General features: G+C 34.6%; 17 protein-coding genes, 1 long non-coding RNA gene and 1 other non-coding gene across 27 annotated transcripts; 12 read left to right on the top strand and 7 right to left on the bottom strand.

Annotated features, from left to right (window-relative positions):
- The first annotated feature begins 17,618 nt into the window (after positions 1-17,618).
- Positions 17,619-18,074, top strand: LOC127902652 (uncharacterized). Its single transcript, XR_008055082.1, has 2 exons — positions 17,619-17,871; positions 17,968-18,074. It is a non-coding gene; the product is annotated as an uncharacterized LOC127902652 (long non-coding RNA).
- Positions 18,075-24,856: 6,782 nt separating this feature from the next.
- Positions 24,857-28,951, top strand: LOC102629758 (leucine-rich repeat receptor-like serine/threonine-protein kinase SKM1). The gene is made up of 4 exons (XM_006475962.3): positions 24,857-25,023; positions 25,164-25,205; positions 25,337-27,936; positions 28,379-28,951. Exons 3-4 carry the CDS (start codon positions 25,398-25,400, stop codon positions 28,738-28,740), a joined length of 2,901 nt encoding a protein of 966 aa, XP_006476025.1. The 5' UTR covers positions 24,857-25,023; positions 25,164-25,205; positions 25,337-25,397; the 3' UTR covers positions 28,741-28,951.
- Positions 28,952-34,789: 5,838 nt separating this feature from the next.
- On the bottom strand, positions 34,790-40,805 carry LOC102630043 (homeobox-leucine zipper protein ATHB-8). The gene is made up of 19 exons (XM_015529615.3): positions 40,506-40,805; positions 40,143-40,383; positions 39,873-40,032; positions 39,645-39,760; positions 39,439-39,529; positions 38,775-38,870; positions 38,560-38,673; positions 38,375-38,458; positions 38,098-38,253; positions 37,928-38,002; positions 37,647-37,753; positions 37,370-37,562; positions 36,955-37,140; positions 36,736-36,816; positions 36,338-36,472; positions 35,936-36,261; positions 35,625-35,724; positions 35,382-35,531; positions 34,790-35,118 (listed from the first exon to the last, which is right to left on the bottom strand). The coding sequence occupies exons 2-19, from the start codon at positions 40,376-40,378 to the stop codon at positions 34,972-34,974; spliced, it is 2,553 nt and encodes an 850-aa protein (XP_015385101.1). The 5' UTR covers positions 40,379-40,383; positions 40,506-40,805; the 3' UTR covers positions 34,790-34,971.
- Positions 40,806-50,372: 9,567 nt separating this feature from the next.
- LOC102630344 (uncharacterized) lies at positions 50,373-53,971 on the bottom strand. The gene is made up of 10 exons (XM_006475964.4): positions 53,580-53,971; positions 53,456-53,500; positions 53,096-53,152; positions 52,840-52,909; positions 52,597-52,638; positions 52,440-52,513; positions 51,568-51,638; positions 51,397-51,482; positions 51,157-51,266; positions 50,373-50,646 (listed from the first exon to the last, which is right to left on the bottom strand). The coding sequence occupies exons 1-10, from the start codon at positions 53,712-53,714 to the stop codon at positions 50,584-50,586; spliced, it is 753 nt and encodes a 250-aa protein (XP_006476027.1). The 5' UTR covers positions 53,715-53,971; the 3' UTR covers positions 50,373-50,583.
- Positions 53,972-58,069: 4,098 nt separating this feature from the next.
- LOC102630652 (GATA transcription factor 12) lies at positions 58,070-59,881 on the top strand. The gene is made up of 2 exons (XM_006475965.4): positions 58,070-58,600; positions 58,732-59,881. The coding sequence occupies exons 1-2, from the start codon at positions 58,274-58,276 to the stop codon at positions 59,521-59,523; spliced, it is 1,119 nt and encodes a 372-aa protein (XP_006476028.1). The 5' UTR covers positions 58,070-58,273; the 3' UTR covers positions 59,524-59,881.
- Positions 59,882-64,827: 4,946 nt separating this feature from the next.
- Positions 64,828-68,140, bottom strand: LOC102630947 (hypothetical protein). Its single transcript, XM_006475967.4, has 3 exons — positions 67,861-68,140; positions 67,610-67,728; positions 64,828-65,130 (listed from the first exon to the last, which is right to left on the bottom strand). Exons 1-3 carry the CDS (start codon positions 67,989-67,991, stop codon positions 65,105-65,107), a joined length of 276 nt encoding a protein of 91 aa, XP_006476030.1. The 5' UTR covers positions 67,992-68,140; the 3' UTR covers positions 64,828-65,104.
- Positions 68,141-68,457: 317 nt separating this feature from the next.
- Positions 68,458-71,463, bottom strand: LOC102631464 (uncharacterized). Its single transcript, XM_006475968.4, has 8 exons — positions 71,300-71,463; positions 70,858-71,064; positions 70,668-70,728; positions 70,465-70,501; positions 69,848-69,925; positions 69,636-69,708; positions 69,273-69,312; positions 68,458-68,999 (listed from the first exon to the last, which is right to left on the bottom strand). Exons 1-8 carry the CDS (start codon positions 71,339-71,341, stop codon positions 68,950-68,952), a joined length of 588 nt encoding a protein of 195 aa, XP_006476031.1. The 5' UTR covers positions 71,342-71,463; the 3' UTR covers positions 68,458-68,949.
- A 655-nt stretch (positions 71,464-72,118) lies between these two features.
- Positions 72,119-73,339, top strand: LOC102606863 (uncharacterized). Its single transcript, XM_006475969.4, has one exon. It carries the CDS (start codon positions 72,369-72,371, stop codon positions 73,128-73,130), a length of 762 nt encoding a protein of 253 aa, XP_006476032.1. The 5' UTR covers positions 72,119-72,368; the 3' UTR covers positions 73,131-73,339.
- Positions 73,340-78,693: 5,354 nt separating this feature from the next.
- Positions 78,694-79,710, top strand: LOC102611676 (GDSL esterase/lipase At1g28570). Its single transcript, XM_006476066.3, has one exon. The coding sequence runs from the start codon at positions 78,694-78,696 to the stop codon at positions 79,708-79,710; it is 1,017 nt and encodes a 338-aa protein (XP_006476129.1).
- A 759-nt stretch (positions 79,711-80,469) lies between these two features.
- Positions 80,470-83,190, top strand: LOC102607145 (ultraviolet-B receptor UVR8). 2 transcript variants are annotated; one of them, XM_006475970.3, is made up of 5 exons: positions 80,470-80,658; positions 80,753-80,914; positions 81,161-81,196; positions 81,351-81,475; positions 81,556-83,190. In XM_006475970.3, exons 1-5 carry the CDS (start codon positions 80,565-80,567, stop codon positions 82,849-82,851), a joined length of 1,713 nt encoding a protein of 570 aa, XP_006476033.1. In that variant the 5' UTR covers positions 80,470-80,564; the 3' UTR covers positions 82,852-83,190. The 2 variants fall into 2 exon arrangements, with proteins under 2 accessions (XP_006476033.1, XP_024953685.1); XM_025097917.2 differs by lacking the exon at positions 80,470-80,658 and having other exon boundaries at positions 80,803-80,914; positions 81,370-81,475.
- A 1,072-nt stretch (positions 83,191-84,262) lies between these two features.
- LOC102607442 (nuclear pore complex protein NUP85) lies at positions 84,263-89,902 on the top strand. Of its 3 annotated transcripts, none has more exons than XM_052440047.1 (18): positions 84,263-84,694; positions 84,935-85,037; positions 85,162-85,269; positions 85,353-85,436; positions 85,780-85,851; positions 85,986-86,042; positions 86,273-86,392; positions 86,499-86,699; positions 86,853-86,963; positions 87,058-87,095; positions 87,228-87,384; positions 87,686-87,787; positions 87,936-87,992; positions 88,189-88,335; positions 88,435-88,505; positions 88,607-88,694; positions 89,014-89,070; positions 89,388-89,902. In XM_052440047.1, the coding sequence occupies exons 1-18, from the start codon at positions 84,333-84,335 to the stop codon at positions 89,583-89,585; spliced, it is 2,133 nt and encodes a 710-aa protein (XP_052296007.1). In that variant the 5' UTR covers positions 84,263-84,332; the 3' UTR covers positions 89,586-89,902. The 3 variants fall into 3 exon arrangements, with proteins under 3 accessions (XP_052296007.1, XP_052296009.1, XP_006476034.3); XM_052440049.1 differs by having other exon boundaries at positions 85,159-85,269; positions 88,213-88,335; XM_006475971.4 differs by having other exon boundaries at positions 84,264-84,694; positions 85,159-85,269.
- A 1,468-nt stretch (positions 89,903-91,370) lies between these two features.
- LOC102607730 (hypothetical protein) lies at positions 91,371-96,684 on the bottom strand. The gene is made up of 5 exons (XM_006475972.4): positions 96,003-96,684; positions 94,710-95,576; positions 93,546-94,001; positions 92,873-93,062; positions 91,371-92,782 (listed from the first exon to the last, which is right to left on the bottom strand). Exons 1-5 carry the CDS (start codon positions 96,525-96,527, stop codon positions 91,848-91,850), a joined length of 2,973 nt encoding a protein of 990 aa, XP_006476035.1. The 5' UTR covers positions 96,528-96,684; the 3' UTR covers positions 91,371-91,847.
- A 4,582-nt stretch (positions 96,685-101,266) lies between these two features.
- Positions 101,267-106,120, top strand: LOC112497882 (F-box/LRR-repeat protein 4-like). Of its 2 annotated transcripts, none has more exons than XM_025097188.2 (2): positions 101,267-102,610; positions 103,467-106,120. In XM_025097188.2, exon 1 carries the CDS (start codon positions 101,483-101,485, stop codon positions 102,572-102,574), a length of 1,092 nt encoding a protein of 363 aa, XP_024952956.1. In that variant the 5' UTR covers positions 101,267-101,482; the 3' UTR covers positions 102,575-102,610; positions 103,467-106,120. The 2 variants fall into 2 exon arrangements, with proteins under 2 accessions (XP_024952956.1, XP_024952955.1); XM_025097187.2 differs by having other exon boundaries at positions 103,462-106,120.
- LOC112498029 (U4 spliceosomal RNA) lies at positions 105,964-106,114 on the top strand. The gene has a single exon (XR_003065114.2). It is a non-coding gene; the product is annotated as a U4 spliceosomal RNA (small nuclear RNA).
- On the top strand, positions 105,965-109,762 carry LOC102608524 (probable transcriptional regulatory protein At2g25830). Of its 5 annotated transcripts, none has more exons than XM_052439094.1 (6): positions 105,965-106,923; positions 107,264-107,325; positions 107,416-107,620; positions 107,731-108,008; positions 108,610-108,730; positions 109,063-109,762. In XM_052439094.1, the coding sequence occupies exons 1-6, from the start codon at positions 106,663-106,665 to the stop codon at positions 109,063-109,065; spliced, it is 930 nt and encodes a 309-aa protein (XP_052295054.1). In that variant the 5' UTR covers positions 105,965-106,662; the 3' UTR covers positions 109,066-109,762. The 5 variants fall into 5 exon arrangements, with proteins under 5 accessions (XP_052295054.1, XP_052295053.1, XP_024953549.1 ...); XM_052439093.1 differs by having other exon boundaries at positions 108,957-109,105; XM_025097781.2 differs by having other exon boundaries at positions 105,966-106,923; positions 109,096-109,762.
- Positions 109,763-114,328: 4,566 nt separating this feature from the next.
- LOC102611969 (carotenoid cleavage dioxygenase 8 homolog B, chloroplastic-like) lies at positions 114,329-118,497 on the bottom strand. Its single transcript, XM_006476067.3, has 6 exons — positions 118,150-118,497; positions 116,389-117,132; positions 116,073-116,266; positions 115,277-115,466; positions 115,082-115,184; positions 114,329-114,954 (listed from the first exon to the last, which is right to left on the bottom strand). Exons 1-6 carry the CDS (start codon positions 118,441-118,443, stop codon positions 114,809-114,811), a joined length of 1,671 nt encoding a protein of 556 aa, XP_006476130.2. The 5' UTR covers positions 118,444-118,497; the 3' UTR covers positions 114,329-114,808.
- A 13,846-nt stretch (positions 118,498-132,343) lies between these two features.
- On the top strand, positions 132,344-133,045 carry LOC107176705 (uncharacterized mitochondrial protein AtMg00310-like). The gene has a single exon (XM_015529544.1). The coding sequence runs from the start codon at positions 132,344-132,346 to the stop codon at positions 133,043-133,045; it is 702 nt and encodes a 233-aa protein (XP_015385030.1).
- A 59-nt stretch (positions 133,046-133,104) lies between these two features.
- On the top strand, positions 133,105-133,806 carry LOC107176706 (uncharacterized). Its single transcript, XM_015529545.1, has one exon. The coding sequence runs from the start codon at positions 133,105-133,107 to the stop codon at positions 133,804-133,806; it is 702 nt and encodes a 233-aa protein (XP_015385031.1).
- An 855-nt stretch (positions 133,807-134,661) lies between these two features.
- On the bottom strand, positions 134,662-138,362 carry LOC102612266 (carotenoid cleavage dioxygenase 8 homolog B, chloroplastic-like). Its single transcript, XM_006476068.4, has 6 exons — positions 137,909-138,362; positions 136,212-136,958; positions 135,746-135,939; positions 135,437-135,626; positions 135,204-135,306; positions 134,662-135,088 (listed from the first exon to the last, which is right to left on the bottom strand). Exons 1-6 carry the CDS (start codon positions 138,212-138,214, stop codon positions 134,943-134,945), a joined length of 1,686 nt encoding a protein of 561 aa, XP_006476131.2. The 5' UTR covers positions 138,215-138,362; the 3' UTR covers positions 134,662-134,942.
- Positions 138,363-140,932: the final 2,570 nt, after the last annotated feature.

Here is a 140,932-nt window from a genome sequence, read left to right as displayed (position 1 = left end):
TTGATGGGCCAAGATTATATTTAGCTAGACTATGTGAATTAGGTTTGATCCAACTTTCAAGAAGGGGATGCCAAAAGAAAATTAAACTTTCAAGGGCTTTGCCAAGATTAAAAGGAATGCCCAAACTATTAAAAGTATCCCTTTCTGAGCCATGAGCAACAAAACCTAGAATAACTACTACCGTGAAGTTTTGCGGAGTTGTTATAGGAAAGTTGCTAGGCTCATCATGAGGATGAATCTAGGAAGAGTAATAATACAGCCACAAACTCTTGTACAAACTTATTTTGTATAAACTGACGTGGCATTAATTCATTGGTTGAATGAAAATATAAAATAATAAAAACAAATCATGTGGGCCAAGTGATATTTAATTCAACTAATCTTATCATGCCACATCAGTTTGTACAAAATAAGTTTGTACAAGAGTTTGTGGCTATATCATTATTAATCTAGGAATGTTATTTATTTGAAATGGTAACCCTCAAAATATGAAATAAATAATTAATTTTGTCTTGTTATTGGTACTAACTAATTAAATTAGTAAAATCTTTTGGTTCAAAAATAAAAAAATATTTTGGGTCGAAAAATAAATTGTTATAATTTGAACCCCGCTCACATAAATTGGCATTAGAATTATTAATGAGAGAATGAAAATGAAAAGTTTATTTCACTTTATATGTATGACAAATAGACGCGGAGTGATAAGATTAATGGGAGAGTCATTTTACGTGATATTTCTATATATATAGAAGAATAAAATTCCATCTAATGTTTTGCTTTCTATGGGTGGGCGGTTAATTTGTAAGTTTTGTAAACTCCATAATTGATTTTAAAAAAAAATTAAATAAGAATGACCATAAATTAATCCAACATATCTAGATATAAAAATAAATTGATTAGTATAGAGAATTAATGTTGATATATTATTTTTAGAAGTTACATGGTTTTTAAATTTTAATTAAAGGGAAAATAGAGGAAAATCTGAAAGTTCACTTTTTAATCATTTTTAGTAGTGGTCGTTCGTTTTTTTTTTAATGCGGATACGCTGTTAAGCAATGCGGCTTAATAGAGTTATTTTTTAATACACTATAGAGCCTATTATTTTTTTCTAAAAGGCAAGGGGGGTGGGCAAGCCCAAATACAATTTTTACCCCCCTTACAACCTCCAAGAATCGAACCCAGATTTTGGTAGAGGTTACAGCTGCACTACAACCAACCTGACCACGCCCTTGGAGGCTTATAGAGTCCATTAATATGTTTAGTAGTATTAAAATATGACTTTATTAAATCTCATGACCTAAAAGCGTGTCTATATAAAAAAAAAAAAAAATAGAGCACCCGCACTAGAGAATGACTCATATCTATATATACTCCTCCAAGAAGAGATAAAAACTATACGTTCACTTATATATATAACTGTGCTTTATCAAAAACATTTTAAATCTTCCAAGCGACAAGCTATATCTCAGCAAAGAAAAGCGAAATGGATTAGTTTGGATAAATCATCAAGTCATACAAGAAGCAAAGTTCAAGATTTTAACTATCAGATCATACATATACAATAAACAAACGAGGTTGTATTTATTAGTACATCAACACACAGTGGTTATCGAACCATTGCTGGCCCTCCTGTCAGCCATCTGTTGGCTTAAAATACCTAAGCCCACTAGACCATAATTCAAGTTTGCTCAAAAGCTAGTTCTATGTTCCTAGCCTTTATCCTTTGAAGAAACTAGCATGTACAGGTCTCAACCATAGAAAGCTTAAAAGTTTTAGTAAGGGATAGAGCTCTATTAAACAGCACAGACTGTTTAAGCATGGCAGTAGTCATCAATGCAATTCAACTGGACAAATTGGGAAAGCCAGCAGAAACCCATGTCCCAACATAAACAATAACTACCCAGAGAATCATACTTGGAGTCGGTGCTCCTGTAATTTGACCACCTCTATGGGATGTAATATAGCAGCCTAGTGGTCTTCCTCTTATGAAGTCCTATGACATCATAGAAAAAGGTGCAGCAAGAGCATTAATATGATCACAGCATCTGTTCGTTAGAAAGGCAAGAAAATTAAAAGCAAACTAAAATTTTATTCCAAGGTTATTTGTCAAGCTACCTTTTATCACTAAAATTTTTATTTGAAAGTGATATAACCTACTAACATCAGTTCATATTTGACTGAAATAAAGGAAATTGATACCACCGTTTAAATTTGTTAAGATTACAAGCTTTTAACTTAACTTCTAAGTTTCTAACTATTTCATAACTCAAAAAGGAAGAAAATTTATGTTTATTATGTTTGCTAAGATCTAACAGTTCATTTCCATTAGTAAATGAATTATTTTCTTTAAAAAAATTATTACTAACAATTTTGAATATTAATTGATTAAGATTAACAACACTTAATTATTTTATAATGTTGACTAATCTAAGAGCCCCTAATTAGCTTGTATTATTTCCACGTGTCACCTCTAATGCTTCTTAATGATAAGATAATGTAGAAAAGAACAAAAATTGTGTTTTGGCATTTACTCTCAGTGTCTTTCTGTGTTTGACCCTCCTTTCGTTTTCGCTCTCATTCTCAGTTTCTGTTATTATTTCTTAAACTTCAAGAAATACACTTGCAATCTCTGTTATCGTTTCTTGAACCTCAAGATTCAAGAAACCCTCGAAACCCATTTGCAATGGCCAGTAGAAGAACTCTACCTAAAACTCTCACCACCAGACCTTAAGCTCAATGCGCCATTTGCACTCTTGAACGCAATTCTTACCCCAGAAATTGAGTTTTCGCTCCCTAAATCGATCAAAATAAAACTTACGATGATCTTTTCATCCTGTTTACGCACCATAAATAGAAGAAACTAATTTCAAAAATTGAAGATAGTTGCCGCGATGAATTTCTCGATGGGAAAGTGTATGGAGCGAAAATGAACATTAAAGATCATGTTGGGGGTGTCTGGCTATATTAGTGACGAAGCGGAAATGTAAAGAAGATAGAGAAAACAAATTTTTGAATAAAAGTTTATTGAATAATTGAGTCTGAAAAAATTCTTAAAATAATGACAAAACATCTCTATTTATAATAAAGAAAACTCACTTCCCTAAATTAACTTAAAAAAAAACGAAATTACAATTATAATGGAAATAAAATATATTTTCCCTAAGTTAAAAAAAGGATACTAAATCACAATTATTATGGAAATAAAAGATACTTCCCTAAGTTAACTAAATCTCATACCTTAATTGACTCTAATAAAAATAGAAAATCCTAAAATAATAAAATATCATAATTGACTCTAATTAAAATAGAAAGTCCTAAAATAATAAAATTCTAGAATCTTAAAATTCTTAAAATAACATCCTACATCAGTCCCTTTCACTTGAAAAAGGACTCGTCCTCGAGTTTGGCTTGTACAATACCTCATCATCTGGATAGTATTCAAACAGATCAGCCACATTGAATGTGTGAGAGATATTCCAGCTATCTGGTATTTGGAGTACATAAGCATTGTCATTAATCTTTCGTGTGACACGAAACGGTCCGTACTTGCGGTTCTCTAATTTAGTGCGAATACCAAGGAAACGATTTTGCTACAAATGCACTATCATAAAATCACCCTCCTTAAACATCTTCTTACGTCGATGCTTGTCTGCATCAGCCTTGTACATAGCGTTAGCAACCTCCAAATGAGCTCATACCTCGGCATGAATCTGCAATGCTTTTTCTGCCATATTATCCGCTGTTGTACTCCCTCTTATTGCTACATGCATAATAGCCAGATCACAAACCTGTCATGGGGAAAAAGTGTAGACAATCTCAAAAGGGGTATTGCCAATAAATCGATTCACCATACTATTGTAAGCAAACTCAACCTGTGGCAAGGCAGCTTCTCAGTTCCGTTACTTGTCACCACAAACACAGCGCAACATGTTATCTAAAGTGTGATTGACCATATTTGTTTAACTATCTATCTGAGATGGAAGACACTAATAAATTGCAATTATGTGCCAAGCTTATCCCAAAGGTGTTGCTAGAATTTACTAATAAATTTCACGTTCCTATCAAAAGTAATAGTCTTTAGAACACTATGCAAACGCACAATTTCCCGAAAGAATAAATGCACCACTGAAGCAGCATCTTTAGTCTTCTTACAAGCAATAAATTGCGTCATCTTTGAAAATCTATCAACCACAACCAATATAAAGTCTCGAGCCATCCTTGTGCTCGGCAAACCCAACACAAAATCTATGGACAGATCTAACCAAATATTTTTTGGTACAGGTAATGGCAAGGATAAGCATGTATGTTGTGCATGCCTTTTGCCTTCTTGGCAAACCCGACACCTCTACATTATTTTCTGCACATCTCTGCTCAACTGCAGCCAATAATAATGCTCCTCCACAAGCGCTTTGCTCTTATCTCGTCCAAGATGCCCGCCCAATCCTCATCCATGTAACTAGTGAATAATTTGTTCCTTTAAAGAACTTCGAGGCACACATAAATGGTTAGCCTTGAATAAGTACCCATCCTGAATGAAGAAATCCTCCGCATTCTAATGATTGATGCAAGAATCCCAGATTTGCGCAAAATCGTCATCCTCAACATACAACTCCTTTAAGCACTCAAAATAACTACCTTTATTAACTAAAGTTACCTATAAAGTTGCTTGCCTACTAAGTGCATCTGCCACTTTATTCTACTGCCCATATTTGTGCTTAAGAACAAAAGTGAACTTGTACATGTAACTCACCCATCTCACATGCATATTGCTTAACTTCTGCTGGCTATTAAAGTACTTCAGTGCTTGATGGTCGCCGTATAGCACGAACTCTTTCTGAATCAAGCAATGCTCCTACGTCTTTAACACCTTAAGAATAACATGAAACTTTTGATTGTAAGTAGACCACTTCTGTCGCGCATCATCCAACTTCTCACTCATATAGTTAATTGGTCGTTCTTCTTAGGAAAGAACAGCCCCAATTCCCTTGTTAGAAGCATCACACTCGACGTCAAATACCTTATCAAAGTTTAGCAAGGCTAACATAAGAGCGATGGACAACTTATCCTTTAGTAAAGTGAAACTTGAATCTTTTTCTTCTCTCCATTTGAACTTTCCTTTCTTCAAGCACTCCATAATAGGTGTAGTTATAGTGTTAAAATCGCGAATGAGCCTCCTATAAAATATTGTCAGCCCATGAAAGCTCATAACTTCACTCACAGTCTTAGGTGTAGGTCATTCTTTAATAGCATGTATATTTGACTTAATAGCTCTAATCTCATCTGCACCAACTATAAAACCAAAATATTCCACATTACTCTGTGGGAATCTACACTTCTTCAAATTAATATAAGGCTTATTCATCCGCAACACCTTTATAACCATTCTCAAATGCTCCAAATGTATTACCACATCAATAGAATACACCAAAATATCATCAAAATATACCACAATAAATTTATAAGAGAAATGTTTAAGAACTTGGTTCATTAAGTGCATAAAAGTGCTTAGTACGTTGGATAATCTAAAGGGCATCACGAGCCACTTATACAGCCCTTCCTTTGTCTTGAATGTTGTTTTCCACTCATCTCCAAGCTTTATCTGAATATGATGATACCCACTGCGCAAGTCTATCTGAATATGATGATACCATCTAACTAATCTAGCAAATCTCGAAACATCGGAATAGAAAAATGGTATTTCACTATAATCTGATTAATCTGCCTGCTGTCCACACATATACGCCAACTCTCATCCTTTTTTTTGCACTAACAAGGCTGGAACAGCACATAGGCTCATACTTTTACGAATGAAGCCTTTTCTGCAACAATTCATCACCTTGTCCTTGTAAAATCACATGCTCATGAAGACTCATGCGATAATGGGACAAGTAAGGTAAACTCATACATGGGACTAGGTCTATATAATGCTGGATATCTCGCAAAGATGGCAGCTCATATGGCATCTTTGATAGGGTGATGTCAGTGAACTGAGCTAACAATGGGTTGAATAGAAGTCATTCTGAACTCATCTCTTTCTGTAGTTTCTTACAACCGTCACAATCTTCTTCTAAATAGTCATTCACAATAGCCAGAAAATTCTTCCTTTCAGTTTTAAGATTTTTCTTCTTATTCGTCAAAGGCACTAAACGAACTTTCTTGCTATTCCACCAAAACTCGTATACATTATCCATTCCTCTATGTACTGCGCCCAATAACTCTATGAAAATAGAGTTATCATGGCATTTTTAAACTTAAACTAACATTACTTAGAGAGTAAATTATGTATTTTTATTGCATTTTTAGTTCCATTTTGCATAAGCATCTGTTTAAGTTTATTTTTACTAAATTAATTTATTTTAGATCATTTTCTGCTATGATTATGTGCGTGATTGTAGGTGATCAAAAAGCTAAAGTTTTAGGGATAGAATGCTATAGCAGCAGACTTGCAGAGATGACACAGAACTTGACTGCATAAGAACTAAAACAAGTCTGAATCAGAGAAGATGTTGTAGCCATTGCTACAGCAATTTAGGAGCAACTGCAGACAAGATTATATGCATGTTAACTAACAAAGCAACGACATGTAGCACAAAAAGATATGCAATCTAAGGTTTCTAAAAAGGGAGACATGTGGCCACATGCTTTTAGTTGTCCTAATTTCAAGATATAAAAATAGCACACGTGAAAGAAATAAGGAAGAGCCGTCACTCAAGAAAAATAACAGAGGAAACAAAAAAAAAAGAAAATAATAGAGAGTTGAGGGCTACAGTAAGAGATTCTAGAAGAAAAAGAAGGAGAGATCACAAAGTCTAGAGGAACTCAATTCCTCATCTTTATTTTCTTGTTTTTATTTCTTTATAGGAATGTATTTGATGGCAAAAACAAGTTTTGTTATTATTTTATCTTTTGTCATGAGCTAAACTTTGTTGTGGTTGAGTGATAAATAAGTTTAATGGTTAATTGACTTATACATGTGTGTTGCTCATAGTCTGCTGTAGCATTTTATCTTGATTTTACTTATTGCAAATCCTTATTTCGATTGACTACCCATGTAGTGGATATTAGTTAAGAAAGAGTCTAAAAAATATCTGATTTAGTGGAACAAATCAAGACAATACATGGTTTTAGATTGAATTTCCCAAGTTGAGTTAATCTCGATTTGAATAAGATCATTCTTGATCTAAGATTAGTGAAGAACTAGACATAGGGATTCACCTTGTAGGGCAATTGGAACCTAGAATGTATAATGTTATATCTAATAGTAGCATAACAACTGGTCACTGTTAGGTTGTATTTAGATATAAGATATTCAACATGCGACAGCTGAGGATGCATAAGGGATTCTGCCAAGTGTTGTAGTAGATGTTGTAACAACAGCACTATAATTGAAAAAACAATCAATACCATTAAGTGAGTTTAAACATTCAACTGCTCATTTCCCATTGAGTACATCTTTGTGTTTGCATTGAGATTTTTCCTTATTGCTTTCTGTTTATTACATTTTTTAAATTTTGTTAGGTCATTAATTATTTAATTATTTTATTTTAATTAGATTGAACTTGCACTGTTAAGATTGTTGTAGCAAATCTTATAACAACAATCATTGTGAAGACGATCTGAATACTCATTATTATATTACTTGTTATGTACACTTGCACGTTGACACCTATAACAATAAGCAATCAACAACGTCCACATCAAACTGCCAAGGTCTCCCCAATAAACGATGGCACGCATCCATATCTACTACATCACACATCACATCTCTCTTATAAATCTTCCCAATTGAGAACGGAACACGACATACTTCTATCACTCGCATTTCTGTCCCTTTCTTTATCCATCCAATTCTATAGGGTGATGGATGCTTCTCTGTCGAAAATCTTATCACATCAACTAATGCCTTGGAAATTATAATCTTATTGTGTTGGTTATCATCTTCAAATTTCAGAGCCAATAAATTTTTTTGCACAATATAATTCAGTAACTCTCCATCATCTGCTTTTAACTCTAAGACCTCCTCATCATATATATCCTCAACGTCATTCACTTCTTCTTCGCTGGCTTCAGCCTCTACCAAATTTAAATTTTTAAAACAACAACCACTCGATCTATGCCCTGGTTCTCCACACTTGAAACACTTATTCGGCATAGGCTTTGCATAAGGATTATTATGCTATCTTGGTGGCTGCTGCTGTCTAGACGGCTACTGCCTTGACTGCTGCTGCACTAGTTGTTCGCTTACTACTACCAGCCCAAGTTTTCTACTTGTTTTCAATCCCCACACTTTTTGGTCTATTATGCACACCGATGAGTTGTCTCTATTGAACTCTAGAAACAACACGTTGCTTCCGTACTTCAACTTCTTCGCATTAGTAACTGTTGTACCCATATCCCAAATCGTGTCTACGATCCCATCTTGCAACTCTTGCTTCAATCTGCCAACATACTTTGTAACTGTCTGAAACTCTAGCTCATCCATGTTATTTTCTTGAATGCAGATGATAAAATTCGTTCATATGTTCATCAACACTGCGATTTCCATGCCTACAATTCTGATATTTCACGCACAACTGTTGTTGGTAATTTGCATGCAGGAAAATATTCCTTTATCATCTTCTGTATCCTAGGCCACGATTTGATAAGTGGCTTTCCCGTAACTCTTCTTCGATTCTGGACGTTTTGCCACCATGCAGATACTGGCCCCTTCAATTTAAACGCCACAAGCAACCCAGTTATCCTGCGGAATCTCCATATATTGAAAGAAATTTTCTACGTCCGATATCCAATCTAAAATTTCTTCAACATGCATCCCACCATAAAAATTTGCAATATACACATTAATCTTATATTCTGAATTCTTTCTGCACCTCTTATAATAATCTTTAGCATCTTCTTCTTTTGAATCGCTGTCTATTCTTTTCGAACGAGCTGCTGCACTCGCCTCGTGGGTACTAGGTTCTCAGGTACCACTTCGCGATTGATGCCCTGAGGCACTGCTTTGCGATTGAAACATTGTCAAACTTCTTCATGGTGATAACCCCGAGGTTGTTCATCATGATTGACTCCTTCAACAGCCCTCTCGCAATTAACTCTTTGTCGTTGCTATCTCTCTATATTATTCATAGAAAGCATGAGACCCTTAATTGTTGGCTCTATTGCTGCCATTCTTGGGTTAAACGCATTCTCCATGACTTACAAGACTGCTTCTATGACCATCTATTTGATAGTCTCCGCAGACATTGCCTACATCCCTTGATTAGCGTCGTCAGGACGGTTATTCCTTTGTTCATTGGTCGTACCATATGTAGAGAAGTCAATAAAGTGGCTTCCAAATTCAAAATTACAAGCTGTAGAATATGTGACTTTTGACAATCCTGCACCAAATGAAGAAAAATAAAAAATGTGAGTAAAATTTGTCAAATTGACAGATAGGATAATTGACAAATTGCAAAGCGGATGGTGTAATAGTGCAATGTTTTTTTGCTATAAATAGAGATGCATTCTTCATTTGTAAATCATCCCTAAATTTGTTAAGCTTATAAGTTTCTAAACTTTTGAGAGTTCTGAGAGTGTGAGCAATTGGAGAGTGTGTGTGAAAGTACTGAGTGTATTTGGGTTCTGAGAAAGTGAGATTTCTTTACTCAAATAATTGTTAATAATACAATTATTTTTCTCTTGCTCCCGTGGACGTAGGCATATTGCCGAACCACATAAATTTTGTGTCTTTTATTTTTTTATAATTATTTGGTGCGCTTGATTCCACATTTCGCGCACAACACCATGATAACAAGCGAAATTGCTCTGATAGCAACTAACAAAGCAAAATTGTAAAGAAGATGGAGAAAACGAGTTTCTGAATAAAAGTTAATAGAATAATTGAGTTTTAAAAAAATTATTTAAAAAATGACAACACCTCTCTATTTATAATAGAGGAAACTCACTTCCTAAGTTAATTTAAAAAAGAGAAATTAAATCACAATTATAATAGAAATAAAATAAAATTTCCCTAAGTTAACTTAAAAATGAAAAAATAAATCATACTTATAATGGAAATAAAAGATATTTACCTAAGTTAATTAAATTTCATACCTTAATTGACTATAATAAAAATAGAAAGTTTTAAAATAATAAAATATTATAATTGACTCTAATTAAAATAATAAATCTTAAAATAATAAAATTCTAATATCTTAAAATTTCTTAAAAATCCTAAAACAACGTCCTACTTCAATCATAACCACAGCAGCTAAGGGAGATTGAATTTCTTAAACTGGAGAATGAGGATGGAAGAAAGAAGGATGAAAGGAGAGGCACTCGCGCCAGATTGATCATTGAAATGCTGGGTAAGGGTATCGAGAACGATGATGGTTCAAGAATTGACACTTGGATGAATATTAATGGCGGTTCTGGAGCGTCTGCATCACAGTCCGCCACCCACTGGGATATCAATTGGCGGTTCAAGACCTGATTTGCAACAGTATGTTGAATTTCTTAAACTGGAGAACGCGTATAGAAGAAAGAAAGATGAAAGCAGGGACTCTCGCGACAAATCGATAATTGAAGTGCTGTTAAAGGATCTGGAGTACGATGAAAGTTCAAGAAGGGACATTGAGACTGGGTTTACCACTAATGGGGGTTCAAGTTCAAGACCCGTTGCATCACAACCTGTTATTGGGGCAGCCGTTTCTCAAGGATTACCAGCAGGGTCTAGTCGCATGAATTTGTCCTACTTGCCAGCCGTCACTCATGGATACACAACTGGGGGTCTCGCCGGTGAGGTGGTTGCTGAAGGAGACGCTGCAATGCGTGATGCAGGATTACGTTTCGACAGTAGTGTTCAAAATGTAGATGATATCATTGATTTGAGTTTCCTTGAGAAGGATTAGTGGCATGGGGGGGTATTGGGCTGCGGGATGAAAATTCATTTTGGCGGATGGACGTTTCAGTTCTGGTTCATTCTTTTCCGAGTCGAATGTAATGTCTGCAATTACAATTTTCAGTTTTACTATTTCAATCTGGGGGCAAAACTAATACAGAATATATGGAGAATCGGGATTTTTCCAATTTGAGAGTTTAAAAATGGTTTAGTTCGGTTGTTATTTCTGAAAAAACTCAATGTATTTAGTGGAATCAAGATTTTCTTTCATTGTATCTAGTAGAATCAAGATTGTTTTTTCGCTGTGATTATCTTTCTTTTTAGTTTTAAGTATGCTGCCATGTTGCTGGACTGGGATACCCCAGCCCCAACTCAGAATGGCAACTGGTGAAGGTACAAACAATAACTTGACAAAATAATCCCTGGACGGAGCTTAAACTGAGAGAAAGAATAACCTGATCAGCTTTGAACCGTTGGATTTGAATCCAATGACTCTAAAAATCTGTGCATGGTGACTGGTGAGTTCTGCCATGTGTAGATTTTAAAATAAAAAAGCAACTGGCCACAAACCTTACAAGCCAGTACCTTTCATCTTGGACAAGAGAGGAAATTATGACTTGTGCTAGATACACATTTTCTAAAACTAAGTTCATATTGAAGCATGCGTGCAGCCAAAAGTAAATAAACCAGAAGTTATACAGGTGCATCAGTGTGTGTATGGTTAACTGGAAGATTAATTTCACGGATAATTATCTGGAAAGCCAAGGCAAAGTTCTTATCCACTAGTGTCTCTCCAGTCTCCCACCTTCTCCTGAGCAGCAAACACACAAGTGTATCAGTCTCTTCATAACCTTAATAACCTTTTCAAGTGGAACTAGTAATGTCACAGAGACGGAGCATTCCATGTACAATTCAAATGGAGAAAAGAAAAGACTCAGCGCTTCGAAAGTATTTATCATCTTTTAGCTTGAAATTTGAATAAATCAGAAATGTCCTAATATCTCACCCAAAGTAATATAGCATTCTCCTGCAGTTTTCATCTAATTCCATTAATTAGTAACATTCACACGCATAACTTTTTAAAAGGTACCATGCAAGTATGGATGCAGAGATATATACTGACAGGGGCTCAAGTGCAACGAACTTAAAGGTTTTTGGTAACACTCAAGCATAATACATCGGTCGATACTTTGCAGTAGCACTTATACTTGAGGGTTCAATTCTTTTTGTTATTTTGTGGACCATATGCTCTTGACAGTGAGTGGGTCATTCATTGCTAATAGAAGATTTTAGTGACAGTAGCTACCAGCGTCTACTAATCTTTTCTTTTATGTGCCTCTGATACAAGTATCCGTCCCCATACATGATGCATCATAAAAAAAAATGAAGCTCTGACAAATCTCTCTATTCCCACGATGAGATCACCCAAGTTGTGCCATTCATCAGCCTTTTACATCTGTGGTTGTTAAGCCTGGCAACTAATTCTAGACTCTATGCCTTTCCCGCTCTTTGTAACAAACTTAACAGAAGTTTGACCTGGTCAGAATAAATGACTCGGGTGTATATGCTCAAAGTTCAAACTTGTTCTGGACTTATTTGAACATAATGCAAAACTTCTCAGGCCATAACGTCGGCGTTTTTCAACCCCTGATTTCAATTCACTTCCAACCATACATCTACAAATGGCTACTTTCTTTAAGTATTACAACCCTTGCACAATTATTTTTACTTTTCAACGACCAATACCTTCATGCTACGTAATCTCTACCTTAAATTGTACGATCGTACAAGAAAATTTGCACGGCATTTCACAGATGTACCAGTGTTGCTTTAATCATTAATTTACAAAATCCATGATATTTTAGTTACATCTCCATCAATCTACTGAGGAAAATTGCAGTACATACCCTACTGGTGCAATTTACTCATTAATGTATGCCTAATGGAAAATCTCATCGGTTATAAAATGCGGATATTTCTGCCCATAAAGTGCTCACTCCCCATGAACCTTATAAAATGAGCTTAGCCGGTGATTCCTGCTCTGATTGTATTCAACACTTTCATCCCCTCTTAATTAGAATTTTCCTTTTTACTCCTCAAGTCTTTGAAAAGTTTTAATACTTCATTATCCTCTGCTAAAATAATAAAAATTTTCACATAAAATTAAATTAATTATTCAAGACTTCTAAAAATTAAGGCTAATTAATTAATTTATTAAAATATTACATTCCAATAGCCTTTTCTTTAACACTATAATAATATCAAGGAGAAATTAAGTTATAATAATATTAAGGATAAATTAATTTATTTTTAAGATTACAAATGATAGAGTTACAAACACTTTGTACAAATAAATGTACACAAATTGATGTGGAATAAAGAGACTAATTATATAAGATTATCATGGGACTCACGTACGAAAAAAGTAGTTATTATCACTTTCCATCCTATCTCTTCGTGCCGCATTAATTTATATACACTTGTTCTATATAATGTGTTTTTAGCTCTATTATTCTTATTTTAAAATTTATCAATAATGATAGTGCTATATACAAGTGCTTACAAACTGATGTGATACGAAGAGTTTAGTTAAAAAGTTATAACAATTATTTTTTCAATTATGTGAGCTCCACAATTGATTTTTACAACCAATCTTATCATATTGTATCAATTTATACATACTTGTTTGCACAAAGTATTTGTAGCTTTATTATTACTCAAAATTTGTTAAAGACTAAAGTGATAAAATGGACCAAACTGTCATTGTCCGACAATGATACTTGTGTCTTCTTTTAGAGTAGGTCTTTTGCCAACCTTTAAATTTCTCATAAACCTCCTTTTTTTTCAATTGAAATTACTTAAATAACTAAAGATAAATTAATTCATTCTTTATTTTGAACAAAAATTCAATTAAACACTTAGATAAATTATTATTTTAACAAACCATTTCGTAATTTATATTTATATTTTAATTTTTTAATGGATTTTAGAAAATTGCAAGGGTTAAGAGTTATGAAGATATTAGAAACATAATAAAAAGAAAATAATTTAAGAATATAAGATTGGTATGTACTTTATATAGATATATATATAAAATTAAAAGAAATGCTTCTCCTAGGGTGAACTTTTATGGATTTGTGTTTTATAAATCAAACTGGGCTTTTTGAAGGGGAAAGAAAAGAAATTAAGGGGGGTGTTAAAAGAAGTTTAGAGGATGTTAAAAGCACCGCCCCTTCCCTCAAAAGATCGATATACGAAGTCCATTAAAATATCTTTGTAATGGGTATGACGTGTGACTTCCTGTCTTCTAAAATGGGCGGAACCCAAAGGAAGACAGGTCTCACTAGCTCCTCCAAGTCCGATAGCTACCCTCTTGCATACTCTATAAATAACAAAAATGATTGCTAACCACAATTCTGTTCCAGGGAGCCACCTTTTCCTCTTGTCCATGTTTGGTTTCATCTTTAGTTTTAATTAATTAGCATGCATATATCATGAACCCATGAATTCAACATGCATACCATGAATATGATGAACTACATATCACGAGAAGATGAATGGCTGCTTTTGGATCGAGGGAGTTGTAGGATTAGGATAGGGACCATCCTATGGTCCTTTTCCCAGCCACTGATCTTCTGGTAAATATCATTATCATGATCGGGCAGTACTTATATATTTATATACAAACACACGCACACCGCATTGTAGTGCATCATATAAATTGTTGAAATTCAATGGGATTCCATTCATGAAGAAGATGGAAATTAATTTAGTAGTCAACAGCTGATTTTGATAATTCGTCATTTTCTTTCTTCTCAATATTAAGCATCTTTGTATATTTGCTCCGGACAGAATCAATTAGCGCATTTTCTTCTTTTTTTTTTTAAGTGTCAAAAAATGGAATTGGATTTCATGTTGATCCAACCTGTTGCTGAGCAAAATTCAATGATCTAGATGCACGTAATTAAAACTTAACTATCAACCACTGAAATACGCACGTGGCACAAAAGTTTTAAAAGCCGAGGATAACTCAGAGCAGAGCGCTGCATGGGATCCAAGTAGAAGGCCAATTGCCAAGCAACGATGGATACGTATCCATCCACCCAAAGTCAGTTCTTGGAAACAATGAACGGTAAACCTATAGTAGATCGATGGGCTCGTCACTCGTGAATCCTCACGAGTGGCCGCGAGAGTGAAATTCCATAGCTGTTACTGGCACAAAAGCATTAGCATGCATGTATGTCCTGGCGCCTTTTTGTTTTAATAATAATCCAAATACATGATATTTCACGTACCATCTCCATCAATCTTCTGTGCAAATTGTATTGGTGCAATTTGCACATTAATGGACACCAAAAGCAAAATCTCATTGCTTAAAAAATATAGATATTTCAGCCTGTAAAGTGCTTCCTCTGCATGAAAAAAGACCTTATAAAACCAGCCATTGGGTACCCAGTGCTCTTGGTAGCCTTCCTCTTCTTTCTCTTATTGTATTATCAGTTACACAACTAAAGAAGTATATACAGTTTCCTGCAATGGTATTGTTATAAAATATAATTTTAACTATTATATTGTTTCATTCACTTGTTCTATTAGTAAATGAAGTATCATAGATCCTTCATGTTCTTCTGTGTGCTTTACGCATTACCTTGTGTTTGATGGACTGAAAAAAAATGAGGGAAAATGCGTCTGAGAATTCTCTTGCTTTTCTTTTATTTCTTTTATGAATATAATGAGTGGAACATTCATCTTTTGGGTGAACAATGATATTTCGATTAAAAAAAAAAGTAGATAATTAAATGCTAACAAAAAATAATGATAAATGAGTGTCGATTTAAACGCTTTAGCATTTTTCTTGTTGGTCTTAGTCCATTTTTACAATTTTACTCTTTCTTAATTATTTAATGACAATGAAGACTTGGCGTTTATTCTTTTTGGTTCAGGTGTCCTTATAGATTTTGGTTTCTACGTTAATAACTCTAATCATCCGATCCCTCTTTGTTTCCTGATCAGAATACAGAAGGGCTTCGAAAGGCGGTATCTGATGTTTCCTCTGAAATCGATCGATGGAATGTTGATTTAGAAGTCATTTCTAGCACTAGCGATGAATTAATGCAAGCAGAATGCGCATGCTGTGGACTCAAAGAGGATTGCACCCAACGTTATGTTGCAAAAGTTAAGGGATCTTATTCTGGTAATTGGGTATGTGGCCTTTGTATTGAAGCTGTTAAAGAAAGACTAGAACAGGTTCCCAAAATAGCCATTCAAGAAGCTGTGTGCTCTCATAGAGAATTTTGCCAAAATTTCAACAGTACTACAAGACTGAACCCGAAGCTTTCATTAACTCTGTCAATGAGGGACATAGCAAAGAGAAGTAGTCAAAAGAGAAATGGCAAGCTGGCTCGAAGCTCTAGCTGTTTCAATTGAAGTAATTAATCATTTTCTTTGCCTTACTTGACTGTTTTAATTAGGTCTTTGACCAAGCTATTTATTAAAGAACATATCGATTGAGCTATACAAAGACTGTTCGTTTCAGGCCAAGATGCATGCTCTCAGTTGTCCACGCACCCAAGAAAGACGAAGCTAGTGTATCTCCAATCCGATTGTTTTTCTTTCGTGTGCCTTATTTTCTGGAGGATTTTCCAAAGCACCAACCGATTTCTTCCCCTCATTTGAAGTGCAGGCTTAAAGGCTGAATTTAAATAAACCGGTTATATATCATAAAATTAAAAGTACATAATCAAACAACATAATTTTGGGATTTCTTCCATGATTATATATCATAATCACCATGACTATTGATATTTATGCAAGTGATTGAGAATCGTCTCAATGATCTTTATGTAAAGGGTCTCAATTCTTGATGAAAGCTTATAAACCAAATATACATGGAATTGAGAAATTGATGCATGAAATCTTACAATCATCCACCTTGGCTTAAGTTCGAGCAAAATAGTTCAATAATTAATATATTATTAAAAGCACACCTCTTATGTGAAAGCTCGATTTATCCAATAAAATTTGTTTAATAAATTTAAATAGAGGCAGCTTACTTTACTTCTGTATCAATAGGGATGGCAAAAATCCCCACGGGGACAGGTACCTTCGGGGATTTTCCCCATTCGGGGAGAGTACGGGAATAATTTTATATCCAATTTTTTATTCAGGGAGGGGATGGGAATAATTTTTTACCCAATTTTTTATTCGGGGAGGGAACGGGGATGAGGTGGAATCCCCATCCCCTACCCATTTCCCCATTTTAATTTTTAATTTTATTTTTATTTTTATTTTTAAAATTACTAATAAATAAATAACAAAATTATAAATATTGTTAAAAAATAATAAATATCAAAATAGTTTTATGTTGGGAAAGTGGTCACCCTTTGCTGGGAATTAGTTGAAGAGTATTAATTGAAGTTTTCACCAACTGTTTATTGCTTTGATTATACTGGTAATAGTTCTTCTACTAGATCTACAGGGGATTCTTATAAGAAAGCAACCAAATGGATGACAGGTTTTGATGATTATGTAAGCAATGGAGATTGTGCAGTTGTTGCAGATGAATTAGATTCATATTTGGATGAGAAAGTTATACCTCGAATGGAAGATTTTAATATTTTGAGTTGGTGGAAGACAAATGCTAATAGGTATCCTACATTAGCTCGAATTGCTAGAGATATTTTGGCAATTCCAATTACAACAGTTGCTTCTGAATCAGCTTTTAGCACCAGTGGTAGAGTTGTGAGCCCATACCGTAACAAACTTCATCCAAGCACATTGGAGGCCTTAATGTGCTGTCAAAGTTGGTTACGAGCTTACAATAGCAGTATGAGTTTAGTTTACATTGTAATTATATTATACATTTATTAATATTTGCACTTATAAGTTACGTTACTTATATCATTTTCATTGTTTTAGGTTTGAAATCTGAGGTTATCTCTCAATTTGCCACATTTCTCGACGAAGAACAGGAGGAGCAGGACGAGCAGGAGGTAAATAGTTTTATTAAAAATATTAATTAAGTATCTACATTTATTTCATTTATTTTATTGCCGATATAAAAATAATTTTTTTTCTTTTTATTGTAGGATTATGAAGATTGAGTCATTGACAAAGATAATTATTTTAATAATTTATATTTTGAATGTGACTTTGTAATGGATCAATATTAATGTAAGATATATTTTGAACTTTATTTTTATCTGAATTTTTTATTTTAATATGATTAATTTAAAATCAAAAATAAAAAATGTATTAAACTATTAGTTATTCGGGGACCGAGAACCCTCCGGGATCCTCTGTTATTATTCGGGGAGGGGATGAGGATTCTCTCGAGCAATTCTGACGGGGACGGGGACGGGACGGGGACATATACAAAATATTGGGGATGGGTATGGGGAGATTGGTCCCCTACCCTCCCCTCCCCATTGCCATCCCTATGTATCAGAGTTAAAGTATTGACCTTTTCCAAAAAAAAAAAAAGAGTTAAAGTATTGACAACTTAAATTCATAAATAAAAATTAAATAATATAACATTTATAAGGGTAAATTTTGATTTACTCCAAAAAAATATGAAAAATTAAATTTACTCATTTATTGTTCAGAAGATTAAAAAATAAAAATACAAAATTCATCAATGCAACTCCATTTACTATTATCTTGGGAATAACAAAGAGGGTAACTTGATATATACATACTTTTGAGGAGTAAATTAAAAATTATAGTGATTTTATTTGGGGGTTAATTGACATTTACCCTATTTATAAAGCATTAGCCTAATATTAGAGTGGTGCTTCTAACGGACTATGATTTAGTGTTGATCTGAGTTTTTGCTGAGCACTGAATGAGTGATTAGAATTGTTTTAAATCCTTACTTTTTTTATTTATCTTATCTAACAACCATTGATTCAATGCTCAACAAAAACTCAGCTCAGCATTGAATCCTTATCCACTTCTAACATCAGTTATCCACTTCTAACATCAGCTTAATGTATTGATAAAATCTCTCTTTGATTGAAATTACATACAAGGACAAAAATACATATAACCATTTAGTCTCTCTTCCATCTCTTTTGCTTGTTTTTATTTTTTATTTTATTTTTTTGGTTCCCCCTTGTTTTAGCAAACTCTTCAAATTTATCATTTTATTTATTTTATTGATTTTTTTCAATTAATAACTCTCATCTATTCAATTAGTTTACAGAAGTTTAAAATAATCCGTCTCTTGTTTTTAAATTTTCTAAATTAATTATATTTTATTCTTGGGAAGTTAGTATATTTTGAGTGTTTAGAGAGAAAGTTTGAAAAGAAGAATAAAGATAATAAAATTTCAAAAAAATTATTACCCATAGAATTTAGGGATGGCAATGGGGAGGGGAGGGGAGGGGACCAATCTCCCCATACCCATCCCCGATATTTTGCATATGTCCCCGTCCCCTCCCCGTCCCCGTCAGAATTACTTGAGAGAATCCCCATCCCCTCCCCGAATAATAACAGGGGATCCCCGAGGGTCCCCGGTCCCCGAATAACTAATAGTCTAATACATTATTTTTATTTTCGATTTTAAATTAATCATATTAAAATAAAAAATTCAGATAAAAATAAAGTTCAAAATATATCTTACATTAATATTGATCCATTACAAAGTCACATTCAAAATATAAATTATTAAAATAATTATAAAACAATGAAAATAATATAAGTAAAGTAACTTATAAGTGCAAATATTAATAACTGTATAATATAATCACAATGTAAAATAAACTCATACTGTTATTGTAAGCTCGTAACCAACTTTGACAGCACATTAAGGCCTCCAATGTGCTTGGATGAAGTTTGTTACGGTGTGGGCTCACAACTCTACCACCGATGCTAAAAGCTGATTCAGAAGCAACTGTTGTAATTGGAATTGTCAAAATATCTCTAGCAATTCGAGCTAATGTAGGATACCTATTAGCATTTAATAATATAAATATTTTGATATTTATTATTTTTAACAATATTTATAATTTTGTTATTTATTTATTAGTAATTTTAAAAATAAAAATAAAATTAAAAATTAAAATGGGGAAATGGGTAGGGGATGGGGATTCCACCTCATCCCCGTCCCCTCCCCGCATAAAAAATTGGGTAAAAAATTTTCCCCGTCCCCTCCCCGAAAAAAAAATTGGGTATAAAATTATACCCGTACCCTCCCCGAATGGGGAAAATCCCCGAGGGTACCCGTCCCCGTGGGGATTTTTGCCATCCCTAATAGAATTATTTGTGTGAAGGTGAGGTACAAAGACAGTAATATGTTTTTTCCTGTTTTTGCTGTTGACTACAGGAGAGTTTTAAAGTGAGAAAACTAGTAAAGATTAAAAAAAAATCAAATAAAAAGATTATTAATTTAGAGAAAAAGCGAGCGTAATTTGGATATTAAAAGGGGGTATAATTTAAAAAGGGGTTTTAAAAGGATAATTGTGGCCTTGTGGGTGGTAGTAGCCCGTCTCCTGCAGTCCTACTATTAACAAACTTACGGGCTGCAGCTTGAGATGTTTGGGCTTTGGAGAAAATGGAAATGGTGAGCCACTTGACACCCCATGAATTGTCCTATAAAATCCCTTTTCAATTGAATTTACCCAAATAATCAAAGGCAAATAAATTTATTTCTATTTTGAATGAGAATTCAATTAAATATTTAAATAAATAATTATTTTTAAAAAAATTATACTCCCACGGGAATTTAATTAAATACTTAAATAAATTATTTTAAAAAAATTTACACTCCCATTTCAAAATTTATATTTATATTTTGAAATTAAAATTAAAATATTTCTTTTTAGAAAACTATAAGAGTTAAGAGTTATGGTGATAGAAATTATGTAACAAGAAAAAATAAAAATTTTAAAGGGTGTTAAAAGTTCTACTCTTAGAAAAAAAATCTGCATCTTTTTCTACGTGTCCAATTGAAAGAAACTTTGTTCTGTTTGTGCCCCATGCCCCCATGCCATGGCTATGATGGTTTAATTTCATATGAAATGTGCAGAAGGGGCCTTGGTCTAATAGTCTATCAATATAGGGGGTTAATGTTTTATAATTGAGGGCATGCAATAATTGCCAAATGGTCCCCAAGTCTCCAATCCCAAAATCCTTTTAGCAATTAACCAATGCTAGCCCTAGATTTTGCAAAATCTCAAACATTGCACGTAATTAAGTTGCACACGTGCAACGAACTTCACCACTCATGGGGTTTCATTAATGGAAAAAGCAAAATGCTAATTGTCAATCAATGGACCACTCTCCACTCACCGCCTTTTTTAATTATGCATGTCAAAATTTTGCCATCTCACATATTTTTCTTTATGATATGAAATTTGATTGTGGAATCTTGGACTTTATTTTCCATAACTTGTTGGTTATTATCAAAGCGTAAAACTGGATATAATTGATCAAGTTCTTTCTATCAGAAATTTTTTTTTTTTTAAAAAAAAGGATACATTGATAAAGAATCCAAAAAAGAAGGATAGAGGGTTACGGCTTTGTAATATATTTTTGGCGAACGTGAAATGATTAGTTTTGCTGAATAGGATGGTTGCAAAAATGTCAATAGTTCATGAATCCAAATTCTACGTTCATATAGAAAGTATGATTCAAATAAGGAAAATTAAAAATTTTATAGTGGGCACAGCTAGAGATTCCACAATTCTTCTACAGGCTATGTAAGGATAAAAGATTTTCAAGATCAAATCATTCATCATTATCAATCTTTACGTATGAAGAACAAATAAAGCAAGGATCAAATTGTTCTTATGTTAAGTGTTCATGGGTTTCATGTGCATGATATTGAAGAGATTGACTTCATTTATTCCTTAAGCTTTTTTGAAGAAAATGCATGACACCAGTTACGGCATGTGAGGTTCAATTTGGCTCACAAACCTAAACAAGCCACGAACAATAATCTTAGTGGACCCTTTGCGCCCGACATTTTATATAGATCATAATGTATGATTTTTTTTTCCCTTTATTGTTCGATATTCATATTAATACTCCTCGTCAAATTTTAAAATATTAATAACGATTAGGGTTAGTGATTGATCTGGACCACTAACTAAGAACACAAAAACCCTACAAAATTCGAAAAGAGCTATAGAGACCCTCATTCAAGGGAAATGGGTCGGCTCCGCGTCATTCATACCTCATTCCATCGACAGAGAAAAGAAAATATTAATATAATGAAATGACCATCTGAAGATTGGGGAAAGTAATTAATGTAACGAAAAGTATCACATTAATTTGCATAAGTACAAGTGAAGCAGTAATGCTTGTTTTGGACTGTAATGCACTTTACAGTCTATTGGCACAAGCAGACTTTTCAATTATATTATCCTGCAAAGAGAATTATATGAATCTGCATTGCATCATCCCATTCGCATATATATACTTGTATTTATATAAAGTGCCACTATAAAGCATGAGAATAATCTTTTCTTAATTATAAAATTAATATTGGAGAATGTAGATATATGATACATCATGAGCAGTGGAAGACAGAAGGTTCATTGACAAATTGATATCATAGAAAACGAGTAACCTTGTCCTCTTGCACTTCCATTGACCACTTACTTAACTTTAAAATAAATTACAAATCTCTTTGGCTAGCTTTTTGAAAATAGTTTGTAACAAAATTTTGTATATCACCGATAGGAATTCAATGAAGATTACTTAATTAATTCGATTCATACTGCTCTCTTGATTGTCTTTATTGAGAAAAATCTTCGTGGTTATCATTTTTCGTGATTGTCTGCAAGGGATATTGACTACAAAAGTTGCATTAGTAGGGTAACTCACTCTCTCCCACACATGACTGAATTTTGCTAAGTTTAGTCTCTAAAATTTTTAATGAGTTTATTAGACATATGAACCCAAAAAAAAAAAAAACAAATAAATAAATAAATGCTTTGCTTTCACCGAAAGAAAGTTTCGTTAATAATCTCTACAAACTACAAAGCTATAACACTCCATATAGAGTTGATGAACCCCTCAATTACCTTCCTTTTGTAAATTTTGCCGATAAGTTACCACATATTTTTGGAGGAAATCAACTGAAATTTCTTAAATAGCATCTGAAACTTTTCAGAATCCAATATTTTCCTATGGCGTGGCTCTCTGTTGTTCCAACCATCCAAGTGGTCAGGCAATAGAGACATTTTTCTGTGCCCACGGTATATCAAATTAATACATTTGCCCTCTTATTCCCAGTTTGGAAAACAAAACTGTGTTACGGATTTCTAATGGCGCCTTTACAATTTACATGAAGAATATATAGGAAGGTACAATATTGTAAAAATTTAAGCTAGAAATAAGACAGGCCTATCACCTATATATATTTCTTGAAGTTTCCAGCCCCCTTTTGTGAAAACGTTAACTTAAAAACAATACATACACAAATTAATATAAAAATATACATGATGTTACGTTTATTCTTCTTTGGTTGTCAACAACTATACACCGATTGATTTAATATCTTTATCACTAGCAAGCAGTGGGGATGGGGTGGGCTTGGAGGGCTATACATTTTAAGAGATGAGAGTGTAAATTGTCAAGCCCTAGAAAATGGAAAAACAAACAAACAAACAAAGCATGCAGTGTGTGACAAAGACCACTCACTGTATATTCCTTCGAGAAAGAGATCGTGGGTCCAATATTTTTCAGCAGTACAGGTTACGCACGAGACCTATTGATTTTCTTTAATGTAAAGACACTCCCCTTTTGTTTTTCCTTTCTTTTTTTTTTCTCAGTAAACATTTGTAAGTTGTAATCCCCACTGTGTTCTTCTCAATCCTTTTTGCCTCTTTTGTAACTCCCTTCCATATGTACTTATACAGCCAAGAAGAATCCAATATCATCGCCTAAACTGTAAAAGACTCCAAACGAAAGCGATTCAAGAAAATTATTATTGCTGTGAGGTTTTATCACTTTATATATTCTCTGACTCTGACAACAAATTTAACCCTTTGGCTCTTCACTAGATTTACAATGCAGTCCGTTGCTAGGTTTTTCAATAATGCGTCATAATTTTGATCTGACAAAAGTATTATAAATAAATTATGACAACACATTTGCTAGATGCTTTAATGATTAGCAAAATTCGAACCAGTTCTTACAATAGAGATTATGTTAACAGTCAAAGCTGGCTTTACCCGCTTCATTAATCATCAATGGTGTAGATTATTGTCTGTGATCTTAGAAATTCACGCTAGAGATATTGTTTTACTTTTATGAGACATTAATTTTACGCTTCATTATAATGTTCATATTTACACCATTTGCTTCTATCATGATCTTAATACTCTATTAATCAAAATGAATAAAAAGGTTATCATCTTTCTAAAGGAAAACAATATAATTAATCAATATGTCAAGCCATTGGTCGAGCAGTAAAACTCTTCTTCATTCATGGAGAAAAAAGTTTCCTCATTCATTTTGTAAAATATGGAGCGTGAGAGATAGATATTGTCTGTATTAAGAGTATATTCGCTAATTATATATGCTCCATAAATTCTAGCTCGATTATATTTGTATAAATTTAGATTCTCAGGTAATAATAAGAATTTAGTGTTGATATGAATTTTTGTTGAACATTAGATCTTGACTATTGATTCAATGCTAAGTAGAAACTCACTCAGATCAGCAAGTAACCATTCCTAATTCCTCAATCAAACCCCAGATTGTGTGTCTGCATATCGTATTGTAAGTTATTTCAGTAATTAAGTAGAAGATCGAAGGTAGAAATGTCAGCATGCTCATAAAATCATTCAAACTTTTCAACGGTTACAGAAATTCTTGTCATTATCCAAAGTCCGGTCAAAAGAGCAAATTGGTAATATCCAACATAATCAGAGCCTTTTCCAACATATGTCCCTGTTACCCTTTCAACCGTTCGTGTTCAAACACCATTCAAAGGAAGTCAAGGTGAACTTTCGTAATTATCTCCAAACTCCATGGCCGCTTTCACTCCCTTAAAATACCATCTATTTATACACTCAAACTCAATTCTCACACTCTCACCCTTAACTCAATAGTTCAAAACCAAAACTAAAACTAAAACTGAAATCCCCCTTTGTTTCTTCTCTTTCAATCCAGATTTTAATGATAAAATCTAGGTACGTTACTGAACATTTTACCTAAAGTTTTATCAAAATTTTGCATTTATATTTCTCTTAATTAAAGTACAGTCTTTGTGTGTAATACACGTTCATTAGTGTATGTCCCATAACTCTGCTTGTTCTATGATTTGATGCAGGGTTTACGGCTCTTGACTGCAGTTCAAATTTAAGCTTTAAGAGTAAGTTTGTGTTTAATTTTTGTTATTTTATACGATATTTAATTAATGAGATAATAATATTGAAAGCTGTGTTAATGCAAATTGACCCTCTTCACTTTCTTTTTTTTTTTTTTTGATTGCTTTTTCTACAGCTTGGGATCCGAGCAATTGCTGAAGCGTGGTCTTTAATGTCATAGAAATCAATTAGAGTCGATGGCCAATAATTCAATACTGTTCATGTTCTTGTTCTTGAGTTTTTGCACTTGTCATGGTGCTGAACTTGAGCTTCTCCTATCCTTCAAATCTACTGTCAATGACCCTTATAATTTTCTCTCCAACTGGGATTCCTCTGTCACTTTTTGCAAGTGGAATGGTATCTCTTGCCAAAATTCCACCCATGTTAATGCAATTGAGCTTTCAGCTAAAAACATTTCTGGGAAAATTTCCTCATCAATTTTTCACTTGCCGCATGTGGAATCAATCAATCTCTCAAGCAATCAGCTTTCCGGAGAAATTCCTAGTGACATATTCTCTTCCTCTAATTCACTTCGATTTCTTAATCTTAGCAACAACAATTTCACTGGTCCTGTACCAATCGGTTCACTTTCCCGCCTGGAAATTCTTGATCTATCAAACAACATGCTTTCTGGGAAAATCCCAGAAGAAATCGGATCCTTTTCAGGTCTAAAGGTTCTTGATCTTGGTGGAAATGTTTTGGTGGGGGAAATTCCACTTTCCATATCAAATATCACTTCTTTGCAAATTTTTACCCTTGCTTCAAACCAATTAATTGGTTCAATTCCGCGCGAAATAGGCCAATTGAGAAACCTCAAGTGGATTTACTTGGGATACAACAATCTTTCTGGTGAAATTCCGAAAGAAATTGGTGATTTAACTTCTTTGAATCACCTTGATCTTGTTTACAACAATCTCACTGGACAAATTCCTCCTTCTTTCGGGAACCTCAGCAATCTTCGGTATCTTTTCCTGTACCAAAACAAGCTAACGGGTTCAATTCCTAAATCCATTTTGGGCCTCAAAAGTCTTGTTTCCTTTGATCTTAGTGACAATTATTTGTCCGGTGAGATCCCAGAAGAAGTAATTCAATTGCAAAACTTGGAAATCCTTCATCTTTTCTCCAACAACTTTACAGGAAAAATTCCAAGTTCTTTAGCATCCATGCCTAAACTTCAAGTCCTCCAATTATGGTCTAATCAATTTTCAGGTGAGATTCCAAGCAATCTTGGGAAGCAAAATAATCTCACCGTAATAGACCTGTCAACCAATTTTCTCACTGGAAAGATACCTGAAACGCTTTGTGATTCGGGTAGCCTTTTCAAGCTCATCCTTTTTTCAAACTCATTGGAAGGTAAAATCCCCAACAGTTTAAGCACTTGCAAAAGCCTGCGCCGTGTACGCCTCCAAAACAACCGTCTCTCCGGTGAGTTATCATCAGAATTTACAAGGCTACCGCTTGTGTACTTCTTGGATATTTCAGGCAACGATCTCTCAGGCAGAATTGGGGAGCAAAAATGGGAGATGACATCGCTTCAAATGCTGAACTTGGCTGGAAACAACTTCTCCGGCAAGTTGCCGGACTCGTTTGGCAGTGACCAGCTCGAAAACTTGGACTTATCAGAAAATAGATTCTCTGGTACCATTCCTCGGAGTTTTGGGAGATTATCCGAGCTAATGCAATTGAAGATTAGCAGAAACAAGCTCTTCGGCGATATCCCAGAAGAATTGTCTTCATGCAAGAAGCTTGTCAGCTTAGACCTGAGCAACAACCAGCTGAGCGGCCACATCCCTGCTAGCTTATCCGAAATGCCTGTTCTTGGCCAGCTTGATTTGTCAGAGAATCAATTATCAGGAAAAATCCCACAAACCCTAGGGAGAGTAGCATCACTTGTTCAAGTGAATATTTCTCACAATCATTTTCACGGCAGCTTACCATCCACCGGAGCGTTTCTCGCCATCAATGCCACTGCGGTTGCTGGTAACGATCTTTGTGGCGGCGACAGTACAAGCGGCTTGCCACCATGCAAAGGGAATAAGAAGAATCAGACGTGGTGGTTGGTGGTTGCTTGCTTTCTTGCTGTCTTAATAATGCTTGCTCTTGCTGCTTTTGCCATCACTGTTATTCGAGGAAAGAAAATTTTGGAGCTGAAGAGAGTGGAAAATGAAGATGGAATCTGGGAGGTGCAGTTCTTCAACTCCAAGGTGGGAAAATCATTGACAATCGATGAGATTATATCGTCCACCACAGAAGAAAATTTAACTTCAAGAGGCAAGAAAGGCGTTTCATCATCGTACAAAGTGAGGTCTTTGGCAAATGACATGCAATTCGTTGTGAAGAAAATCATTGATGTCAATACAATTACTACGTCAAGTTTTTGGCCCGATGTTTCTCAATTTGGCAAGCTAATAATGCATCCAAACATAGTCAGGCTACACGGAGTGTGTCGATCTGAAAAGGCTGCTTATTTGGTTTACGAGTACATAGAAGGGAAAGAATTAAGTGAAGTTCTTCGGAATTTAAGCTGGGAGAGACGTCGAAAAGTTGCCATTGGGATTGCCAAAGCCCTTCGGTTCTTGCACTTTCATTGCTCCCCTAGTGTTGTCGCTGGTGACGTGTCACCGGGCAAAGTGATCGTCGACGGAAAAGATGAGCCCCACCTCAGATTGAGTGTTCCCGGTTTGGCTTATTGTACGGACTCCAAGAGCATCAATTCTTCAGCCTACGTTGCCCCAGGTACATTATCAATGTCCCTCTGGTTAACTATATTATAATTTAGCTTTTAATTTTTGTGTATTAGAATATATTGAAGTGGAATTTTCAAATTAATTCTTAATTTTGCTTGTAATTAGGTTTAGCCAAAACTATCATAATTATGAGACATTCTAAAAAGATTTTCCATGCAGAACATTGATTATTAGTCAACCTTAAACTATGATTCCGATCAAAATGTTACAAATTTATTTTGGGCGATAGCCTATTCTTTTATCAAAAAAGTGAAGATTATTCTTTCCATTTAAAATAACAATTGGAACAATCTTGGTCTCTGTGCTACATTGCTGTTCTTTATGGCTGCAAATACTGCAAAATGAGCTGATAAAGAATATAATATTTGCTTTTGATTATATAATTTAAAAATACCAACTGCAGTTATGTTTCAAAATTTTTTGCATCGTAGAAACAAAAGAGAGCAAAGACATAACTGAAAAAGGTGACATCTACGGATTTGGCCTCATCCTCATCGATTTGTTGACCGGCAAAAGTCCAGCCGATGCTGATTTTGGCGTGCACGAGAGCATAGTGGAGTGGGCCCGCTATTGCTACTCTGATTGTCATCTAGATACGTGGGTTGATCCGTTTATCAGAGGACACGTGTCCAGTATTCAGAACGAGATCGTAGAGATCATGAACTTGGCACTCCATTGCACCGCCGGTGACCCCACGGCTCGTCCATGTGCCAGTGACGTTACTAAAACCCTAGAGTCTTGCTTCAGGATAAGCTCTTGTGTTTCAGGCTTAAAATTTTCTTCCCCTGTTTAGTTTTTCTACTGCATTTCTTTTCTTTTTCTTTTTTTCTTCCTCTCTTGTTTTTCTCTTATTAGTTTTGGGTTTTTTTTTCTTTTTAATATAAATTAAGGACGAGTGTCAGTTAAATGTTTTTTTGTTTGATGGTATGTTGAATACATACTGCTACTGAGTGTAAAAATGTAGATACACTAAATGTCATAATATGAATTACAGTTTTTATTTATTTTTACGTCCCTTTCTTAATACTTTAAATTGGCACACTTCATTCCTTTTCCCAAACTGCATACAAAACATAAAGAGCATAAGTTATTTCTTCTTCCTTTGATATTCGTGTCGTATCCTAAGATACAGTTGCCATTCAAACCTAAAGTACCCGATAGTAGATAGCAAATCTATTTTAAGAGAACTATCTAGTAGGTTTTCTTCAATGTTTCTGATTTGGTTTATGTTTCTATTACTGTTGTAACCTTTACTAATTCATGCTTGTTAACTAATTCTGTCACTAATTAGATTTTGTTTACTGTTGCAGATTTCTGTTAAGTCATATTAGAATTTATTGTATTTATAATGCTGCATGTTAATTTCTAACATTATTAAAAGAATAAATTAAAACTAGAAAATGTATTAACGAGTAATGTTACATTTACAAAATTAGGATCCAAATATGTGACAATGAAATTATAAAAAATACTTGAAACATGACAATGTATAATATGTTATAAGCATAGTATTACTTTAGAATTATATCCAAAATCTCAAGGAATAATTTAAAACAATAGAGCAATACATAAATTTAAGTCATCTCGTCCAAGTTTCATAATGGAAGATGTGAATTTCAATCATGTTAATTTACTTTAAATTAATCATATCAAAACACCATGGAAGGTGAAGTTTATCCTCATGTTGGTCAACACCTACACCCTATAATTAAGCCATAGTTGGCTCAAGTAACAATAGAAGTCCATAAACTTAATTTATACTAAAAAATTAATTTAAGATTTAAGAGTTATCCAAATTTTATATACTTAACCTAAGATCAATTATTAATACATCTCTAACAATGAAGGCTTCAAATCTTTCAATGTGCTTGTGAGAGTTAATTTTTTATGTTGGAATTTATTTAATAGTTGAACTTTAATAGTGAATTTCACCTTTTTCTATTGTACATAATATTGTGAATAATAACATACTTACAAGATTTTATCCTTAATGAGGCTTCAACCAACGACTTCGTTTTTCGTTTTTTCTAATATTCTTTTGAAAAAAAAACAAAACAAAACAAAACTTCATAGTGTGTATTCAGATTTAAAAAGGAATCTATCTTGTTTTATCTCTCTTATAATTTAATACTTGTAGATGCAAAAGCATATTTTCTTGTTATGCATGTCCCCACGACCAAAACCAGAATATGCGTCGGTGGGAATCCTTAAACAAAGTGAGTGGATCTCCCACTGCTGAAAGAGTGTGCCTTCGTAGTTGTGGCCAGCAAAGTGGAAGTTAATAAACACTTGCACAATTCTTCTCGCAAGCAATAAGAATTCTTGATATTTTTCAGTAAAGAGAAGGGAGAGATTAATAGATTCGGTCCGCTTAGATATTCTAGTAGGCCTGCAATTCCTCCACTTTCTTTTAAGCACTAATTGATTATTATTTTTTTTTTTTTTGGGACAATTCCTCCTCTTTTAATTGTCGAATTAAGATCTCTCCTTACGTGATATCCCCTGAATTATTAGGAATTTCATGTTAGATGTGTATTTATATATAGTGTATATTATTCAAATTCGATTACTATTTTGTTATTTTTTATATGCGAGGCTCAAATCAAATTACATATATGTGTGTGTGTGTGTGTGTGTGTGTGTGTGTTGAGACATTTCACACTGTTAGCTAGCGAAAGCAAGCTTGAAGTGTTTAATACTCTTTAATTTTCCTAACTAATTACTAGTTAAACACATTTTAGGTGAATGACGTATTTGTGGGTCAAAGGCGAACGACATCTACTTAGGTTAAACTATTACATACATACTTTCATGGCATGACATTACCGAAACCTTATAAAACTATTCTGTTAAAAGCTTTTTATGACTTTCTTTATTCTTTTTGCATATAGTGGCCGACCTGTATATTTTAGAATTTTGATTAGGGCAAAAGAATAGGTTTTATCCTTAGAGTAATATCACATACCATTCATTTTACATTAAAAAGCACGATTTTCATTGCAGTTTTCATGGCTGCTGTGCTATCAAAACAAGAGCACATGGTTAAGCTTCTTCCTCACCATTTCTTTTTTCCTAGTACAGTACTTATATAAGAACAGACCGTAGCAACTGAATGGCCATAATCAAGTACTTGGGTCAAACAGCTAGCCAACATGCATATATAGACACTCATGCTTCAATGGGACCACTATTCTACAGTTTTCGTAATGGTTTTATCATTTTTTTTCCTTTTGTCCCCATTGTCGGTGACTCTTTTCAGTTGAATAAAAGTCCAAAAACTGCTATACAGATATAATCACAATGCTGCATGTAAAAGCCTGAGCTTCGGCAGTAAAGAAACTTGCCTTTGTGCTTTTTTAGCTCCACATTTCAAATGCTCTCTTGACTTTCTCCTTCAAGCATAGTGGTTAGCAGCCGAGGAGTTTAAATACATCATTTACGCTAATTTAGAGTTAATTAACTTTAATGTCTGGCCAAATAAAGTTTTTCGCAAAATGAATGTCCCAACGCAACATAGCTGCTAAGATAAGCTTATGCTTCTAGGTCAAGTAATTCTTTAGCATGATATCAAAATAAATTTGACCTAAAGCTAGGTCCTTGTGCTCAAACAGTCTGAACACAAACTTAATTTTTACGTTAAGTGGGATGAGGGGCATTAAATCAACACGACATGTCCGATTAAACTCCATGCCTAGAGGGAAATGTTAAATTAAACTTTTAGATCAGGTAGTTTCCCATCAATATGTTATGAGATTAAGTAATTCAGCAACAACCCAATAATGGAATCACATTCTATTAAGAGCAATTAAATTAATATGGTCTTGTTATATATTCAACTGATGCTAAGTAAAGACCAACTTAATTTAATACGACAATTATTTAAGCTTCAGCAGCAGGTGCACCCCACTATTTAGGTCAAAAGAAGAAGAGTGCCACAGCCAGGATTTGGCCACGATAAAAACCTTTCTTGTGACCCACTTTTGGTTCTATGTTATAATGATGACGGTGCTAGGGTGTTGTATTCTTTTTCCCCCTCCCCTCCTTCTATTCTACTTAAGCAATGATGGCTGTGACAAGAACTCTTTTTCCTTTTGCGATATCAATCAGAACTCATTGAGGGGCTTTACATTGTTAGAAGATTCCATCAATAAAGATCAGTCTAAACATAAAAATATACACTAGCTGACATTATAAGAGAGCAAAAAGAACAGCTAAGTTTTGCTGTCACGGATTTGATTTTTGATCAAGTGCGCTAGCTCTTTCATCTTAAAAGCCTCAAGATATCAATTATAGTCTCCTTGGAGACCATGCAAAAGCCTCTTTGGCTTCTCCTCTATCTATTCAAAAAGCTCCTTTTTTGTCCACGATTTTTATTTTATTTTATTTTTTGTTAGAATTAAATGCTCTTTGATTCAAAGGAGTAAAAGTAAGTTGCCAATACCTTTGTCTTTCAAAATTTTTCTGCTTTTAAGCTTACTTTGTAGATCACATAACAAACATTTTTCAGGTCTGTTTCTATGATTAAAGACAAAGCTGATCTTGATTTTGAATTTTAATGTATTAATTACAATAATTGGATACACGTGCGTGCCATTTGACATTGCATCAACAACCCACTTAACACAATCTATGGAGTTTGATGAGGAGAAATTGAGTGGGCAGATTGTGCAGGTTGACTGAGGAGTTGAAAATTCTTAAAATACTATTATTATTGAAAAGATGCATGTTTTATTCCTGATACACAGTCATTCAGTTGCAAAATTTCATATAATCTAATCTTCGGAATTTTAAAATTAATTAAATCGGTTTAACAATTATTCAAAGAGAAATAAACTAAATTTCAATTTTTAAATTTTTCTTTCTTTCTTTCTTTCTTTGCTTCTTTCTTTCTTTTTTCTTTTTTTTTTCCTTTTTCGATGAAATATAGATGGATTAAGCTATTTATATAGTAGTATCAACATATCCAATTGAGCAAAAAGCTTCCAGGAAGACTCTGGGCCAGCTTCTTTTTACAGATTAAAAAAAAAAAAAAGTCCCACGACATATGTATATTTTTTTCAGAGACTGTATAAATTCTATTTAAATTTGATGACATACAAAGTGTAATGGGGATTGTTAATTGTACTGATGCATGCAGATGATTCACCGTCGCCATAAACGACAAGGGCTGAGGGAGTTTGAAATAGGCTCTTCATAGACACAATTAAAATTATGAGAAAAATGATAAATGTACAAATTAAAAATGAGGACAAAATCCAATAGAATAATGAAGACAGAGAAATGATTAAGTGGGATTTTGGAGTCTTGAGAGAAAACGATTGGTAGAAGATGAGTGCTGTAATTGAGACATCTTTTTCAACTCATTATCTTAAAAGTGACTCAAGATTGGAAAATAATGCCAAGAGCTAGTGATATCACATCAATTGACTCTCTACTAAGTATGATAATCCCACACGAAATTTGGATCTGAAGCACTTCTACTGCATGCTTATGTACACGTGTCAAGCATAGAACTGGTCGAGTTTTGGAAGATCTTAATCATCAAATGTACTTGATCATTATGCTATATTAATCAAATCAAGTTTAAGAAATGTAAGGTTATGGAATATTGGTCGTTTATAAGATTTGGGTGCTTGGTGCGTTGGTGGGTTAAACTGAAAAACCCATGCAATTCTTATGAGTGGTGAGCCCTAGCTGTCCTCCAATTTTGTTACATTAGAGAGGTCATTTTCTGGCATGAAGCAAGAATCAATGGAATTTGGACACAATTCAATTTGGTGGGGGTGAATTTTGCTTATTCGATCATACTTTCAAGAAGCTTTACTAATTTACTTTTGAAAACTTTATTAGTATACTTACGCTTGAAGTATAATATGTTCTTATTGGATGAGATAAAGGCTGATTTAGATCTTTGGCAGTATTATTGAACCAAAAATGCCTATCATTATCACTCCCTTTCATCGAAAATTTTTAATTGATATGCGCATTACGTTCTTATATATATAGTTTTTCCTCTCTTTGCTTGAAATCAAATGTATTTTTACTCCATCAGTATTTTTACTCATCAGTCAATTTGGCATTGAATTGCAGCATTTCAATGAAAACACGTATACAGTCACAAATGGGATCATAAAACGGGACAATACAGTAGTGTGTAGCTCGAGGCCTGCTGCTGAAGAAGATATCACCAACTTATTTATTGGGAAGATATTAAAAGACACACAAACATTAAAGGTTAATTCTAATGGATGATTAGATTCTTATCATTTCGAAAATAAATATATAGACCTTCTTTTGTTACTGAGTTCTGTCTCTTTAAATAGAGATAAGAACATTATTGTACTATGATATACGTCAGGTTTATTGTACTAAAATGTTTCCATGGAAATATACAAAATTTTATAAGCACAGTGGGCCTGGATGTTACATTTATTAAATGGTGGAGGTTCTAAATTTTAAAAGATCAGAATTTAATCAAAGCAAATTTTGGGGTGTGGGTTGCCCTATTTCCTTACATTCCAACAGAAGAAGATACGATACCGCCATTAAATAGGGACTAAAAAAGTAGCACAAAGGATATTCTAAAGCAAGTAGCCCACCTCACGTTTCGATCCAAACAATTGCCCCCCACAGGATAAAGGTCTCGTAGTTTGCAGGAGCCCGGAATCGACGACATACAAGCTTTGATCAATTGATTGACCTCTTAAGATTTGAGAGTGAAAAGGGTGGGTTTGGTGATTATATTTTAAAAATAAATAAAGAGAAAAACAGATAAGAGTAGAGGGAATAAAATTATAAAAAGTAGAGGCAAAGGCAGAAGCATAGGGATTGACAATAAAGGATAAAGCAAAACAAAAAATGTGGTCACTGTTGCCATATGCATTTGGTGGTAGCTGCTGCATTTTCATGAAACTATTTAAGCCAATACAATAATGTTTTCCACAGAAAAAGGACTACAAAGAAGATTGTTCTACTCTAAACCTGCATCTAGATTCTAGGTTTTGACCGAAGTCTCTTCTGTCTTTCAGACGAATGACCAGTTGATGAACATGAAGCAAATGCAGTGAGCATTCTCTTCTTCATTCAACACTTTCCAAGCCACTGCTCTTTCATAAGAGATTGGCCTTCCCATGCTTGACAAACAAATACCACTTTGAAGACACATAAAGCCCTGCCACATCGAAGAAGACAAAATGCATCCCCACGTTAAAATAAATTGATAACAACAAAGAAATTGAACCTATGATGTATCCAACTGTTTCCCCTATTTCCTTCTTTATTATTATAGCCCCCCAATTTCCAAATGTGTCTCCAAAATTTACATGTATGGCCCATTGTTACACTAAAATCTAATGAATATGAAATTATGAATCTTTATATGGCTAGCTTCTGATAGTTAGATGATGCTGAAGTTACTACTGACAGTCACTATACCTGTTGCATTATTTGCGGGAACTCAGAGCACAAGGTCTTTCTTCCACTGTCATCAAAAATTTTTTCCAGAGTTATATCCTGAAGCGCAACCAAGGTTGTCTCAAGCATGTCAAGTCCTGCCTGATTTGCAAAGGTGAAAACTGGCAAAGCCTATACCAAATATCAAGTTGTGTTACAATTGTCTTATTCATCAAGAACCTCTAGGTCAGATAAGCAAATGGGAAATAAAACTCAAGCAAATACCTTTAGCGAGCAGCACAAAACCGCATCAGAGTGATGCCAAAGTGTTTTGAGAATGGATTCATTTCCTTCACATTTAAGTAGTTCCGCTCCTAGATAGCACCTGTAAATAAATTCAACAAATCATAAACATGTCTTTTAAAGTAAATTAGAAATTTAAAAGAACTACGCCAGAAACTAATCCTTATAACAAGCATCCCGTTCAAATTTGTTTTTTTTTTCTGGTAAGAATGTTAATTAACAAGCTCTAACTTCCCTTTTATATTGCCGCGTCTTATGCACTAGATGCATCAAAAAGGAAATAAAATACACACCGATAGCTTTGGCAGATCCAACGAGCAAGTGTGTGTGCTTCAGGAGAACCAGGAGGAGGTCGAAGTCCAGCATTAGAGCCAAATCGAGAAGGGGAGAGCGCCAATGCCACTCTCTGGACAGAGGCTATAATACCACGGACATACTGCCTAGCCATTGATGCTACATTTTCTTGAAGGTGCATCTCAAATGCAAATTGAAATGCTATTGTAATCACAGATTTTGTGCTGCCACATTGAGTGGAAGAGTCACCAGATGCTTTATTTCCAGTTGGTCCTACTTCAAGAGCTGAGGCAAGATCGAGAGTGCGGTTTGGACTAGGGGTATCCTGCAGCGAATTTGAATTAAAATATAGACCACATTAAACACAATTTAGAATTAATTAAATCACATATAATAATTACCTTCCCGGAGTCCAGAGGAATGATCCGGAAACCAGAAGGAATAATAGGTGCATCATCAGAAAATGAGGCATCGATAGGAGCAAAGACCAGTTCAGCACAGTTGCCTACAGCATTCTCATCCACTCCACTGCAAAGCTGAAAAACAATAACCATGTTCAATTATATATATCAACAATTGGACATAATTTTGAAGTATGCAGTCACTTAACAAATAAATAAGCATAATTTTGAACAGCGAAAAGGATGAGCCTAAGTCGAACTACATGACCTGGACTAATCCATCAGTTTAGGAATTAACTTCTTTCAACTATTTGTAACAATTCAAGGCCAAAAGCAAAGATTTGATATAGCTCAATGCCTCATCAGGAAAGGGAAAACAAAACAAAAATAACACTTACTTGCAGGAGGAAGATGTCACTCTGCATTATCATGTCCTCCCGATAGTGGGCCATATTTTCAAGCTTAATGACCTCAAGAAACTGCAATGAGAAATTTGATTTTATCAGATGTTGAATGACACAGCACTAGATAACTTCAAATCAAAAGGACATCTTCAACAAGGCTGATGCCAATAAAAAGCTTAATGTCTAAACCAACCAAGATTCGCAATTACTTGCCTCTTCATGTTCGATTGTGTGAGCCAGTGGAAGAATAACCTGACCCCCAAAATTTCCAGCTCGAGGCACCGGTAAGCTGCAGGGACCAGCTTTAACAGCAGCAGCTGAGTAAGCATCAATACTGCTGTCTGCCCACTCTGATCGGTGTTCTCGCAAGAATCTGAGAAGTATTGCTGGAGGCACATCCTAAAAAAATTTGAAAGATAGTTGCAATGATGAGAAAAGTGAGAGATTTTGGTTTTCTTAACCGAGCAAAGGAAGATAAGTACATAAAGAAGCAACAGTTATGGTTACTTATTTGACATTATGAAGACTCCATCCTAAAGTACAAAGATGATTCAATATCAGCCCTACTTATTCCAAGCAAATGATTATCTTTCTTTCACCAAGTAAATATATAACACTAAAACATTACCTGTAATAACATGGATGCTTTGGCACATAGCACTGCATTGCTCATGGATGGAAATCCGTTCACATAAGAAAGTTGTACGCCCATCATCTTGCTAGGAGATGAGTTAACATGAACGGTAACATCATCAATGCCATCACTTTCCAACATAGACCATCCCTCATCAGTGAACCCGTTAAGAGCTTCATTAAAGCCCCTGCAGATAGAATTTGTCAGATACTGTGTATCAAGAATCAATCCATTATTCAAAGTAATAATCTGAAGTATCAAACCAGCATACCTGCTCAATCTCTGACTAAGAGCACGTAGGGCTGCAGGCCTTCTCCCCCAACCAGTGACACTTGGCTGTGAAACTTCTTGAGAAATCTGCCTTAGATGGCGTAAAGCCTGCATAAAATGTCAATGTTATATTGGAACATGAGACGTTCGGACTCAATTAAGTTCTCATACACACTTTTCTCTGGCATTTAGGAGAAGCTAATCAAAGAAACCATTCGGGCAATGAAAATAAAGAGTGAGAGATTATTACTCCCAAAGAGTTGCCTTAAAGGATTGTCTTACCGCCATTGTTGTCTTCTGAGCAATCAATGTTGACGACTCATAAAGTGGGCGCAACACTTCAGGGACACTCCAAGGCTACATTTAATTAAGCATTTGTGAGTTAAATTTGTTCATTTGTCAAAGGAGAAAACATATATGTTTCAGAGAACAAAACAAAGCAATTCACACACCTCTAAATCCATATGATCCACTATATGAATGATGGATCCGCCCCCTTCACAAGGTCTAATCAGATACCCACTAGGCAGCATTTCTGCTCGCACAAAATGTGGTGCCTGAGGCATACTTGGACCATTCTGTGTGTTGTTAAGTGATCTTTCACAGACCTAATATTATAAGTAAACAATTACACATTAGTCCACCATCAAAAAGTCCCATGGTGAGACAAACAGCAAACGATGTTCATATTTATTAGTACTTGCATAGGCTATTTCAGGAGTCACATACCACAAGACTACCATCCTCCAAAACAGATGTGTAGCGCAACAACCAGAAGTCACGAGCTGGAGCCAAGGTTGTTGGCGCATAGAGCTAGACCAAGGCAGTCAACAACAAAATTACGTAAATACATCAAACAACTCCAAGTTGATACTAAACTAGAACAATAAACTTCAGAGCTATTCAGCACCTACCTGCATGTATAGCAACTCAATGGTTCCACTACTTCCAGTGGGCAGCACATTTACAACCTCCACAGATCGACAGTCACGATACCATGATGGCCTATCTTTGAGGATTTCAGCGACCTGTAGATAAAATTATCAAATTAATTCTTTCCTATAAGCTAAAAGTTTTCAGTTAATTATTGCCTCAACCAAGAACATAGTACCACGGCAGGGCGACTTACTCTTGTAGGATCTAGACCCACAAGGCCACAAGCGCGTGCTGCCACACCAGTGCAACCATGAGAAATAGCAACGATTCCAATGGAATCCGGACCAGGCTGTACAGGTAAAAAGAGACAGATTACATCTGTTAATCTTGAGTCTGAAACCACTGGTAGTCAAACCAATTAAAAGCTTTGATTAATTAACATCTGAATCCCTTAGGAATATTAACATTATAAGATTATTAAGTATTGTATGAATCATACACCTTGGGACAAGATCATGTTGTTTTGCATCTTATTGTTCTTGATTAAAAAGTGAAATTTCATGTGAATATGAGGATTTTTTTTTTTTTCCTTTGGTCTGAAGACAAACAAACTCCATCAATTTGGTAATATATATCGATAAAATATGAAGACATGGAATCATCCAAATTAGACTTGGCCACACCAAGACAAGAAGAAACGCTTGATCAAGGAATGAAAAGGAAATTAATATCAGCAAAAGGTATCATCAGATAAGAAAGTGCAGACATATTGATATGATGTGATTCGGATGTTGCTTAGAAGTCTGGCAAAGGTTTATGTGCTTTATTAAATTTCCAAGAAAATGACAACAAAGAATAATGGCGCCTAGTGTAAGATTTGGACAGTGAAAAAGAAAGGAGAGCGCTAAGCCGCTAACCTTCATCCCGGGCATTTGGACCCACTCCACAGCAGTTCCAGTGGCCTTTGAAAGAAACTCTGTTAAAGTCTCCTCTGCAATCGACAAAAGTCTACAAAGATAACACACAATTTAATCACAATCTCACAAGCCATAATAATACTTAGACAGATTTCAAGAACGAAATAAAATTCAAAATAATTAAAGAAACAAATAATTTCACTCACCCTGCAGGGCTAGCATCCCTTGGTGGATGCTGATGCTGCTGCTGAGGAGTCAAATGGTGCTGACCACTCGTCACCACTGATTCACAACTAGTGTCTGTGGTGGCCAGCGTGGCGGCCTGCAAAATTAAATCCAGCCATAATCAAAATCCGTACACAACATCAAACAACAAGCATGCGATGTGATGATTAAAAAATTGTTAATTTATTAATTTTGTGGGGCTGGGTTACATTTTGTGTCTGCTGGCGGAAAAAAGTGTTCTCATACACCAGCTGTGACACTTGCTTTTGCAGCCGATCATTTTCCTCCATCAACAGCTTGTTCATAGCCGTCAGCTTTCTGTTCACAGCCTGAAGGCGAGACGCTTCTTTCCTTTGCTTCTCCCGACACCTGAAACAAGGAAACGTTGAGCATGCATATGCACGTACATATATACAAGAAATGATCAATAAAAACAAAGAAAGAATTCGATGATTGGTTGTTGACATACAAACACAGACCTTCTGTTTTGGAACCAGACTTTGATCTGCTTAGGTTCGATGTTAGAGAGAATAGGACACTCTCGGATGAGCTGCTGGCGGCGCATAGAGCTTGGTTTTGGGCACTCGTGGTACAGCCTTTCAAGCGCTTCAACTTGTTCAGGTGTGTACCGAACGTACTTCCCGTTGTCCATTATCATCTTCTGCCCGCCGCTGTCCCTGCTGTCCCTGCTGCCCCCCGAGCTCACCGCCATCATGATCTCTTCAAAATTTCACAATTTTTTTTTAAATTTTTTCTTAATTTTCATTAATATATAACAGTACATGTAATTATACGCTGCAACTCTGACATATACATATGTAAAAGAAAAAGAGAATTATTACCGTAATTTCTTGAACCTTCAAGATGATCCGATCGATCACAGCTGTGTGACTGCTGCTGCTTCAAACGAGGAAAGCTAATAAGAAGATGGTGGTGGTGGTGTTATACGAGCCATTAACGTTACACGTACCGGAACAAGACACAGTTAAAAGAAAAAGACCTTGGAGTTGTGCTCGGTTCCTCACTTCTTGTATTAAATGAATCAATGAATGATAGAGAGAATATAAACAAGAAAAATATGAAAGAGAGAGAGAGAGAGAGATGGTGGTTCGAGGTTTTATTTGTTTATTTGTTTATTTATTTATCTTTTTTGGGTTTGATAAAAAAGAGAGAACCCCTTAATACCAGACAGCGGAATATTTTACCGACCATATCCCGTTTTGTTTTCACATCATTCTTTTTCTTTTTTCTTTCTTTTTTGTTTTGTTAAACTTTTCCTGTTGCTTTTGCTGCCACTGTTTTCCTGTTGCTTTTGCTGACACTGTTTTTAGTTTTTGTTTTTTCTTTTTGCCTTAACCTCGAAGTATTTTAAGTATTTTGAGTAGAGTTCTAACTGTGGGAGATATTTTTAAACTCGTACTATAATTTAGATTAAAAATCTTCATTCAAACTGAGAGGTACAAATTTTCCCAACAAAAATAACTTTTTTGTGACTCAAACTCAAGAATAAATTCAATCAAACTACTTAAAGAGACTACATTGCCTTAGAGTCAATAGCTTATTAGTTAGTTTTTGTTTTTTCTGTTTTGCTATCTTGCACTCCTGGTTTTGGCTACTTTCCAACTTTAATACCCCTCTCTCGCTTTCCTGTCTGGGACACTGTGTGATGTCAAAATTGTGTAATCCTATCATCGAACACGAATCCACACTCTCACTTAAAGCGCGTGGGTCGTCATATTTGAAAACGCAACTTAGGTGGCGAAATTACCCTCTCACCTATCTCGCCTGTCATGCCTCGTTTGCTTTAAAATGGGTGATTATTTATTTAATCATACTTCATTTTCTTAATCCCTTCTTTTTAATGCAATTATAATGTAGATTATTAAATTCTTCTTTGATGATCTAAATCTCAGCCATTCAGTGCAAAAATGGGTTGATACTAAGTACTAGTAATTTATAATGTAATACTCAAATTGAAATTCTCGACGGCTATAATGAGTATCAATCAATTTGGCTATTCTTTAAAATATAAGTGAAGCAAGGAAATTAAATTAAGCTGTAAAGTTTGGAATGGGTATATAATTAAAGTATGTGTATTGGGTGAATGGGAAATGGGAGACCCAATTAAAATCTTTGAATAAAGAAGAGGGGCGAGATTGAGATGTGTCACGGGGAGAGGACAAAATTATGAGTGTATTTGCATGCGGCCTCGATTTATCTTCTCAATTCTATTTTCATGCATGGCCACCACCTTTCCTTTTATAATCAATCATCTCTTCTTTCCATCCCTTTGTTGATACATTACCTAAGCGACATATATATACAACCTCCAAATAAAAATATTGTATATAAAAATAACCTCTTTATAATAATAAAAAATTATGATCCTAACTTGGGACCAATTATAATTAGGAATAAACTCCACATTATGATAAATTATATTTTTTATAGGTCTCGTCTTAATAAACTTACCTTCACATAGTAATAATATTTCAAAAATATATGTCGTGTTACATTAAATAATTAAGATAATAAAATATCTTTGTAAAGTTGCTTGTGACAATGATTTATTCTTTAAAGTTGCAACCACGTCTTTCAACTTGCGGGTATATATTAATTGGTCAGCACAGCCACTTAATAATTGGTCAACAAAATAATTAATTTATTAATGTTTACACATTGAATTTAATTCACTTATTAATTTATTAATACATGACATAATTTACCTCTACATCACTTGCATTAAGGATAATTAAGTAAAGACAATAATTTCTTTTAATATACCTCTATTGAGTTATAATCTCTTTATAACAATAAATTTCTCCAGTCCCAACAATATGATTATATAGAGGTTTTACCGTGTGTGTGTGTATATATATATATACACGCACCTTAATATTCTTCAAATTTGGTCACCCTGCGTTATTTCAAACTACATATAAACGTTATAGTATGCATATGATATGATATCATTTTGTACATATCAGTATCATAGAACAAAAAAGAAAAATGAAATGTGCCGGACCTTGGTCTATGAATTAGCAATGTTATGTCATTTTTATGTCTAGCTATGATTACTAGCAATATAATTACTAGACTACTTTATTTGAACCCAGCTACATTAATGAAGCAATAAAATATATATTTCTTACTCGACACCAAAAAAATTTTTTATCGATGTTGGAAAAAAATTAGGACCAACAAGATCAAACTACATAAGAATTTCGAACTCATATTTTTTATGATTAACTTATTATCTTAATACCAATTCAAAGGCAAAATAATGTGAAGTCTTTATAATGGCAGTCATATGATCATTTCTAAATTTCAGTATTGTATGATGTATATATATCAACTTCGTTTTGGAAATCTAGCAGAGTTTACTTGAGCTTTGGTGACAAACCGTAGTTTGATGAAGCTAATTATTGTGTTCACTGTCGACTGACTAATGGAGCTTGTGATGCAATTTATCTCAAAAAGAGTTCCTTAAACTTTACAACATTTACTCCAACAATTTTATTAAAAGTTAGAATTTAGAAAGTAAGATTATGAGAAAGTGCGAAAGTCATAAAGAGAAGGCTATTAGTTGTAGCATCTAGAGAAAATATTGTGTCGGGAACTATAATATCCCTAGTTAGATGATAATAAACCATCTCCATTCTTTTTATATATGTGAGAAGGGATTTGAATTTTCATTTGTATCATTAGATTTTGAAGTTAATCCGGACTGTTATTGGACCAGATATAAAAGCCTACTACATCTCGACCTTAATTAGTCGAGAAAAAACTTTCTTCTGTATATTTATAGAATATTTGTCCTGTATGAGTCTAAATATTCCGATTGTACATATCATAACCGAACTTGTAATCACAAAAAGATTTTTATTTTTTTCTTATATCTGGCTGTATATATGACCTATTATGGATCCAAGTATTCCAACTACACTACACGCCAGTTGCTCTGCCTCACCTCACTGACCGCACTTGCTGTCATCAAACGCCGGCACGCCGCTGCATCTCTGGCTCGCTAAGCACACCACACATGGCTGCATCTCTGTAATCTTCCTTGGCTTACAAATTAATTCAATTCTATAATTAGGTGATAATAAGAAAACGAGACTTTTTTTTTATTTCCTATAAAAATCAAATCAAGATATATAATTTATATTTAGTGCTTGTTCTATGCTTACTTTATTATTATTGGGTAACCCATTTGAACGGGTAGAAATATTTTTTAAAATTGTCCATGATGGATTAGTGAGCAGACTTTACAAGAGCATTATGAATTCTTTTAGGACCATTGGTAAAAGTGAGAAACAAGATTTCAAGGTTTTCTAGCGCAACATTTCCTTTCGAAGACTTAGTAATAAGAATGAGTCAATTCGATTCACCCAAGTTTCAGGTCAATGAAGGTCATCAACTAGCACCATTTCCTCAAAATCGGCTACTATCAAAAAGAAAATTTTGTAGTCTATTATTTCCTTAAACAATTAGTTAACACTAATTATTCAAATAATGGCAGACCAACTTGAGTGGTGTTTGATTCTTCGTTCCGCATCCAAAGATTACTCTTTAATCCTCTTTCAAAGATAGATTTTTTTAATTACAAAACCCTACATTTAATAATAATTAATGTATCAATTAACCTCATGCCACTGCCTACTCTTTTTCTTTTCACCTTTTTCATAGGCTCTTAGCGGTCTTATAAGAGATTAACATTACATTCCAAGTCTTAATCAAACGATTAAGAGATAAGGCGGCATGATTTAACCCAAAAGAAGAGATGTGTTTTTTATGTTTAAATTATTATTTTTTGAAAATTTTTTTATTCAAGATTAATATGTCAACGGCTGTGAAAATCAGAATGGGGCTGGAAAAAGTGTTAACACACCCCGCCACTCGCGCTTGGTGCATAGAAAACGGTGCCACTAAGAAGGTGATGGCACTTTAGTAATATTTTATTCAGCAGGACTTGCCTATGAAATTCCGACAGCTGTCCGTTCTCATTTTTAACGTGTGATTGACGCAGCAGACCATATCTGGGGGTGGTCCACACGTGCGGGCCCACCCGTGTGGTCACCGTACGCGTGAAGACTCTTTTCGTTTACTTTACAACGTGCACTTCACCAGCCAGGCAGCCACCCAGGTGTCCCATATTTTTCATTTTTTGTCCTTTTTTTGGAAAAAAAAAAAAAGAAAAAGAAATCCATGTTGTTTTTGTTTTTGTTTTTTCACCACGCGCCGATATTATTGCAGAAGAATTTGTCAACGGGTGCAAATGTGAATTTCAATCTCAGTCCAATGTTTTTGATTGTTTTAAATATTATAAAGTTAAATGTATATGAAGAAATATTTATGGATCCACAAGAAGGGTGAATAATATGACTGTTTTTCGACATTGCATGCATTCAAATCAATAAAGATTTTAAACGAATAGAGGAATATTATGTAAAGAAAATATGTTACATAAAATCAATAGGAACAATGTTATTGTTGTCTACTTATTTTACTAATTTTTGTCTTGGTTGGCATCCAATATATAAGAGTCAATCAAGTATTATTAATTAATGAATTATCATGCCATGAACATACTCTTGCATTATTTGTTAAAGGAAAATGATGTTTACATCGGGTCAAATCTCGGATCAAACCCCGAAACAACTCAAAACGGCGTCGTTTCAACGTTTTTATTTTTTGTCCTGATTTGCTGTGAAACAATGTCGTTTTGGCTTGCATAAAGTTAAAAAAAAAAAAAAAAGAACCCTACTTCTTCCTTCCTCTTCGTTTGCTTTGCTGCAGAACCCTTAATCACGCAAACATCAACGGCTTCAACTTGGACGAGTGATCAATAAATTAGTTAAACTTTGCTAATAATGGTCATTAATTCCCTCAAATTCAATATTTAACAAATCAGAAATCATCTAATTAACTTGTATATGTACAAAGTAACAGAGGACAGAAGATCAAACTCTGTGCAACAACAATATTCTCTTGAAGCAAAATTTCTTAAAATTCTTTGCTGACAGTTGTGATAATTGACACAAACCACCCTTTTGGAAGAGGAAAAAAAATGGGTGGCATCGTGGAGCCAAAAAAAAAAAAAAAAAGCCTGCCAGTTTGTAACGCTGATAGTGGGCCCAGATTCCAGGGCTTGGTAAATGGTAATGATGCAGAGGCTGCTGCAACCAGAGTCTGAAGGAAGACAATCTGCAATTGGGTTGTGGTTGCGCAGTTGAGTTGCGGTTGTCTGGTGAAACGTGGTTGTCTCGTGAAATGAGGAGAACGAAGACAAAGAAGTAACTAAATTATGTTGATGTTTTTGCGATTTATCCAAGCCAAACGTTGTCGTTCATAGCAAATGAAAAAAAATTAATAGACAAAACGGCGTCGTTTCAGCCAGTTTCAGGGTTTGACCCGAGGCAAATATCAACGATGTTTGTTAAATGCTACAAAGTGAGTATGAAATTAATTAGAATATGTTACAGACACAAATGTTTGTAGAAAATCAAATGAAACGAAAAAAAGAAAAGATGATAATTAGGATTAATTCGAAAAAAAAAACTCATACTTCCAAAATAGATATTGATTAAGCTCTTTAATACAACCTAAGTTGCACTAAACTAATATAAAATTATTTCATTTATGAATTACGAATATTTATTTTAAAAAAATAGCATATTCCAATTATATCTATTAAAAACAAGCAACTAACCACCCACAATCCCCTACATACTAAATCACAAACAGTTAAGCAACTAGTAGAAACTATTTTATACTATTTAAATAAAACAACTAATAGAAATAAAATTAAAACAAATAAAATAATAGTCGTGTCAAAATACAATTAGACTATCTTGTTTATCAAATGATTTTTCAATAAGAATGTTACGTTCAAAATATGAAGTTTTAATTGAATCTTTACATTAACATGTTACTGAGATGTTGGGTTTAATAGTATCTCGTTTATATTCTGATAAGTGTATTCTTACTTTCAACCCCTTTCTTCGCAATTAATACAATGCTATCATTTTGAGAGATGTTGTTAATTGTCATATAAAAAATATGCTACGCTATCAAAACCACTCACTCACTAACCTCTTTCTTATCTATCTCCAATCACTAACCTAGCTCTTTTTAATCTATCAAATAGTTCATGCACTATCTACAGAATCCAAAAGGCATTGATTAATCAATGAATATTAACGAAATTATCATTAGTAAATTATATATTATGTCAAAAAAATGACGTGATAGGTGACATGATCTTGTTATTATTTGCATTACCATCTATTTTTTGTTTCTTCCCAATCATTAGAATTCATTCATTTGATCAATATTCAAAATAGATAGAAGTTTGATAGAACTTAAAAATTAGTTTTTCGACTTAATAACAATGTATGTAATACCGTATCATGTTATCAAAGAAAGGGAGACTTAGTATAATACATTAGAAAAAGTAGAACCATATATTTATTATATCAATTTATTATATTAACAAAATATAATAAATAATTAAAATTGGTTATAGAGGTGGAATAATTTTCGAAAGAGAATTACAAAGAAAGAGAGTACAAGAACTTGATGTACATGGGAATGAGTCGTACGTAAAAGGTGGCACAAGCAAAAAGGGGAACACTAAAGTGTTTCGCAATAGCACACAAAAGCATGGGTACAAGGGATCGGAGACCCAGTAAAAACAGAACGCGTGTCACCCGTCTTTCGGCGTGACGGAATTAGAGACATGCTCACCTCGAACGGGAGGAAAGCGTGGCTTCGTGTTTCGTCAACCTAACGGACTTTTAACACTCTCCTTCTCCTTTATCGTGTCCGTGGTGACACGGCCTCACAATTGTGTCCTCTTTTGTCTCTCCATTTTTAACTGTTTTGATTGCAAAAAATTTTGCCTTTAGGGATGCCACCAGTGCCCTGCTGTTGTCTACGTTAATCAGACGGTTGTCCCTTCTTTCTTTCTTTCTTTCTTTCTTTCTTTCTTTGACTCAGCATCACTGGTTTAGTGTACTACTACTGACCAGATCCACTTGCATTCATCCCTCATGTGTTTTAATTACCTTCGGACCATGTTAAGTTAGAGCATCTCCAAAGTAGAGTTAGGTGTTATAACCACTAGATTTCAACGGTGTTTGTTTTAACAGGTATAATCAAATAACAAACGTGAATTAAAAATATGCTATGACTAAAGAAATTAATTATTTGCATCTTTGATTGTTCCAAGTCAGAGATGTTTCAAATATTTATGCATGTTTAGATTGAATTTTTTACTTGTAAAATAAGAAGTGGACAACTTCTAAAAGATAAACCCTAATTTTGAGCTATTTCTGTAACATTTTGTATTTTTAAAAGAATATTATATGCATTAAAACCAAAAGCTCATTGTTATACTTAACAGTACATGCATGACTATGATGATGGTGATGATGAGATTTTAGAGAAAAATAGATTTTATTTTTGGGTTAAAATACTAGCAAACGCTCTTGAACTAAAGAAAAGAAAAAAAAAAAGTGTGAAGATGCCCGTCATCATTGGAAGTGATTGAAAGCAACTCCGCAAGAAACGAATTCTTATTTGGCCATGTTGCACAATGTGATTCACGGTAGGGAAGAGTAGTATCTGTTAATTAAAATTCTAAATTTTGTGCGCACAAATCTGTGTGCGCAAGCATACGTTTGAAACTTTGTGTACAAGCATTTATTTACATGCATGCTGCTTGATTTTAAAAAAAGGCCACGCGAAGCACAAGTAAATGGGAGTGAGCAATCTGTCAGTGGGGACGGCCTCAGCGTGGGCCGACAGCAATATGGCGGGCCCCTCATGCGGCGGGGAAATAGAGGCTCCGGGCCCCTCCCCTCATTGGCCACGCCGGTTGGTTAGATGATGAAATGAAATTGCCCCCCATCTGTGATCTTTCTTTTTTTAATTTTCATTTAATATTATTTATAATAATTATTATTGTTAATAAAATATTTTCATTTTGATAAGTAAAGATATTATTAACAGATAAAAAATATATTTTTTAATCTATTGACAAATAAAAATATAATTTTTATATATTAAAATATATATTTTTATATTTTAGCGATATAGTTAAAGTGCGGTTGTTCAAAACACATATATGTATATAAATATTGAAAAGTAAAATATTCGGCGGCGGCATTGTACTGTGACGCAAATCTCGGTGATATCGTCCATCAGCCAGCTCCTATAGTAACTGTGTTTACGCGCTTCGTCTGCGGAGGGGTAGACATTTGGATGAAGTAATAACATTGGGCTCCCTAAGGTTTTAATTTTTTTCAAAAAATGACAAAAATATCTATGTGTATCAAATATGTCCATCATCTCTGAAAAAAGTAGACCAAAACTCACATATTCCAGCGACCATCACAGTATGGTAATGTAACCTTCGCACTAAAAAGTGTTTTAGTAATTTTAATATGAATTAAGGTCCCCGAAAGCCTTCTTCCTCTACATTATCGTCTCTATGTAATAAATAAAAAAAAATATTTTTTTCTTTATTTTTGCCACCAGAAAGAAAACCCTCAAAAGTCCATATTTGATTAAAGCTTTATTTATTTATTTTTAAGTTCCTCTTTGAGCAGAGTAAATTCCTCTACATCTATAAATATTTTTTCCATAAAAATTAGATTTATATAATTGTATTTGTGGTGACTTTAATTTACTTGTCTGTTATGATGATACGTAGCTATTCTATATATGATGCCTCTGATAGTTGAATTTAAAAAATTATACGTTGAATATCAATATTGATATTTAGTTAAAGAGGACCTCTTTTAAAATAAGAGTAAGTTGAAAGAGCTGAACAAGTAGTACATGTGAGTACTGATCTATTAATATATGTGTATTGTTAATAGTAATAGACTTATTATATAAGGTATCTCTTATGTACATTATTTTCCATTTGTGCATTAATATGATTTAATGCTTTATTCCATTGTGGGTTGTAATAAGTTTGCTGTAAATTGTTCTTGATGTTTGTCATGTATTCGTTTTTATATTCTTAGCAAAATAATGACTGCGAGGGGGAAAAAAAAAAGGACTTTAGGACCTATTGACACCAATGAAAAAACCGTAACCCTACTTGAGAATCATAGAAAGTTGGGGACCGGATGTTATTACCCCATAACTGGTAGGACAAAACAAGTTTACACTTGGATACGTTGGGCCAAAATCATTGCAAGTCAGCCCAGATCGTACAATATTAGCCTAAGAAAACAATGATTGCGAGGACCATTCGAAGTGAAAACCAGCATAATCTTGTCGGAGTTGTTTAAAATTTTTCTACACGCATGAATAAAATGGAAGAAGAGGACGATAATAGCGGTGACATTGTCGATCCGAAAGTAGTCCAATGGGTTAAACGCGAGAAACACGTTGAAACGTTTTGTTCAAGGGGCTAAAACTCGTCTACAAAATTCTCCAGCTTCGACTAAGAATTCCTGAGACTGCTACTGTACATTGGAAAGCGTTGTTAATGGTTGTTTTTGATTTTTTGAGTTCACGAGTTGACTAAATGACATGGGATCCCATGCTGGAAGAATAAAATTTCACTCAACTTTGATTGATCCTTTTTTACTCTTCAAGTTCTTTGGTCAGAACTCGCTACAGAAGCAGATTTGCATGAAAATAGTATGCTAGATGCAACATTATACATATTTCCAACTTAAAAGCATGTCTTGTAGAAACAGTCCGCATTCAAGGAATTCATTGAAATATGCAAAATCAAACTTTATGAAATTTCCCTGCCATGTCCCTATCTTTGTACAGATCAACAGGTATTCTAATGTCTAGTTACAAAAATTTCAAAATGAAATCATGTCCTTTACAGCTCAAGAATTGTAACATGAAAAACGGCAAAGAAAAAGCATTTGGTGTAAATACTATTACCTAGTCGCCATGTACAGATTCAATGCGAAGCCGATCAAGCTGAAAATGATGGGCAATAAGTTTCTGCAATACATACAAAATAGGAATCAATGTTAAGATTCTGGAGGTAAAACTAGAGAATCAGCTGAGTCGGTTCAAATATAACTCAAAACACCAAGTTCAGGTTATTAAGCAAGGGAAATTGGATAGTTCCTCTATCCTTATCTTGGATCTCAGAAAGAATAAAGGAAATCAAACTGAATAGATAGTTTCTTGACAACTTGTGAAGCACTTTCACAATTTTCCAACACTTTCCCCTTGTGATCCTAAAATTACCAAAAATAACCCACATCTAAAGTTCATATAAAAACAATCATTCTCTGGACATTGTGACTGGGTAACAGCAAAGGGCTATGTTTTGGACCATGCCCAAGTTTTCCATCCAAAAGATTGCATATCCCAACTTATACCTGATTGATGCACTTCAAGGGAAAAAAAATTTAAGGTAGTCTATGGTATTCCGGAGGAAGGAACAAGACTCAATGCTAGCAGAAAAAAATTGAACATTAAATGTACTTTGTCAACATGAAATACCTTGGTAATGTGAGGATGAGAAAACTTTTCTTCAAAACCAAAGGCTGGAAATCGATTAATCTCAGCATTATTCTCAAATAATATATATGTAGGAAGCTGTCCCATACTCCCTGTGAGAGTAAGATTGCCATATCAATTATACTAATTAGAGAACAATTAGCAAGAAGGGTATACTTAATGGAATATCTCTTTGGAAGAACATTGGGATAAATAAGTTTGAACGGGCTGTCAGTAGTTTACCACCAAGAGATATTCCAAATTTCTCAGCAGCATTCGGAAAGAGTCCAAGATCAACTATTCCGAAAGATACATTTTTGTTGGAATATCTGCTATGAAGAAACACAAATTACCATAAAGATTATAAATAAAAGGCAATAAGCAAAAAGAATCTTTCAAAAACCACCAACATACGCAATTGAGAGCTCGGGAAAGATTCTGCTTGCACGTATACAGGTGGATGAACACTGGGCACGAAATTCAACCTGCCAGATTCATTTTTGCCGGTCATGCAAATATAACAGAACAAGAATCCATTGTATATAACAGAAGGCAAACAACCATTCTGCCTGTTATCCGTTAATATCAAATATACGTGATAGCAGTACAGAATGACCTTCGATCAAAATTTAGCGGCTTTACAAAAGCAAATCATTTGTTGGACATACTTGAAAGACAGGAGACGTCAAAACATCTAGGAATTCACAAACATAAACCTGGCTGTTAATCCTTTAAGTTATAAGCTTATGCTATGTAAATTTCTTAAAACAAAATGTTGATTGTATGTATAGTCCTTCAGCATGACATGTATAAGAATGAAATGAGCCTCCTGTCAACTGAATAGGAAAAGCAGAAAATGAAGGGCCTTTAATGAATTTCACCAAATGCTCTCAATTTTTATCTTTAAAAAAGTCTCAGATCCTGTGTTTATTTCTTTCTTCAAAAGGCAAATTCATCTCCAATCCCATATCAAGATGCCAAAAATTTAATGGTTCTATAATACCATTCTAATGCAATCAATTATATTCTACACATGTTTTCCTTGGATTCGTTTTTTGCAGAGCATGCCAATAAAAATTACAAAGCAGTATGCCTTTCAATGTTTTAAATTGCATCACCGGTGAATTACTAAAGTCAGTTTCCAACCAAAAGAGAAACTCAATAGCAAAAGACAGGTGAAGACCTTTTGTATAAGCAATAGTCAATTTGCATCTTTTCAGAGGAAAGCAAGCATACTACATATTCTTGAAAATTCAGAAGTCAAGGAATAAATCTGCACAACCAACCAGCCAATATTTTGATGTTTTTCCTTCAGTCAGCAAGGCTTCCAACTGCAGCGGGGTTAATTTATTTGAAATACCTAGAAAATTGAATTTATCACTTCAATGGCAAGCCATTTCCATCAACATATTGCATACGATCAATGACAGCCAACTTCCATACCTAGCTTTTGGAAGACAGGTTGCTGGGTTAAAATATATATAACTGCCAAAACGAACACCAGAATAAATGAGCATGCAAATTAAATAGATCAATATCGCTAACACACAAAAAATGCCACTCAGAAATCCAACTTTGCCAACTTTGAAATACACAAATGCCCTGAAACACTGATACTAACAAAAATCTCAAAAAATAAATAAATAACTAACAAGCAACTTACTATCTTAAGACAATAACACCTACCTAAAAAAACCACCAGAAACCAGAGAGCCAAATGGTAATCCATTATTGATGCAATAGCTACCAGAAGAAGCTGAACAAATCAAATTCAACCCCACGTCAGAAGATACAAGAGATAATATGTTACAAAGAAGCCTAATTTACGAAATTCAAAAAGTTGCTATTAATTAAATCTATGCCTCTCCTTCATTTGCTGTATAACTCGAAAGATCAATAGTCACACGATAAACAAACCAAAAAAAGATTCTGAAGTGATCACCTTGGCGTAAAACAGCATATTATCAATAAATTCTTCCCATGTTTCTTCTCTTGTTATCTATTGCAAGTAAAAGAAAAAACAGAAAAAAAAATCCACAATCAATAACCAAATCCCATAATAGATGTAAGGCTATAAATGGTAATTTTATCCAAATTCTACAAAATTTATAAAAGATTAAACATAACATGACCAAAATATCCACATTTATACATATTTGAAACAATGCCACTTGAGCCACATCTAATATCTCGAACAATCTATGAAAAAAGTGCCTTTTTTGTTTTTTATTTAATTTTATTTTAAATTTTTCCTATAGAGAGATTAACTGTGTCAAATTGTTTTTTGAAGTAAAAGGTATACCTTAATGGCAGCTAACAAGGAAAGTGCAAGAACAGCTTGAATCTCCTGCAAGAATAAATTTTAAAAAAAATAAAAATCAGATGAGAAATGTTGAAAGGCGAGAGAACGGGAGATGGTAGGTTACCCGATAAAAGAGATGATGGATGATGTGAGGGGAGAGGACTGCGGCTGCGGAGCTGCGGACGACGAAATATGAGAAGAAAGCCATAAAATGCGAGAGGTAATATGTCTCTGACACCACTTGTTTCATCGCTTCCATTTTTGGATCTGCTTCTGCTTCCTTCTTTCTGTTTCCAATATTTCACTTTACTGCTCTTGCTGCTGCTCACTCGTCGTTCATCGTCGTCAATAGCCTGTTTCCTTCTCCTTCTCCGATCCGAAAATGTGATTCGCAGCGGTCTTCTCTAAGTCCCAGACTCGAACCGGAAGCGACCCCGGTTTAAGAAAATTATCAAACTTTTGTTCTTGGTTAACTTTTAATCTTCCGTCTAAAAAAATAATAATACAATTAACCGATAAGCAATATTTTATTATCCTATAGATAAACAAAAGCATTATATTTTATTCATACTATATTGTTTTCTTTAGATTAAATCTTGTTTAATGGCTTGTTGGAGAATTATTTTTGTAATATTAACCGATAAGCAACAAATATATATTGGACATGAGAATTGATAATTATTTTACAAAATAGTATTTTTTTAATATAGCGTAGCAAGTTTTTGTCAAAATACCTTTAAGAATTTTTTTTATAAAAATTTTTGTTCAATTTGCTGCCATTCTCAATGATATCTCACTTTAAACTTGTGTTTTCTTTCTTAAAAAAAAATTAAAATTCTTGTATTTTCTCTGCTATCAAACTCACACATGTAATTTTTTTCCTCAAATTCTCTATAAATTTTTTTTCAATTACTAAGATAATCTATTGATAATAAATAAAATACATTCTGACAAACTTATCTGTCTTTTTTTAAGGCTTATAATAAAACTTTTTACATCATAATCTTACAAATATGTTATTTAATTAATTGATTTTTGTAAAGAAGTTTATCACCCATAAAAATTTGTTTGTGAGGAGTAAGAAAATAATGTAAATTAAAAGATTTACAAATTAAATGTGTTTATTTAGAAATAAGAGTATTTTTGGCATTAAGCTTAACATTATTGAAAAAGGGGTTTCAAAAGAATTTTAGAGAGGTGACAATAGTCCCAACTCTCAAACAAATTGAGTATTTGACAAATGATGGATCATCTCTAAATAAACCCTCATCTTTCATGGGCTGGTGGTCTCGGAATTGCTCGTACAGCCCATGTATGGTGAAAAGCCCAGACCCAAACGCGAAGTTGCCACATGACTCTTTCCATTGGAACCTTGGCAGTTGGCAGCATGATGCAATGGGCAAGGCTCATTTTTTTTAATCTTATTTTATGTTAATTTACAAATTCCTAATATTCTTTAAGGTAACAGAAGCAGCGAGAGAAATTGCTAGAAAACTGGCCACCATTATGGCATCAGGGAACAAATTAAAGTGATTACTTGAAAGAGAAAAATTATCAAATTAAATTTTTACAACGTTAAGTAAACTGCTTGTCTGGCTTTCGTTTACATTTTACAAGAACAAGCAAACTGCAAAAAGTACGCCACTTCCTTGGCCACGAAGGAGAATTGGTTGCTTAATTGGCACCCAGAGTAACACGTTTCTTCCTCTTTTGCAAAAAGGAAAAGGAGAACGGCCAGTGGGCATGGGCTTGCCACTGAAGCCTGTCGCCCTGCAGGCTGCAGCACACAATTTGACCGGTCATTGTTTGTCAACACATTCAGCGGCCCAAATTGTTCATTGATAATGCCCTTGGCGACAAGCATTAATTCAACCCAGACTCAAAAGCTTCTACTCCACTCCGAAAGCTAAAATGCGGAGCGACCGTCCCACGTGACTTATCACGGGGGACGCGTGCGTTGCCGCAACTCACGTGACCTTCAGCACATGCTTTCGTGTTATCGTAAAATGTAATTAAAAAAAAAGAAAAAAAATATTTTCATTCCTAAGATTTAATAAAATAACTCATTTCATCCGTACTTTTCAAATAATAATCTAAAATATTATTCTGTTAACTCACTATTACTGTAAAGCCATTAATTAATAATTTATTAAGGGTAAAATATGATTTTTTATTAAAGTGATATAAATTATATTAAAATAGTTTTTTTACACACAATTAAATAACATTATAAAATATGCAAAATTTATTAACTTTTTCTTAAATAAAATTAACAATGATATAGTTTGATATAGCCATTGAATAATTGTCATAAAGAACAAACTGTAATTAACACAATATCTTTAAATCATTGGAAGAAAAACTCAAAAATACCACTAATTTTTATATGCTTGCATATGCTGAATATCTTATTTATCTTCAACTGAATTTAAGTCATTTTATAGTGTAATTAGAGAGTATACTTATATGAATAAGAAAATTATGATATTTTTGGTACTTAGATATAGGGTTTATAAGGTTTTGATGCCGCCAAAATAGAAAGAAATGAAAAAAAAGAATTGTTTGAAATAATTTTTTTTATCTTTTTTGGTATTTTCTATTTAGTGGGATTAGATAAAATTATTTTTAGTTATATGTCAATTTTTATTTATTTTTCTAATTTTCTCTTTGATGAGAAATCTATTTTTGCCCTCAATGAATTACTAACAAACGACATTCAACTAATGGTGATCTAATAGAATGATATTTTAGATTATTATTTAAAAAATAAGGATGAAATGAATTGTTACGTGAAACTTTAGGGATGAGAATAATTTTTTTTTTTTTTTTTAAAGAAAAGGCCGCATACGCTCTCTATCTTTTTCTCTACTTAGTAGCCGGGCTGAAGCTGTGAAGCGTCCCAGAAAAGGGATGATGACACCATGGACTGTGGCCACGAGGCATTGGCACCGGCAGTTTTGGCTTTTCACATAGAGCGAAGAACTCACATGGGTCGCTGACACCAACCCCCATCTCTATCACGTGCAAGCTGGACCCCACGCATGCAAAAATCACTTAGTTAAACAAATAAAAAAAAAAAAAACCAGGAAAAGATGAAAAAAAAAAAGAAAAAAAGACTGATAGATGAAAACCTCCACGCCAAGCAACGGCTCGGGTGCCTTCTCTCTTTTTCAGGCTTTCCGTTTAATTCAAGCAAAAAAGTTAAAATTTTTATGTATGAAAAATAAACATTAAATAACAAAAATATATCCCGTTGCAAATCCGTTGTTCCGAGGAGACTCGCACGGGCATTCGTGTACAGTGTACTCAACCCCTTGCCCCACCTTAATCAGTCTTTACTAGTCGATGCGTGACACGTGTTGCCACCGCGGACGTTCATGGGTCCAACTTACATGCACTTCCGTTCACGCATGTTTGCTACGCTTACACAGTTACACAGTGGATCACTAATGTTGTGCATATATTTTTAAAAAATAAAAAATAAAGGTACAGAATTCACTGGTAAGTAACTACAACAAGTTCATGATCGTACCCATCATGCAAAAAAAAAAAAAAAAAAGCATGATCCTACGTGGCAAAGTGGGTAAAAAAGTGAAGACCGAATTGGCAGGTTCTCAATTAGCGGGCTACACGTTAGAAAGATCCCGAGCGTTGATGTGATCCAGTTGAGCTGTGAACGTCGTGCTTGCAAGTGGGGTTTCAATTTAATAAGCAAATTAACAGGGGTAGAAAATAGAAAAAATATATTATTAAAAAGTTTTTTTTTTTAAAAAAAAGGAGATAATATCAGATAAAAAGAAAAAAAAAGCACAATCCCCAAGGAAAATAAAAGCAAAGGAATCGGGCTGTAAACTTGGACGCTAATGCACAAGCCTCAGCGGCAAACCAGCTAGATCGGTTCCTAAGGGGTTGAATATGAACACTTAATCACCCTTTACTCAGCTAGTTAATTACCTGATTACCCAGTTAATAATAAAAAAAAATAAAGCTAACGTTAATTGTTTACTCTTTAAGTCGCGTAGATAGTTTCATCAAGTGAATTATATAAACTGACCAAATTGCCCGAGTCTGTGATCGGTATTGTGATTTGCAAGCAACTTAAAACTAGTATGATTGTGTGGGGTATGGTATGTGCGTTGAGAGTTTTATTTAATCCACCTTGATGATGATCATAATCAACATCATCACGTGCGGTCAATTTCATTCTCGAGGGCCAGCCCCCTAAAACAAAGGTTGAAAACTCAAAAGCGATAATTTGTTGGGTCATGTAATTAATTAAGGTGTGAGATATGAACATTTCAACGGTTTTGATCGATTCACAAGGGGAAGAAATTAAAACGTTTATCCAATCATGGATTAATAGTATAATCGGAATTTACCTTATTAACCCGAAAGGACACAATTGGTAAAACCCAACATAAAAAGTCCCCAAAAGAAAAAGGGTACTAAAGTAACTTCGTACAAGATTTTCCCTTTAATTCAATTAAAGCCTCTTTAATTATAATTAATAAATTTATTACCACTTTTAATTTTATTTTCTTTTTAAAAAAAAATTATTGTCCTCGTCAAAATCCTCCATTTTAGCTGTCCGCCTGTCCCCTTCAAACGCAAATAAACCCTCTCTCTCTCTCTCTCTCTCTCTATTGGCAGAACCAGAACCAAAACTGCGAACACTTCTCTCTCATCACATTTCTTCTAACTTCACTCTCTCCAGTTTCCCTTTTCCTGAATTGGCTGCCTCGACGTGAACATACGCACACAAAGGAAAAAGGAAAACGGAAAAGAAGAAGAAGAAAGAAATAAAAGAAACCAATAGTAATGGAAGTGCCAGAATTCTTTCAGGGAAGTTATTGCGCACAATTTTCAGCTGAAAAGCACCATTCGTTGGATTCTAATAAGAGTAGCAACGGCGGAGACCATTTCATTGTTGAGGAGCTCTTGGACTTCTCTAACGAAGACGCTATTCTCACTGACGCAGCGGCTTTTGATGACGTCACCGCTAATTCCACCGACTCTTCGACTGTAACCGTCGTCGATAGCTGCAATTCGTCGTCGTTTTCCGGCTGTGGTCCCAACTTTCCCGGTGAAAATAACGGGTGCCGTAATTTCTCTGACGCTCACTTCTCTGGCGACCTCTGCGTCCCGGTAATTCATTACATGCAAAGAATTTTGATTTTTATTATTATTATTTTTTTCATTTATAAATAATGGTCAGCGAATTTGCATGGCAATTTTTTTTAAAAAAGCGAAGTTGTTTTGTTTTGTTTTTTTAACAGTACGATGATTTGGCTGAGCTAGAATGGCTGTCGAATATAGTGGAGGAATCATTCTCGTGCGAGGACCTGCAAAAGCTACAGCTGATATCGGGGATGAAAGCCCGGTCCGACCATTCATCCGAAACCCGCCAATTCCAGCCCGGAACAAACCGAATTTATCACGGCAGCACTAACACCAGCAACAACACGAACGCTAATCCCAACAACCCAGTATTCAACCCGGAAATGGCGGTCCCCGCAAAGGCCCGCAGCAAGAGGTCCCGGGCGGCCCCATGCAGCTGGGCCTCCCGGCTTCTGGTGCTCAGCCCCCCCGAGTCGACGTCCGAGCCTGAAATAATCCCCACGGGCCCACCTCCGCCTCCGCTGCAAGGCAAAAAGAGTGTGAAAGCCTGTGGTTCGAAGAAAAAGGACAGCGGCGACGAAGGGAATGGAGAAGGAAGAAAATGTTTGCACTGTGCAACTGATAAGACCCCGCAATGGCGAACGGGGCCGATGGGCCCAAAGACGCTTTGCAATGCCTGTGGAGTGAGGTACAAGTCGGGGCGGCTGGTCCCCGAATACCGGCCCGCTTCTAGCCCGACGTTTGTGCTAACAAAGCACTCGAATTCGCATCGTAAGGTGCTCGAGCTGAGGCGTCAGAAGGAGTTGCAAAGGGCACAGCAGCAACAACACCAGCAGCAGCAGTTTATGCACCACCACCATCACCATCAGAATATGATGTTTGACTTATCCAACGGTGATGATTACTTGATCCACCAACACGTTGGGCCCGATTTCAGGCAGCTCATTTGATTGTCCAGTGGATGCTAGAGTAGGAGACTTCTGCTGGAGCTTTTAAGTTAGTGGCGAAATTCGTTCGTTAGTGAATTTCGTGATTTTTCCAATTTTAAAATTTTCTTTTAGGGAGTAATTTAAATTTTTCCTAACTCTTTTTCGAATTTTTGGTAGACTTTTACTGTTCTCTTATTTCTGGCTTTTTTTTTCTCTTTTTTTTTTTTGGAAAATTAAGGAAACCCAAATTTTCTTAATTCGGGTAATTAAACTTTCGTTTTCTGTTTTCAATTTTTTTTTTTTAAAGTTCATTCTATTAGTGAAGATTCAGAGAAAGCAAGAGAGTATACAAAGTCTAAAAATTGTTGATTAGTTGCTTTAATTTTTATTTGATGGGTTAATTAACTCAACAAGACTAGTATACTGTATACAGTTCTATGGACCAATGACTTCTTCTGGCGTTTGAAAGACACCAAGAAGATAGGAACACCTCAGAGCCCCCATACTTTTGTCATATTATTCTAGGGTAATCGGGCCTAGGGATGGCAATGGGCACCGCCCGCAGCGGGTTTGCCATTACCAAACCCAAACCCGCACAAAATTTAAATTACTAAACCCACCCGCAACCCGCAGCGGGTTTTAATTTTTTTTAAAAAACCCACCCGCAGCGGGTTTTAACAATTACCAAACCCGCAATGGTATCCGGCGGATTTTTTGCGGGTTTCCGTATTTAAAATCACAAATATTTAATATATAAATTTATAATAATAACCTCAAGTTCCATATAACATATTCAATTTTATATTTAAACAATGTAAATGAAAAATTAAAATTTCCACATTAATTCAACACAAATTCTCAAATTTAAGTATAAATTATACAAATCTATTTAAAAAAACACAAACTAATATCTAAAAATAATAATTACATTTCATATTATCATTTAAAACAAGATCAAAGAGAATATATTTATTTTATTCACCACCATAAGCACCCATCTAACACAATGCCTAAAATAATAATTAAGATTAATATTTTCAAATACTAATTCGAAGGGAAATGCCTTTAGTTTTCTTTAGGTTATGACTTTAGAATAAGAGATGAGCCATATACACACATACACAACTTTGAGCCTTTTACTATTTGGTAATTTGATTAATTACATTATTTTCTTTATATATTTTTATATTTAAATTAAATTAAAAATATTTGAAAAAAATTATTGCGGGTTTGGTGGATATCCATGCGGGTATCCACCGGGTATAAGGTTAATACCAAACCCACCCGCATCCATATGCGGGTTTTAATTTATAATACTAAACCCGCCCGCAACGGATAAAATTACCCGCAACGGGCGGGTTTTAGCGGGTGGGTTTGGGCGGGTTTGCGGGTTTGCGGGTACAATTGCCATCCCTAATCGGGCCCAAGCTAACATCATTTTTTTGGGTGAGTTAAAATCTTTTAGTTACTATTCAGGCTCGTGATACGTTTGAGATAAACCAACAATTCATCCTAATTAGGAGGGTTTTCTTTAATTATAGGGTCTTGTTTGAAATTTTCAAATCAGGCATGCAAACTAGAAAATTTGTGTAATTAAGTAATAAATTATTTTCAAAAATATAGCCCGAGTTAGCCACCCTTTTAACTTCGCCTCAGAGGGTAATAGATACATGTGTTCCATTTAAGTTTTTTTTTTTTATATATATATATACATTTAAGGACATCAAACATATTATTACATTTTAATTTTAAAAATTCACGATGCAATTAATTTTCTAAAAATAACAACAGAGGAGTTGAACTCGTGTTGTTAGACCGTTAACGGCCTAAATTAGAAGAATCTATATATACTTTTTAAAACATTTATTGAAGTATGTTATATACTTATGCAAACTTAGGATATTTGTGTCTATACTCCTTATATATATCTAAAAGAAGTCATGTTTACATACGCAAATTGAGAGTTTATGTAACTCTTATCAACATGAAATTCAGTGACAATCTGGAGAGGCCGGTGGGGAATGGAGGATTACCCAATTTTACAGAGAATGTTAGAAATCAAATGCCGATTCCTTAACAGATTTTTATTTTTGTATCGTTTTCTGATACTTAAAATGCAGTAGGCGATTCGTAGGGATATATATATATATATATATATATATATATATATGGGGCATGAATTTCATTGCTCGATGATTTCGAGAAAAAAATTATTAAACAATGTTAAAAATGTTTTGTTATTAAACAAAATTAGAATCCAGTGGGTGAAGCGTAAAAGCTCACCCTCCCCTCCCCTCCATGCACACCACGTGAAAGTATATTTCAATTTCAAGCATGTCTTTGTATTTTCTCTTTAATTAAACCTCCCTATTAAATTGGTTAACCAAATATAGATGAATGTATGTGATTATTTCATAATTTATTCAAGATTTAATTCAATGTTGTCACTGATCTAGCTGATGGGGGTACCATTAATTGGGTACGTACGTGAATTAAGATAAATATATTTATTTTGTCTGCAGAATCAAAATTTTGTTAAAGGGAACAAATCTCGTTATTCCATGTGAGTAAAGATTGTGATTCAGACAATAAATCATAGGGGAATATGCCATTATTTATTTTTGACAAGTAATATTCCTTCTGGGTAAATGAAAACTGAAGAGTTTTAATATAATTTATATGTAGTTGACGGTACCTCTGTGTATGCACGATCCTAGGCATCGCTAATCCATAGGTGATAGGCCTCTTCTAGTTTAACTTTAATTAACAATTGCAAATATAAACGACTAATTATTCAATTAATTATATATATACATACATATTGTTAAAATAATTTTGATTCTTCGTATGAATGAATACTCCCATTTCTACATCTAATGTCCGCTTCTTTTGATGCATTTTCTCTTGTCTGATTTGCTAAACAACTCAAGATTTGTTTAAAAAGAAGCCATGGTAACAGCAAAATCGATAGTGGAATTATTTTAAATATTTACTACTAGCAGAGAGTTGTTGGAGGTTTAATTTGCATTATTATTATTGTATCTACACACATATATATTTATTAATATCGGTGTGAAGAGAAGCAAAGTTTGCGGTGATCACATGGCTTTACTTTCCATGCCTCATGCAGTGGTCAGCAGTCCCAGTAGTTTAATTAATTAATTAGGCATAGTTTATGAATCAAAGATGACATGCTTGTTAACAAATTAATGTACTGTGTGTTAGGGAATGGCTGCATGGGGATAAATAAACTAATTAAGCCCAGCAGTATAATAATTATTTGATGCAGATGTCTTCTACATTTTGTAAAAATTAACGCAAATTTAAGCTAATATTCAGTGATGAGTAGTTTTTTGATACATGATCATAAAATGCGGAAAACGTCTGAGAAAATTTTAAAACTGCAGAATTTTAAAGGTTTAAAATTTAAAGTGTTTAAACCGTACTGTTTTTACGTTTTTTCAGACATTCTCGCACTTTAAAATTTCAAACCGAAACATTTCTAATTCAGCGATTAGTTAATAACTATAGAAAATTATGATTTTCCATACAGTGTGTCCTTTAATATTTTATAGGACGTTTGAGTTTTTTGCATTAACATTTCTCCAGTGTTAACATGAGCGTGTGTGCTTACGGCGTACTTGGAGTCTAGGTCTCTTAATTTATAGTTTCATTAGTGTTCAATTAATTTGCTAATTAATTGAATGAAAGAATTGTGAGTCGTGCAGGCAGCACGTGCATCGTTTTCTAAGAGAGTTGATTTATGGGCCACCCACCGCCCACACAAAGAGGTGATAATTCATAATTGTACTTCAAGCATGCTAACCCAAAACCTAAGCATTAATATTTATTTTTAACCATGCAACTATATTTGAGCATTTTTGTAGTTACACGTCAAATTTAAATGGGGAATTGGGGATTGCATTTGAACAAAGGAACTCTTTCACTTCTCATCTCATCATATGGCGGTGATCCGTGATCATGCATGCTTGATTCATCAAAATAATAACATTAATTATGTTTTCATAATTGAGATATATAAATTTTCAACTTTAATCATATATAGATCGGAATATATACCCCAAAAAAGTAAATAAATTGAATATATGTATAGATGGGATTCCATTCCATGCATGGAGGATGCCAAATTCCATGTCCATTTTTAAGGTCATGTCTCTTCTTCCACAACTACTTCAGCCGATACTGACTTGCTATTGGCAGCCCTTTTTTTATTTTTTATTTTTCCTTTTTTAATTTTTGAGTGGTTATATCATAAAGATATAATAATATTCATTAATTAACTTTTTTTTTTTTTTGGTCCCCTTCTCTCTCAATTGCCCTAACATGGTAACCAACGACTCTCCATTTTAAGAAACTTCTTTTCTTTTAAGTCCTTGATAATAATATATATATATCGTCTATGTTCATCCTCGTTGTAAGTTTCCATATCAAGAAATTTACTCGTCCATGCGGCGACGACGTATTAATCTATCTGCCAACCCAATTTTGTGAATTCATTGAGATTTCAGCATGCATGAAAAATGCTAATAACAATGAGTTTTAAAGTTGTTACATATAAGAATAATGTGATGATGCAATATATTTAAATGTGATGTAATTTACTGAGGGTTTTTTTTTTTCAGAAGATAGATTAGTTGAGTAATAATTAATAGGAAAAAGGCCCACATGGACATGGAAAATGTATGGATAAAATAATGGAGATATGGGCGCCATGGCCAAAGACAAAGTCGTCTATTCTCAAAGATTTGGAAGACATTGAGTTTGAGATAAACCGACCCACTTTCTCACGTGCCCTCCACGTTCTCTGGTGAGTGACCTTCATCATCAACATATTCAATTGCCTTTCCCTATGTTTTCAAGTTCCCCCCTCCTTTTTTTTAATGCCTTATTACGTGGAACAATTCTCACCCAACTTCAGAATTCAGATTATCCTCTCATCGGCAATCATGTAATTTGAGGCATTTACTTTGTTACATGGTTCTTTGATGAATCCGGCATGCAATGTAATATATTTACAGGGTAAGGAAATGGGCAAAACTCAAATCCATTTTTAAATTCTAATATTAAAATTTACAACATTAATCAAAAGTCGTAAAATTTCTTATTACACAATCCTCACCTCACCACTTAAAAATGAACATTTAGACCCTACTAAATTTTAAGTGTGAATTTTCATGTAGTGGAGCTAAAAGTATTGTACCCAGTTATGATGGTCTACCAGCTTACCATTGATCGAATTGGCAGCTTAAACGAAATTGAGAAAATGGAATCACATACCCATGTATTATATTCAGCCCTCAAGAGTAACAAGCACCAAACCAAGAACTGATATTATAAATAATCGAATCATTTAATTATTTTGATATAGATTATCACTGGAAACTTTGGTATTTAAACTAGAACTTCTTGAATTGAAACTTAATAAAATTTCAACTGAAGAAAGGCTTAGAATTGATTTTTTTTGCGCCCATCTTCTTCATACAGAAACAGAACTGTCCAAAACTTCAGCTGATTATGAAAGGGACATCACAAGAAGAGAAGCAATGATCCATCAACCACCATCATCTTCTTACAACCCTCTTTATCGCGGCACGCTCAGACCCAGCTCTGGATAATATAGATGAAGACAATAAATTAGCATTAAATTGATCTAGCAAACTATTTGTATGTATGTGTGTGTGTGTGTGTGTGTGTGTATAAAAACAATTCAGCAAGTCGAACACATTGTTGAAAAGCCACTTGATATTAAACAATCAACTAATAAATATCATGTTCAGAGATCAAATAAATTGGAATAAAAATTTAATTGCTTCCATATTCTCCATAAATACTAAGATTGCTAAGAAGTTGCCTTCCATGATTATGACTGGACAATTATAAGGTGAAACTTGGCAATATAATAATAAGTAAAAATCCTTGAACAAGATGCATTGCAATCAAGCCAGGGAAAGAAAAGAATATTAAGAAATAATGGAGAGAAAAAAAAAATTAAAGCACACATCCAAAATGGTTATGAGGTAACAAGCAATAACTCAAAAGATAAAGTGATGACTCCTACAAGAAAGCGAAGAAAGAAGACTTACAACAGCCAACCTGAGCGACAATGAATAGGGAAGAACTTCTACATATTCAAGTTTAAAACAGGTCTCAATATTTGCCTCAATCGATCTTAAAGCTAAAATCTTGACAGTTATTAACAGTTTAATTGAGATAATTGATAATTTGTTTGAACGGAGCAAACACTTGCCGAAGTTTCAGTTTCTCAAAAATATTTAAATTAGAATACTATGATAACTTCTGTGTATTACACGCAATCTTAAACCACTTTTTTCAGTCATAAGGCCTACACAACGCCTTCATGACTCAAAATTTCTAAAATACAAGTTATTCAATTGTTTCTCCAAATAAATTATCTTCTCTTCAGGGAGTTTCCCACTGAGAGTAGTAATGACAGAATTCAAACAACATTAATTTCTATATTTGCTATGGACTAATAGATTAATCCTGCTAAAAGAGGGAAAAAAAAAGTAGGAACCAAAGTAATTGTTTAGTTTACAGTATCAAAATCAGTGCTTAGACATCGAAAGACAAGGCGGACTAGGTGACTAAGTGATGGAAGACTATGAGGAAAGATTTTCTAGATGGCTTCAGAATTATGTAATTCATCTGCAAGGAAACATCAACAAGTCAACCTAAAATAACCATATGAAGAAAAGGGTTGGACCTGTTGCTTACACATGCCAATTGCTTGTATGTACAAGGGAATGATACACACTGTAAATCACAAAATGCTGGAGTCTGCACATTAAACCATAGACGTTCCCCAAGACTTCAACACAACACAATCTGTTGTTTGTCCTCAATCAGTCTTACTTACAAGCTTCTAACAATTCCCTTTTGACATATAAAGGTAAGTTTGTGCAATGTACATCACTCACATTTGACACTTTCTCTCTCTCTGTAACTCAGCAAAGGTAAAGAACTGAATAAGGTCACAAAAAATAAACAGCAGAGTTCGAATCACATATGCAACATTTTCCTGGGTTGCCATCCCAAGAAAATCAATATATTTTTTAAGAAAGAACTAGTGGTGACAGCATAAGCAGAAAATACATGAATATTCAAAAAGACGAAAAAGGAAAACTATTGCTGACGTTGATAAAGTTCAGCAACAAATCTCAAGCACCTGTACAAAGGATCAACTGCATTGTGATAATACAATTAATAAAGAATATTTGGTATCTGATGCAACTATTAGATTATCCAAAGAAGATGTCAATTGCCTTTTTTTTTTCAAAAAAAAAAATTGTCAATTGCCATTGCTTCCTCTTTGTATCATTCACTTTCAAACAAAAAAAATTGTCAATTGCCATTGCTTCCTCTTTGTATCATTCACTCAGGATGACAAGGAAAACACAGTAAAGAAAAATCACTTGCAAGCTCCCACGAATACACTTAATAACACATTCCTTAATTTTGTCTAATTTCAATCCCTCCCCTCATTTCCCTCCTACCGGGCACAATACAGGAAAATCAATGGATTACTAATGTGTAAAATTATCAATAGACATATAAATCATTCTCATATATGCATCTATCACTAAAAGTTTTGCTTCTTTATCAAAAAAATCACCAAAAAAGTTTTGCTCCGCGGCATAAATCAAACAGCAACAGAAAAAATTCCTAGCTGAGAATGATTCTTAGATTGTACATCAGGGCCATTTTCCAAATTAGGTGTTCAGGCATTTCAAGAGGCAATAAATATTTAGTCTATCCTCAATCTTAGCAACAAAACAGAATGATAACTTCTCCTTTAATTTTCCCAATTTACTTGGGAAAAAAGGTGTCAGGCAAAAATTATTATGCGGGTTAGGAAGTTTATCTGATAAGGACTAGGTTAAAGCAGGAAAACTTGAATGTTAATCTCATCCGCATGTTAACTTTGAAACAAAGAGAACAAACAAAATGCATTTAAAGGCTAATAAGAAACATTCAATTTTTAGAGGAAAAAAAAGGTAGCTTACAGATACAAAACACAAAAGATTTGGAGAATATCAAACTCCTGGGTTTGCACTGCAGAGCATACCCTGAGACAACGACCTCGAACTCGTTGAATCAATACCAAGGCAGGATGTTAGCCTAGCTGAAGAAACCGCTGAGTGAAGAGGCAGCAGAGACTGAAGACAACCCAGTTGATGAACAGACCTGAAATTCAAAGAAAACTCAACAATAACAAAAATTACATTTTGAAAAGAACCCACTAAAGTTACAGCAGTAGAAGTTTTCAAATTTTAGATAAAATTGAGATGCGCATGAAATTTGGTTTAAAAAATTTACCTTGAGAATGTGGGAGAAGAGCGAGTGGAGAGGAGCGAAGGTAAGGGGTTTGGTTTAAGCGTAGGTTTGGTGAGGGTAGATTTTAGGAGAAAATGGGTTGATTTGGATAGAGCTCTGTAGCGAGAGGCCATTTTTGGGAAGGGAAGCAAAAATATTAATAATTTTAGGGTTTTTGGAGACAGAGGATGCAGTATCAGAGAGGAGAGGAAAGGGGTTTTTGAGGGGTTTTAGTTTAATTCATCTGTCGGGTTTTAGTTTTACTCATCTGTTGGCGAAATTACCATTAGGCCCTATGGTACTTTTTTGATTTATTTTGGCATCATTTAATTGAATTATGATTTATTTGAGACTTAAAAGAGTTTGTTAGATGAGTACTGTAGTGACATAATTTGCACTCCTGACTAACACTTTTCATGGAAAATCAGAGAAATATATATATATATATATGTAATTTTTACTACGTTCGCAATGGACTAGAAACAAACTTAATAATCGTAGATGAAATTAATCTTAACAATCAAATCGCAGTAACTGTGGTTTTATATTAAACCATGGAAGTCGTCCATTCGAAGTGTGGATGGACCATTGCAACACCAATTTAAGTGAGAATCAAATTCCAAACACACACACACAAAAAAGTTCACAAACTAAATTTACAAATGCTCCAGCAAGGCAGCAAATAAGTGGACAACATAACTTCAGAATGAACATCAGGAATGCAGGTGAAACCTTAAACTTAATACATACAAATGGCAGCTATGTTAAGTGAGATTCAGCAATCATCTTTCCTATATTCCTATTCCAAAACTAATCTGATCAAGGAAGGGTTACAGTCTTCTGTGCCATCTAAGGTAACATCAAATTGAAATAACCAACTATCCTCCAGATGAAAATTGCAGAAATTCCAGCAACTGCTTGCACCTGCCTTGAGTACTGGCCAACTCAAGGGAAAGAAGCCTTTTCCACCAGAATATGACAGCTGCCTGGCAAATGAAACCAAGAGTCAAGAAGATTTTGTTGGTAATCTTGATCTTTTAACATTGTCGTCTGGGAAATTTTAAGCAAAAAGTCCTCCATTCTTAAGCATAACTAGAGCAGGCGCTGTTTCCCTGTCACAGAATCCACCAAAGATTTGGGTCCTGCTCAAAGAAACAAAGTATACACTATTAATAAAAATGCATTTATAGGTTACTTGATTTCGTACAACAACAATGGCTAGACAAGCAGTTTATTTTTACAATGGCTAGATCATAACCTGTTTCAGAATAGTATTGGTTCATTAGTTACAGTAACTACATGGAAAGCACTGGTACTTTCTTTGTTTCAAATGCATCATTTTATAAAGTCAACTATATCAGCTTAATAAAAAGAAGAAAGAAACACAGACAGCAGCAAATTGAAATGAAGCATACCAGGTCCGATGGCAAGAACCGTCTTCGACCCAGCTGAAACCTGCATGAAATAACCTCTCAAAACGGATCAGAAATCCCCAAAACAGGGACAAGAACCACAAGCAGAAATATAATTGCACAATCAGGACCAACTACTTTCAGAACGTATAACTTTCAAACTAGTAAAAGCTCAAAGCTCAAAGGACTAATACACGAGGATCGATACCTCTCTCTGTGAGCCGCACAATTTTTTGAAAAAGTTTCTTATAAAAGGAGTAACCTATCAACCTTTTCAAGTCCTTAAATTTTATTCACTATTTCCTTAGTCATTCGTCTTACATCTACTTCAAATAGATTGTATGATTACAGTGCACAAAAAGTTACCTGTGTCCGTCCAGCATCCGCAACAACAAAAGTTGGAAGGCCTGTGTTTTCGGCTACTTCCCACAGCTTATTCCTGATAATTGGGCCAAAAAAAATCCATTGTCCAATAAATTACCCAACAAAAAAAGGTAACAATTTCAGTAATAGGAGATGCATGTTTGCTACATATTTGACTGAAAACTAAATTGTGCACAATAAAATCACCTGCTTACATTTCTTGTTGATTCTTGCACGTAACAACTATCTTGGGCTGCCCACATTGCTCCCATTTTCTCAGAAGGTGCCGGTCACTGCAACGAATATTGAATGATGCAACATTGAACTGTAATATAAACTGTCACTCAAGATATAATTGGTGGAAAACTATGAAAATGCATAATTGTTAACAGGTTACAAATTTGACTCCAGAATGCAAAATTGTTAACCAGTAAGAAATTTAACTACAATTAAGCACTCTGTGAGTGCTGAAGGCTAGAAATTAGGTATCATTTCTTTAAGCAAAGTGATAAACCCTAGGAATTAAAGAGAAAAAAGAAATAAGTTTTCCTTTCTTTCTTTCTTTCTTTTTTTAACACTTGCTGTGTTAGACAGTTCTTGATATCTTTTAAACAATTCAATCAAGTAACTAAATACAGTATCTTTCTTTCCACAGAATTACATGTGTTACAAGAAAAATACTGCAGGCTTTAACTGAATACCAAATTCATAGATCTAAATTTCGGTTGTAACCATTAAAGCACAGGTTTTCATTTTAAGGAGAAGGTGATAAGAGAAACTGCAGGGCTCCAAGTAAAGGAAGACAAGACACCCCTTATTAACACATTCATACCTTTGCATTAGTTCTGCATACATCCCAGTGGCTGCATCTGCACATTCAATAACGGAATATTTAATCAAATAATTAACAAATACAAATGGAAACAAGGATTGGGTGGTGGTATACACAGCTCGAGTGACAGGCAGTACAAAGTAGAAATTTGGATCAAATGCAGAACCACCGTAGATATTCTAGTACTAGTTCGAATATCTTACGGGCACATTGTGATGCAATCTTTCCACTCCCCATCTTCAGGTCTTGCCTAACCACCAAAACCTGCCACAAGCAATTGGCAAAATTAATGTGGCTTCAAAAAGCATGAAGAAAACCTACAACAACCTCATAAATTTTCCAATTTTAATATGAAAGCAAAAATGATAAGAACGCTAGGGCACTTCAACAAACCAATTTGAGGTCTTGGTCACCGTCACTTGAGACAGAAACTTGTTCTTGTGGTTTCCTCGGTAAGAAATTTTTCTTTTTCACATAATTCTTACCTGGCTTTGATAAATCTAATAACATCCCAAAAATGAAACCAATTACAAGGCCTGGGATGAAATTCTCTGGCCTAAAACTCACTGCTAACGATACTTTTTCCTGCTTCTGCTGCTTCTGATATGGAATAAGCAAATTAATTAATCAACAGTAACCCAAGAAAATTTGATTAAAAATCCTTCTAAAGTGCAGTAAGACTGAGTTTAATACTAGGGTTATTACGATGAAACACGAAACATAAGCATTTAGAATATTAACTTGGTTTTCTTTTCTGCTAATTTGTCTGCATTCAAACTGGAGAAAGAAAATTATGAACAGATAATTGAAATAGAAAGAAGGGTTCGTTAAATACCTTGTTAGAAAGCTGAGAAGAGTTTTGCTGGGAAGCCCACATCGTCGTTAACAGATTATGAACAGATTACTGATTGCGTGGTTAACAGTTGCACGGACTGGAAACTGGAAAGGCTATATGTCGGGGATGGAGATAGAACGACATCGTTTTAAGATTGCCATACAAGGGGTGGTATTCGAGATAAAACGACATCGTTTCATCGTAGCCCTTGTTTGGGCTCAAGCATTCTCGAATCTCGGTTTAAAAAAAAAAACCTGAAAATCGACTCCAAAATTAATTATTTTATTTATCTTATTTATAGTATCATTTATATTATATGTAATATTCAAATTTGTTGAATATTCGATAGCAGACACTTCAATTAAAAAAAAATCTACACATCTCATCCTTTTGTTTGAAGGCTAACTTAGATTGTTGGTTGATGCCTTCGTTTTGATAAAAGGATCATAAAGAAGGAAAGGCCCATTGGGTTATATTATTATTATTACTATTATTTACTTCTTTGTTTTTCTTTTTAAATAAAAAGATGAATAAAGTTTAAATATACTTTTAATTCTTTACATTTTTTAAATTCGAACTTCAATAAAATAAAATACTTAAAAATCACTTACCACACATTTGAAAGCCCATTGGATTTGATTATAGACCATGGAAAATAAAGAAATTAATGTGACAATACTCATGTGATAACCTGATGTTTATGCTAATTTGCATATTAATATCTGTTAATTATTTGCGATTAACACATTACCACCAAGCGGAGCAGCAATTAGCGTGCCGTATGGTCAACCTTCATATACGCCAAGTCAAGGGTTGGAATTCCCCTCACACCACGAACTGTTTAATTTCCCCACACAACCGCCATCCCTCACGTGTCCCGCAAAACCAAACAAAGAATCCTTCCCAACCACATAATATTCTCTTACAATAAACCCCCCCAATTTACAAACAAACTCACGTACCTTGTCCTAAAATCCTCACATCAGCATATCAACTACCACCTTAACGTCCAAGAATAAATTAACTAACTTCCTCATATTCCAACAAAAAAGAAAAAAAAAAATCATTAATGGAGTCTGTTGCCTCCAATTCTACTTCCCCTGACCACCGCCACCGCCACCGCCGGTTCGGACTCACCCAACCGGTCTCCGACAGAATAGCACGTGCCCTCCGCCATCAGCTCCTCCTCCTCCACCGGTCTGATTCCCTCTTCTTCGTGTTAGGCGCGACCGCGAACGTTTATACCGTCAACCTATCATCCAACCCGTCATGCACGTGCCCTGATCGAGTAACACCATGCAAACACATCCTCTTCGTGTTTATGCGAGTCCTCGGTGTTTCTCCCGATGACAAGTGTCTCCGGAGAAGGACTCTCCGTCCCTGCCAGCTCAGCCGCCTACTCAGCACGCCTACACTGCCTGAAGCCATGGCGGGGGCTACCCTTCGAGAGAGGTTTCATCAACTTTTCTTTCGAGCAAGGAATAATAATAACAACAACAATAATAGTATTAGCAGATCATCAAATGGAGGTGTCTTTGAAATAGATAGAAAAGATGGAGGAGGGATGTGTCCCATATGTCTTGATGAGATGGGGAGTGGAGAGAGATTGGTGGCATGCGGGACGTGCAAGAATCTGATTCATGAAGAATGCTGGGTGACGTGGAAGAGGAGCAGAGGGCGGAGGGCGGCCAGTTGTGTGATTTGTCGAGGGCGGTGGCGGGATAATAGGACCGATCAGGACAAGTATTTGAATTTAGCGGCTTTTGTCAGCCAGGAGGATCATCATCATCAAGCGGCCGAGGACAGCGGCAGCCGTATCTGTGGTGCTTAACAATTATTTAGCTCTTTATCCATGCATGCATGTAGCTCGATATAGAGCACGTACGAATAGTTTACGTGACCATTATTTTTCATTCAATTTGTAAATAAAATCATAGCTAAATGTTGTGAATTAGTTTTAAAAAAAAGAAAAAAAAAACTTTAATTAGATTTAACTTTTGTACGTTTGGATTGATATTTGATTTAATTATACGTATACTTATTTAGTAGTGGCTGTTTGGTATTGTTTTTCAGCTTTCATTTTTCATTTTGTAAAAATAGAAAATGAGAAAACATGTTTAGTGGGCTTGGATATCCGCAACATTTTTGCCACCAATGAGAACAATTCATATTCATTTTCTAATGTAACAAAGAAAATTGTAAAACTTACAATTTTCGCTCTTCACTTTATACCCCATTATCCATGAGAGAAAAGAGAAAGGGGTTAAAAGAAAATATAAGATGAAAAGGAAGCAATAGTTGAGAAGTTATAAGAGAAGGCACATGTTTTATTTAAACTTTCTCTTTTCATGATTATTTTCATAATCATTTAGTTTGTTAGTGACTGGATTTCAGTTATTTTGGACAACAAGTACTTGGGAAATTTGAGACAAGTAACAATTTAATATTAGAACGAAGCATATTGGCTAGAGAATTAATGTTATATAGTTTGCTATATGTATTATTTGTATAGTTATACTTTCTGGTTACAAATTGATTATTTGTTATTTTTATTTTTATTTGATAAATTGTCTTCTTATATAATGTTATATAACTTATATTTATCCAAAATAATTATTGTGGGACAACTTTGAGACCATATCTTTAATTTGTAGGTCTAGAAGCAGTTGAAGAAGACAATGAGATACAAGTTCAAGTTAATTTTCATGATAGTTAGAAACAACATTTAAATTTATCAATAAAGATCAAGGACCAAGTCAACTAGTAATCTTTTTTTTTTTTTTTAATTCTCTCAAAGTATATAATTTTAGGTCATTGACATTTGTACTTTTTGTAGTTAATTTATTGGATTACAGTGGAAATGTTTAATCTACTTTCGTTTATTTAATTTCATAATCATTTATTCATTTGAATATTCTTTCTTGTCAATGTTCTAATTTTTTATTGTTATTAATTATTATGTAAGTTCATATTAATTACCATTTTCTAATGACTAAAAAAAAAGCCGCCTGTAGTTTTAGTAAAGAATACGAGACTATAATTGGAGACAAATAGTTTTTATCAGTGAAAGTAACGTTGAGTGACTAAGAATATTGTTGCGGCTATGTTTTCAAATCACTATTCTGTCATTTTTAATACTATATGTTATTATTAAAACTTTAATTTGAGATGAAATATTCGTCACAAAAATGCCAATTAAATAATTTTAGTTGTTAGAATCTAATATGATACACTTTCTAAGACAAACGCGTGTTAATTTATTATGTGTCATGATTTTAGTTGTTGCATAACATATATTTCTTCCCATGTCTCTGTATTTTATACAAGCAATTAAATACTTTTACGCTTTTTCTTTTTTTAAATGTTATTTTAAAAACAAACTATCAATTTTGATTTTAAATTTATAAAAAAATAATTATTCCTATATTATAAAACGAATACAAAAACATCATTTAAAAAGATAATACAAACTCATCCTTAATTTCTTTCCAACAAGCCAACTTTGGCTACAGGGGCAAAGAATTTATTACAAAAAAATATGAATATAAATTTTTAATTGAATTAAGTATTTACTAGCATAATGAACAATAACATATTTCAAAGAGCAAGTATGAAAAAAATTATTTTTATTTTTTATGTTTATAAAGGTCATATTTCATTCAATTACACTTAGGGTGTATTTGACATATTGTATTTTATTACATTGTATTATATAATTTTAATGCATGTGTATTGTATTATAATATATTGTATTAACATTACATTACAATAATGTTATACAAAGTTTGTTGTTATATTGTATAATTTTTTACACTATATTTAGTGTTGCACTGTATTGTATTAATATTTTTAGAGATTATTTAAAATTCTATATTTACAAAAAAATATTTATTAATACTTAGGAAGATACTAAATATACATATTTTAAATTTTAGAATTTTTACATTACTTTTTAATATAAAAGTAAAAGAAATTATAATTTTTCATAAAACACAGGTAAATTAAACAAATTTTAAAGGCTTTTTGCGTCATAACATTTATTTTTTTTAACATTTCATAAGTAGTAGAATCCGCGGAACCAATAATATTAGATGAAGAAAAGAAGCAAAGCAATCTTCACAAGTAAATTGAGATTTTCTCTTAATCTAATAAAGTTTAGTCATGTTATAAAAGAGTTCAAACATCAGTTTATGCATGCAAGGAAAATCAGTAGGTGTTGTTTCAATAGACGTGGAGTTCCCCCCAAAGAGGATATGCCAAAGTCAATATAGATGCAGCTGCCAATTCAGAAATGAACCCTACATGGCTAGGAGCTGTTATCAAAGATGAATGTGGGAATGCTACAACAGCTGCAATTAAGATTTCAAAATTCCATGGAGATGTATCATTTGCCGAGGCAGAAGCTATGGAATGGGGCATGCAGATTGCAAGAGATGCGCATGTAAGAGCTTTAATCGTTGAATCAGACTCACAAGGAGTGGTCAACTTAGTAAACAACAAGCAAGGCAGTAGATCCGAGATCTTTTGGGTAGTTTCGGAAATTCAAAGCTTAATGGAAAATTTCAAGCAAGTTAGTATTAAGTATACTTATAGATCTTGTAATGTCATTGCCCACTCTTTAGCTAAGTTAGCTTTAGAGAAATGCGAAATTATTGTATGAATGGGTTCATATCCTTTACAATTGATGTATCTTTTTTCTTCTTTGAATTAATAGAAATCTCCTTTCAAAAATAAATAAATAAATAAAATTTAGCCATGTGATTAGAGTAATTTAAAGTCTTCGCACATTAACCAAAGAATCATAAGTCATAACAGAAGAAGCAGAAGTTAGTGTCCTAGTGCCATATTTTATTGATTAAAGCAGTTAATAAGAGTATCAGAGAATTTTTCCATTGATGTAGTTCACTTCTTCCTCTTTTTTGTTGACTGATGAGCTTCTTCATCTTCGTCTTCCTCGTTCTCTTCATTGTCTACTTCTTCCACTTCATCCTTATTCTCATTCTCGCCATCATCATCCTTATCATCGTCACCGTCACCTTCACCGAACCCGCCATCTTCATCTTCATCATCATCCCCATGGTCATCATTGTCGTTGCATAGATGGCTCACCTTGGGTTTCTATATCTTCCTTAATTTTTAGGAGGGAGATTTGAAGATTTGAAACTCTAATGCCGCATTTACTTGTCAGTAACCGAAATGGGCTGGAATCAGAATGAGCTAGAATGAGAATAAGAAATGAGAATCGGAATAAATTGTTTACTTAAGCCGTAGGAATCAGAATCAGAATGGGATAAAATCTCATTGATGTGTTTATTTTATCTTGGAACCAGAATCATAACAACCTGAATTATTTCAAGTTACTAAAATGGCCTTAGTTAATTATAATAATAACTATTATTATTATTATTAAAATTATTGTTAATATATTAATTAATTATATTCATATGTTGTTAGTATATTAATTAATTATAATTTATCATTAATAATAATAATAAAATTAATAACAATAATCAAAATAAAAAATATCATCATCAACAAAATAATAATCCATTTCAAAATAATAATAATAATAATCATCATCATCATAATTGGATTCATCAACGTCAACAAAATAATCCTTTTCCATAATAATAATAATAATCATCATCATCAAATTAATCCATTTCCCAAATAATCATCATCAACAAAAATAATCCATTTCCCAAAAAAAAAAAATTAGCCGCAACAATCAAAATCTCAATTGTCATCGTCATCAACAACAACGGCAACAACAATCATCGTCGTTAGCAGCAACATCATCATCATATCGGAACCGTTGCCATTAGAGACGAAATCGGAGACGAAATGAGATGGGGCAAAATCGACACGGCCCAACGAAGACGAAACCGACAACGAGCAGCTGTCCACAGCCTATGAACCACGATGACAAAGATGGTGATAGAAGCAGTTTCAATAGCATTTGATTGGGAGGCATGGGCGAGAGAGTTTAGGTTTTAGGGATTTTTTTTTAAATTTTTTGCTTTTTATATTTTTTTTATCTAAAGTGAGGGTACTTTTGGAATGATAAAAAATTAATGTGGGTAGAATGAGAAATGTTGGGAATGGGAGTCTGATTCCCAAGTCCCCCCTCGGGAATCAGATTCCCATATTTGATTCCCAAATTGTTATGGGGTCCACGAAAATGAATCTCATTTCTCTCTTTATTTTACCAAGTGAACGAAGGAATGATTTTGATTATGGATTCTCATTTCTAAATTCGGCAAGTAAACGCAGTATAAACTAAAGAAAAAAAGCAAAAACAGTTGCATTCGCAAATCCGCATAAACCCGACCCCTATACAAGTTTAGTTTATACGGAGTTGATCGCATAAAATAAATATTTGACTATGGTGTAATTAGCAAACATGGTATTATAATACCTTAATATCATGGGACTAATACAAAATAATGAAGAACACTACACATGCCATAAAAAATTAAAGGAGAAAACAATGCAACACTCATCATAATCAATTACCTAAACCCTTAAATAATTTAAACTATCAATTAAAAATTTAACAAAGAAGCTAAATAATAAACAATGAAGTCGAATCACCAAATTGAAAATTTTGGTTTATTTTAGCTTCACTATTAAAGTTAGGCAGTTAGCTTATTTTAAGTATATATGTACTTAGGTATTTTGGTAAATCAAAGTAACTTGAAGGACTTTTTTTAATTTTCTTATTATTTAACTTAATATATTGCATATTAACATTTTTTGCCCCTTTACAAGGGCCACGGCCCATGCTTCCTTGCGTGTTTAATTATCGTATATGTAAATAATTAATTAAGAACCGCTGGTCAGTCATTCATCAACCGCCACTATTATTGTTGCTAGCCAATATCACTTATTGTCCGTTGAAAATCATGTATATTATTACATGAAAAACGGTAAGAGAAAAGAAAAATCATTACAATTTTTTTTCTTTTCTGGATTTTTGAAATTAATTTTAATTAATGATTTCACAATTTTATTTTGAAAAAACTCATGAAATTAACTAAAAGATAAAAAATTTTATATGGCTCTATTCATTTTTATCATTGATTTCGTAAACATAGAAATATTAATCACGGAAAAATATATATATATATATATATATATATATATATATATATATTAAATATCCGGAAATTCCATAAATATTCAAAGGAAATGGGAAGGGAAATGAATTTTATTAATTATAGGAAACAAATGGTGTGTGGAAAGCAACATTCCAATTTGGAAAAGGAAACCCGTTATGAGTCGGAAACCCTTTAGGTTTCCTAAAGGGATTAGGTTTATAGAGAACAATATAAATATGGAGGCCATTTGCCATTATGTGATATCGTCTTCTTCAACACTTGGTTCTGATCGCCATGCATTCTTCCACTAGCCAATCTATCTTTCGTCTTCTTGCTGCATTATTGTTATTTTCAAGTCTCTTCTTCCCATCCTCCAATGCCCAAGTGATCAAGGGATGTCCATTCGACGGCATCTACAGCCTCGGTGTCAAAGACTCCTCTCCCTCCGGCTCCCACCGTGGCTCACTCATGACCGATCAAATCGCTACGGCCTTCCATCTTCCTTCTCCAAAAGACTACACTGGCGAACAATACGGCCGACTTCACTACGGCGCAAGCTTTGCTACCCAAAATGCCATAGCCCTTGGCAAACCCTTTCTTGAAGAACAAGGAATCCACATTCCTTCGTACGCCTTCACCGACTCCATTACGTCACAGCAGGTTTCTTTCTCCACGTATCTCGACTCCTTCTGCTTCATTAATAGACTCGAGTGTCGTGAAAAGCTTCAGAGTTCTCTATTCATGGTCGACCTTGGGAGCAATGATTACAAATACGCACTCTTGAATGGCAAATCGGTAGAACAGGTTGAAGAGTACGTGCCAGTTATATCAAGCAACATTGTGAACATGGTATCCGAAATCAAGAAAGAAGGGGCGTCCAATATTTTAGTCCCCGGAATGCTGCCATTGGGGTGCATTCCAGGGTACGTTTCTTTGCTTCACAGCGCTAATCCGGCCGACTTTGATGCTGACAACTGCCATCTAGGGCTGAACAATCTAGCAAAGAATCACAACGATCAGCTCAAGCTTGCTATTTCTGAGGAATGGCCACATGGTCCTTACGCTCAGTCTCAGGCTTTTTCAGAAATTGGAGATAGCGTTTCTTATTCACAAGTTCTGTATGCTGATTATTACAACGCTTTCATGGCTCTTCTTCGCGACAAATCCCATCACTCGAGGCCTCTGTTCCATACAGACGGGTTTCATCTCACTGAGGAGGCAAACGAATTCATTGCCGGAAAGCTCATCAGCGGAAACGGCTTCCTTCAGCCCGAGATACATCTCCCAAAAGTTACCCATTGCCTTATGTAAAACCTTAAAATTGTTACTTGTACACTTACATATATTCTCATTAATTAATGAATTATTACTTTACTGAAATTCGATTCGTTTGTTTCTTTTTAGAATCAACTAGCAGTCAACTAATAAAAACCCTTAATCCATCAATGAATTTGACAAACTAATTAATTAACCTTGATTAGCTTAGCCAAAATTCGAGACTCTACATGCATAAAAAATATAAAAAACCGGACAAATGTAGATTATCAACAATTGTGCGGGCGGTAGGGTTTTTGGGATTTTTAAATTACTTTTTCCAACCTAATTTTAATGTGCGAAGTCGATGCTTAACATCTAGCAAATAGATAAGCATTATCATTTTGTTATTGGTCAATTAAATCGATCCTACTCATACATTCGAACGTCCAAATCTATTAGCATTTGGATCCCATACGTAAAATTGACACCGAACTAAAAAAAAAGAAAAAAAAAACCCAAAAACATGTCATTATGTTGACTATATGAGACTCTGTCCACTCACATTTTGTCATTTGTGATGAATTCAAACAACGTTTTAAAATTAATTTAACCTGGACAATGGAATGGAGAACAAGTCGTGCTGATCAGACCCACCTTCGATGTTAATATTATAGTGAATCCTAAAGTATGGTCCTACAACGCTTTTTATCTTCGGTATGTTATTAAATTCCGAATTTATCACAACATTCCCAAGATAATTACGATATAGCCATTGATGCATACTCCCAGGAACCTTATAAAAGGCGCAGCGACAACAATGCTTATCGGCCCATAAACTGCTGAAGTGCTGATAGATCATTCTGGTGAACTGTAAACAGTGTACCATTAAACTAAGATACAAATTGGTAATGGATTCGCCGGCATCGTCGCCAGATTCCGGCAATTTACCCCGAAAAGTCATTGCCATTGCTGCCGGCGAAGCTCATACTCTTGCTCTCACTGGTAAAATATACATACATCAGCACATGAGGACTTGGTGTTGTTTTTAAATATGTGGGTTCTAATTAAGTTCTGGTATGGTGGGTTCTTGTTACAGGGGATGGGCGCGTGTTCTCGTGGGGAAGAGGAATGTTTGGTCGACTCGGTAACGGTTCTGAATCAGATGAGCTGTTTCCGGTTCGGGTCAATTTTGGTGATTCTGAGCAGCTCAAGTTTGTGGGAGTTGCTGCTGGTGCTTATCATAGCCTTGCTCTTGCAGGTCAGCTACCTTGTTATTGACTTCCACTTTCCACTTGCTGTAATTTAGCTTTAGACTTTTGTCCTATGAGATTATGGTTTCCTCTTTAACTGGAAATCTTAGTAAAGCAGTGAAATTGTTGGTGTGTTAAATCAATTCTAACTATTCATAATGAATCTGTTATTTTCACATATCAATTGAAAAGGGTAGTAGATATGTTGTAAATTTTTGGTGCTCTAATTTTTCTTTGCCTTTACTTGATGGCAGATGATGGCTCAGTCTGGTGCTGGGGTTACAACAGCTGTATCCTCGATACTGGCGTTATCTTTGTTATGCTTAAAGTGAATTCAATGCTATAACTGAATGAAACTGCAACATTATTATTACCATTATTATTTGTGTTTTACTTGCTTTTTCATGCCTTTCATTTGTTATACATCCCTTAACTGTTGTATGGATGGCCAACTTGGTTTTAGCGGAAGCAATTCCTTGGTACCTTGTGTGATTGAACAGTTCCTTACAATAGGTGCTCCTGATTCTTTGGAAGATGATTCAAAAACTAACCATAAAGCACCAATAAAGGTATGAATTAATTTATATCATATCCTGATCACGTTAACAATCTTATTTGATGCATTTTGCATCACTTTTATATGTCCCAGATTTGTTCTGTCAAAGCTGGAGGAATGATGTCTCTGGCAATTGATAACGCTGGAGCTTTGTGGATGTGGGGCAATTGCCCTCTGCCGGACAGCAGCACTGAAGGTGGTTTCTCTCTTGTAAGCAGTTTCACTCCTAGTCCAGTCTGGGATTTTCATGGTCACACTGTTGTTAAGGTGGCTTGTGGAAGTGAACATGTTGTAGCCCTAGTTAGTGCTGGAGAAACATATAAAGGTGAAGACCTTGTATGCTATTCTTGGGGTGCTAACAATAATGGCCAATTAGGTCTAGGAGATAGAGAGAGTAGGCTACGTCCTAAAATCATTGAAACTTTCAACCAAGATTCGCCTTGGGCAGTTTATGAGGTAACATGTGGATCCTTCCACACAGCTTTGCTTACTCACAGGAAGAGACCGAATGACATGTTAGAAAGTATGTGCTGGACGTTTGGCCTTGGGGAGAACGGGCAGCTTGGGCATGGAACCATGCAGAGTGCATTGGTCCCTGAACAGGTAAAAGAATTGCCACAGTATGTATATCTCGTCTCTGTTGACTGTGGCCTATTTCACACAAGTGTTGTTTCATCTGCTGGAGATGTGTGGTCGTGGGGAATGGAGAAGGGTCTTGGCCTCTGCCCAAATGCTAGTTTAACAAGAAATGAAGCAGGGGATGCTATTTCTCCCATCCTTATTTCGGGAAATGGGCCGCATGGACCCAAATTTCAGGATCCTGTTCAAGTTGCTTGTGGGGCTGCCCATACTGTTCTTGTTACAGATGATGGATATAAGCTCTGGTCTTGGGGCAGGGGAAGGAGCGGGGTTCTAGGAACTGGTAAGACAATTGATTTTTTTGCTCCTGCTATTGTATTATGGCCTCCACTAACAGAAGAGTTCAAGCAAGATGAACTGAACACTGGTGGTCTGGACGATGAGATTAAAACAAAGGATTTGGAAGGAGCTGAAGAAAGGGATGAGAAATTGTCTTCGGCAATGGAGGAGATGAAGCTTCTGCAATCAAAACTCTCAGTAATGGAAAGATATGCTAGCATACTTCATGGTTCAATTTTTGGCAAACCATTTGCTGCAGAGCAGGATATTCCAATCTCATTGAAGGACATGGGCTTTTTTGATATTACAAAGGAATGGGAGAACATGTTGGAATCAGCAGACCGCAGTAAGCTTGTCAGATTGGAAAGGTTCTATCGGAACATGCTTGCAGGGGTCAAGGATAAGCTTATGAAGAGAAGAATTCAGGAAATTGTGAACGAGTGTTTGCATTCTTCAACTATTGGAAAATAAGAATGCTAGCAACTAAAATAATGGGCTGCCATCTTTTGTTTGAATTGAAGATCATCCATAGTCATTATTCTAAATCAAGCTTTGTCAATATGTTGTACTGTAGTGTGGGTTTTTCTTTGCATGATCCGAGGATCATTTCACTTAATTGATACCTGAATTTTTTTTTTTTGTTTTTTGGGTAATAAACAATGTTGAAGAGAATGGATTAGCACTGGAATGGGTTCCTTTGCGACCAATTGATGTTAATATTTTGTAATTTCATAACTCATAATGATTGTATTCTCAGCTATATATATAGAATGGAAAATTATTACTATACAGTAATAATGTATTAAGAAATGATGTTACATGTTTTAACTTCAATCGTAAACTATAGTACTCAAATCAAAATATTAAGTGAAAAAAACAATGATATTAGCTACTTGCAAAATGAAATGAGTGTTTTTTTTAACAAAAAGATGTAGGTCTCAACAGAAAAATGAGTGAAACTCTTTGTTATTTGATAAAATTAATTGAAACTTCACTATTGTTTTAAAACACATCCAAATCCTCCTAGAGTATCATCTGTTTTGCTGATCTTACCATTTTATTTTTGATAGTTGTTGATTTGGGAATATGAATATCTTTAGTTATAATTAATTGAATAATTTTTTTAGTCATTATTAATTAAAAATTAAATAAAAATTCTGGAAAAAAAATAAGGGATTGTCATAAATTTTCAATTCATTCTGAAATTTTTTTTCCAGAATTATTTGAAAAATTAAATACAAAATTAATATACATATTTACACACTATTTTTTAGAGAATAATAAGCTGAGGGTATTTAAACAATTAATTAAGGTTGTGTGTGTGTGTGTACACACATACATACATACATACACATATACATATACATGTGTGTATATTAACTTTGCATTTACTTTTTCAATAAATTTTTTAAAAAAAAATCAGAATTAACTGAATATTTATGATAATTCCCTTACTTTTCACCATAACTTTCCATTTATTTTTACAATTAATTGTGATTAAAAATTAAAAATTAAAAATTAAATGTATTCATATTCCTAATATTAAATAATCCATCGTAATATGTGTAATATGTCGTCGATATATTCAGGAAATAGATGACAAATCATAATATTTCACTCCGGGATGAAAGCTTTGTGACTTGTCGTTTAAAACTTTATCCAAAGATGACATTACATACAATTAATAAAAATTGTGTGATTAATGTCAGTTTGCAGATGGTACGTAAAACTTTTACTCCCCAGTAAGTATTGTATGTATGATTTGTCATTTATAAAATAATAATAAAAATGACTTGTCGGCATATTATAAATTATATGTATGATATATCGTTTATACGATTTATTTACTAGAATCAATTTTGTTATATACCGCGTGCACTCGTGAGTCGTGAGAGTTTCTGTAATTTGGACAAACCCCTCCAAAGCCCTTACTCACTTATACTCTCCGGCAAATGTCCGGCGAAAATCAAGGCGGAGCTATAGTTCCGTACTCCGAGGAGGCTAAGAAACCAGTGGTGTACCCACTGCGGCACGGCTTGAAGCCGCCAATTTCTCGGCTCGGCATCTCCTGGTCTCGAGGCAACTCGCTACGCGTCACGGTTTTCCGACAACCGTCAGAAGATTCTGAAAATGAAGTCGGAGGAAAGGCGGTGGAGGTGAGGCTCGACGGCAGAGACGGAGAGATAAGCGACGCTCAGTGGAGGAGAATCGCCTACGGTTCGGTCTCTCCGTTTGCTCTACTTCAGAGTCGCAAAAATTCTTTCGCCAGCTTATCCAAGATTTCCTCCACTACGTCACCGTTTGATGCTGAGTGGTAGCTACTTTTGACGGAATTCTATACGTATTTAAATAAATTAAATTGAATCATTTTATTAGATTAACTGAAATCTTGCAATTACATTTGCTTAAGCTTAGATAAAATTTTATATACATCTCAATTCATTATAAAACTTGATTAGTTCTACATTTTGAATTTTAGAGCTAGAGAAATAATGGACTGTTTGTTTTTTTGTATTATGTATATGCAATTGATCATATTTCGCTGTGAAATCAGGTGGGAATATGTATTGGAGTACAGCAAGGATATAAGTTCACTTCTTGGTAATCAAACCTCGACGACTCAATCCCTGATTGAAGACCCTAAAGAAGTCTTAAAGGTGAACATGGTTTTTATTTGAGTACAAATAGTTTTTCTTATTGGGCTTGGACTGAATTTAGTCAACTTATGCTCGTGTTTAGTGTCTTTCTCAACTGTGGCCTAATAAATCTTTGTTGCAGAAGGATCCGGAGCCAAGCAATTTGAAGGCTGCATGGGAGCTGATGGAATCTTTTTATGCTGACAAACTTTCTCAAGCATGGTTACCTGAACGGCTTGTTGATTGGTTAGCTGTAAATATCTTCCGTCTGTTTTACCATTCCCTCTATTGGTTTCATCTTGTTGCTTTTTTCATACCAAGGGTCATCCATTGCAGGATTATGATAGTCTCTTCTCTAGCACACAGGAAACTGTCCATTCAAAACTTGTGGATTTTCAGAAGGATCTTGTCAGCTTACAGGTTTGACCTATAGATTGGTGTTTCCATCCCATTCATTTTCTTCACTAGTTGTTAGAATTCTTTACTAAAGGTCATTTGAAATTTTGAATTCAATTGGGTTGTAAAATGTTTTTGCTGGACTCTGCTCATGAGCATGGCTAGAATTCTAGTGAAATGATATTTAGGACAAGAGTGGGTTCTTCATTAGATGCAAAGTACTTGTTAGGTCTCATGGTTTTTGTAATTTATGTCTCTCCCTAAAAAAATAAAAATAAAAATGAAAAAGAGAAAAAAACTACTATTTACATCGATAATTGATAAGGCTCTCTAAAATGGTGGAATCTAATGAGAATGTCTTTTGCAGGTAATTGAGGATGAACCCAAATACTGGGAAGTGATGTCATCAGCGCTAGCAGTTGGTTGGCTTGATATTGTGGTAAGTAGTTTTAGGTTTCATTTTAGTCATTTTGGTGTTTTACATTTCCCAGCACTATGAGACACGGTAAGTTCCTTTTTTGGAGTGTATATGAACAATTAGAGATCTTTTTTACATTTTTTTTTCACTTGCAGGTAAAACTGTTGCGCTTGCATGGATCTTATCAACTAGATCAGCTTGGAAACCGTGAGGTTGGTAAGGGTAATAAATTGAGCATGAACCACCATATTTGAAGATACAGTTTTGATCCACTTTGAATTTATAAATAAGTTTCTAGCTCATTATGGTTCTATCATTGTTTAATAATCAAGAGTATTGGAGTCTTTCAGAACGTATTACTTGCCTCTTATTCCATCTAATATTGTTTTATGATCGAATGCTCTACAGTTTTATATCTTATTCTTTGGTTGTGATTGACCAGACGGAGAATGGTCTGGTGGAGGCAGTTGCTGTCCTTATTTCAAAAATGCCACGCATGCGTCCGGAATTGGAAGCTGGAAAATTAGGTGAATGCTTTAAAGCTAAGCCTGATTTTATGAAGGTATTTTTATTTTTAATGGTATACATTATTTTTAAACTTCTTTAGACACAAATGTACTCTTTCTATTTTCAGTTTATATGTGACTTTATATATATTTGTTAGCTAGGCATGGGAGAAATGGCGGGCACAGATAGCTAAGCTGGAATGCAGTACATTCTGGATTCAGTGTGCTCATCGTCAGACTCAAGAGGGCCTGAGAAATATGCTGCAAATCATGCTGGGAAACACCAATAATCTTTGCACTCTGACGTGTCACTGGATGGAACTGTACATTGCTCACTTTCTGTACATCAGGCCGTTCACTGTGGTAAATACCTATTTTAAATATGAATATTCTATGCCTTTATGGTCATAAATATTTATTCTTATATCTGCATTGTTTTAATCTTTAATTTGTTATACATTATATTTTTTGACAGCCAGTTCTCATGCAGACATTTTATTTCTTTCCTTGTGGCAGGGTTTAGAAAGCATGTATGGCCTGGCTCAGAAATGCATTCAGTTGAAACCAATGGCTGCTTCTCATAGATTAATGGGACTTCTCATTGGGATTCTTGGTGAAAATATTGAGGTCAATTTTGTGGATTAGATGTCAGTGGTTTACATTATCCTTTTTTTATTCCCCTTTTTGGTAGTATACTCCAGTTGCCTTTATAATGTTTCAGGTTGTGTTAGCAGAATGTTCCAAAGGGTTTGGTCCTTGGTGAGCTACTATGTTATTGTCTCTCCATTTTTTTTTTAATCTTTTTCATGCATTAAAAGCAATTTCCTCTGCAATGCTGCCTTTGATTTTGACATTAGTTAAGATGTAGCTTTTCATGTGGCTTATCATTAGGATGGTTACCCATGCCATAGAGGTGTTGACTGCTGGAAGTCATCAAGCTGATACTCTTTTGCATGAAGAGCGTGATAACCTGGGGGGAATTAGCATGGAGGAGCTCCATCGACTTGTTTATGCTCAAGTTCTATCTTCTCATCCATTAACTTGGCAAGTAAGTGTGAATTTCTTCGGAGTCTACCCAATAGTCTATTCTTAAGTTGGTAAGTTGTTTTAGAAGAGTCAAAACTATAGTCATTAATACATGTGCGCATGCCTAATTTCTTTGTTTATCTAGGGGATGCCTTGTGTCTGGATATTCGTCAGCATGCCTAATTTTTTTTTGTATTATTTTTTCATCTATTTCCACCTGTTCAATACTTGTTTCTTTTTTTATTCTATACATTTGCAGCAATGATATATTTTATTTTATTTTATTTTGCATAACTTAACCTTTTGTCCCTGTGTTGCTACAGATAGCTCCAATTTATTTGACATCATGCATTAAGCAAGGCATGGGTTTGCTGGAGATGTTATTGTATAAGCAACCTGTTGATCATAATCAATTGCTGCTTAAGGTGATTGACTCATCTTTCTCTTCCAGCCTTACTCTTCTCAGCCTTATTCTTCTGTTGCAATTGTGTGTGGTCTTATGTTCATCCAATCATCTTGTATTTGAAGTCATTTCTATTATTGATGGAAGTACCATGTTTTCATCTTATGCAGAACTTAGAGATCTGCCGCCTATATGAACTTGACAGTGTTAGTTCAAACATTATGAAGGTACCTGCATGTAATTTTGGAATGCATCATTTGCTATGTTGATGTACTCTACTTTTTAACTATTATTGTGAATTTGAGGAAATTCTGGTCTTCCTCCCCCTGAAAGAATATTCATTAGAGTGGCAAGATCTATATATATATGTATGTATGTATGTATTTTTTTTTTTTTTCTGGAAATTTTGGTGTTAATGTTTAGATTGCCGGAATGTACAACTGGAAGCATGGTAAGAAAGGTTCTGGAGTTTACTGGCTTCAGCAAGCTCGGGATGAGGCTCGACTTAACAGGATTGCTCAGCAGATGTTTGATTCTGTTGGAAGGTCCATCTCTGATGAAAACTTCAGGGTAAATATCATATATTCGTTGAATAAATATTGGAGATTGGTCTTGGGATTTATTTTTTCTTCTAATTTTTTTTCTGTAATCCATGCATTGTCAATGCAGCAATGGGAAGGTTTAATTCAATTGTTGGGCTCTGAACCTAAGACTGCTGGTGGTCTTGAATTTCTGCACAAGTATGATTTTTGTCATCATTGTACCTTCTTGACTATGTGTCTGATTATTGTTAACAATGTTTGTTGAATCACTTAGATTGGTTCTAACCTATTGTGTACAGCTATAGGGATTTCAAGAAATCTCTTCTGCAGATTCGTGATGGGAAAACTACTGATGCTGCTCGCCAAGCTGTAGAGTCACTTATTTCGGTATGTGCAATGGACTCCTTTACCATGGAAATGCTGTAGCTGCCATCATCAACTAAAATTTCAAATTATTTAGACTAGGAGTTTGTCATGGATTGGGCTTCTTTTGAAATGAGCCTCTTCGAACAGACTTATAAATACTTGAGTCTATAGTCCGTACAAATGACCCCTGTGGCTCTGTATTGGGTAGAACATTTATTGGGTTTGCTGTTATAATGTTTCTTTCTCTCTTCTCTATTTGACAACAGTTCAGATTTGCAGCTATCGTGTAACTTTTTATCTGTGTCAGCTCTGATAAATTTCCTTTTTAATTACACTGCAGCTTATGAAGAATCCGTGTACACCTCAACGCTTTTGGCTGCCTCTTCTGCATGATTCGGTGAGCTATTTCTATTTATATTGTTCTGGATAAATCTCTTAAGGATAGAAAAGTTAAGCTCTTCTAAGTGCTAGTCATATAACCGGTGCTTTTTTGTTCTAATTTTTAATGGTTTGTGGGGGAAGACTGCATTCTTTTCCCTCCGTTATTGTGCTTGATAGTTCATTTCATTTGTCTTCCTGCATTACTCGACATCATGCTTCAGGTTTATCACTGCCAGCAGAATTATGAATTACTCTGCACTATCATGTTTTGTGTTTAGAATTTTATGAACACACATGCTTGCTACTTGCCTATTCATAAATGCTTTTGTGCAGTTGAAACTGCTTAATTGGGAGGAGAGACCCCTGCTAAATGTCCTGCAGACAAATCTTTTGTTGAATAAACTACAAGAATTATCAATAGCAAGGTTACGACCGGACTTCATTGAAGCTGACTTGCCACCCCATGCATTGAGCTCTGTAAGACTAGCACTTGCTACAAATCTTGGACGGACTACCTTAGAGGAACAGTGATGCCCGGATTTTTGTCCGAAGTTATTTATTCTTGGTAATTTTGGAAGCAGTCTTTCTTTCTCATGCCTTTACAATAGCAGAGTTATTAATGAAGATGAGAGTTTGCCTTTATCATCTTTTATTAAGAAAATGTGGGGAAATCATTAATCTCTCTACTTTCTCTGTTTCGTCTTCTAATGTAAGTGCGTGCGAATGCACGTCATTGTATAACATATCAGTAACCGTCAACAGAATGGCCCCGCCACTGCAGTTGGTTCTTGACCTCTACTTTGTGAAGGCTATTGATGTTGAAATGAAAATGATGCAAGATTACATGATCTGTTCATAGCCTGTATCCATAGCTTCTTCTTTTACCACATTGTTTGCTGATTGTCTAAGCCCACCAAATATTTCAGCTTTTAGGTGAGTAAAGCATTTTTATTGGAATTGAATTGGTGGTGGGAACTTAGGTTAATAGGTTGTGGTTGTTGATGCTTTTGCATTATAATAGTCATTATTACTTGATGGACTGTTGGGGAGTATATCAGTGCTCGCAATTGTAAGCACAGAAAAATGGTTGGAAATTATTATTTCGTCCTTTAGTAATTTAGCATAGTTGGTATGTACATAAGGTTCTGCTCCTGTCTGCAAGAAAGTACTGCTATAAAGCTGTTGAAAATGTTTTCCCCTAACTGATCGAAGTGTCATCTTTTGTTTTAAAATATTATGGAGGCCAATTCAAACTAGAGGTTGAGCTGCAGAGACGAGCAAGTGGTCTCAATGTTGCAAGTCTGAGTCTGCACTCTTGAGAAACATGGGGTTCAAATTGCCTTGGGGCAGGGCATCAAATGGGGAGAATTAGTGAAATTAATAAGACCTGTATTAGAAACATCAATGTATTCGCATAGAGAGGGGTTATTTGCACCTTTAAAATTTATTGTGAACACTTCATTGTTTTACACCCTTGTACAATAAATTTTAAAAAATAATTTTTATTTTGTTGACTCTTTCAAATGCCAAAATTATTCTTCATTAAGATCATTTTATTAACTAATTATTCTCTCTTTGCACAATAAGAACCGTAGCTCTGTAATGAGAGCACCAAACAACAATGAATAAAATAATCGCTGTGGAAAAAAAAAGATAACATCGCTTTCAACATCGTCGGATTGTGTAATATTGAGAGTCGTAGTTTATTGTGTGAGGGACGGGAATGGAGTAGAGATGCCTAAAATGTGAGTTTTGGATCAGGACTGTTTGTGCAATACTCATCGGTTAACATTCGCCTCATGAAATGTTAATTTATTTTCTTGCTTTCCATTTTCCCCTCAAAATTCCAATTTTTTTTTCCATTTTACAATTAATTTTATATCAATATATTTACAGGAGAATTGCAAAGTAGTGGCAGACGATGACATTGAATCTGAAAAGATGATTAAAAAAATAATAATAAATAAAAAAAGCAAGAAGATGAAATTTTTTTCAGCTGCCCAATATTATAATTATAATATATAAATTAATCATAAAGAGAAAAATGTTTGAGATTATTAACACGGTCTTCCATTATCTTTATACAATCAAGCAAGGGAATCCAATGGAAAAGGTGATCGGCTACCCGATCGACAAATAGCAACCTTGCCTTCCAAGTTCTACACAACAGCCTGTTACAAATGGGTCACAAGCAAAACAAAAGAACACCAAATGGGCTATTAAAATATCTAACAACCCCAACTTTGGCTCCCATGAAGAAAATTACTGTGATGATGGTAGCTTCGATCTTTTACAAGGATGCAAACAACAATAAAATGCAATCAACAATAACTTATGATACATACTATAACAAATTACATGTATACTTCGTCTGATAAAAAAAAAAAACCTACTACAAAAGAACTTATAACCAAAATAATAATAATAAAAATGACTGAAAATAATAAATAAAAGAACAAAGAACCTCGGCGACAAAAGGAAAATGAAACTAATTGGAGTAGAGAATAAACAAAAATATCTCCATAAGCATATAATGATGTAACAAATATCAAATATCCACACACCTTGTCTCTCAGCCGAATGCCCTTCCAATCTCCTCTTACTCTCAACTTGCGATCTTTGAGAGTATTTGCCGGGTTTGACCAAGACAGATCCAATTTACTATACAAAATTAATTGATTGCACCAGTCTGTCGGCACCACCTTTTTAAATACAAGTAGAGCAACAATAATCTTCTGCGCAGCAATTTCTACGCTGCCAACGGCTTCCCTCTATGAACCATGCCTCAAGTATCTACAGCTTCTTCGGTAGATTGTAAGTTTTCTTAAGAAATCTTGTAGCCGCTTCATCATTCCGGTAACACAAAACACGTAGAAGTGTGTTAGGTTCGGTAGGATTCCACTGCCCAGATGTTGGAGGTAATGGAAGTCTGGACCTGGCAGAAGAGCCATACGTCTCCAAGGTAACACGTCTGAACCGCTCAATGAGGCTCTCTGTATCAGTCCGAAAGAGGGGAAGGACACCTCTTGCTGTAGCTGAAAACTTATCGATCAACTCTATTGGCAAGCCATCACCATTTGCCCAGAATAAATCTTTAAGGGATTTAAAATCATCCTCTATTATTTGGGAGTCCTGCCGGGTGAAAGCACGAGAGGGGCCTCCAGCGAGCAAAACCAGTAAAAACCCATCGAATGAAGCTTTCATTATATCCGTAATGATCCGTGTACGAACTCTTTCATGCACGGTGTCTGAGATGATCAGCAAATTGCGCTCAAGCTCCTGAAGTAAAGGCTCAATCCTAGAGGAAGACGGCTCCCCAACATACAAGCCATCCCATAAAACATGACTCAGATCATGGAAAACAATTTTGTAAGCCACTGCCTCAGAGAGTTGTTGAACTCCTTCCACACAAGCAGCTGGCGTGAGTTCAAACTTCTTCCCCAGACCATTTGAAAAGTCTTCTGCATGAGCAGATTCGCAATTCCTCAAATGAGTAATTACCCTCTTCTCCAAAACATCCAATTCACTTTTGATTCGGTGAAAACTGTTTATACGAATACAAAGCTGAGGTACCCTAAAGGAAATTTCCCCGTTCATTGTGGCAACCTGAGAATTCTTCTTTTGAGAATTGGGAGACTTTTCTTTCTTCTTCCACACTCCTTGAAACTTTGATCCTGTAGTACATCTGGTCAGTGCTGGCATAGTAGGAACATATGTGTTCCGAGATCCTATAAAACAAAACAAAGGATAGCACTTATTAAACAGCATGGAAACCTAAAACATGGTAAAGATCAGCTGTTAAGTCTTTCAACAATTACCACAGCCAGATTTTGCCTTAGTAACATAGTACTGAAGACATCTGTCAAGGCCAGCCATCAAGTCAGGTAGCAATGCTGGGTGCATCGGAATTGGCAGCTGAAAAAATGCATCTAAAGTTTCATCAATAATTCGCAGAACTTCAACAGCAGATGAAGCAAATCCTTCTTGGTTTTGTTGTGGGTTCCAATCCTATAATATGCAGAAAACAGATGAGATCAAGGAAACTCAGAAAAGTATCCTGGCAGAAGCAGCAAAACAATAAATTGTAGGAAATAACCCTAAAGGAATGGAGCAACAAACAATCATTAGGAAGCAAGATTGTGCAAAGCATTTGAATTGGCAATTATAAGTGCATCTATTTTAAAATGTGACATAGAAGATGGCTTCAGATACTTGTTCCATTATGCTATGTGGTTGAAATCATTAAAACTTAACATATTACGATTTTTTAACCCACCAACTCCATCCAATAATGCTAAAATTTCTACATACCTACAAATCTCTTGCCTTTCTATGTTCACCTAGTTTTAGACTGAAGAAGTCTGTCAGACACTACGACCTTGGTAGTTATGAAACTCATGGGATACAAATATTCCAGGCAGGTGGCCCCAAGGGTTATGACACATAATATTCTTCATAATCATAAAGATAATGCTAATTTACTGCACGCACCTCTTGTTGCAAGTTCCTGTCAACCCATTCCTTCAATCTGTCTATTCTTGTCTTGAGCCACATTTTCACCAGATTTGCAATAGCACCTTCGGCCTCATAGGGAGGCATCTCACGGATTATTGCCTTCCCACCATCATCACTGTCCACTGAATCCTCCACTGCAATCTGCACAAGATCTTTCTCCAATTTATCTGCAGCTCTCAATACTTGAACTGCATCTGGTGTTAACTCCACTATGCTCGATATAAATTGCTTTATCTCATTCCCATAGCAAGCATGAAGGGTGGCCACAGCAACTCCTGCTGCCAAAGGATGCCATCTCTTTAGTATTGGACTGAATACCCGCCTCTCTTTAATGGCCAGCTCACCAACATCCTTTGCGAGGATAGCAAGTACAGGAAGAGGATTGGGCTGGTTTTTAGATGCTCTTCTGCTTGAGTCTGCTTTCTCCATTCTCTATAAGAGAAACCAAACATGTCTAAAATCATTATTCAATCCCAAAAAATATGAATACTAAGAAATAAAAATGTTATCCATGTGATTATTCTCAAGTGTGCAATCTTTTAGGCCAGATCTTGGAATGCTCTTTAACTAAAGGAAGAGTTTTGATCTAAGCAATATTGATGTTTCTAAATTGAACTAGCTCGGAGTAGAATTAATTTAAAATTGTTGACCTGGTGCCAGCTGTGCCCACCCTAATTGACCTGCAGCAAACGTTTTGGCATTCACGCATCTTGCACACATAAAATATTGTGGATGTAGACATGTTAAAAAGGAAAAAAAATAGAGAGAAAACTGAGCCTCTCTCAGTCCAATTAAGTCTATACACCAATATCATCACCTAAAGCATCATTTTCATAGGGATCTCCTATGAAAATAACATATTGACAAATTTTGGACATGAAAATGAAAACTAATAAAAATTGTCTCATTTTCTAAAAACCTCATTTTCCAAAGAATGTTAACTAGAATCCATTGCCTTGCTGCACTACGAGACCCATCTTGTTTATATGAATCAAAATTCAGTACTTTATGCACAAAAAATAGATGGAGGGCACAGTCATACTATATAAGTACTGGATTCACAAAATCTAAAGTGTAGCATGTTTGATCACTTTTCAGTAGAGAAGCCTGTGTCCGCTACAGAAGAAAACAAAGACTTACCTGAGCAAAAGCTGTTCTTAGTGATGATCTGATGTAGGTTTCAACCCTGCTTCGGGGCACATCGACTTCACCTTTCCTCCTTCTGCGATACTCATTAGATATATCCTCCGTTAAAATTTTTGCTGATGATACTCCCAGAGAAACAATGCCGTCCATGGTTTCAAGGTTTCCATCATCAAATGTGTCATGGTATGCAAGAAGCCTCTTCTCTGCCCAACTCATAATTGAAGTCAGTGTAGAGCTCAAAATCTTGGCATACTCTGGATCCTTTGTTGCCTTTGCATCTTTTGCAACTTCCGCTAGCTGATTATCAGCTGCATAAAGTAGGTCTGTATCAGCTTGACCAGTTGCAACAAAACGGTGAAATAAAACCCATGTAAAGCACATATTGTGGAGCATCTGATTCATTCCAAGAATTACCCAAGTCTTCTTTATTTGTTCCATAAGCTCATCAACTTCCTCAATGATAGATGTCTCATAACTAGAATCAAAACAGGCTTCTAAAAGCATTTCATAAAGTCTGAGATTAAACGGGAACCCATCAGCCCAATGGCACGGCTCATTCAGAGACCCATCAGATCTTGAAGCAAGTGATATGACAGTGCTACGAAGAACTTGCATCGACTCATTGTTTCTCCCAGTTTCAATGGGCCGGTCCAAGGCGGCGCTAATGATTTGTCTCAACCGTTGTGCAGCAATATTTGACTTATCAAGTGGCACACGAGGATGCAAAAGGAGTCCAGCTTCAAGAAGTTTCAGTGTTCTCTTCTGCCATGCATCGTATTCTTGTTGATCAGTAAAATCTGAATACTTGAGCTGCTGTAACAGCTCTAGGGGAAGCACTGTTGACTCAATTTTCCTTCCAACCTGTAACCAACACATCAAAGGAAGCCAATTTTTTAATATGCCAAAATAATCAATCCTTGAATGGCTATGAATTCCAGCTTAAATTTATATGGTAGTTTCAGTTGTATAATTAAGAACAAGTGAAGACAAGCCAAAAGCAAACAAAGTCACATTTTGACAAGCATTATATACAAATAAGGAATCAGCTAACTAAGCCTCTAATTTAAAACAAACGAATAAATTTTAGTAATTATGCATTTCAACAAAATCAAGATCCATTTTGATCAGATCAAAAGCTGCAAAATTTTAAAAAATAACGAATCAATAATCTCGATTTTATCTCTGTTCATAGCAAAACGACCAGAGCTACGAGGCAAAAAAAAAAAAAGCCGACAAAATAAAAATGGAAGCAGATCAAAGAAAATTAAAAATATAAATTAAGCTGACCTGGGCAGCAGATATCCTCAAGAGAGCTCGCCGCACTCTTGAATCAACGGTCTCAGAAACTCCCATTTGAGTCCTCATTAACTCACCAACAGTCAGTGCCTTCTTGGACTTCCCCTGGCCCGAGCCGGGACCCGACCCGGGGCTCTTCTTGGAGCCCGAACCCGGAGACTTCAAGCCGAGCGCCTTCTTCATTTTACTAGCGGCAGCGGAGGTCAGCGAGCGCTGGAGCGTCGGCGAGTTGTGACTCGGGGAGCTGAGGTTGTGGTGAGTTGGAGAGTCGGAGGAGGAGTTGCTGTTGGGGATGAAGGAGAGAGGCTTACCAGTGGAGGTGCGGCAGGCCGCAACGAAGATCTCGTAGGCAGTGAGTCGGAGGTCGGAATCGGAGAGCTGAGTGAGTTGACCGAAAGGCGAGGGGAGATCGACGGCGGCTCTCGGAGGCATTGTCAGCTGCGGCGGAGACGGTGGCGGCGGCGTGGACTCTCGCTTAGAGTGGCCAAGCGAAAGGTCTCTGAAGAGGTGAGCCATTCTGTCGTTTGGTTTCTGAAAATTTCACCGCCCAACCTACTTTAATGTTAAAACTTCTGTGACTGTGATCGACCAGCTGAGGATCTGTTTGCTTTTTTTTTTTTTTCAAATTTTATTTTGCTTTTTGTCTATTTGTTTGTTTGTTTTTTTTTTCACTTTTTAGTTGGATTTCTGGTGTGAACGTGTCAAAATGCGTGAATTAATTTTTATTTATTATTATTATTTTTAAAATGTGTGTAAATTGATTACTTTCTCATTTGTTTGTTATTCTTACCGTTGGCTTGCCTTCTGCTGTGTTGCTGATTTTTTTTATAATTTCTTTCTCAATAATAAAAGGAGGGAAATAATAATAACTATGAGAGATAATTAAGTGCAACGTTGCTTTTGTTCATATTATCAATTCTATTTACTAGACATTATGTAATTACGTTGAATATATAAAAGAGGGTCATGTCCAATCAATTTTTTTTTTCTTTTAGTTAATTTATAAAATCAACATTTTTCACCATAGACTACATAATTATGTAAGAAATATCATAAAAATAGGTGACAATTACTATTTGCTTGATTAATAATTATAAAATAAACGTAAAAGTAAGTTTTCGTCGTTAATTTACAACATCAATTTCTTTTACGAATGATACATTTATGATCACGTGTATAAAAATAAGATCAAAATATATTTATTTCATTAATTATTATAAGATAAAAAATAATAATTTCTTATACAATAAGTGCAGTTACATTGAGGGCTTTTAGAATAAAAAAATAATAAATATAAGTTTTCAAAAGAAAAGGTCAATTTTGTTGGATGGATGAAAGAAAGAAAATATTTGAGAGATAAAATTACTTTGAACCCATCAAAGCAGCTACTAACCGTATAAAGATCTAAAGAAGGCGCGTGAGCCGTGAAAGGTGAAACTCGCCAGGGCCGCCACACGAACCGAGTCGTGGTGTTTATTTTGGAGAATTAAAAAGAAAAATAAAAGTGAGAAAGAGAGCTGGAATTGGAAGGCAAAAGGTTGGATACGGCGTGTAGGATCCTTGATTGGAGGCCACTGATGGGGACCATATGCATCGATTAAAGATTTATTTTCATACAAATTCTTGATGCAAGAATTAAAAAATAAATAAATAAACAAGTGAGTGACGGTGGCAGAAAGGATAATTTTTAAAAGTCTTTATTGAGGTTTGGACTTGTTGTAAGTAGATGACGAGAATTTATTTATTTGTAAAAAATTTCCTACCATTAGTTAACTTTAACATTGACCGTTAGTTGATTATATAAAGACAATATTACCCTCAACAATAATTTATAGACAGAAATAATTAAAAAAAAATTAAAATTATTGGCGCGAAAAGCACAAACCCTATTTTTTGACAATTTTATCCTTGTCAATTCTAAAAATTTACAATATCATAGGTAAAGATTATAACTATTTTATTTTCAAGTTTTTAATTTTATCTTTTTTGTAAAAATTTTAAGAAAATATCAATAATTTAAAGAGAATTTTTAAAATTTTTAATTTTATCTTTCTTGTAGGAACTTTAAGAAAATATCAATAATTTAAAAAGGGTAAAATAACTAATAATTTTAATTTTTTTTTAGTTATTTCTGTCTACAAATTATTGTTAAGTGTAATATTATTTTTGCACAGTCAACTAATGATCAATGTTAAAATTAACTGACGGTAAGAGATTTTTTACATATAAATCAATTCTCGTTATCTACTTGCAACAAGTCCAAATCTCATGGGGAGTTTTTAAAAATTACCTGTGGCAGAAAAATCTTGGTTGTCAATTTTGTATTACGACTACTGGGGCCAGGGCCTATGATGATGACAGGCAACCCGAACCCAATTAATTTAGTAAACAAATAAAACCTATCATTTGCCTTCAAGTTCAAGACAAATCAACAAATTTTTTAGTTGCAGTTGATATTAACTTTTGCGCGGTAATTTACGATTTGACTTTTATTGGCTGCCTAGTTAATGCTGCTGCTCTCGCAATATTTGAGTTCATCACGGAGACTTCGTTCCTTCTTTAGTTATATAATAATTAAGTAGCGACCGTCTTTATCCTTGTGAAAAATGAGTAGAGCAGACGTCTATCATATATAATGTCCATCAAATATATTGACGCATCACACTAAATTTTTAACGTATTTTTTAAGTTTTTATTACATATCTCAAGTATTTCATTTTTGTGCCAATTTTTTGTCATATGCCTCAAATTTTAAGATACTTTGAGAAATGAAAACATAACCTGAGACATACAATAGAAAATATGAAAATACGATGGAAAACTTAACTGTGATGTATTGATAGAGCCAACTTATAAATTGTAGTTTTGCCCCTACATGAACGTTGTTACTATATCCGAACCAAGCTCCCTCCCAACAATGATTTTCTTTATATGGTGCAAAAGGAAAGTCAGTGCATGGGGTGGTGACTGACGAAAAGTGACATTTCATTCCAATTCATTAGCAAGGGACGGCAAATGAAACAAAACGGGAATCTCCAGGTCCCGTTTCCTCTTATTATCATTGAACTGTTCAGGCATACCGAGGTGCACTACTTTCCCAGTGTACGAGCTGCTAGCCTGACGACACTCATCAAATAAAATTTAATTTGGTTGGTGTCTTGTTGTTGCTAAATTTATAAGCTCGTTGCATGATATATAATTTCAAATAATGGTTTAAACAGTCAAAAAAGAAAGGTGCTTTTGGGCTTTTATTACCATTTAAGATTCAGTTACGAATTCTAGATACATATATTTATATTATAATATAAAGGTTTATCAATCATAGCTCGAATATATTTTTCCATTACCTGGGTTTTGGAAGAAATTTACTTTTATTTCATATTCTATGTAAACCGGGAAAAAAAAAGGGAAGAGGGGGGGGGGGGGGGGGGGGGTGGGGGGGGGGGGCCTAACGGGGCTCAATGGTCCACCAAGCCCAGCGGCGTGCTTTCGGGCAAATGATTATCAGTGTCTTCAGGTGGGAGGAAGCCAAAAGGGTTAACAAATGTTATGATTACAAAATTACAATAGGTAAGTAAACGAGAAGTTTCTGTGGAATTGAGAGTCATCAATGGCCATCAACCCCTTATGATGAGGTCGTATATTGATCCTACCATTTACATTGAGAAACAAGCTTCTGAAAAAAGCCAACTAAAGCACTTTTTGCTGATAAAATTCTGAGGCCGGTGATAGCAAATTACATTTTTTGTAATGTTGTTTGCGTTAATGTGTACACAGTTCTGTTGCTTCTGTTAACTGCTCGGACATTATTAATCCGTAACCCGCCTTAATTCTGAGCAGAACTTTCTTCAATTCAGTTCGTTGCAGTGATTCGGAACACTAGCAATTAAAGAGTAACAAAGAAGTAAAGAACCTTTATTGGGATGCAACCACAACGCATTATTGTCATCATTATTATTTTTAAATAGTGATCATGCAGACAGTTGTTATTGTTCTTGGATGATTGTATAGCCAGCTGACTCATGGTTTCTAGATGAATTGCTGCATTAAAAGACAAGAACCTCACATGGGGTTTAGTCATGCAACATCCCAATTACACAATACAAAATTACAAAGAACGCTAGTCTAAATAAAATACATTATCTAACGTTCGTCCATACTCATGACTTGGTAATATTTAATGTGCTTCAAAAGTTTTTGTATTTTTACGTGCGACAACTGTTTAAGTAAATGGGCACATGTAATAAGTTGTGTGCATAAGTTAGAGTCCCAATCATTATTGGGACTTGACTCCCTTATAATGAGAATTTATTTGACTTTCTGCTTTGAGATAAATTAGATTTTTCTCTAGTATTAAGTAAAGGTTGTTATTCGGATTGTGTCATACTAGAATCATGAAGAAAAGTCTCAATTGCTATCTGATTGTAAATATCAACAGAGTTCTGATTGTAATATATTAATATTTCCAAAAATAAAAATAAATGGGCGCATGTGAAGACAGCAGTAACATGGTGCTTAAATGTCATACAAATCATGATCTTGTAACTTAAAATGTCTTGATATTATATATGTGAATTTTAGAAATGGTAGAGCTTTAAAGACACAACTGACAATACAGACAAAATATAGTTTCTGGCGCTTTTTTTTCTTTTTTTGGGTTGTATTGTTACATCTAAAAATAAATTATGATTTGAAATCTGGTGATAATCTAAATATATACTTTTATGACGCAAATCTTATTAAATAATAAGGTTGATTCACACATATTGTAGTACACCTATAAATATGTCGAGTAATAACGAAATTAAGACGAAATCTACTCTATATAAAGAAAATTATCCCCGTAAAAATCTCTCAAGTAATTAAAAAAAAATTAAGAAGAAATTTACATTGCCCATAAAGAAACTTGAACCGACGCCCTAAGTGTTTGTGGCTGTTCTCACCATTAGATCTTTAGTCCAATGACTAAAAAATTCTTAGTTACGTTCTCAATTTTTGAATATTACAAATAACAGAGAGTGTATTTGACATCAAACATGTGGTCAGCGGGGAATTTCGCATTTATGTAACAAACATGGTGTAACCGAACACAACTGAATTAGCCCAAAATGTAATAACCCTCTACAAAATTATGAATTGAAAGATATTCGTTTCCTAATTATGTAATAACTAACGTAGCCGGACCCTTTTCGTAATTATGTTTGAAAGATATTTGTTTCCTAATTTATAAATAGAACCTCCCGGCAAAAATTTATTCCCATAACTGACTTTGAGTGGGAAGTAGAAGAAAGCAAAGTACAAAGCACACGCAAACTCGCAAGGCAAGCATTTCTTCAAACCGAAGTATTTCCCACACGAAACGTCTAATCACACAGTCCCCCGGTTTCTCCATCCAGCTTTTCCCGATAATCATTTTAACAAACAGCTTCAATACACAAAGATTAGGAAGAAAAAGAGGGGGAAAAATCGTTATGTCAACGCTAGGCGATGATGAATTAAGCTTAATCCTTAACCGGATCAACGATTCGAACGACAGAAATTCGTTCTCTCTTGTTTGCAAGCGATGGCTACGAGTTGAGGGTCAAACCCGTTTGTCTATTCGGGTCATTGAACCTGATTCTCTGCATAATTTTCTACCCAGATTCCCAAATTTACGCTCATTTGAATCAACGAGGTTTCTCAGCAACGCCCATCTCCAATTTGTGGCGAAAACATGTCCTAAAATTCAGATTTTTAATGTTAATCTCAAAGAAACACGTCAAGTTTTTGATGAGTTTAGTAATTTGTCTGATTCTGATGATGTTGGTGATGAAGGTTTTTGTGCTATAGCAAATGGGTGTCCAAATTTACGTAAAGTCTCATTGAGAAGGAGAAAGAGTGCTGGCAACGTTGGGGTTATTTCGATTGTTAATAAATCAGCTCAAAGTTTGACAAATTTGGACTTAGGGAGGTGTAGTTTGATTAGTGATCAAGCTTTGGCAGCCATTGGGACGCTGAGGACAATTCGGGTTCTGAATTTGGATAGCTGTTCATTGATTACAGATCAAGGTTTGGCGTTTTTGGCAAATGGGCATTGCTCTAAATCTTTGAAGAAGTTGGTTTTGACAGAATGTGATAGAGTTACTGATTTTGGGGTGTCTCTTTTGAAGCAAATGAGTTGTTTAGAGGACCTGAATTTAGCTGAATGTGGGCCAAAAGTGACTGATGTTGGTGGGACTTCTATAGCTTCGATGAAGACACTTGAAAGGTTGAATTTTTCTTGGTTGATTAATGTAACGGATGTTACACTCATTGCAATTGCTAAGAACTGTACAAGATTGGCGGCAATCGATTTAACTGGGTGTGAGTTGATTACAGGGGCAGGGATTCGAGCTTTTTGCCACCATGAGTGCTTAGAAAGTCTAGTGTTAACTTCCTGTTATAATATTTGTTCGGATGATTTGGAAACTCTGCTTACTTGCCAGTCATTAAAGTGCATTGTGCTTGATAAAGGTTTGAAAATTTGGATGCCACTGGACTTGCAGGAAAACATAAGCAGGTTCTGCCAGCTAAACTGGAGATGATGGATTAATGGCCGATGTAAATTTCATTGTAATAAGGTTAGTGGAATCACGACTTGTACTCTGAGAGCAATTTTAATTACTACATCTGTTTAGTGTTTTCCTTTAATTTTAATCCATGGATCATATTATATTCAAGCAGATTTATATTCTGCCTGTGATCAAATGGGTGGTCAATGCATTCTTGCATGCACGGTGTTCTTAAACTTGATTTTCATGAATGATGATATTCCTTCTTTATTAGATTTTTAGATTGAGAGTATGGTCAAACGACATCTCTCAATGGTTTATTCATGAAGTGATGAAGACTTTTATTTGAAAGGTTTCTTAGGCTATGCAAATGATAGCTCTTAAAGACATGTTTAAGTTATTCTAGGAAGTTATTAAGATTAAGAATGCAGCAATATGATTGCCGTCACATGCACTTAAAAGATTAATTCTTGGCTCTGCCTATGTTTGCTTTTTATTATAGTTTGTACTTGGAAGAATTCTGTTCTCTTATTTTCTTTCTTATGGCGCTTTTTGCTTCCCCTTGTCATCATTTTTCCTTTTCAAGCATGTTAAGACTCAATCAAACACTTCAAGAATGGTCAAATGTAGGTGCATATTCGGTAATGGGGTCTATTCACTGATACTCTTCCTTCCTTCAACCCAGAAGAAGTTTCCAGGAGATTAGAAATTAATTTTGTAGGTTCAGTTACAAAGCTTGTCCATGGTATCCATGGAGTGATAAAATTTGTGCTGTTGACTAAGAGTTACCAATTTAATTGCTAAATATTGTAACTACTAAGCTTTCAGAACTTCACAAAAGTGTAATTCAATCAGTCATCATAGTTGTGTTTGATTTTAGTTGTCATGAAAATGTACATATTTAATTCTTTCTTCTGTAGGGTAGAAGGAGCTATATAGCGGGATGATAAGTGAGGCTGCGAGGAGACGGAATTGCAATATAATTTGATTATTGCTGCATTTGTTAATCAGTCAGTCAACGAAGCATGGATTTTGTTTTCAGAGAATGTCCGATTTTATTGTTCACAGACTCTCTACTTTTGAGCTGAACTTGTAACTGAGCTGTGTTACTATTATTGTTATTATTTTTTGGGACATTGCATTATAATTCGGAAACTCAGTAGAACTTGGAAGATTCAACTTCGTCCTTTTTGTTGATATTCTTTTGCCAGTTGCAATTTTAAAAATACTACCCGATAAAAGGGCGATGAAGTACTTTCAATCGATCGATTGGTGAAGGCGACGACTTTTGCTGACACTGGTTCTTTGTCTTTCTTTCTGCTCGGAAACTCAAGGGTTTTAGCTTTCGCGTCTTGTCCGTAATCAAAAAATCGAAAATCCATCTGGTAATATTCCGTTTAATTATTGAATATGGTAGCTTGCTCCTCATTTTCTGTGAAGCATAATGCCGAGAAGTATTGGTCACGCCGGGAATAAATAAGGTATTTGACTGAGAGGGAGACTGTGAGAGTGAGAGACTTGAATGATTTGTCATATTATAAGATAAGTGAAGCGAAGTAGCTCAGTTCATGGGTTTTGGCTTTTCAAATAGCTGGGGCATTTCCCCACTGCAATAGCCTGCATTATTGTTTAAAGAAATTTCTTTTATTTAATTTTGAAAAATCCGGTAATTTGTTGTGTTTCTTTTCTTACACGCAATCTGCATCCTTGCGGCCCAGGTGAGTAGCAATCTTCAGTCAAGTGCTTTCGCATCAAAATAAACAACCGCAACATATCCAAATCCAATTCCAATGCCATTACGAAATAGGTGCTTTCTCTTGCTTCGCAATTTCTTCATATTCAATTTAGTAATGTTTCTAGTTTTGCTTTCCCTTTACTTGAAACTTAACCATTGAGAGAAAGAAAGAGCAACACTTGCGGAAGGAAAGGGTGGATTCTGCTGGGTCTGTGTAGAATGTCTCAATCATATAAGAATTGTTATTTTTTAAAAAGTATTTTAATTGAACAAATAGCTATGAGTTTCTTTGTTTCTGTGACCATCTTTTCATGTTAGCTTTTAACACTTGAAATGTCAGGTTTCTGAGCTTCCTAATGAGAAAGAGGCTGTTTATCGAGCACTTGATAAATGCCTTCGTGTCATTCAAGTATAACACTTCTAACCCACTTGACATACTTGTGCTTCTGTGGTGATATAAATGTGATTGCAGGCTCAATTTAGATGACCTCTAATACTGAAATCTTGATGGTTTTAGAAAAAGAATTTGAGCTACTTGTTAATTGATTCAAGGGAGATGTAGATATTATAATTCTACCTTCTACTACAATCAGTTGTTTGATGAATCCTCACGTTAAAGAGTTTATGGGATTTAAGCAATTATATGAGGAATAGCCGACGAATGAGAACTTGATGTATCTCAGAGTTGGATATCGTTGTTCATAGATGCTTATCAATCTCAGCCTCTCAGAAAGGAAGCTCAATCACGAATTCTCAGGTACCAAAGTGGATGTTGAGCAAGGGTCGAGGTTAGGAGCCATGAACATATGACACATTTTTACTAGCGTTTGACAAGGATCAGAGGGCAGGTGAGGCTACATCATTGTGGAACATGGTTTTGCATACACATACTCGCTTTATCTAAAAGCCATTGTTTTCGAGGATGATCTCTTTATATGATCATCATAACATGCCAGATAAGACTATTGAGGTAGTAAAAAATGGGGTACAATTTCACCTTACTCCTGTAATTACCTGTACAATCAATGTAGTGCTTTTTTCTTAACTGGAAAATGAATTTGGGAGCCTTTCTTGCACAAGAATCATATCTTTGGGGCCTTCAGTTTTAAATTTTCTTGGTATTTAATTTAGGTGTTTGTAGACCTGGAGGAGCTCTGGTGTTACACCAGACGAAGATACTGTCAGGAGAATTGGAAGTGCCTTTCAGAGAGTAGGTCAAGATGACAAGCAGAAGCTGGTTCTTAAAAAGTCTCTCTCTAAATGGAGATACATGATACATTCACCGTAAAGGCGAACGAGTGCAGTGAGAAGTGTTGCTCGGTCTCCATTCTCCAATGATGTTAAACGAAGAGATCACGCCATGCCCTCGTTAGGAGTTTAGGACTCATGAGAGAACCAGGAAACATTTGGACTTCTTAAGTATCATCGACAAGGCATCCAGCACCATTCCCATATAAATATAAAGCAGAAGGCAAAGGATAATTAAGGGATTTTAGCATAGATCTAGACCGTTGATTGCCTATCGAGAACACTGGGCGAAATCCTTGAGACAATAAACGGTCTGGATGAGATTGAACGAGGTGGAAATAGGTATTTGGCTAGTAATAGATATCCCACATTGATAAAAAGTAGCTATGGGTCGAGTGGAGATTGGCTATAAAATCAGGGCTGAAAATCAGTTTAAAGCATCTTTGCGCTTGGGGCAATGACGCAGCTAGTGAGGTTCTAACCGAGGCGCGTCTATTGCTGGTTGAAAACTATTTCCAAACCCCCTCGTAGGCCTGGGTTCAGCCCTGGCCTTCGAGAATTTCTGGAAGGGCTCCCTCCGGGGTAAAGCCCTACAATTCTCAGTTCTAAGTTTTGTTTTTTAAAATAAATAAAAATTGCCTGCGAATGGCCTTTACAAATAGAAACTGGAAGGGTAACAGGAACGGGAGCTGACGACTGACGTTTCTGTCCCCTTGCTTGGGCCCCCCAATAGGGGCAAGTATCGTTGCTTGAATTATATTAAAAATATAAAAATCTTATTGTCACAAGATTAAGGTTTTTAAATCTTGTGTCACACGTTTAAGCTATCGAGTTTTATAAATTTCGTGCAAATAAAAAAACTAGCGGCCAGAACTCGAGCTTCAAGCCCACAATGACTTTGTAACAATTTCAACCTCCTTAACTAATTGGAGGACACTGGCAAAATTTGATGCAAACAAATAAGTTTTGTGCGACGTTGGCCCACATCCTGTACGGAAATCACGTGCGGGAATGCACATTCTTTTGCCCGAGTACACATAACATAGGCGCTGGAGGTTACTTGGCTTGCGCTCCACAGATTAGATAGATATCGTCACTTGCGACTACAAGAAAGACAAGGAAAAAAAGGCGCAAAAATATGGGGTCACATTCGTCGACGAGGGCAGTAGGTGCAATTCTTCACAGAATCTCAAACGGAGTCTCCTCAAAGTGGTCACCCAATTCATTTGCACTCTCAAAACACGGCCTGCTTAGTAGGAACCTTTTTTCGTCAGCATCATCAATATCGTCATGGATTCCCCTATACGAAGTTAAGCACTGTAATTTTCAAGTGAGGACTATACGGACATTCGCTCCTGTTTGTATGGGCAGGCGTTCTAGCAAAATTGCTGGCCGAAAGGTCTCTCTTTTACACTCTTCGTCTCTCTCTGAACTTGTTCTCTTCTTTGCAAAATTGCTTGTAATTATTTTTCTCTTACTGGGCTACTTGTTTTCCATGGCTTTATTGGCTTATGATTTGTACGTTCACTTGAAGGCCACATGTTTGATGAAGTGCCCGAGTGAAATTCTTGAGATCACCTGCATTTGAAAAAGTTCCTTAGTTTCTTAATGTGGATGTTTTAGAAGTAACTTATCCTTGCGTAAGACATGTTTTATACTTTTTAGATTGTTAAATCTAGATAAGGGAAGACACTTTTCTCTTGTCTCTTACAGTAGTTTCTGAATTTGCTTTAATGCAGGGGGCTCAAGATGCAAAGAAAGCAAAGCTGTATTCGAGGATGGGGAAGGAAGTCATATCTGCGTAAGTTAGTCTCTGAACTACAATTAAAATTACATTACGGAATGCAGGAAGAACATTAATAGATTATTGTGTTTGTATTGGATTATGCAGTGTCAAGAAAGGTGGTCCAAATCCAACGTCAAATACTGTTCTAGCTGCTGTTCTTGAAAAAGCCAAGGAGCTTGATGTACCTAAAGATATTGTGGAGCGCAACATTAAGAGAGCTTCCGAGAAGGGACAAGAAGCTTTCATTGAGAAAGTATACGAGGTTGATTCTGATACCATTGACAATTTTTATCCAGACGTTGCTGCTATGGTTGATTGGTAGCTTTATTTGAGTTGTTAGTCTCTGTATGTTTTCCCTGATTTTGATCCATAAGGTGGGTTTTGTTGGCTCTTCTAATAAAGCGCTTCTACCATCTACAGGTTTATGGTTATGGTGGAGTTAGCATAGTAGTTGAGGTCCTTACAGATAAAATTACTCGATCTGTGGCAGCTGTAAGAGAGGTAGTGAAGGACTGTGGAGGGAAGATGGCAGATCCAGGATCTGTTATGTTCAAGTTTAGACGTGCTCGAGTTGTAAATATAAAATTCACAGATGCTGATAAAGATCAGCTCCTTGACATTGCCTTGGATGCTGGTGCTGAGGATGTTATTGAACCTCCAGTAAATGAGGACGACACCGATGAAGATAGGGCAGAAAGGTAGCACTCCACTGTTTCTTTTTGCATTATATTATGTCCCCCTTCTATTTTTCTGATGCTTCAGTGTCATTTTCTGCTATTTGTAACTAATGTAAGATCTGTTACTTATTATGCTGCCAATATTTTTGCCTCATCAACTGCAAAGTTACAATGGTGGGTGGTAATGGATAGTGATGCATTCAAGTACTAACAGGGTGCATCTTCAATACTGTAAAGGAATACATATTTAAAATTCTTATGTTACATACTTTGAAACTGATTGTGGGTTCTAAGTTCAAACTATTGTTGATCTTAATTATGAGGACATTGATGTATGCAATAGATGACCACCTAGAGTAGTGCAGACCGATTGGATGATTGTGTCTTGTAGAAGTGTTTTGGTGAGTTAGGTCTTGAGCATGCAATAAAGCTTTCATCTATAGTTTTTTCCAGTAAAAGGATTATTCTTTCATTATTATAGAATAACTTGGGGTATATTACATAAAATGAATGTGACCTGTGTGTATATTAGTTCTACAGGTCCTTCATTTCAAATTTGGTGCAAGTTATGTCTGCTGTTCGACCGTAGAATGTTCTAACCATTCATTGTTTTTCCTATTAGGTATTATAAGGTTGTAAGTACATCAGACAATTACACAGATATAACAACAAAGCTGCGTGAGGCAGGAATACCTTTCGAAACTGATAATGGTTCAGAGTTGCTTCCAATAACAACAATTGAGGTATGTGTCTAGTGTTGATTTGATGATATCTTTTCTTTTTATCCTGTTGCTAGTGAGTTTTTTTTTTTTTTAAATATGTGTCTAGTATTGATTTGATGATATCTTTTCTTTTTATTTGGTCACTCATGAGTTGTTTTTTCTGTACATTTGAGGGATGCTCATTGCATATGATCTTAAAGGCATTTTCCTTGTGTTGACTGATAATGGGACTGCTCATTGTGTATAGGACATTCACCAAAATGCTTTGACAACATGCTTTCTATAAAGATGAATCTGTAGCTGTTTTAAAATGACTATTGTTTTGCTGTTTCTCCCACTTTCAAATTTTGAAGTGAAGTGGTCGTACTGTGCCTGCTGGGTTTCAGGTAGATGATGAGGCTATGGAATTGAACAAGGAACTTATCGCAAAGTTACTTGAACTTGACGATGTTGATGCCGTTTATACTGACCAGATATGATCGAACTGGTATCTTTTGTCACCATGTCAACAATTGAATCGAGGTTTTGATGCTGCAGTCTTCTTATATCTTATTTTTGCTGAGCAGAGGCTTTAGGATGTGTTTGGGAGTGAGGTGCTGTAGCTTTTAAGCTACAGCTGCTGTGAAGTAAAAGTTATAGCTGTGGAATAGAAGTTGAGAAAAAAAAATTACTAAGCTGTCAAAGCCCAGCTACAAGTGTTATCAAACACCTTAGTAGCTGGGCTTTGGCAGCCCAGCTACCTCACCACACTCCCAACAGGCTCTTAATTTAATTTAGCCATGCATATCAGCATATCAAATGGAAAGGTTGCCTTCTGTTGCTGGGATAAATAGGCCTTAGGCGCATAGCTTAACCCATTTTTGGTATTGAGGGGGATATAAATGGAGGTGTGGTGTTTAATTCTTCGAGGAAGATAGCTGTTCTACCTCGTGCTTCCGTTGAGTTTATTAATAGCTGAAAATACCCATTTATGTGAGTGGCTTCAATAGAAGTGTAATATGCATGATTCGTGATGCCATTAGTCAAGTGTTATTGGCCCCAATTTTTGTGCAACCTTAAGTTTGTACTTTGGCTTCACATATTGGTCAAGCGGTAATGGTACTTTGATTGTCAAACCGTTAGGATAAAAATAGATAATAGTGATAACTCCCTTTCTTAGTTTTTATTTGAAACCACGCGATCGCATCGTCTTGCTGTGACACACGTGGTGTTGGACAACATGTTAAAACACCTTTAAATTATTAACCTACGACGCGCACACGTTTGGAAATAATTAACTAACATGTCATCCGTTTTTAGAAGCGTACGATTTGATGATGCGTTGTGGATAAAACGATCATCTACCCATGCAAACTGCATATGGGTTTCAAAACAGAGACAATTTCATATTATTTCTATCACTTTTTTTTGTTGGCTTGATAAGGAAAATACTTCGTTAAGAAATAGAGAGTAAACACATGATTTAAACTGGTAAACTGTCCAGCCATACAATAGATTCAAGACCTTTTAAGGCTGACTTATCCAAGGTATGGGTATTAGCATTACAAGACCTGTGAGTGTAGTGAATTTGACTTCCTGGATATCTTTTTTTCTTTCTTTAATCTCTAATATCACCAGAAAGATCTCAGTTTTGCTACCCGTTCTGTTGTTTGCCAAGCGAACAGCCACTTGACAATGTGATTCAAAAGTGATAGTTGGTAGACCTGCACTTGTTGCCACCTGCATTCCCCATTCAATTGCTTTAGCTTTTGCAAGGGAAACATCTCCATTGAAATTTGAGGATCTGATGGCTGCTGCTACAATGTCTCCCTCAGCATTTTTTATCACTACTCCTAAGCCAGCTCTATGATTCTCATTGTTAATGGCTGCATCCACATTTGCTTTGGACCGGTTGTTGTGAGGAGGATTCCATTGCTTTGGCTTCCCCACTTCTGCCCTCTCTATTTGTTGTTGCACAGGTCTCTTCATTCTTCTAAATGCTTCTACAACAGCTTCAGCTTTGGCTGTTGGAATTAAAGGATCCAGCTTTTTGCCTTTGAATAGAAAGAGGTACTTGCATACCATGTGGCCCACCAATAAGCAATCTGAAGTTCAATTTCACCCTTATTCAGTTGCCTTGTTGTATTAAGTACCAAATCTAACACATTCCAGCCTGGAGTGGCTGGTGTCTCCAAAGCAGCTAAGGGAGAATGCTGTCAAATCTTTTGAGCAGCTTTACACTCAATCAGTGCATGAGTAATTGTTTCCACTCCCTCTTTACATCTGTGGCAGATTGGGTTTCACATCACTTCTCTTTTCCACAAATTATCTGCGGTTAGTAGTAAGTTTTTTGCAGTTCTCTGAATAAAGACCTTTATTTTCTTAGGGATTCCATTGTCTAAGATCCGGGCTTGAATTGCTTGGTGCATTAGGAAATTTTTTCTTTCAATGCTACCTAGTAACTACTCCTAAAAGAGTATCTCCCGAGCTTGTCATAATGCCAACAAAGTTCATCTGGTGATGATTTTCTTGGTAGGGAAATCTTCAATATAATATCAGCATCATCTTGCACAAAATGCTATTGAATTGTGTCTGTCTTCCACTTCCTTTCAGAATTTATTGAATCTGCCACTCTGCAGCTAGGGATCTTGGTGATATTGGCTTAAAGGTAGTTGGCCACGGCAGCTAATTGCTTTTAAATACTTGCACATTTTCTCCAGAACTAATTCTCCACCTTGCACATTTTCTCCAGAAACAGTTCTGCACTTTTTCCCCTTTTTGGATGATTTGTCTAGCCCAAAGGATACTTCTTCATATAAAGGATGGATTAGTACCTGTCTTGGCATTGAGGAAGTTAACATGTTTGAAATATCTTGCTTTGAGAAATTTTGCCATTAATGATTTCGGATTTTGAATGATTCTCCAACTCTGCTAGCTACCAAAGCTTGGTTGAAGCTGGATATGTCCGTAAAACCCAAACCTTCTCTATGTTTGGCAAAACCGATTCTTTCCCATCTTGCCCGATGAATATTGTGCTTATCTTTTGTGGAGTCCCACCAAAACTTGTGCCGTTGCTTTTTGAATGTCCTCACATATATTCAATGGAACTTTAAAAACACTTATTGCATATGTAGGAACAGCCGGAGCCATAGGCTTAGAAAAAAAAGTGGGCTCTTGGGCTTTAAGCCTAACCCACATGGTAAATTTAAAGATATGGGCTAAAAAAATATAAAGTCTGTATATATTGGACTTAGTTAAGGGCCTTATATAAAAAGTTAGGCTTGTCTTTATGTAAAAATCTCGGGCTTTGTAATATATAAATATAAAAAAATTTAAATTAAAAAAAAAAACTAAAAATCAAAATCAAAAGTCAAAACAGGCAACCATATCTCCAACACTAAATTAAACAAGTGAAACGAAAGCACTGCAGCACAGCAATCGCCTACCACCAGCAGCCGACAGCCACACCCCCACTGTCTCACAGCCATTATCTCCACTGATCGTCATGAGCCCAGCACGCAAGTTAGAAAATCATTGCAGCAGGCAACAAGTAGCCATGTGAGTCGTGAGCCCAGCACACGACACAACAACGAACCTAGCACAAGCAGGGCCTGCAGCACAACGCACGCATGGACACAGCAGCAACGAACCCACTCGAAGTCTCGAACTCACGTGATCTTTGAGGTACAAAAAAAGTGCTAGTTTCGATTTTTTCATTTCTTGTGAAAATTTAATTTATGTGTGTGTGTGTGTGTATATATATATTAATGTGATTATAAAGTTGTAATTCTTCTTTACAATTTGCAATAATCGATCTTCACAATAATAGGCTTACTCCATGCCCGAAATGCTAATGACCTTATGGTAAAACTATGCAAATTTGGTAAATAGTTTTATTTTCTCATATTTGATTAGGATTATAAGTACATGAACTGACAAGTCAATATTGGATCCAACTAGAGGATTAATGTGAAGCATCAGTGTTGATTTTTGAAAGAAGGACCACAACATTCAATTTTTAAATAAGAAAGCATCATTGTCGATTTATTAAAAATTTATCTAAAAGTTTGATAAAAGCCCAAACCCAGCCTAAGCTCGACCCACTTAAGCCTGGATGGGTATTTAGAGGGCCTAAGCCTGTTTCTAAGTACTTGGGCTTGAACTTGAAAAAGCCTAACTTAAGCCCGCAAATTGCCAAGCCCACTAAGCCACAACCTTTATTAACACTTCTTTGCCGCTACTGGTGATTAGCTTAGTGTTGCCAATTTGAGATCTTACTAAAGACTTAAAAGCTTCACTTCATTAAAGAAACTTATCTTTTTCCTTCCAATCATAAATAGTAATCCTAAATATTTTTTATATCTAGACACTATATTCAATTGGAAGATATCTTCTTTGGTTATTATTTGCTCAGCTTGAAGCTTCCAACTGAAGAACATTGAAGATTTTTCATAGTTAAAGATTTGTCTTGAGGCAGCTACGTAGCAGTCAAAAATTGCTTTTAGGTTTCTACAGTCCTCGACAGATGCTCTGGTGAAAATAAAATTGTGACCAACAAATAACAAATGTGAGACTGTCGCTTACTTATCAAACTTGAGCCCACATATCATTTCTACCTTTCCGCCTACACTAGAAGATTAGAAAAGGTTCTACACGCATAATAAACAAGTATGGTCAAAGTAAACACCCCTGCCTCAGTCCTCTCTAAGCTTGGATCAAGCCTTTGGCAACCCCATTGATGATTACTGTTAAAGAAGGTGTTATAATACAATTCATAATTAAAGGCACGCATTGTTTAGTGAAGCCTAATTTTCTCATAACATGCTCTAAGAAGGCCTACTCTACTCTATCATAAGCTTTACTAATGTCAAGCTTTAGAGCTACTAAACCATTTCTTATTACTTTGTTGTCTTATTTTATATTCATACCCAATAATAATATTGTCAATAACAAGCCTATTGGGAATGAATACACTTTGAGATTGGGAAATGATATGGTGAAAATTTGCTTATGCCTATTAGCAATAACTTTAGCAACAATTCCATAAAGAACATTACATAAACTGATAAGTTTGTACTCGTTGATCTTTCTGGGCTTGGCAACTTTAGGAATCAAAGCAATGAATGTATGATTTAAGGGAGTGATATTACCTTGCTCATTCAAAATGTGCAAGCAAGTTTGGATCACTCCTTTGCCTACATACTAAGATTGCATGGAAACCATCAGGGCCAGTTGCCTTTGGGGGCACATTTGCGAGAGAGCTTCTGAAATCTCCTCGGTTATAAATGGGGCATCCAATTGATCATTCATAGCAGCTATTATCTTTGGCATTAAACCCTTCTAAGCAGCATTCATCTGAGCTGAGCTTGGCTTGGGTTTGAATATGTGATCACAAACTCTCTTTCCACAGCTTCCCCATCTTCTTTCCAGTTGCCTTCTTTGTACTCCAATCCTCAAATTTTATTTTTCCTCTTTCTAGCCGTAGTTTTGGAGTGAAAGAACTTTGTGTTACTATCAATTACTTTTAAGTGTTTATCAGAGGGTTTATCTCACGTGATGAAACAATATCTTTCAATATTCCGTTGGACAAAAAATTTATTACCATATCTGAAAATATAATTTTTGTTATCATGATTTACTGTAGGAATCCTATAATGTGTTAAATTTGAAAATTTGGACTAATTGAATGTGTACTTAGGCTATGACTACAGCACAGTCAGTGCATAGGCTGTGGGGTACAGTACTATTGGGGAAGAACTGTAGTTGGACCCTATGTACTTAAACAACATTAACTTAACAGCTATTGGATATTTTGAAATTCCTTGTGATTTAGTTTTTTTAGATATTTCGTAATTCATTACGGATAATTGTTCTTTGAAAATTATTCTCCAGATTCTATCATTAACACGACTACTGATTGATTTTATTTTCCTCTTCAAAAAGAAGATTACAATGAGATTGCAAGTATAAATAAAGCTTTACAATGAGAATAGTTTGGCAAACAGGAGTAGGGGATTTCATTTGACTACAAAATATTAACAAATCGAAATCACTGGTTAAATTTCGATTTACAAACCATTAACTAGGATTATAATAACTATATAATTCAATCGTTCGATTTTAATTTTTGGGAACCCAGCACCCATGTAATCCATATGGTAGACCGTATGGGAATTTTGCTCTTGCAATTTCTTCAAATGTTGATCCATCTAGCAACAGTGCAAATCCCTCTCCATTTCTTTCACTGACTATCGAGATCACCACGCCTGTAATGTCATGCATGTCAAATATCAAAATGAAGAAACAGATCATGGCGAGTGCATGCAAAAGGGGAAAATAAATAAATAAATAAAGAACACAACTTGTATTAATTTAATTAATTAATTTACACACCATCATCTTCTTCAGTTGCCCCAGGACGAGCCACAAAGAAAGGTTCCGAGGGCACAGCACCCTCTTCGTACCAATTCTTGGCCTTTTTCCCCACTAAATCAAGCTGCAATGTTAAAATTAGAAGAAAGAAGGACAATCAATTAGCCCTTATAACTAATAAGGAGCTTTATTAATTAATCATGAGTTTATTGTTACCTTAGTGAGGGTGTTGGGGAAGTTACAAGGGCGTTTGGCTCCACAAGCATAGGCATATCTATACATCTTCCCCAAATACGCAGGGTTAATGCTGCACATGTCCATGCCTCTACCGTGCTCATCAGGGTCCAATGCTGCCTCCAATTCCCCGAATTCACTCCCATCAAATGGTATTCTGAACCTCCCAACTCTGTTCAATCATTCCCATCATTAATTGCATTAGCAGTACATCTTTATTTTACTTTATTTTCCACGAATGTATTAATTCAACGCATAGGTTGACTACTGTGTTTCATTTTATTTTACACGTGGGTCTTACAAAAGTTTTGAGGAAAAAATGCGTCCAGGGAATTTATTTTTTTAATTTTTCCTTTTATGAAATGAGTTCACTTTTCCTGCTAATTGGGATGCTCCTAATTGGGATGATATTTTTCGGGACAATGACTACCTCCGTTCCCTAGGCCCTAGCTAGGTTTGAACATCCATCCCATGCATATGCATGCAATCATGCCCCAATAAAGGAAAGCAAAATTAACGTACAATATGCCCCACTCGGTACCTTAAAACCCTAGGGGCTAGGGCTCGGGCTAGGTTCCACTCTTACGTATTTTATGAGAGTACGGTCATTGACCATTATTTGGGACGTACGGTTTGTGGCTGTTGACTTGTTGAGTGTAGTGTTGGAAGCGGAAGCCCCAGACAGAGGTTAAATCGAGAGAAGCTAACAAATAAATTAATTGATTGCTTAATTAAATATAAAGTTAAGACGTTAACCAAGAATATTAATGATGTATACCTAGCATCTGGCAAAACATCTTGGCCGTTGAAGGATCTGAGGTTGTTGAGCCTCAGCTTATCTAGAATAGTAGTGTCGGCATTGTGCTCGCAACAATCAGCAATGATGGCGATCAACCTCCCATCTTCGTCTTTTTCTTCGTACGCATTTATGAAATGGAATGTTATGTACAACGGCACTTCCACGCTCGCCACCTTGAATTAATAAAAAATTAAATAAACAAATTTAATAAATAAATTCATTAAGTCATATAATAATAATAATACTGCCCAAATTAATTATTAAATAAATAAATAAATAAAGATAGTGGACTTACAATTTTGCCACTAGCTTTGCACATAACGTGCAAGAACGCTTTAGAGTCGGGGTGCCACTCAAACTTGTACAATGGTGTTGGCTCAGCCCTCAGCAAATTCTGTGCACAATATCTCAATGACATTTCAGGCACAACTACGTAATGCTCAGTCACCGGAAATGAGTGGACCCAACCCGGTGCTGGCCCGCCTCGGCAATTGACCCGCCCAATCACCTTTCTTTCATTACTACCCGCCTCCATCCTCACTACCCAGTAACCTGGGCTCACCAAATCAGGCAACAATGTTAAAAATTCACTCTCGGTCACTATAGGGTGAGCCGAATGAATTAGACCCCCTAATGTGTCGCTGTACTCAAATCTGCTTATTGTGTCCAATGTGTCCGGATCAATAATTATTGATCCTTTTTGTGTCTCCGTCAAGCAAACAACTCGTCCATCTCCGAGTTTGACCACGCCGGTGTTCGCGTTATCGGTTAACGATGCACCGGAAAAGAGGCTAGCTAGTTCTCCAACATATGATAAAAAGTTATCGGGTTTTGGAACCTCCGAGAATTCACGATAACATAGTTTCTTATTTTCCTTCGCTGCTTTGTAGGCTTCCGATTCAATTTGACGGTGGCCGGCGATTAACCGGCCGTTCTCAATGTGAAGCTTGACTAGCGTTGCATAGCCGTCGAAGAGGTGCCGGAAGTTGTAGTCCCCTATGTGCCACATACCTGGACCGTTTCTTAGGTATGTGCCCTTCTGCATGTGATGAGAGTTATAGATTAATTATCATTTTTATTCATTAACAAACTATTTCTTCTTTAATTAAATGATTTTTAGAAGTCTTAAGTGCATATATTTTTATCTCTAAAAAAAAAAAAGTACATATATTTTTATAGTATAGGTGTTACGGAACATGTTTAGAGTATGACACGTATATCTATAGTACCTGAGGATCTGGTGCTTATGTATTGGAATGACATGAGAAGGATAAAAAAAAAGTACGGTTTGATTTATGAAGATGGGTCAGAATTTCGAATTGGGTACAAATTATTACTATTATTTTTTATTTTAGTTAGATGAAAGTATAAAATACTATTATAATGCAATGAAACTTAGGAATATACTACATGTTCATTCTATTTCTTGAAAATGTCAAAGAAAAAACAAGATTCATGTAAGGGTTCATAATAGTAAATCAATTCCTCACTCACATTAAAAGGCCGACCATACTTGTAGTGTTAGTGTGTCACGGACCTAATGGTGGAAATTAAGTGAGTGCAAAAAAAATATTGTTGTTGAGCTTTGTTTCACTAATTAAATAATAGGAAGCTCATTATTAAAAGAATCATAATCTTTTTATATACGAAAATAGCCTCCGATCAGACTGTGTCATGTCAAGCTTCAATTAATTATAATCTTTTTATATATGAAAATAATCTCTGATCGGACTCTGTCACGTCAAAGTTCATTTTTTTAAAATAAAAAAGAAAAAAAATAAAAAAAGAAAGAAGAGACGATTGGTTTCTTCGTCTTCAAGAAGAGCTGGAGATGAGTCTACCATATACCAATAAACTCGAGTTACTGAAACACACACGCACGCAGAAACACTTTTTGGAGCCATGCATTTAGTTTATTGTTCTTGAAATAAATTAACCAAGTTCTGATTACGTGTAGAGTTGAGTGAATCTTTATAGGTTTTCAGAGTAAGTGATTATATGTGACTGTAAATTGCATGAATATTCATTCATATACAAGCAAAATTGCAAATATTACCAGCCACAATGGTATTTCTCCTTGAACAACGAGCTCCCCTTCCCATCGTTCTTGTCGAACACTTGTCCATGCAACGTGATTTCTTTCAACTGAATATTTCTCTTTCTCCGGCGGCAGTGGAACAGCAATCACCGGCCTTTGTGGGGTCGCGACATTAGTGACGGTCAAACCAAAGTCTCTCTTCCCCAAGGAAAACCCTATGTCTTTTCTAGAGCTAGATTTATCCGAAACCCTCGCCATCATGGCCGACTGCGGCAGGCTTCGGGAAATAGAAGAAAATGTTAAGGAAGCCATGAGGAGAGTGTTAAGGTGTATGAAAGGAAAGGATTCAAGTCTTAAGGTTTTAAGTGATATGAACACGTATTTATAAATAACGGCCTAGCTAGCGACAGTAATTTCTTTTTTCTTTTTAACTGTTTATTATTGTTATTACTATTTGATTTAAATAAATTGCTCTTGGAGACCAGGAGTTTGAAACTAGGCAGCCATACCTATTGGAATCTTTGTAGATGGCTTTGTGTGGAATTCCTTTACACTACAAGACACTGGTTACGTATACGTATGCGCTGTTGGCATAAAATTTATTTTATATGATTCATTTGGTTACGTATACGTATGCGCTGTTGGCATAAAATTTATTTTATATGATTCATTTTATTAGGTAATTGGGCATAGGGATGGTTAATGTGATGTGCGCCTCCCATGATGTTTCCCGATTGCAAAAGATGCTCATAGAGGTGTGACCAAGAACCGGACAATATAATAGACCAATAATGTCTATATAAATGGCTTATCTATGTCAAAATTTTGGAGAACATATGATAAGTATCAGCTAGCTTCATTCTTGTAATAATGATGTGTGCATATGCTAGTATGGTAGCTAGCGAGTGTTAAGGAAACTATCACGATAGTCAAGGAAGCAATCAGTTACCTTGATTTGTGTATAGAATTGTATTCATTCTGCATTTATTTACTTTCATTCTATGGCCCGTTTGGAATTGTTTTTGGGCTCAAAAGTAATTTTAAAAATTTTAAAATTAATTTTAGTATTTTGTAAAAAAAAAAAATCAAAATCACTTTTGTCAAATACTAAAATTAACTTTTAGATTTTCGAAATTACTTTCGTCAAAATCAACCCCTTCTACAGCTGATTTTGAAAAGTAGAGAATGAGTAGCTTTTAAATTCTAATTTTGAAAATCAATTTTACTTTTAATATAATTTCATAAATATCCTTAAAATTATTACATGAACCCAAAATTATCCTTATTCAAATTGAAAACAAAATCAATATTCTAATACATTTTTATTATAATTCATCAATATAAATTTATTAATATCAATTTTTTGGTCGAATTATTATTAAATTTGTTTCACTATATTATAAATTTAATTATCAATTGTTTTAAGATAAAAAATAAAATCAATATATTATAAATTTTATTTTTAGTAAAAATTATTATAATACACAGTTAAAAATATTATATGTATATGTTTTTATATGTATAAGTAAATTTTATCCTACATTATGTATATTTTAGTCTTTTTTTTTCTCTCAGCAGTTTAAAAATAAATTTTACCAAACTTCCATAACTGCTTTCAAAACTCACAATACTTATGAAAACAAAATTTACCAAACACTTATCTGATTCTCTTCACTGTTAATTATTTCTATAGCACAGCTAACAACAATTACTTTGAAAGTTACAACATTCCCAAACTGGCCCTATAACTTCATGTGATGCCTATGTATTCGTTTACATGTTAGTTGGAGTGAAATACATAAATTATTGTCATTCTTTCGCAGCCTGCGTTGGCATGAAAATTAAAGCAATTGTTCAATCTCAAATTGGAAGTCTTTAAATAGACAAGATTAATTGGATGCTCTCATGATCTGAATTTTTTACCAAGAAAATAAAACTTTTTACCAATAAAATAAACTCAATTATTAATTACACCATAAAAATAAAAAAATAACGTAATAAATCAAACGAAATTCAAAAGTCGAATGAATCATTCAATCGCAAAATTGCCAAGGGCTTGTTTATGTTTAATGGCAGTTATTATGCCGATAAAATATGTAAAGTGTTTGTGAAACTCTTACAATTATGCTTTGAGGGTTGGGGATTAACACCACCCCTTCCCCCATTCCCCGTAATAATTTATGGACCCATCCATTTTTTTTAAAAATATATATTTTAGAAATTTCACATTATTTTTTAAGAATTTCGACAAAGAAGAAGTTTGACAATTAATCAATTAAATCCTACTTAATTCTTTTGTGTTGTAAGTATTTTGACCATCTTTGACATCTAAGATTGCTTTAAAAATAAATTGAATTTGACTAATTGACACTTCTAACTTAAATCACTAAATTGCAATTAAAAAAAAGTGCTATTGTGTCATAATAATTTATTTATTTTATGACACACGATTAATCTAATTTTTTAAAGTCGAAATCCAATAATTTTCAATACCCACCATGTGTACATGTAAATGGTATGAATTTGATAAACCAATCAATTTCATAATATATCATGTCATATAGATATTTTGTCACTTTAATTAAAAAATAATAATTATACTAACAAAGTTGTACAGATAAGTCATTAAGAAACATTGAATTTGTATAAAATAGAACAAAATTCTTGAAATTAAAATAATTTTGTTGGATTTTGGTTTAAAATTTTAATGTTAGGGGGTAATAGAGTATTATAAAATTTTTGTTGGTAAGTGGTTAAAGCTTAAAATATTAAGGGTCCCAAAAGCATGGTCAAGAGATTGTTCAAGTTGTTTTATTTGGCTAACCACTTGAGTTCTAATATTAGGAGAGATAAGGGGTGAAAAAATAAATTTAAGGTTTATCCACTCCTTAGCTTTTAAAAAATTAAATAATAAAAAACCATTAAGGAGAACTACAATCTCTCTTTCTAAAAGTAATTTACTAAAAGATAAGCTCTAAAAATGATTCCAAAAGACTTTCACTTGGATATTATTAAGCACACCATAAATTTTCATTTTAATTAGTAGTATAGCTTATTTCTACAGGAGATGTTTGTGAGATGAAAACCACAACACCACGACACTACACAGAACCTAAGTATAAACATTCGCTTTAAAATGTGTGGGACTGAATTTGGAAACAAAACCAATTATATCTACTCGAGACTTGTTGAGCTCCACTTCACTGAGTTCATTGCTGCTAGTTATTAGCATGGCCTACCATTAGGGTTGTTAATTAGGACTGTCTACTTATAACCTCATATATATGATTAAAACAAATAATATAATGTAAAACTAAATTAATGAGTATTTTCGCAAACAAAAGGTAATTGTGGTCATAGAGGCAACTGAACGAGAGAAAGAGTAACAGAAGTGTAAAATCTGGCCGTTGAAAGTGGGGGAATATTAATTGTTTCCAGTCCAAACCAAATAATGATGCTTTCAGCCATTTTTCATAATTTTGTGATCATATGGCCGCCCCTAGTTTTCTCGTTCATTCTCCTTTAGGGAAAGTGGGAAACTTGAATTGCCACTTGACTATATTTTAGCATAAATCGAGGACGTTTCAGATTTCTTATAATTGCAGCAGGATCCATATATGTATTGTTCGCCAATTAGTCTCCTTCATGTCTTTGCTTCTAATTGGCACACAAAATCAATCTTTATGTCACCTGAAACAGTGTGTAATTGTTAGTGCTTACTCACTGAAACAAAGAGATATATAGGAAAGGCAAACCATTCATGAAAAAATTTACATAGGGAATTCGCATGGAATGGTTCTATTGCAATCAATTTAATTTCTTTTTTTTTTAAATGAAAATAAAATAACATTTTTTTAAAGATCTATGTATATTTATTACCAAGAATCTATTTTTATTTACTATGAGAAATTAAGAATATTTTTATTGTGACACATTCTAGATTTTATTCATACACTAAGATATATTTACCTTTAGTAATATTTGGAGCGGCATATCCACCTCATCCATATTTGTGAAAATCTAAAAGAGATTAGCCAAATGTTTTCAATTTATTTTTAATTTATTTTTATAGAAATCTATGAGCCTAAAACATTTATAAATTGGTTGCCTTAAGCTTATGTACTTATCTCAAGGAGTTTTTTTTCCCTAATAGATGTGAGGTTGTCTCTCCAGCACTCCTCATCACTCATAGGTCGATCTTTTTACTTGATCCTTATTAGGTGATTATCTCTCTCTTTAACACCCCTCATCAAAAACAGTCTTTTGTCTAATCTCTATCATGTGATTATCTCCTTAACACCCTATTAGTATGTGCGAGTCAGTCTTTTTACTTTATCATTGTCAGGTGATTATCTTCTTAACACACGTCCATCACATGAGGGTTAAGTCTTCAGAAAAATTAGAAATTATTTGGTGGACACTTAAGGCTCACTGAGCTAACTTATATAAGAAATTGAATGATATAAATAGAGAATATATAATCAAAACATCATAAATTAAGGATTTATCTTCTAAATTTGTATTTTATTATGACCATGATTTCCTAGAGAATATATAATCAAATCATCATAAATTATGGATTTATCTTCCAAATTTGTATTTTCTTATGACCATGATTTCTTGCCCCATATCGGTCTTATATAATGAAAATGATTCTTACATTTATGCATATTTATAATAGTCTTAATTTTGGATCTTCATTAGGTATTAACAAGTACAATCTTTTTTCTAATAATTTTATTTCTAATTTTTTGGGTCAAAAGTTAGTATGAACGTCATTTTTTAATGATTTGGCTCTATTACCACTATAAAAACTTGATGATTTTAGGCTAGTTTGGTATTTCTATAACTTTTAAAATAACTTCTTTAGATATGTTATAGAAATAATTAACTATGAAAAGAATTAGTTAAATATTTGGTAAATTTTATTTTCAAAAGTGTTGTGAGTTTTAAAAGTAATTATCTGTATTTTTGTAAATCATACTATTAAACTATTGTAAGAATGTAAATGAATAAATTGGATATAATGTCGAATAAATTTTTTTATACATTTATAAACATGTATATAAAATATTTTTTATTGAGTGTATAAATTGATAACTAAAATATATTTTGTATTATTAATTTAATGTTTATTTTTTTTATCTTGATACAATTGGTAAAATAATAATTTCTTTAAAGTAATTATTTCCTAATCTATAAGAATAATTTTAGATTTTTTTAAAAAAATATGAGGATATATATGAAATTGTATTAAGTATAAAATTGATTCTCAAAATCAAGTTTTCAAAATTTTGCTATAAAAAACTCTTTAAGATAATTTTTAAAAGCAATTATCAAATAGGTCCTTGACTTATACTGAAAACTAGTTCATAGGTTGATGGTTGCCCTGAACTTATTTACTTTGTTCAAAAAACTATCCTCACTTCCTACTTGACGTGGGATGTGATTATCTTCCTATGATGTGTTATTGTACCCTCTCTATCACCTAAGATTTTTTCAAATTTAAAAATTTTGACCTTAATAAATTATATTATGATATAACTTACATTAACACTAGGTTGTAACTAAACAAAAATATAATTTGATTGGTCGTACTTTTGTGTCACTTATTACAGCTTTGGGGTTGATAATGTGACTTATGAAAGCCAAACTAAATGACCGGTTATAATTTTTTTAATAAGTGGCTTAAATAAATATTTTATAACAATTATTTTTGACTTTCAGATTTCGACAAATGAAATAGGAGACCAGGTTTAAATCAAAATGTCATATAAAGTTATTAGATCTAAGGTTAATCCTAGGTTTGAATCCAGGGAGTGGTTAGCGTTTTTTTGACCAAATTAACTAAATTTCACCCGCAAATTTATCTTCAAATTTCTTGCTTGAACAAAAAGAAAATAGCTAAAGATATACCAAAAGTGAAGAAACTCCGGATTTTAGTTAAGTCAAATTAAAAAAAAGAAGAAAGAAAGAAAAAAAGAAATTAGCGACCCACTTGCGCTAAAGTGCTTTCATCCAAGGTCCGTTCGGTTTCTCTATTGGAGGACCAAGTTTTATTATACGGAGAAATCAAGACCCTTTTGATTGCTTATGATGTCCTTTCAATTAATGCTTCGCTGATTTCCACAGTATACTGTCAATCATAGATTGACATAATTGCTTGAGAGTGGCAGACAGATTGAGGGTTCCCCCACATCAAGCCACACTTTGATTAATTTAATTCGGTGTTAATTAAAAATACATTAATTAGTGGAGCGCCCAAATCATGTTTGCAATGTGACTGTTGTTTATGCAAAGTTACATGTCTTCTTCCTAACACGTTGAATGAGTTGTTGGAGAAAGGAATCGTTTTGCTTTAATTTGGTCTAACGTGCCAACGTGTGCCCGTGTGCATACATCATTTTTTTTTCCCGAGTTAATTATTGAGAATTAAAATGAATATTTATATTGTTCTTCCAAGTTAATTAGGCCAACTCAAGCAATTGATACCCCTAAGTGATTAAACGAAGGTGAAGAGGAAGCTAAATTATGAAAAAATTGAAAAAAAAAAAGTTCTTACCTACTAATTCAAAGTTTTGGTGTAATCATTTGAGTAAAATAGTATCAAAGAAATAGATATCCGTTCAAACGCACATCTGTTTTAATTTTAACCAATTCTTTGAGATCTTTGTGGCCCTAAAATTGGACCTGCATCTCATTTGAATTGATTTTTTAAGACGTAAGTCTTACATTTAATATTAATAAATTTTGCTTATATATCAACTTAAATCTTTGAGTTAAAAAGTATAATTAAAAAAAAAATGCCATATAAGGGTTTTTGTAGAACCTGAGGTGTTAGATGCTCTTACAAAACTCTTAAAAACGTTTTCAAGGCCCAAAAGATTGATGCTGGAATTGTTTCTTTGTATTTACTCTTCTTGGATGTTTTCTAATGTCTTTTTAGTTGAAATTTATTGATGTGAATGTGATAAATGATGGATAGCAATCTTAAGCATATATATTTTGGGTACTTCACTGCTTCCTTGAATCTTAAACTCGTCAATTCCTATTTGCCAAATAACCTTGAAAACTTTTAAAGAACTGTATAAAGTAAATTTCACTCTGATTTTTTTTAATGACTCAAATATTTATTTATACCAGAAATTTACTAATACAAATATTATGAATGAGGGATTCATCTTCTAAATTCACATGCACAGTGAAATCTTGATTGAATCTATATATATATATATATATATATATATATATATATATATATATATATATATATATATATATATATGACAAAATAATCTTTATTTTTTATATATGTGTATATCTAATTATTTCCATTTGTGTATGTCATAATTATTGCTCTTTACTGTATACGCATCACATAATGATTTGGAGTCTTTCCATATGTGCATCACACAATAAATATATTACAGTCTATATGAATGTGAGAATAGCATCTTTATGTGATTCATTTGTAGTCTAATTAATTAGAGTTGTAATCTGGTTTTTATTTTGAAAGGGATTGTATCAGGATAATCGAAAAGATTAAAAGGCTATGTAAACATTTTGATGAAATGTGGCTGTTTGCTAAAAACCAAGACTCAAAAATTTCGGAGGAGTTATTTATTCCTTTCTTGATCTCGATTTAAACGTTCTAAATTAATTTTCATTCTTCAACTTTTGAAAGCAACCAAATAGAAAAATTCAATGAAAGGATTGTCGTTTTCTATGAAAACAATTACAATTACTGTTTTATATATACAAAAAGACAACCGTGCTTACTCAAGAAACCATTAAAAACCGCCACCATGTTACCCTATTGGATGACATTTGTCATTGGTGTAGTTTTTTTTATTATTATTTTTGTTAACTTTTTTCGTTTATGGAGATTAATGAAGGAGCCCGTATCTTCTTCAATGGAGTGACTGTTAGTGGCAACAAAATTCTGCTTTTGGTTATGACGAGATTAATTGCTTGGCTTGCTTGAAATAGGCAGCATGAAAGTTAAATACGTCTTATATTCTAAAGACTGACTTATCGCAGTTGAATTTACTGAGATTATATTGAATTAGACAACATGAAATTTAAATACGTCCGTGTTCCAATGGAGTCATTGTCATCAAAATTGTGCTTTTAGTAATAGATTTGTAATCTCAATATTTTTTTATACGACCGACTTAGCTAGCATAGACTTGTTTGCAACCGCTTGTACTTTGTAATTAACTTGCAATACATTAACCCTACGGTATCTTCAAGACGTAACTTAGCTATCACAGATTTGTTTGAAACCATTTGTATTAACTTACAATATATACAGTAATTTTCATATAGAATTGGTAGATCTCCAAACTATGTTATTATTGACTTTCCGGTGAAAATATCACCACCCTTAAAAAAGTTCTCCTAAACCTAAAAAATTTAGAGTTGAATTTGAGTTTGGAGTAATAATATAAAAGCCTTTGAATTTTTATGATTTCTTAAAATAAAGATATTTTTTTAGAGTAGTGATATATATGCTTACAAAATTTTGTATCTTAAATGACGTATCACCAATCAATAATTGTTATGTGTTTAAATAATAGTTGATTTTTTATGTGTATGATCATTATTGAGATAATTTCAAACTGATGTATAATTACTTTATTCATTAACATTCAAACCTTAGGATCTTTTCCAAATTCAATAGAATCTCTATATAATGATTCTCTTTATAGGAATAATCTATATGTAGTCATAAAAAAATTGGGTTTCAATTTGGGCTTATTATGAATAAGAATAAACTTCATCTTGTAGTAATTTATAATTTTCTAGATTTCATCTTAATGAACTTACCTATATTAAAGGTTTAGGATTCAATAAAATATATTTCTAAAGTTATTTGGGACAATAATTTATACTTTAGAGTTATTACTAAATCATTATACAATATTTATAGAATTCACATTGAGAGAAAAACATTAAAGAGAATACAAACATTTAAACTTTTAAGATAACTTTGCATATTTCCAACATTACTAGTTTTCTAAATTTTATCTCAATGCCTATAGATTTGATTTGACATGCCCTATTAATTAATTATTAATATAGCATATACTTTACATGTACACATCTATTAAATTATAACCTTCTCAGAATAATAAAATTAGTATGTTCTCAATATTCTCAGTTCTGACTATGCAGAAGTTTTATTGTATATCATTATGATTTGGTCAAACCATTAAAATCTCATTGTTATTGTCGGTTCTTAATTTGTGTATAAATTCTAGTTTCTCGGTTGAACAATAACTATTATATATATAACAGTTAATGAAAGTGTCTCGCTTTCTTCTTCTTCTTCTTTTTTTCTCCCGTAGGATTCAAAATTTCGAACTCACAAATATTGGCAAGTGTGAGATTGTCCTTGCTTTTATTAAGCATATATTTCCTAGCTATACTATAACTATAATGATTGGGACTCTGCTAAGAGGTTATTTTCGAGACGCAACAATTGATCTGGAGCTTTTTTTGCTTTTTTTTTTTTTTTGAATTATTGTTGAAGGTGATAAAATCATTCAACGATCGGGAACAGAAAATTTATCTAATAATAATTTAGGATTTACCTGAATATTTTCTTTGTTCGAGAACTTTCTTTTTCTTCAAATGTTTCTTTACAAATATCACGTAAACTTGTATCTATGAAGGCACTCTTAATGCTCTTGTTAGTTTTGTGTTTTATAAATTCAAGTAAATCTGAATTGGTTATTTCTAGTTTTCTATTTGTTTAGTGAGAAAATGGTTAAAAATCCTTTCTCAATCCTTTTGGCCGCTATTTATAAACTTAGAAAAGCGGATTTAGTGGTAGATTTTGTTAAAAAAAAACAAATAAAACAGTGAGTTAACAATTAAGAACAGTAAGAAAACAACAATTGGAATTTAAAAAAAAAAGGTAAGAACAGCAACTGGAAATGAAGAAAAAATAGTAAGAACATCAACTGGAAATGAAGAAGAAATAATAAGAACAACAACTGGAAATGAAGAAGAAGTAACAGTAGCATAGTATTGAATTTCCGAATTCAATATATGCCAATTAATTGTTATAACAACTAATTGAATTGTTTAAATTCAATTCAGTCAATTGATTTCAAAAATTGAATTGCATAATAGCCCAAAAAATAATTACAAAGCTGTTATAAATCCTTTGAATTCAAAAACGTGAAACTGTTACAAAAAAAATTTAAAAGGAAAGCCTTGGATTTGAACCCCCTCTGCACACACGCGCGTGGAGAGAGCATCTATCCTTATAATTTTTGCTTATGCATGGGTAAGTGTCTATATATAAACACAAACCTCTTGACTTATTTTTCCTTTGTGGAATAAACCTCATTTCCTTTCAAATTTTCATCTTCAATGGTGCACTTTGAAAAATAATTTGTCATTCATCCAAGCACCATTTTGAGTAAATAAATATACACTTTCGAAGTATTCACGGAGTAGAACCCGAACTTTACAAGATTTTTCACTTTCGTTATGTGGGACCCACTCAAAATATGCCCTCAAAATAACATATTGATATGCTATTTTTTCAACAGATTTTAATTTCATACCTAAATTTCTACCGTTCGTTCCTTGTCTTTTATTTTGTTGTTATAGCCCCAGGTTAATTTTTCACCTTATTTCTAGATTTTATACAATCATCATGCGATTTTCTAAGTGGTCATATGCTGACTTTTGCTTCAGTGTGGATTCGAAGTGTTTTTGTTTATCCGTGAATGTATTTGGAAATATACCTTAACAAATGGTGCGCTGCAGGTGGTCGTATATTTTAGCACTTATGATTATCATCTGTAGATGATGTATGTTAAAAATTTAAGTACATGCATTTACAACAGATCCCAGAGATTTAACGTGTGGAAATAAGCATCAGTGGAGACGAGACCACAACCACTCTACCCAAAAACATAAGATGATCATGTCTACTCCCACTAAAATTTGGGGAGATAATTTGTGGAAAGATCATTAAAAGCTCTCGTGGGGTCCGAATGTTGAGCTACAAACCCGATGACAGTCGGTATCTTATTGAGTTGGGATCCACCAGGAGGCCCAGAACATCAATCCTGCGGTTGAGGATTCAGGCCATAGAGCAAAGTACGTGCCCTAGGGGTGTATTCTGAATGCATAGATGTATGTAGCTAGAAAAGGGGAACATCATCGAGATATCCCAGTGACCAAATTAAATAAAAACTAGCCGGGGCAATTTGTTGTTTTAACTAAGTTAAGATTTATGAATGATAATTGTTCAGTCAATTTAATTATTGCCCGGTGAGGGCGTTGGGAAATTTGCTTGGGCCTTGGGCTCCGCAAGCATAGTCACATCTGTATCTCCTGCCCAAATATTCAGAGTTGACGTCATACATGTCCATGCGTCGTCCATGTTCATCTGGTTCAACTGATCTCCAACTTCCCTAATGGACGCCCATCCAAAGGTATTGTCAACCTTCCAAGCCCGTTCAGTTTGTTTATATGTAACATTAGTGTTGTGTTGTTACATAAAGGCAATGAAAAGTTTTTTTTTTTTTTCAAGTAAATGATCTCTTTAAAATGATAAGATAAAGAAATTAATTTACTCAAATTTTGTCAATCACTTAATAAATGATATATTACATGTCACATTATATAGAAAAACATGATATATTTTTCCTTTACCTAACAAAAAGATAAATCTAATAAAAAGACAATTAATATAAATAAACTATAACTTCAAGGATCATTACCTAACCTCCTAATAATTAACATAAACTAATGCAAAAATATCTGTCCTATTATCCCATTATTGAGCAATAAATAATAAACTATTTGGTCATTATTGAACAATAATACATAACCATACGTATATATAATATAATATATATATTTTTTTACTTTTAACTACTACTACTTAACAATATAATATTAATTGTTTATAACTGATGTGTGCAAATGTCCCCCGCATAAATTTTTCGATACCCCACACGGCACAACACACGCTATTTTGTTGTTTTAGGGAGCAGCTGTTAGATATGAGTTACTAGAATAGCTGATGCATTGCGTTTCATTACGCAAGCTCGTGAAAGATAAATCCTAAAATATTATAGCTCCTTATGTCTTTCTCGGAGATAGCCAACAGGTCAGATGACACGTGGCATGGCATGGACACGGTACATGTCTATATAATACGGCATGACATAATACGAGTATATTTTGGTAGAGTATAAGTAAAACACGATACGCATGTGGGTTAAGTTGGACTTAGAATTTTAGGCACGTGAGACTTAAAAACATGATACGATTGGAGATGAGATAAAACACAACACGTGAAAAGATTTGAAATAAGCACATTTTACTGATGGATTAGCATGTGGCCCATCAGTCATCAATAGCATGCGAGCGAAAGTGTATTAAAGCAAAACTTTTTATTGAAAGTAAATTTAATTTTTTTATTTAACAAATAAATCAAAATTGAATCTTTTAATATATTTTATTAGCGTAAGTTTTTTAAATTCATTTAATTCCTAGTTGAAAAAATACTTTAATCGTTTTGTGTTTTATAATTTATTAAATGAATAGATGATATCATGATTTCAATAAATAAAACTATACATATCACGATTTTATAAATGTATTATTATTGTTAGATATTAAAAAAAAATTAATACAGTAGGCTTTAACTTAGGAACTATTATTAGTTTATAATTATTGAATATGGACTTGAGTTTTGAACTTTTAATTCTATTGAATTTAACTAAAGACACGTTTTGTTTTGAGAATTCATGGCTTAGAGAACCGGATTGTGCTGATATTGTTGAGAAGAGTTGGTCTTCGGCTGTGGGACTTCCCATTCTAAGTAAGCTCTCGGCTTGCAGTTCAGGTTTATTTCGGTGGGGTTATCATCGTGTTTGTGATTTCAAAGCTCAAATTAAGGATTGCAAGGATAGAATGCATCAGTTTCGGGGCAAGCATGATGAAGATAGCTTGAACGACTTTACCATAGCTCGAGACAAATACAACGAGCTCCTACATAGCCACGAAGTTTATTGGAAGAAGCGTTCGAAGGCGTTTTGGCTTTGGGATGGTGACTTAAATTCAAAATTTTTCCATGCCATGGCCTCAACGAGGAGGCGAACGAATAACTTAGCCAAGCTTTGCAACTAAGAGGGGCAATGGTGTACTAAACCAGAGGATGTAAATGCATTAATTTGTGAGTATTTCATGACTCTATTTACTGCTGAGCATTTTTCATACGATGATGTGATTAATTATGTGGAGTCTAAGATTACTAATGCACAAAATCAATCTCTTTTGCAACCTTTTACTGATGAATATGTTCAAAATGCAGTTCTTGATATGCACCCAGATAAATCCCCTGGACCTGATGGGATGAACCTAGCATTTTACCAAAAGTTTTGGCATGTTGTGGATACTGATATCACTAAGGCGTGTCTTAGGTTTATTCGGGATTATTCTTTCCCTGATGGTCTTAATGTGACTTCCATTGTCCTTATTCCTAAGAAGAAACAACCAGAATTTTTTATTGATGTTCGACCAATTTCCCTGTACAATGTTCTCTATAAAATTGTAGCCAACATGCTTGCTAACCGTATGAAGATGGTCTTAGGATCGATAATTTCAAATTCTCAGAGTGCTTTTGTACTAGGCAGAGCTATTTCTGATAATGTGTTGATCTCGGCTGAGATAATGCATTTTCTTAAAAGAAAACGACAAAGAAAAAAAGGGAATTGCTGCTTTGAAAATCGACATGTTCAAGACATATGATTGGATTGAATGGAGGTTTCTCAGATCGATTTTGTTGAAATTGGGTTTCGCAGTTAATTGGGTTAATTTTATTATGCTTTGTGTCACTACAGTTACCTATAAGATTACTCGGGCAGATGTGGAGCTGGGTCATATTGTGCCAAGCTAAGGTCTAAGACAAGGAGATCCGTTATCGCCATATCTATTTATCATTTGTGCAGAGTGGCTGAGTTTATTGATAAATCATTATGAGAGGGCAAGGATGCTCCATGGGGTTCAAGTTGCTAGAGGTGCTCATTTGGCTTCTCATATCTTTTTTACTGACGACTGTTTTCTTTTCTTTAAAGCTACTATCTAGGAGGTTCGCCTAGTAAAAAATATTTTAGCTATTTATGAAGCAGTTTCGGGGCAGCAGGTGAACTACAATAAATCATCCTTTTCTTTGAGTATGAATGTGGCTGAGGATACTATTCATCCTATCTGTGAGCAGCTTAGAGTTGTAGCTACTTCAGATCATGGTACCTATCTCGGCTTACCATCATCTATTGGACGCAAGAAGACTGATATTTTCATATACATCAGGGATAAAATATGGAAGAGAATTCAAGAGTGGCACCAAAAACTTCTCTCTAGAGTTGGAAAGGAAATTTTGATCAAAATTGTGGCACAGGCCATACCTAATTATGCTATGCATATTTATCTCATTCCTCTCAATCTTTGCCGGGAGCTTGAAAGGATGATGAATTCTTTTTGGTGGGGCAATAAAATATATGGTAGTGGTGAAATTAGTTTGATGCAGTGGGGTAGGCTTTGTAAACCAAAAGCTTATGGTGGTATTGGTTTTAAACACCTTCACAAATTTAATGTTGCTATGCTAGAAAGACAAGGCTGGAGGTTGCTTACAAATCTGTATTCGCTTGTGGGCAAAATTTTTAAAGCTAGGTATTATCCTAATGCATGTTTCGCTCAAGCAAAGCTGGGAAGCAACTCGAGTTATGCATGGAGATCGATTTTGGCTCCTCAGAAGATTTTAATCCAAGGGAGTCGTATTCAAGTTGGGAATGGGCAGAGCATTACAATTGGCTTGGCTCTCTGGTTGCCGGATCAGGTGAGCGGCTTCATTACAACTAACCTTCCAGAAAAACTTTAGCATCAACTCCTGTGAGTAGTCTTATGGTTTCTAATCAACGACGATGAGATTATGATCTTATGACAAATGTGTTCAACAGCAAAGATCGAGACTGTATACTCCAAGTTCCTCTTAGTTCTCGGCGTAATTGTGATACTTGGTATTGGCTCCCCGATGCAAACGAAATATACACTGTTCGAAGTTGCTATAAATGGATGGACATTATATCGAAGCCGCCTAGCAGTGGAGTTTGGAGTAAGATTTGGAAGCTGTCTGTGCCTGCCAAAGTCAAGAACTTTCTTTGGCAATCTGTGGCAAATATGGTTCATACTGCTGACAACCTTATCAATCGTCGAGTCGAGGTACACCTTTATTGTACTATCTGTAATGCATCTTCTGAGACAACTTATCATGTTTTAGTTTATTGTCCTTTTGCCAAACAATATTGGATGATTTCCTTGGTTGGTTTTGATGGAAGTTTTGTTAGTTTTGGTGCTTGGTTGGATGCTCTATTTACTCACTGCAATGTTGATGATTGTTGTCTTGGCTGCAATGGTTTGTTGGAGCCTTTGGCAAATCGAAATAATAAGGTTTGGAGGAATGTAGTAGGTAGAGTGCCTCAAGTTCTTAACAAAGCTGGCCAAGACTTATTTCAATGGCAAAAGGCTCGTCAATTGAGTCACTTTACTCAGGTACCTGTAAATTTAAACCTTAGCTCTATTTGCTGGAAACGCCCTCGATTTGGATGGTTCAAATGCAATGCGGACGCTGCCATTTCCTGAGCTACTGCTAGGATAAGCTATGGAGCAGTTATCTGGTCTTCTGAGGGTAACTTCCTGGCTGCAAAATGTGATTCTTTAATTGGAAATTTTAAAGCTCGCGAGACAAAGGCTTTAGGTGTGCGCGAGGTCTTAAGTTGCCTTAAGAATACACAATATTTTCCTGTCATTATCGAGACTAATTGTTTACAAGTTTTCAATGCTTTGATTGATTCCAACGACTATCAGAATGATTTTGGTCTTTTTATTTCTGATTGTAGAGCCTTGGCTCATTGTTTAAAAAAGGTGACTTTCTCTTTTGTAAGGAGATCTGCGAACACCGCCGCCCATGTTGTGGGTAGGGTGGGGCGTTCTTTGTCAGGTCCGGGTGAATGGAGACATGTTCCACCACTCTCGTTACTTCCTCATTTGTCTGTTTATTGAAATTCTTCTTTCCTTTAAAAAAAAAAAACTAAAGGCATGTGGACTCTAAAAACAATATATGGTCTTGAAAAAAGTATGTTAACATCTTGGCATGTCCTCTTAAAAAAAAAATTTTATGTTCTTTTTTTTTAGGCACTTGACATACTGGGCCATATTAGGCTTAAGGAAAAAAAAAATACGGCAGAGGACGGCATGAATGAGTAAGGCACGACACGAGTCCACATGAACCTTCGTTTGACGGTCGGCATGACCCATTAAATATCTCTAGTCTTCCCTATGATTATTTATCATTTTTGCTGGCTTTGACGGACGAGCGCCCCGACAGACTACTTGGAGGGAAGGCGTTGTTTTCAAAGAGTTGATTAATTGATTTGTTGTAATTTATTTAAGCGCTGGGCAGTGAAAGTTAAAAGAAATTAGATTTCGCGAGGGAATGAATATATAAGACAATTTTTAGCCAAACCCAGGACTTTGGAAATCAGCTCAAGCAAAGTACTTCCACTGACAAACACATCTTTTTTTTTTGGGGGGGGTATAAGTGAAGCGTAATTGCTTCGCAAACCTTGCAGCTCTGAGTAGTTAATTAGCTACATATGCCATCTTATATGTGACAAAAGTCACGAGTCCCCTGTTAATTTATTGAGATTAGATTTATTATTAATTCGGTCTGGGCGCACTCTGAGCTAGAAACAACAATATGATATTAACTTATTTGTTTAATTTTCTGGAACCCAGCATCCGTGAAACCCATAGGGCAGGCCGAAGGGGAACCTAGCTCTTGCAATTTCCTCAAATGTGGATCCATCCAACAACACTACATACGCACCTCCATTTTTCTCACTGATCATCGAGATTACAACGCCTGCAACGCAACAAAATCAATTAATTATTTCCCAAAAGCTAATTGAAGAAGCAAACTAAAATGGCATCTATAATATATAACAAGTAGACAAGACAAGCTAGTAGCCAGCACTCACCATCATCTTCATCTGTGGCTCCAGGCCGAGCCACAAAGAGAGGTTCCGATGGCACAATGCCCTCCTCGCACCAATTCTTTGCCTTTTGCTTTACTAGATCAAGCTGCAATTAATTGATTATATAACAATTAGTATTTAACACATTATTTAATTAATTGCAAATCAATACCATCCAGAAAAAGATGCAAAACAGTAAGTGGACGTTATATATGTATACGTGCATATATGCATACCTTAGTGAGGGAGTTGGGGAAGTTACATGGGCGTTTGGCTCCAATGGCATAGGCATATCTATACTTCTTGCCCAAATATGCAGGATTAATGCTACACATGTCCACTCCTCTCCCGTGCTCTTCAGGATCCATAACTGTTTCCAACTTCCCGAATTGACTCCCATCAAACGGTATTGTAAACCTTCCAACCCTATGATTGGTTCATCGATTTAGAAATTTTTAATTTGTGCCATTAACTATAATTAAATTAATTATATATATGTAAAGTTAAGGATATATGCAGATACACACACACACGCACACCCGTACCTTGCATCTGGCAGCACATCTTGGCCGTGGAACGAACGGAGATTTTTCAGACTAAGCGTCTCGATAATTGTCGTGTCGGCATTGTGTTCACAACAGTCAGCTATAACCGCTATCACCCTCCCATCTTTATCTTTCTCTTCATATGCATTGATGAAATGGAATACCATATATAACGGCACTTCCACACTTGCCGCCTTCAAATTAATATATACATACATATAATAACATTACCACCAAAAATAATGAAGTATAAATGCTCTCACTGATGGAATCAATTATCCAATTGATCTATTTGTTTTTAAAAGTTACTCAAAAAGTCCCTGTCATATAATTATTTTCGTTAAAATCTATTTAATTATTTCTGTCACAATGACTAATTATGTAATTGGCTCAAGTGGTACGGACTGAAGGAGCATATATAATCAGTAAAAAAGGACTAAAATAAATAAAGTGGCAGCATACTTACAATTTTGCCACTGGCTTTGCAGACAACATGCAGGAACGCTTTACGCTCAGGGCGCCATTCAAACTGGTATAGTGCGGATGGCTCAGCTTTAAGCAAACTCTGTACACTATACTGCAATGGCATCTCAGGCACAACAACATAGTGCTCAGTCATCGTAAATGAGTGAACCCAACCCGGTGCCGGCCCGCCTCGACAATTGACCCGTCCAATGACCTTCCTTTCATTAGTACCCGGCTCCATCCTCACAACCAAGTAACCGGGGTTCAACAAATCGGGTAGCAAAGTTAGAAACTCGTCATCTGTTACAATTGGGTGGGACGATTGTATAAAACCCCCTAACGGGTCACTGTACTCGAACTTCCCCAGTGTGTCCAATGTGTCAGGATCGACAATTACGGACCCCTTTTGTGTCTCCGTTAAGCAAATGATACGTCCGTCTCCAAGCTTATAAATGCCGTTATTAGCATTATCAGTCAGTGATGCACCGGAGAAGAGCTTAGCAAGTTCCCCAACGTATGCCAAGAAATTATCAGGCTTTGGAGAAACTGAGAATTCGCGATAACATAGTTTCTTATTTTTCTTTGCAGCCTTGTAGGCTTCGGTTTCAATTTGACGGTGGCCGGCGATCAAGCGGCCGTTCTTCTCAAAATGGACCTTGACCAACATGGCATAGCCGTCAAAGAGGTGCCCAAAGTTGAATTCCCCAATGTGCCACACACCTGGACCATTTCTTAGGTACGTGCCATTCTGCATGCAGGTGCAAGTGGTTAATACTCTGTACGCTGAAAATATAATGCTTTGTTCTTTTTATTATTATTATTATTATTGTGGCATAGGGACCGCGTCGCATCTACATCTGGTACTCAGTAATTAATGTTATTATGGGATCAGGATGCTCTTATCTCAAGTTAATAGTAATTAATGTTATTTGGAAAGAGAATTTATCCTTAAAATACTAAAACCTTTTACATATCCATTGTAAATTACTAAAACATCTAATCAATTGAACCGTGTCCTTCGGGCTTCAAGCAAACATAATAGTTATTAATTGCAAGTACTAAACTCACACAACTTACCTTTTTTTTTCTAAAATTTAGTTGATTAAGTAATTTAATTTATGATTATCCTGCAGTAGTCTTTTTTTAGTGTAGATGCCTTCATTTTTTTTTATGCAGATACACTTTTTAAATTATGGGGTTTAAGAGATTTATTGTACGGTTTTATAGTTCATTAAAAAACTATCTTTTTTAAACCGTACAGTTTAACTGCGAGTCCGCATTAAAAAAATATAGGTGTGCGCACTTACGGTTAAGAATGATTAAAAAATTAACTTTTTTAAACCACACGGTTTAACAGCGTATCCACATTAAAAAAATGTAGGCGTCTGCACCTAAGAATGATTATATCTTGCAGATCTATAACAACATATTTGTTAGGGCACAAAAGAAAGAAGATGCACTTTCAAGAACTTTGGGAGAGATGTTGTACGTTTCAATTTATATATATTCAATTTTTAAAAAAAATTACCGTCCCCTAATCGTTATTAGTAGCCAAGTCAAAGCATCCTATAATCTTAAGGTAGAACAGACCAGTATAGAAGGCCATAAATCAAAATATTCTTCAGCTAGTGTTGGACTATTCTTTACCCTTATTTACAGAAAAGCTAGAAATAAAGGAAATTTATAAGTTACACGTACCAGCCATGACGGTATTTCTCCTTCAACAACAAGCTCACCCTCCCATCGTTCTTGTTTAACACTTGTCCATGCAACATGGTTCCTGTGTTCAGCACAACTTTCCCTTTCCGGTACACTCGCCGGCGATTGGTGGCTTGCAACATTTGAGATCATTAAGTGATCTCGTGTTCTGTCACGTTTGCTATCAAAAAAGGTCTTCCTTAAGTACCAACCTTCTTTTTTATTACGAGCAGAATTATTGTTTGAAACCGTCACAAGTGATTGCCGCGGATGGAGGCCCATGGCTGAAAGAACTAAAGAAGCCATGAAATGGAGCTAGCTATAGATTAAGAAAAAGCGATCGATTAATAAAAAGAAGCGATTAAAGTTTGAAGATGGATATTTGTATGTGAACCTTGTATATATATATAGCCAAATAGTTTTTAAATAAACCAGGTACGGCTGCTAATAGTATTTGAACTAATAGGAAATAAATGTAGTTAGTAGCTAACTTTTGAGTAGGAATTGAAGTCGTGAGCTTCTATATAATTTAATATTATCAAAATCACCCACGAATAGGAGCCACTCTACTAAAATAAATAAATAAATAAATAAAATAATTAGAAACTACCTGACAAACATATTGGAATCTTCATTAAAAATTGAATTCCTCTTGTGTAGTCACGTCTTTAATCACATTGCCTTTGTAAATTAATAGCTTAAAGTTTTAAATTAAATGGTTAACTAACATATATAGGATTATCAAATTCAACACAACTTATCTAATAGATATACTACCACCCATTGATTAATACCCTATTTTAATATTGAGATTGTGCATTTATAATCTACAATATTAAACTGTTTGGTAAACATTAACTATGGTCGCTTGGAAGTTAAGTTGATTTGATCCACCATTTGTATGATTGAAACCTATAAATCTTCACTATTGTTTTAATCAAAATTATTATCTAAAAATTATATTTAATATACACTATTAACTTTTACTTTACATATATAACCTACAGCACCTGAATACCAAAGATGTCCTAAGCCTCCTGTTAATGGTGATCACATCATAAGTATTTTGGCTCTGATAGTTGCTGCAACTTAGATTAAAATTCATGTCATATATATGCATCTATTGGCTTTTGTTTACCTGAACGATGCCTACTCAATGATATTCCACATGAACTACTGATTGTACTTGCTATAGTTAACTTTAGTTTTATCTTCATTGTTTAGATTAAACTAATTATTATTACTTAATCAAGTAAATCATAAGGATTTTAAGTATTGTATATGATCGGCATAAGTTTGCGAAATACGGTGCGCAAGTGGACTGTATATAGGACAATGCTTAGGGATGGCAATGGGGAGGGGAGGGGAGGGGACCAATCTCCCCATACCCATCCCCGATATTTTGTTATGTCCCCGTCCCCTCCCCGTCCCCGTCAGAATTACTTAAGTGAATCCCCATCCCCTCCCCGAATACTAACAGGGGATCCCCGAGGGTCCCCGGTCCCCGAATAATTAATAGTCTAATACATTTTTTTTTTCGATTTTAAATTATTCATATTAAAATAAAAAATTCAGATAAAAATAAAGTTCAAAATATATCTTGCATTAATATTGATCCATTTCAAAGTCACATTCAAAAATATAAATTATTAAAATAATTATCTTAGTCAATGACTCAATCTTCATAATCCTACAATAAAAAGAAAAAAAATTATTTTTATATCGACAATAAAATAAATGTAGATACTTAATTAATATTTTTAATAAAACTATTTACCTCCTGCTCCTCCAGTTCTTCCTCGAGAAATGTGGCAAATTGAGAGCTAACCTCAGATTTCAAACCTAAAACAATGAAAATGATATAAGTAACGTAACTTATAAGCGCAAATATTAATAACTGTATAATATAATTACAATGTAAAATAAACTCATACTGCTATTGTAAGCTCGTAACCAACTTTGACAGCATATTAAGGCCTCCAATGTGCTTGGATGAAGTTTATTACGGTGTGAGCTCACAACTCTACCACCGGTGCTAAAAGCTGATTCAGAAGCAACTGTTGTAATTGGAATTGCCAAAATATCTCTAGCAATTCGAGCTAATGTAGGATACGAATTAGGATTAGAACTGTTGTAAATTATAATTAGGCAGCTCTCTCCTGTATCATTGTGGTTTGGATTAAAAATTTAAGACTTTAATTAGTTAATTAAGTTTAAAAGTTTAATAATATAACTATTTTAATATTTATTATTTTTAACAATATTTATAATTTTGTTATTTATTTATTAGTAATTTTAAAAATAAAAATAAAATTAAAAATTAAAATGGGGAAATGGGTAGGGGATGGGGATTCCACCTCATCCCCGTCCCCTCCCCGAATAAAAAATTGGGTAAAAAATTTTCCCCGTCCCCTCCCCGAATAAAAAATTGGGTATAAAATTATCCCCGTACCCTCCCCGAATGGGGAAAATCCCCGAGGGTACCCGTCCCCGTGGGGATTTTTGCCATCCCTAACAATGCTGCACAAGTGCACATGCACTTCGTCAGAGCCAGCATTATTTTTCTTTTTTCCATGAGCTGTTTGTTGGCAAACTCGTGTCTTTGGCTCAATGTTTGAAGATAATGTCAAAATATTAAGGATAAAGTCAAGATCCGAGGTTTTCTGTTTTTCCTTTATTTCTTTCTTTCTTTTCTTTTCATAATTGACGGAAAATTTGTCACGTAAATCTTATAAAATTTAACAAAAATAAAAAATTGTGACGATAAAATATTGTAGATATAGCTTTTAAAAACACACACAAATATATAAAGACATTCTCGAGTGAAGACATTCTCACTTTATTAAAATTAATAATAATAAAATAGTAGCTACTGTGAAACCGTTCTACCGTGAAGTATTGATGATGATTTTCAGATTATAATAATAAATGTAGATTTATTTTTAATCTCTATAACTGTACGGTTGAAAATAACAGACCTCTACTCCATATAAATTGTAAAGAAGGCCCCAAATACAACATTTT

The sequence above is a fragment of the Citrus sinensis genome, chromosome 1 (assembly GCF_022201045.2).
Source record: "Citrus sinensis cultivar Valencia sweet orange chromosome 1, DVS_A1.0, whole genome shotgun sequence".
NCBI classification, from domain to species: Eukaryota; Viridiplantae; Streptophyta; class Magnoliopsida; order Sapindales; family Rutaceae; genus Citrus; species Citrus sinensis.
Note: the sequence above shows the minus strand (reverse complement) of the source record. Positions and strands in the feature narration are given on the sequence as shown.

What these genes read in the sequence shown, in the direction of transcription:
- LOC102629758 (XM_006475962.3), top strand. Translation starts at nt 25,398, where the DNA reads ATGGCCAATAATTCAATACTGTTCATGTTCTTGTTCTTGAGTTTTTGC. An exon ending in TTCAGCCTACGTTGCCCCAG is followed by an intron (nt 27,937 to 28,378) that starts GTACATTATCAA and finishes TTTGCATCGTAG; the next exon opens with AAACAAAAGAGAGCAAAGAC.
- LOC102630043 (XM_015529615.3), bottom strand. Translation starts at nt 40,378, where the DNA reads ATGATGGCGGTGAGCTCGGGGGGCAGCAGGGACAGCAGGGACAGCGGC. An exon ending in TGGAGGATGGTAGTCTTGTG is followed by an intron (nt 38,254 to 38,374) that starts GTATGTGACTCC and finishes TTATAATATTAG; the next exon opens with GTCTGTGAAAGATCACTTAA. An exon ending in CTTAGTCAGAGATTGAGCAG is followed by an intron (nt 37,563 to 37,646) that starts GTATGCTGGTTT and finishes TTCTATCTGCAG; the next exon opens with GGGCTTTAATGAAGCTCTTA.
- LOC102630344 (XM_006475964.4), bottom strand. Translation starts at nt 53,714, where the DNA reads ATGGAAGCGATGAAACAAGTGGTGTCAGAGACATATTACCTCTCGCAT. An exon ending in ATATGCTGTTTTACGCCAAG is followed by an intron (nt 52,910 to 53,095) that starts GTGATCACTTCA and finishes TGATTTGTTCAG; the next exon opens with CTTCTTCTGGTAGCTATTGC. An exon ending in ACCTGTCTTCCAAAAGCTAG is followed by an intron (nt 52,514 to 52,596) that starts GTATGGAAGTTG and finishes TCAATTTTCTAG; the next exon opens with GTATTTCAAATAAATTAACC.
- LOC102630652 (XM_006475965.4), top strand. Translation starts at nt 58,274, where the DNA reads ATGGAAGTGCCAGAATTCTTTCAGGGAAGTTATTGCGCACAATTTTCA. An exon ending in CTGGCGACCTCTGCGTCCCG is followed by an intron (nt 58,601 to 58,731) that starts GTAATTCATTAC and finishes TTTTTTTAACAG; the next exon opens with TACGATGATTTGGCTGAGCT.
- LOC102630947 (XM_006475967.4), bottom strand. Translation starts at nt 67,991, where the DNA reads ATGGCCTCTCGCTACAGAGCTCTATCCAAATCAACCCATTTTCTCCTA. An exon ending in TCTTCTCCCACATTCTCAAG is followed by an intron (nt 67,729 to 67,860) that starts GTAAATTTTTTA and finishes TTTGAATTTCAG; the next exon opens with GTCTGTTCATCAACTGGGTT. An exon ending in TTCGAGGTCGTTGTCTCAGG is followed by an intron (nt 65,131 to 67,609) that starts GTATGCTCTGCA and finishes TATATTATCCAG; the next exon opens with AGCTGGGTCTGAGCGTGCCG.
- LOC102631464 (XM_006475968.4), bottom strand. Translation starts at nt 71,341, where the DNA reads ATGTGGGCTTCCCAGCAAAACTCTTCTCAGCTTTCTAACAAG. An exon ending in GATTGCATCACAATGTGCCC is followed by an intron (nt 70,502 to 70,667) that starts GTAAGATATTCG and finishes TTGAATGTGCAG; the next exon opens with ATGCAGCCACTGGGATGTAT. An exon ending in CGGATGCTGGACGGACACAG is followed by an intron (nt 69,313 to 69,635) that starts GTAACTTTTTGT and finishes TATTTCATGCAG; the next exon opens with GTTTCAGCTGGGTCGAAGAC.
- LOC102606863 (XM_006475969.4), top strand. Translation starts at nt 72,369, where the DNA reads ATGGAGTCTGTTGCCTCCAATTCTACTTCCCCTGACCACCGCCACCGC.
- LOC102611676 (XM_006476066.3), top strand. Translation starts at nt 78,694, where the DNA reads ATGCATTCTTCCACTAGCCAATCTATCTTTCGTCTTCTTGCTGCATTA.
- LOC102607145 (XM_006475970.3), top strand. Translation starts at nt 80,565, where the DNA reads ATGGATTCGCCGGCATCGTCGCCAGATTCCGGCAATTTACCCCGAAAA. An exon ending in TCATACTCTTGCTCTCACTG is followed by an intron (nt 80,659 to 80,752) that starts GTAAAATATACA and finishes TTCTTGTTACAG; the next exon opens with GGGATGGGCGCGTGTTCTCG. An exon ending in GTGCTGGGGTTACAACAGCT is followed by an intron (nt 81,197 to 81,350) that starts GTATCCTCGATA and finishes ACTGTTGTATGG; the next exon opens with ATGGCCAACTTGGTTTTAGC.
- LOC102607442 (XM_006475971.4), top strand. Translation starts at nt 84,333, where the DNA reads ATGTCCGGCGAAAATCAAGGCGGAGCTATAGTTCCGTACTCCGAGGAG. An exon ending in ACCCTAAAGAAGTCTTAAAG is followed by an intron (nt 85,038 to 85,158) that starts GTGAACATGGTT and finishes TCTTTGTTGCAG; the next exon opens with AAGGATCCGGAGCCAAGCAA. An exon ending in TCCAAAGGGTTTGGTCCTTG is followed by an intron (nt 87,096 to 87,227) that starts GTGAGCTACTAT and finishes GCTTATCATTAG; the next exon opens with GATGGTTACCCATGCCATAG.
- LOC102607730 (XM_006475972.4), bottom strand. Translation starts at nt 96,527, where the DNA reads ATGGCTCACCTCTTCAGAGACCTTTCGCTTGGCCACTCTAAGCGAGAG. An exon ending in TGAGGATATCTGCTGCCCAG is followed by an intron (nt 95,577 to 96,002) that starts GTCAGCTTAATT and finishes TGTTGGTTACAG; the next exon opens with GTTGGAAGGAAAATTGAGTC. An exon ending in ACAGGAACTTGCAACAAGAG is followed by an intron (nt 93,063 to 93,545) that starts GTGCGTGCAGTA and finishes TGCATATTATAG; the next exon opens with GATTGGAACCCACAACAAAA.
- LOC112497882 (XM_025097188.2), top strand. Translation starts at nt 101,483, where the DNA reads ATGTCAACGCTAGGCGATGATGAATTAAGCTTAATCCTTAACCGGATC.
- LOC102608524 (XM_025097781.2), top strand. Translation starts at nt 106,663, where the DNA reads ATGGGGTCACATTCGTCGACGAGGGCAGTAGGTGCAATTCTTCACAGA. An exon ending in GATGAAGATAGGGCAGAAAG is followed by an intron (nt 108,009 to 108,609) that starts GTAGCACTCCAC and finishes TTTTCCTATTAG; the next exon opens with GTATTATAAGGTTGTAAGTA. An exon ending in TTCCAATAACAACAATTGAG is followed by an intron (nt 108,731 to 109,095) that starts GTATGTGTCTAG and finishes GCTGGGTTTCAG; the next exon opens with GTAGATGATGAGGCTATGGA.
- LOC102611969 (XM_006476067.3), bottom strand. Translation starts at nt 118,443, where the DNA reads ATGGCTTCCTTAACATTTTCTTCTATTTCCCGAAGCCTGCCGCAGTCG. An exon ending in GATGTTTTGCCAGATGCTAG is followed by an intron (nt 115,467 to 116,072) that starts GTATACATCATT and finishes ATGATTGAACAG; the next exon opens with AGTTGGGAGGTTCAGAATAC. An exon ending in TCCCCAACACCCTCACTAAG is followed by an intron (nt 115,185 to 115,276) that starts GTAACAATAAAC and finishes TTAACATTGCAG; the next exon opens with CTTGATTTAGTGGGGAAAAA.
- LOC107176705 (XM_015529544.1), top strand. Translation starts at nt 132,344, where the DNA reads ATGAATGTGGCTGAGGATACTATTCATCCTATCTGTGAGCAGCTTAGA.
- LOC107176706 (XM_015529545.1), top strand. Translation starts at nt 133,105, where the DNA reads ATGACAAATGTGTTCAACAGCAAAGATCGAGACTGTATACTCCAAGTT.
- LOC102612266 (XM_006476068.4), bottom strand. Translation starts at nt 138,214, where the DNA reads ATGGCTTCTTTAGTTCTTTCAGCCATGGGCCTCCATCCGCGGCAATCA. An exon ending in GCAAAGCCAGTGGCAAAATT is followed by an intron (nt 135,940 to 136,211) that starts GTAAGTATGCTG and finishes ATTAATTTGAAG; the next exon opens with GCGGCAAGTGTGGAAGTGCC. An exon ending in GATGTGCTGCCAGATGCAAG is followed by an intron (nt 135,627 to 135,745) that starts GTACGGGTGTGC and finishes AACCAATCATAG; the next exon opens with GGTTGGAAGGTTTACAATAC.